General features: G+C 50.1%; 7 protein-coding genes and 1 long non-coding RNA gene across 12 annotated transcripts; 4 read left to right on the forward strand and 4 right to left on the reverse strand.

The window, feature by feature from the left end:
- Positions 1 to 4,518: 4,518 nt before the first annotated feature.
- On the forward strand, positions 4,519 to 11,562 carry LOC123355922. The gene is made up of 3 exons (XR_006575236.1): positions 4,519 to 4,721; positions 10,580 to 10,705; positions 10,839 to 11,562. It is a non-coding gene; the product is annotated as an uncharacterized LOC123355922 (long non-coding RNA).
- PRAM1 (PML-RARA regulated adaptor molecule 1) lies at positions 5,844 to 37,200 on the reverse strand. 3 transcript variants are annotated; one of them, XM_044998786.1, is made up of 11 exons: positions 27,207 to 27,287; positions 26,127 to 26,565; positions 22,509 to 23,193; positions 18,544 to 18,646; positions 17,657 to 17,769; positions 15,963 to 16,011; positions 13,852 to 13,951; positions 10,469 to 10,631; positions 8,978 to 9,011; positions 6,871 to 6,905; positions 5,844 to 5,980 (listed from the first exon to the last, which is right to left on the reverse strand). In XM_044998786.1, exons 2-11 carry the CDS (start codon positions 26,127 to 26,129, stop codon positions 5,976 to 5,978), a joined length of 1,290 nt encoding a protein of 429 aa, XP_044854721.1. In that variant the 5' UTR covers positions 26,130 to 26,565; positions 27,207 to 27,287; the 3' UTR covers positions 5,844 to 5,975. The 3 variants fall into 3 exon arrangements, 2 of the variants coding, with proteins under 2 accessions (XP_044854721.1, XP_044854722.1); XR_006575234.1 differs by lacking the exon at positions 27,207 to 27,287 and adding an exon at positions 8,102 to 8,187 and having other exon boundaries at positions 5,902 to 5,980; positions 26,127 to 26,642; XM_044998787.1 differs by lacking the exons at positions 26,127 to 26,565; positions 27,207 to 27,287 and adding an exon at positions 37,151 to 37,200.
- On the forward strand, positions 34,319 to 47,738 carry POLE4 (DNA polymerase epsilon 4, accessory subunit). Of its 2 annotated transcripts, none has more exons than XM_044998789.1 (4): positions 34,319 to 34,529; positions 39,320 to 39,404; positions 39,702 to 39,743; positions 47,608 to 47,738. In XM_044998789.1, the coding sequence occupies exons 1-4, from the start codon at positions 34,332 to 34,334 to the stop codon at positions 47,610 to 47,612; spliced, it is 330 nt and encodes a 109-aa protein (XP_044854724.1). In that variant the 5' UTR covers positions 34,319 to 34,331; the 3' UTR covers positions 47,613 to 47,738. The 2 variants fall into 2 exon arrangements, with proteins under 2 accessions (XP_044854724.1, XP_044854723.1); XM_044998788.1 differs by lacking the exon at positions 47,608 to 47,738 and adding an exon at positions 40,129 to 40,599.
- A 25-nt stretch (positions 47,739 to 47,763) lies between these two features.
- LOC123355919 (bone morphogenetic protein 2-like) lies at positions 47,764 to 85,122 on the forward strand. 2 transcript variants are annotated; one of them, XM_044998784.1, is made up of 11 exons: positions 47,764 to 47,900; positions 49,829 to 49,924; positions 52,957 to 53,087; positions 55,409 to 55,676; positions 63,568 to 63,749; positions 64,373 to 64,431; positions 78,564 to 78,811; positions 79,080 to 79,222; positions 79,645 to 79,767; positions 82,498 to 82,696; positions 84,168 to 85,122. In XM_044998784.1, the coding sequence occupies exons 3-11, from the start codon at positions 52,992 to 52,994 to the stop codon at positions 84,572 to 84,574; spliced, it is 1,725 nt and encodes a 574-aa protein (XP_044854719.1). In that variant the 5' UTR covers positions 47,764 to 47,900; positions 49,829 to 49,924; positions 52,957 to 52,991; the 3' UTR covers positions 84,575 to 85,122. The 2 variants fall into 2 exon arrangements, with proteins under 2 accessions (XP_044854719.1, XP_044854720.1); XM_044998785.1 differs by having other exon boundaries at positions 47,790 to 47,900; positions 49,486 to 49,924.
- Positions 85,123 to 95,616: 10,494 nt separating this feature from the next.
- LOC123356057 (potassium voltage-gated channel subfamily V member 2-like) lies at positions 95,617 to 103,109 on the reverse strand. Its single transcript, XM_044999021.1, has 2 exons — positions 101,847 to 103,109; positions 95,617 to 96,898 (listed from the first exon to the last, which is right to left on the reverse strand). Exons 1-2 carry the CDS (start codon positions 103,107 to 103,109, stop codon positions 96,626 to 96,628), a joined length of 1,536 nt encoding a protein of 511 aa, XP_044854956.1. The 3' UTR covers positions 95,617 to 96,625.
- Positions 103,110 to 112,094: 8,985 nt separating this feature from the next.
- On the reverse strand, positions 112,095 to 118,630 carry CD320 (CD320 molecule). Its single transcript, XM_044998240.1, has 5 exons — positions 118,479 to 118,630; positions 117,813 to 118,130; positions 115,306 to 115,383; positions 114,707 to 114,855; positions 112,095 to 114,296 (listed from the first exon to the last, which is right to left on the reverse strand). The coding sequence occupies exons 1-4, from the start codon at positions 118,546 to 118,548 to the stop codon at positions 114,710 to 114,712; spliced, it is 612 nt and encodes a 203-aa protein (XP_044854175.1). The 5' UTR covers positions 118,549 to 118,630; the 3' UTR covers positions 112,095 to 114,296; positions 114,707 to 114,709.
- A 3,176-nt stretch (positions 118,631 to 121,806) lies between these two features.
- On the reverse strand, positions 121,807 to 126,085 carry NDUFA7 (NADH:ubiquinone oxidoreductase subunit A7). The gene is made up of 4 exons (XM_044998989.1): positions 125,931 to 126,085; positions 125,677 to 125,726; positions 122,430 to 122,579; positions 121,807 to 122,082 (listed from the first exon to the last, which is right to left on the reverse strand). Exons 1-4 carry the CDS (start codon positions 125,979 to 125,981, stop codon positions 121,986 to 121,988), a joined length of 348 nt encoding a protein of 115 aa, XP_044854924.1. The 5' UTR covers positions 125,982 to 126,085; the 3' UTR covers positions 121,807 to 121,985.
- Positions 126,086 to 126,113: 28 nt separating this feature from the next.
- Positions 126,114 to 128,695, forward strand: RPS28 (ribosomal protein S28). The gene is made up of 4 exons (XM_044998990.1): positions 126,114 to 126,226; positions 126,417 to 126,464; positions 126,905 to 127,045; positions 128,565 to 128,695. Exons 1-3 carry the CDS (start codon positions 126,188 to 126,190, stop codon positions 127,025 to 127,027), a joined length of 210 nt encoding a protein of 69 aa, XP_044854925.1. The 5' UTR covers positions 126,114 to 126,187; the 3' UTR covers positions 127,028 to 127,045; positions 128,565 to 128,695.
- The last annotated feature ends 8,061 nt before the right edge of the window (positions 128,696 to 136,756 follow it).

Consider the following 136,756-nt stretch of genomic DNA (forward strand, 5'->3'; position numbering starts at 1 on the left):
TGGTGGGCCTGCTGTGCACCCCTGACTCTCTCCCCCCATTGCCCCTGCTTGCCGGGAGCTGATCAAAAAAAGAAGCAACAAGCTACAAGCCAAAACTAGCCAACAAGCAACTCACAAGCCAATTAAGCCAAAAAGAAGCACAATTTCTGTGTTTATTTGGTGGGTTTGGCACATCAGCTGGGAGGCCGAGGACCCAGGATATGGAAAAATCCATGAAGTTAGCCCCCATTCCTGAGCCAATCAAGGCACATTGCATGGGTTGCCCTGCAGGATCCACAGTTTCAGGAGGATTTGTAGACGTGGGGATGAATGAGGGCAGAAATGGTGTTAGCCCATTGGGGCCTTAAGTAGGAATATTTTGTCCCCCCCCCCACAACACATAATAAAAAGTGAATAGGGGGCTCCCCGGAGCTGCTCAAGGCCCTAAACAATTGCTTAGTCTGCTTACACCAGCTCTGACTGAGGGCCTCCTAGTTGAACATAACCTTGGATCTGTCGATGGTGGTGACCAGATCCGGGACCCCAGCTGAGCCTGAACCTGTGGTTTTCCTGTTACTGGGCTGGTGGAGATTGTAGCAGGGCACATGGATACAGCATGTCCTGCTCCTCCACAGTAGAAACAGATATTCCTATTTTCAGTGCTCTTGCTCCCCCAGGGACAGGTGGGGCTGCACCACGTCTATCTGCCTGGGCTTGATGCACCACCTTTGAGTCTGAGGGCTCAACCTTGGGCAAATGCGGAACGTAGACGGTGGCTTCCTGAGCTCCATTTGTCATTCATGAAGCCTGGTGTCTATCCAGCCCCATAAAAGCCTCTAACCTGGCAGGAGGGCCTACCTGTGTCAGCTTGTCCTCTAATTCATTGCACCCTCCTGATGGACATGTGTGACATCATTCCAGGAGGTGTCTGCGGCCAAACGTCTAAACGGGGTGACATAGGAAGGGGCTGACCCCAGGGTTAGCTGGAGATCATATAAGGCAGTTTCCACTGCGCGAGCTTTATGTGAGTTGTCAAAAATAGTCTTGCAGGAAAGAATCCCAGGTGGTCAGTGGCACCCCAGTGTTCAGCAGTATCATGTAATTAGGACACGTTTTGTACAAAGTCTGCCTTGTGAGGTATCATTCTAAAAGTTTTGATCTGCCAGAGAGTAATATCTCATTGGATTGTATGTGTTATCGTCCTATGTGAAGTTATGAAGTTTGGCTACGTATGTGTTACTGAAACCTGTTGTGAGGTTGAAAACACCCACAAGCAGACTTTCAAGTACAACTGTAAAAAGGCCAAACAATGTTAATGGCTTAATGAGGAAAGGCACACAGGCACAAGGATTACCCTAGGAACTGTGTACAATAGACACCTCTCCAAGACAGCACTGCACAATGGGAACTGTTTGACCCAGGTCACAGCAAAAGAGCTTTCCAGCAAGTGGGAAGAAAATATAAAAGGGGGAAATGACATCATGCTGGTACCTCACTCTCCCTATAACAACACACCTGGAAACATGTGAGGGGCGAGGACTGAACTGTGGGAAGTGATGGTCCCAGGCTAGAGGGATTTTAGCCTGTGTATGAAAACCTGGGAAAGCCAAGGTAGCTTGTGCCTTAAGAATCTGACAGCCTGTTTATCACTCAGGGTGAGAATTTGCTAATTCATATCCTACCTAGCTAGTGTGTTAAGCTCAGTTTGCGATTTTGTTTATTTACTAAGGTAATCTGCTTTGGTCTGTTTGCTATCACTTATAATCACTTAAAATCTGTCTTTTGTAGTTAATAAACTTAATTTTGTTTTATCTAAAACCAGCGTGTAGAAATTATAACTTGGGACAGAAAGCTGTTGCATATATAGGTGCTGACTCCGTGGGTGTTCTGGGCTGGAGCACCCACAGGGAAAAAATGGTGGGTGCTGAGCACCCACGCTCAAGCCCCCTATCAGCTCCCCTCCACCGCCCCAGCACCTCCCGCCCACCAGCAGGCCCCGCCGATCAGCACATCTCCCTCTCTCCCTGCGCCTCCCACCCGTCACGATCACCAGTTTCACGGCATGTGAGAGGCTCTGAGGGGGGAGGGAGAGGAGTGAGGACTCGGTGCGCTTGGGGAGGGGGCTGGAATGGGGCATAAAGAGGAGGGGTTGGATCGGGGAGGTGGGGCAGGGTGGGGGCGGGGTCTGGGGCAGAGCCAGGAGTCGAGCACTCCCCGGCACATTGAAAAGTCGGCGCCTGTGGTTGCATCTCTCTCTCCACATTGAGGGAGGGGTCGACTTCTATGAGCGTTCACTGTCCAGTTCCCTGTGCAGCGCAAGACGGGGCTTTACACTCCAGAGGGGGGTGCGAGCCTTAGCCACTAGGAGGTGCCTTAGCTGAGCCTTCCCAGGCAGAGCTGATCTCAGCATGTGTGTGTGAAGCTGCAGTCGGGTGTGTCCCTACCTGTGTGAATGCTGGTGAAAGAGCAAAGCTTGGAGAGCTCAGCAACTTATCACAGCACCACAGTGTAAGAGGGAGCCCAGGCTGCTGGGTCAGGCGGGCTCAGTGGTACCCCAGTTCCAAGTGGCACCCTGGGGGGAACCCATCACAATCAGCACTGGGTGGTCCTGCTCTAAAAGGGGAGAGGCCCTGCAACATTCTATACCTTGGGGGAGCGTCCTGTAGCCCCTATATTCCTTATTTATATATAATGGTGATATTGCATATAAAACAGGCCGTGTGAGGTGTCAGGGGAAAGGCTATGATCTGTTGAAAGTCATTTTCCTATCTGAATATGTATCTCATTAATGCATATAAAGTTATGAGAATGTGTCGTATGGTTGTCACTAAAATATGCTGTGGGTTTGGGAAGCGCTGATACTAGCTCTCCAGATACAATGATAAGGGTGGTAACCAACACCCGGGTGGGTGCTGAACAGACCTCACCAGCCATTGTCCAGCAGAGGACCTACAATTCAATGACTCACTCACAGGAGCCACACTGGGGTATTGCTTTACCTTGTGACAGCAGTGCCCACCAGTCATGCCTGGACTTGTGTTCTCCAAGCACATGCACTAAGAGTATAAAACAGAACACAGGGGCCCCATGCTTGGCCTTTTCTCCTCCACCCACCTATGCTGCAAGGAACAAGGATACTCAGAAGACTGAAGATTCCAACAGAGGAGACTGGCCCAGGTTTCACGGGTGAAACCTGTGTATTATGACCTGCAATATCCAGTAGGGTGAGAAAAACTGCTTCATCTAGATGTTACCCAGTCTAATAGAGTTGAGAGGTTAGACTGCATGAATATATTTTATTTTATTTTGGTAACTAACTCTGACTATTTCCTATCACTTATAATCACTTAAAATCTTTGTAGCCAATACATTTGTTTAACTGTTTATCTTTACTAGTGAGTTTGCCTGAAGTGTTTGGTAAGGGTGCTTGATCAGGTTACAAAGGCTGGTGTATATCCATTTTCCATTGACGAAGAGGTGAACCAATTAATAAATCTGCACTGCTTGTCTTGAGCAGTGCAAGGTGGTATATTCCTGAGGTGCAGTGCTGGGAGCTGGGGGGAATCGGCTCTGGTGCTTTTGTCTGTGTGATTCGTGAGTGGCTCTGGGACATTCATGCAACCTAGCTGGGTGTGGGGCTCCGCACGCTGTTGTGCAGAGTGATCACAGTGCCTGGAGGGGTTTGCTGCTTGTCGCTAGCAAAGCGTTGTGTGAGACAGCCCAGGCTGATGAGAGTTCGGGAGCACAGCGGTCCCACAGACCCAGGCTGCACCCCAGGGATACTGTCACGGGCCCATGCTAGAGCCTCCTTGGCAAGCAAGCATCTGGTCTGTGGTGTATTCCTGGGGCTGGAGCATAAATAGGAGTCTACACTGGGTAACAGACGTGCTGAAGGATGAAGCTGAAGCCCTGCATGGGGCGGGGAGCTGACAGCTGGAGGCCCATTGCGGGGGGCTGACTGCCTGAGCCTGCTGGCCATGTGGGGCTGACTGCCTGAGCCCCGCCGGCCTTGGGGGCTGACTGCCTGAGCCCCGCCGGCCATGGGGGGCTGACTGCCTGAGCCCCGCCGGCCATGGGGGGCTGACTGCCTGAGCCCCGCCGGCCTTGGGGGCTGACAGCCTGAGCCCCGCCGGCCTTGGGGGCTGACTGCCTGAGCCCTGACAACCATGGGGGGCTGACTGCCTGAGCCCCACCGGCCTGGGGGCTGACAGCCTGAGCCCTGACAACCATGGGGGGCTGACTGCCTGAGCCCCGCCGGCCTGGGGGGCTGACTGCCTGAGCCCCGCCGGCCTGGGGGGCTGACTGCCTGAGCCCCGCCGGCCTGGGGGCTGACTGCCTGAGCCCTGCCGCGCGGGAGGAGGAGGGTTTGAAGCTGAAGTGGAAGTCACAGAGTCTGTTAAAGTCATGGAATCTGTGACCTCTGTGATCAAATTGTATCCTTAGAGGTGACCAATCAGCAGTTGGCTGCTTGTCAGCTGATTCCACAGTCAGTGAGTGTTTGTGGGGCATGAACTGCAGTTTCCCCAGTCAGCCTGGCAGTGTGGAGCTGCAATGAGCAAGGCTTGTGCTCAGCAACTCTGCAGGCCTTGGGTTCAGATCTCTGTATCTGACATTCTCACAGGTTCCCTGGGGAAAGAATTTGCAGAGCAGCTCCACATACGGCAGCGCAATGAACTGTAGGCCAGGCACCCAGAAGGCTCTCGTGAGGGGGTGCAATACCAGTGTGAACCCAGCAACTCAAGGTTTGTTTTGTAGCGTGTCTGTTCTCACTTGCTGCTAACTCTGCGGTGAAGATGGACCCAGAGCCAAAGGTCCATGTGTGAACTCCTGAGGGTCCTTGACGTTTGAGAAAACAGTCACGAGAACTAGTGAACGAGAGCAATGGTAGGAAAGACAGCTTGGAAACAAACTGCGTCTTTATTTGTCTTGCAGTGGTGCCTAGAGGTCCCAGCCGAGATCAGGTGAGCCCCATGGCGCTAGGTGCTGTACATATACATAGGAAGAGTCCCTGCCCCAAAGGGTTCACAATCTAACTGGACAGACAGAGGAGGAACCAGTATCCCCGTTTCACAAATGGAAAACTAAGGCAGAGCACGGTACAAAGATCGTACAGGGAGTCTGTGGCAGAGCCAAGAACTGAAACCAAATCTCCCAAATCCCAGGCCAGTGCTTTAATCACAAGACCAACCTCTGTCTCTGTGTGGCCAGCTGCCAGGGGAAGACTCAATTGGACTGTCACTAGCTCACTTGCAAAGAACAAGAAATTGGGCTTGTCCTTTTTTATTCCATTCTGAGCTATAAAGGCCTAAAGGGTTTTTGAAAACTCCACTTGTCTTTCCCCTCAGGCTATCAGGGCATCTCTAATTTTGCTACATGCCACCTTAGCGGGTGGCAGAAATGGAGCAGGAGCCTTCTCAGATCTCAGTTCAAGGAGTGGGGCTTTGAATCATTAACAAAGATATCCTTCCTCCCAACTGTTGTGTTGTATTTACACCTGTGTAACTCAGTGTTACTGAACTCTCCATCCCTTCTCAGTTGCTGAGGCTTCACATACTCAGAAGCAGAGATATCAGAATCTTCTCAGGAAAAATAAGACAGACGAGACCTGGATTTCTAAGCTAAACAACCAGCAAAATTTAAAAAAAACCCAAACTCTCAGGTCATCACCATTCTTTACACAGCTAAAAACAAGAAACACGGCAGATTGTTTATTTGCAGCTCACTTGTAACCTGTTTCTCTGAGCACTATTGTGGTTCCTGTCCTACTTTTTAGTAGTTTTGCTGAATGCAGGGCAAAATCCTTCCAGAGGCCCAACATCTTAAAATGAACCATGCTACCACGTTACAAGGGACACGTTGCCTTTGGAACACTAACTGTGGAGAAGGCAACTCCCAATTCGAAGAAGAAAACGTGCATTTAATGTTTTTCATGTTTCTGTCCTCACAGCCCCCCTCTGTTGGTGAGATCACTTGCTGGCATTGGTGGAAGAATTAATTTAATCTGAGGAAGATAAGCAGAGAAAATATGTATTAATTAGAGAGCTAATAACTAAAGATCTGCTGTACATCCGTGTAGGTACACAGAGCCGTTCTCCCTGGCTCCCTCTCTGCATGTCTGCCGGGGAGCAGTCAGAGTTTGCGAACCCACCAAACAACTGGCCAGGAAAAGGCGAAATGCCTCAGCCAGCCCAACCAGTAACATCCGCTCTCCTGTGGTTCTTCGTGGATTCAAGGGAGGTGGGCAGAGGGGCTGAGCTGAAGAGACAGTGGGGAAAAGCTAGATGAGAAGGAAAACAAAGTAGGTCAAATCTTCTGGGAGCTCAGAAACCTCTGGGGAGGAGAGAGAGAGATGGGGTCTCTCGGGGAAGAGAGACTGGGGAGCCGGAAACCCCAAAGAAAGGAGAAGGGGAGTGGGACCCTGGAGAGGGCATGGGTGAGCCTGCTGTCTGGCTCCTGGAGACTGGGCAATCTAATATACTCAAATTCCTCTCTACTATGAATAAGCGAATAACATGCATGTTTGGTGGCCGAAGAGTGACCAGATGTCCCGATTTTATAGGGACAGTCCTGATTTTTGGGTCTTTTTCTTCTATAGGCTCCTATTACCCCCCCACCCCCTGTCCCAATTTTTCACATTTGCTGTCTGGTCACCGAGGTGGCCCAGCATGGGCAGGTCTGGCAGGTCCCTCCACAGAGCAGTCTCAGCACTGCAAGGGGTGAAATTGATGCCATTAGCCGGGATGAGAGGTGGGGAGGAGGTGTCATGTCCAGACTCGGATCTCTCCAGTGAGCCAGGCTACCTGTCTCACTGCCGATTACCAGCACTTAGCCCTATAGTCACCTCTGAATCTGGGGTGGGGGAGGGGAAGCGAGGTTAGTTTGGATACCTACCACAAAAGGCAACGTCATCGTAAATGTCAGTGTCCCTATGACAGAAAAGAACAAGGTACTGTGAGATTTATGGCCTTTGAACAGCTGTTTTGCTTCTCTCATTTTAAACCTGCTGCCTCTTAATTTCTTTGGGGGACCCCTGGTTCTTCGTTGGCTGGTTCTTGTATTATGAAAAAGGTTAATTAAATTTCCTTATTCACTTTTGCCACACCTGTCATGATTTTACAGACCTCAATCATAATCCCCCTTAGTCGTCTCTTTTCCAAGCGGAACAGTCTCAGTCTTTTAAAGCTCTCCTTGTACAGAAGCTGTTTCATAACCCTAATCATTTCTGTTGCCCTTTTCTGAACCTTTTCCAATTCCAATATATATTTTATGAGCTGGGGCGACCACATTTGCCATATTCAAGATGTGGGTGAACCATGGATTTATATAGAGGCAATATGATATTTTCTATCTTATCTATCCCTTTCCTAATGATTCCCAACATTCTGTTCACTTTTTTCACTGCCGCTGCCCATTGAGTGGATGTTTTCAGAGAACTCTCCACAATGACTGCAAGATCTTTCCTGAGTGGTAACAGCTAATTTAGACCCCATCATTCTATATGTATAGTTAGGATTATGCTTTTCATGTGCATCACTTTGCATTTATCAACAATGAACTTCATCTGCCATTTTGTTGCCCAGTCACCCCATTTTTGTGAGATCCCTTTGTAACTCTTCAGTCTGCTTTGGACTTAACTATCTTGAGTAGTTTTGTATCATCTGCAAATTTTGCCACCTCACTGTTTACCCCTTTTTCCAGATCATTTATGAATATGTTGAATAGGACTGGTCCCAGTACAGACCCCTGGGGGACACCACTATTTACCTCTCTCCATTCTGAAAACTGACCATTTATTCCTACCCTTTGTTTCCTATCTTTTAACCAGTTGCTGATCCAGGAGAGAACCTTCCCTCTTATCCCATGACACCTTACTTGCTTAAGAGCCTTTGGTGAGGGACCTTGTCAAAGGCTTTCTGAAAATCTAACTACACTATGTCCACTGGATCCCCCTTGTCCACATGCTTGTTGACTCCCTCAAAGAATTCTAGTAGATTGGTGAGGCATGATTTCCCTTTACAAAAACCATGCTGACTCTTCCCCCAACAAATCATGTTCATCTATCTGATAATTCTGTTTTTACTATAGTTTCAACAAATTTGCCTGGTACTGAAGTTAGGCTTACCGGCCGGTCATTGCCAGGATTGCCTCTGGAGCCTTTTTTAAAAATCAGCGTTGCATTGTTTATCCTTCAGTCATCTGGTACAGAGGCTGATTTAAATGACAGGTTACATACCACAGTTAGTAGTTCTACAATTTCGCATTTGAGTTCCTTCAGAACTCTTGGGTGACACCACCTGGTTTTGGTGACTTATTACTGTTTATCAATTTGTTCCAAAATCTCCTCTATTGTCCCAGGTCAATCTGGGAAAGTTCCTCAGATTTGTTATCTAGAAGGAATGGCTCAGGTTTGGGACTTTCTCTCACATCCTGTGCAGTGAAGACTGATGCAAAGAATTCATTTCGCTTCTCTGCAAGAGCCTTGTCTTCCCTGAACGCTCCTTTAGCACCTTGATTGTCCAGTGGCCCCGCTGATTGTGTGGCAGACAGTCCTGGTTCTGATGTTTTGCTGTTAGTTTTTGTGTCTTTTTGTAGTTGATCTTAAAATTCTTTTCTGTCCTGCCTGATTATACTTTTACACTTAACATGCAAGAGTTTACGTTCCTTTCTATTTTCCTCACTAGGATTTGACTTCCAATTTTTAAAGGATGGCTTTTTGCCGCTAACTGCCTGTTTTACCCAGTCGTTTAGCCATGCTGGCATTTTTTGGTCCTGTAATTGGGTTGTTGTTTTTTATTATTTGGGGTTTACATTTAGTTTGAGCTTCTATTATGGTGTTTTTAAAACATTTCATGCAGCTTCCAGGCATTTCACTCTCCTGACTGTTCCTTTTAACATCCATTTAACTATTGTCCATTGTCAGCTATTCTGGTTAATCTTTACAGCTTGAAAAAAAAATTCTAACCAAGAGAAAACAAGAGGGAAAGGTGTCTGTACTCACAGCTGCAGCAGCGCCACCCTGGGGACGTAGCCATCTGGAACAGACAGGAGAAGGGACACATTTAATGGAAATGGAAATTCTCCCCCAGGCAGCGAAGGAATCAGGCCAGCAGACCTCTAAGGCCACAGTCCCAGCAGAACGTCCACTCTCAGAGTGGGCAGCCTAGTAGTGCAGGCCATGGATGCACAGAAATCAGTGCTGGGGCTGGAGACTGACATGGGCTGTATGGGGCTGCTGTAGGTGCCAGGCTCTAGATCTGGGTGTGCAAGGGAGGAGAGTGGCAGCCCTGCAAGCCTGCACCAAAACCAGGACTGGCCTGGAGAAGCTAAGCTGGATCCTCTGGCAGTGGCCAAAGGGGGCAGCAAAGTGAGAGACACTTTGATCTAGGGAAGCCCCACTCAGCCTGCCCTGTTGGCTGGAATCTCCCTAGCAAAGTCTGACAGTCTAGGAAGGGACGCCCCGTGCTGAAGGAGATGGGCAGAGTCTGCCTGCTATGAAGGCTGAAGGGCAGGGCAGAGGGGTAGCCACGGGACCGAGAAGAAGGTCCAGTGTGTGGCAGGGCCCTGGCATCTGGTGGCTCCAAGGCCCATTTCATCAGAATGTGAATGAGTGGAAATAGGGCTATTGCGAGTCTTGTGGCCAGGGGCAACGAGAACTCCAATAGGCTGGAGTTTCGGAGACGCCTCCAGGATTCAAACCCACCTGAGCATCCCTTTCCCATCCTCCTCCAACCCACTCATCCCTTTCCCTTTTCCTTTCCATCTCTCCATTCCCAGGATCTCCAGCCCACCAGCAGCTCCCCTCTTAAAGACACGTTGTGCACAGCACGGACGTTGCACTCGGTTGGGCTCTTGGCTGTGCCGGGAATGAGATGAAAGATGCCCTCCCCCTCACTCGGGCAAACACACATCCCACCAGGAAGCCCTGGAGCTCCTATGATGTGCAGGCTGCAGCTGGCCCAGGAGAGATGCCAGACTGTCTGCAGCCAAGGCCTCCAGCTGGTTTTCAGCAAATGCTGGGGCTGTGGGGAAGGAAAAGCAGGACACTGAGCTGAGCTTTTTGGCCCCGAAACTTGGAAATGTTTGAGATCTAGGATAAAACTTGGGTCTGTCTCCCCAGTGGCAGATTTCACAGGCTCATGGCATAGATTTCCCTTCAGTTCAAAATGCAGGTGTGAAGCCAGGTGTTTTACTGCCAGGAGCTGCTGACAGAGCCATTAATAGCTCATCTCCATATCTGCCCAGCTGGCATGTATACCACGTCCACATACCCACCCCGCTCTGTGTGGGGCTGTCTCCCTCTAGTGGTGGTGGGTCACAGGGAGAGGCTGATGCACCTCCTACAGCCATGGCTAACAGAGCTGGGTGCGTTAGTTCAGGTGCTAGCAGGGCAGGCTTTTTAGAGCCTCACATCCCAGGTTTGATCCCCGGTACCAGCAACCCGCCCGAGAAGCATGGCAGTACACCGGTCACCGGAACGCCTCAAACTTACACTTCCACTGGTTGTTCCGGCAGAGTATTCTCTCGGGACTCGTTAACTGAATGACATCCAGAATCTCTCCTCGTTTGAGCGGCAGATTCTTCCCTCCCCCTTTCTTCTCAGCCACGTTGGGATCGACCATCATGCGGGTCAGAGTGCGGATTTCCCCTTCGAACTGTAACGGGAGCAGGAAGGAGACACGCTGTAAATGGCTCCATGGCTGACAATGGCTTGAGGTGCTTGTGCGAGGTGAGTGCAGCCAGACAGCTCTGTCATGGCAGCGTCATTCCTCGGGGGGGTCACTCCCAGGAGGCCGGGTGGACTAGGAACTGTTTCCCCAGCCATGGTGACCTGGTTTAACATACAATCACTTTCCCTGTAGGTGGACGGAGTTGGGGGCACAGCAGCCCTGAAGGTGCCTCCATGCTGAGGCCAGGCTCTGTTTTACAGATCCTTGTTTCTCACAACTGGTGCTAACCTTCATACCTGACAGCAGCGCACCCATCACTAGCATGTCACTCCCCATACGCTCCGCAGGAGCTGCCGACAGCCGCAGGGAGCAGGCAGGGACGACACTCGTGGACGTTGAGTCTGGGGTAGGCCAAGAGCGGCACTGAACAGGGACTGCGGTTGGGATTTGAGTCCCTCACAAATCCAGCTCACGTGGTCAGAGTACCAGAATGGACCAGCAGACTTCGCATCAGCCATCACCTCATCTGAGAATGGGAGGGAATCCGCGGAGAGGCTGACGGAGAAACAACTTGGGCCCTGCGGTTACTGGTGCTCTCGAGCTACTGGGGAGCAGTGGGGAAAGTCCCTTCCTCTGGAGAATGGGTTGGTGCTAAAAGTGCCGGGCTAAGCATCAGGAGACCTGGGCTCTAATCCTCGCTCTACCAGGCTTGTTATCTCAGCCTTTCCGTGCCTGGTTCTCCACGGGGGAATGGCCCTAGAGCTGCTCAGAATGCTTCTCCTTTGGATTCATCGAACTCTAGACCTTTCACAGGAATGTGGCGATGTTGATGAAATTTCAGTGGGAATGGAGGCAGGTTTCTGAGGGAAGCCGGCCTGGTTTCCTGTCAGCTCTCTCGCCTTCCCAGCTCCCTGACTGGGGGGGCAGCCGTCGAGCTGGGACCCTGGAAGCCTCTGCTTGAGCTGGGATTCTTGGGGCTTCTAGGATGGGAGCCGGGAGCCAGGGAAATATTTCTCAAAGGTTGGAACATAACCTTGTTTTGATTTTTTCTAAGCAGCGTTGAGAATCCCAGTCCATGGGAAACTGACATTTCAAGATACTGTTCCGATGTGGAACAATTCCTTTTTTAATTTTGGAATTTTCCCTGGCAGGGAATTCTGGGCTCTGACCCCACTACAGATAACACTGCCCTACCTCATCGGGTAAATTCCTGAACTCGAGGCCTGGTCTCTGTTAAGGGAATTTGCCCTTTTGCAACTGCATCAATATAGTCCCTGGTCCAAACCTCTAAGATAAATGTCCTGCACTGGCACAAAGTGGGGTGTAATTTGGTAACTTGCTTAATACCTGTCTTTGTGCTCACCTCATGCATCCATACTAGGGGTTTGCACACAGCCCCACTCACCCCTTCCCACATCCCCGCTTGCCCCCATCATCCCCTCCCACGTCCCCGCTCACCTCCGTGATCCCCTCCCACATCCCCGCTTGCCCCCTTCACCCCCTCCCCACGTCCCCGCTCGCCCCCGTCGTCCTCTCCCCACGTCCCCGCTCAAACCCGTTATCCCCTCCCCACAAACCCCACCCCCTTTGTCCCCTTCCACGTCCCCACTCACCCCCGTCGTCCCCTCCCCACTTCTCTGCTCACCCGTCGTCCTCTCCCACATCCCCGCTTGCCCCCATCATCCCCTCCCACGTCCCCGCTCACCTCCGTGCTCCCCTCCCACATCCCCGCTTGCCCCCTTCACCCCCTCCCCATGACTCCGCCCGCCCGTCATCCTCTCCCACGTCCCCGCTCGCCCCCGTCGTCCTCTCCCACGTCCCCGCTCGCCCCCGTCCTCCCCTCCCCACGTCCCCGCTCAAACCCGTCCTCCCCTCCCCACAAACCCGCCCACCCCCTTTGTCCCCTTCCACATCCCCACTCGCCCCCGTCGTCCCCTCCCACGTCCCCGCTTGCCTCTGTCGTCCCCTCAGACGTCTCCACTCACCCTGTCATCCCCTCGTCATGGCCCTACTCACCCCTGTCATCCCTCCCATGTGCCTGCTCGCCCCCGTCATCCCCTGCCCCGTCCCCACTCGCCCCCGGTCATCCTCTCTCATGTCCCCTCTCCCCCCCCGTTGTCCCCTCCCCACGTATCCGCTCGACCCGTCATCCCATCCCACCTCCCCACTCACCCATGTCCTCGCTCACCCCCATCATCCCCTCCCATGTCCCTTCTTGCCCCCTTCTCTCTTCATCTCCCTTCCCCCAGCCTCCTCCCAGATCGTGGCCCATTTCCCCCATATTCCCCCATTACCGTGCTCTCTCCACAGCCCCATACCCCTGCACACAGCCCTGCTCCCTCTCGCACCCTGACACAGCCTCATTCCCCGGCAACTCCTCCCCCACGCCACGGCCCACTGTCCCAGTCCGCTGTCGCACGTTGACCATAGGCAGCAGACAGTGGATGTGGGAGGAAGCGGCGTCGCATGGTGCGAGGGCATGGGCGGAGGCTGGGGGCAGAGCGCCTGTGGAGACGAAGAAGCTCTGCAGGGGATTCAGCGGAGGAATGGCCCAGTGCTTTGGGTGCTAGCTTGGGAGGCAGGAGGCCTCTCTGCAGTTCCTGCTGGGGGCCCTTGGGCAAGTGTCTCTGTGCTCAGCTCCCCATCGGCAACCTGAGGCTAGCAGCACTGCGCGTGCGGGGAGGTTATGGGGATACGCATGTTAAAGACTGGGAGGTGCTCATATAGCATCAGAGACTGGAAGGCCAGGACGGCTCTCTAAGATCAGCCCTCAGCTCCTGCATGGCACTGGCCAGAGACCAGCTGGGCTGCAGTGGAGCCGGATCACGCCGGAATGGCGACCAGCACTTTGGCTGCATGGAGGAGCCGGTTTGGTGTCAGAAGGGCGTCCTCTGCAGAGCACGGCCTCGCAAGGACGGGGGGGCGGGGGTCACGCTGGTGGGGGTGTTCTGGCAGATGGCTTCACCACTGGGAACCTGACCCACTTATCTCTTCCCTGAGCCCGTCACTTCTGCTTGAGCTAGGGCAGATCTTGCAGTGGGGGACCTAAGACCGTTAAGTCTAAGCTAACAAAGAGTTTGGTCTGGGTTTCTGTTGAGCGTTGGTTTGTATAAAATCCCTGTCACACAGGGCAGCAGGAGGGGAATGAATGACTGACTGCACCTCAGCGCGGGACTGCTATGAAAAAAGGCCCATTGCTGCTCACCTTGAATTTCTTCCGAAATTCCTTGTCCGCCTGCTCTTCTTTCTTGCACTGTTTGAGATTCTTCACACATTTCCCGCTTAGCTCTGAAATCTGGGATTTTCTGCAGAGCCAGGAGAAGTCACGATGATCTTCCGGAATGTTCAGGAGACCCAGCGTTTTCCACCCCCGCCCCCCAATCCTCCCTTGTCCAGTTCCCATTAAATCATCCATGGCAATCACACTGCAGCCCATTTCCACAGCCCACTACAGCCCAGGGTCTCCAGCCGGCCAGGGCATTGGGGCTGCCTTTCAAACCAGCAGAGAAGTTAAACTCTTTGGGCCGGATTCTCCACTTGGTTCTGTGTCAGCTTTACGCTAGTGCAATGGAGCACAGAATCAGCGCCTTTGGGTTTCAGTTCGTCAGGCCTCACTCACCCCTGCCCTGCCGTGTGTTCAGGTATTTACTCCGGCACAGAGCCACAGTGAAACATCCCTGGCCTGTTTTGCACTCCCGTGCTCTGGTGTAAATGACTGTGCAAGAGGCAGGGCTATAGTGAATCGAGCCCGTAGATGGCCTGGAGAATCATTCCGCACCGATCCCTGTTCTAAGCTAAGATAAATTCCATGCAAAGAACCACAGCAAACCCTGGCTTTAATGCAGGGTGAAGGTAAAGAAACTACAAGTGGAAATTCCAAAGGTGAAAGCTCAGTTCCTGTCTTTAACTCCGCCCATGTGGGGGCCTTTTGTTCAAAGTTGAGCTGCAAAGTCAAATGTGGGGTTATAACCATCTGACTGTTTTCTTATATTAGAGCTACCGGGCTCTCACTTCCATCTGGATAATGAGGACTCGGAGAACCAATCCCCCACCAGAATCCTGAGGCCCAGACTGAGCCAGCAACCCCATGGGCAGGGGGTTGGACCAGACCTCCTGAGGTCGCTTCCAGCCCTGATAGTCTATGATTCTATGGGGAGAGCGGGTCAGGATTTTTTCATCCAAATAGTAGGAAATGCAGCTTTTTGGTCATGCAAAATTTTCAGTGGGAAAATTTCAAATTTGCTGAATTCTTAATTTTCCATCAGTAAAAACAAAGTATTTCATTTCCGGTAGGGCCGAAACATTTGGGTTTGTTGAATTTTGATACAGCCAGATGCACAGTTATACACACAGGGTCCTACCAAATTCATGGCTGAGTTTACCAAGCAGAAATCATGTTACTTCTATGCAGTTACCTTTATCGGCCAACAGGGCCAGCTCCCGCTTTTTTGCCGCTCCAAGCGGCGAAGGGGGGAAAATAACAAACCGATAAAGCCGATCGGCGGCACTTCGGCAGCAGGTCCTTCGCTCCCTCTCTTCCTCTTCGGCGGCAGCTCAGACGAAGAGAGGGACTGAGGGACCCATCACTGAAGACCCGGACGTGCTGCCCCTTTCCATTGGCCGCCCCAAGCATCTGCTTCCTTTGCTGGTGCCTGGAGCCGGCCCGCAGGGCATTGAGCACAGAGCCCTAGTAAAAGACGTTTGTGCTGATCCCATGAGTGGGGAGCTCAGTCTTCTGTCCTGTTTTAGGCCAGCTGGAAATCTCTACCCAGAGCCACGTGTACTCTGCAGTTCCACGGCTGTGCAGTTTAGGCCTGGTCGACACCCAAAAATGAGACCCACCTAGCGACATCGCTCAGGGCTGTGAAAAATTTCAAACCCTGTGAGACGTGGCTGCATCAACCTAACCCCAGCTATAAACGCAGCGAGGTCAACAGAAGTGTCTGCCAACCCCACTACTGCTGCTTGGAGAGGAGGATGAACTGCCCTGACAGGAAAACCCCTTCCGCTGGCGTGGGCCGTGGCCGTAGGGTGAGATCCATGCTGAAAAAGAGCCAACGTGGGAAATGTGCCCTGACCATGCTGGCTGCCTGAGGCGGTTACGGGGCCTCTCTGCCGGTCCCCAGAGCAGAGGCGCTGTTGGAGCCCTCACTAGGCAGCTGTGGCTCATGCTACAGCTGCAGGCTTAGAGCTCTCAGTCCCCCGGTGCTCGGCTAAACCAGTGGCCCTTGCAGAAGCACAGCGAATGCCCTAGGCGGTTCGATTCCCAGTGTTTAGGCATCTGGGTAGCATTGAATTAATAACTCCGTTGATTACCTGGGCGCAGTGGGTGGCGGGGGAAATCTGTCAGGGGTCAGCTTGGCACCTGCACAAACAAACGGGGCATGGAGAAGTCAGTGAGGCTGGTGTGGCAAAGCCGCGTGCTGCGACGAGCTCAAAGCGGTGGCTGGCGGGAATGCTTTGCCGGCATCGGAGGTGGAGGCTGGGTCCCATCCAGCCCTCTGAGCCTGTCCCCCAGGGCTCTACCCTGTCTCCTCTGTGCCAAACGATGGGGCTTCTGGTGTGGAGATGACTCCGCAGCTAGACCCATCTCGCTGTCAGGAAGGCTTTCCTGATGGGCAGCTTACATTTTACCCTGTCCCTCTCCCCCTTGCAGGGGGCATCCGGGACTGGCAGGAGGGCTCTGAATGCCCTAGTAGGTTCTTCCTTCGATGATGTTGTCCTCTGCAAATACCTGGAGACCATTCTCAGGTCGCTCCTTTGCTGTTGCTTAGCCCGTCTTTAAGAAGGGTCAGTAATCGGTCTCTCCAGCCCCTTCCCTTAGGCTCTAACCCTCCCACCGGAACTGATGCACATCTTTGTGATACTGATGTGGCTGGAACTCAGAACTCCAGCCAGCGCTTCCCCAGAATCCCATCACATCACCATAGTAACACTGTAACCCCGCTAGACAGCACTGTCGGTCACCCGCGTGCTGACTGTGCATTCACTCACTCTCCTAGCCTCTGCAGAGACTGAGGGCTTCACCGCAGGGGTTCACAGGGCCACCCTGGGGCTTTGCAGAGGATTTTGGGTGTTCAACCAAGAAGGGGAATTTTCAAAGCAGAGGTGGATGGTGCTTTGGCTTTAAGAATCTGCTCTTAGTACTGGGTGCCCAAGCTGACTCAGGACTCAGCTAGGCCCCTGGCCCCTGAGGTTTCCAACCTCACTGCTAGAGGGCGCTGTGCTCTCCAGGTGCAGCCGTTATCCTTGGGGACAAGGGAAAGGATTTTGGGTAACCCAAGGTGTGTAGCTCTTTAGACCTCTCCATCCCTGTGTGTGGACATTCTGCCTCTGGTATAAGCAGTTAGTTTATGTCTCTTGAGACGGGATTAAGGTAAACAGAAAACACCACTGTTATACTGGACTAAGAGGGTCCCCTTGGGGGTTACACTGTCTGATAAAACTTTGCCACATAGCCAAGGCCTAGATGTCATTGCCTTCCGCATCCACCACAAGCCCTCAAGCCCCTCCAGCCAGCTGCTCACGGGCACCTGTGGCTGCTGGGCCAGTACCACGACCTCTCTGGTGCCTGACCTCCTAGGAGAAGTGGACGGGGGCGGGCACCTTGGTGGCAGTCTCTGACAGTGCTAACCCAGCCCCTTTCCCCCATGCTGCGAGCAGGCTGCAGTTTCTATTCGCTCTGACTTGCGTTCTCAAAAGCTCAGCCCGGTGCTATTCCGGCCCCCACTCAGAGGCATCCCAGAGTTGGTGTTTGGCCACATTCAAGCTGTCTGAGCACCAGAGGGGCGGCATCTCCCCGGGTCTCTGATGCACACAGGGAGCAGGGCAGGAAGGGGGTCAGGTTTGCACACTCACTTTTCAGAGTGGAGCTGCACGCTACGCTCGTAGTGGACGGTGAGTTCCTCGTGAGCTCTGCTCTGAACAGCTGTCTCGTGGGCAGTGGCCACCTTTTTATTTGCCGTGCGGCTACACGCTCCATAACCCCTGCTCCAGTCTGGGGTACGTACCTGTTCCAGAGCGGGGACTTGCTGGGAGCCGGGAAGCAGGTGACAACGGACATCCTTTCCCTTTGCCAATTGGCCCAAGTGCTTCCACATCATCATATATCTGCTCTTGGTCACTGGGGCAGCAGAGAAAATGGGATTAGGGAGCTGAGTGTGGCAGGAGTGACTGCCGCGCAAGAGCCGAGTTTACCAGACTGTCACAAACATCAGCACTGCAAGAGGGTGGATGAGGTGCAAGGGCAGGAGGCCAAAATGTGCCTGGGGCTGGCAGTGGGCTGCAGCAGGGATAGGAACATGCAACACTGTTAGGCACCAAAAGGAGTGGGGCTTGGGGCTGGAGGCTGTGCCATCATTTTGCAGAGTGCTCTGCAAGGGCCTGCAATGCTGCGCCTCCCTTCTAGCAATGAACCACAGCAGGGTGTGTGCTGGTCAGCAGTTGGTGCCTGAGCTGCAGAGGGAGACCAGTGCCAGAGCTTTCAAAATGATCTGGTGCCCAGTGCCTAAGTCTCCCACAGGAGACACCTCAGGACGCGGCTGCTCTCGGGGCACTCCCATTTATTCCATTTGGAGATCAGGGTGCTCAGCACCACGGAGGAATCACACCCCAGAGGTCTGATTCTCCTCTGCTCTGCAGCTTGTGCACCGTTTAATCTAGTGCACGGTGGCTGGGAAACATCCCCATATCAGAATGGCGGCACTGAGCCCTGGAGTGACTGACTGCCCAACGGGGAATCCAGCCCGAGGGGTCTCACATCGGGCACCCAGAAACCGCAGCACCCAAAGACTGGGGCCACTTCTGAAAATGCTGGACTGTAGCCCCAGCTCTGGCCCTTGGTCGCAGCAGCCCAGCCTGTAGCTGGGGGTGCAAAGCAAGAATAAGAAAGAATTACCATCTCAGTACGTCCCCCGCCGAACTCGGGACACGAGCAGACGGAGCAGCTTGAGATGAAAGTCGGACTGGGGAAGACGCAGCAGAATTTGGCTTCAGGTGACCTATGGCAAAGGTTGTGGGGACGGGGAGGGGTAGAGAGAAAAGCCAGTTCACTGATGGCTTCAAGCCAGTTTCCTGGGTTTGACAGAGCAATGCAAACCTCCACCCCCACCAAGAAACTCGTGTTTAGAGTCCAGATCTGCCCCCGCCCATTCTGTACGCAGGGGCATGCCGCCTTCCCCACTGCAGAGGCTGTGCCCAAACCAACCCACTGGGGAAGGCACAGTCATGGCCCATGGAGCATGGCCGGGGCAGTGCTCCGGTCTCTTAATAATGCTGCCTCACTGGTCACCTGGCTGTTTCCAAAAGGCTCCCATTAAAAGGCTGCTCCCACCCCATCACTGCTCCCAGGAATTCCAGCCAGCCAAGTCCGCCCCTTGGATGGACCACAGGGACTTTCACTGGCTTGAAACAATGCACACAAAGCTCAGCACAGCGAGGGGCTCCCAAGTGAAAAGCTACCCCCAGGCCACTCGTTCCATCTTGGGTTCAGTAGCCAAGTCATTGCAGCTGCAGCCGCTGCCCGATGACTTGTCTTAATACAGCATCGCCAGCCGAAAGCAATGAAAACCCAGGAATCAGGCCCCCCAAAATCTCGAGATTGGCTTAAAAATCACGAGAGGTTTTTTAATACTAATAAATCTGGGGCTCTTTTTGTTCCTGGCTGTTGCTCTTTTAAGTCACTCTCTGGCCATGTTTTCAAGCTTTCCTCAAAAACCAGTGGGGCTAGAAAGTTACTTTTTTTTTTAAATGCAAGCGGATCCCATGACTCATGAGCTGGGGCTTTACGAAGTGCACTAAACATCACCCCACTTGTGCGATAAAACTGTGACCGTTCGCAACACTGTGTGCCAGTCCTTCAAGGTGAAAGAGCCTACAACAGAGAGAGCTAAAATGACTCCACATATCACCCGCCTCAGCACATCTCATTCGATTATCGCTTCATTCCATTGTCCAGAAATGGATCCTCCCCAGGCCCAGCTCCCGAACGCCCCTGGACTGACCCCCTTCCTATAGCCAGCGCTCCCCTGGACTGACTCCCTCCCCCCACCAGACCCTCACACACCTGGGGCCCCAGCAACCAGCCCCCAGCCCGGGCATTGAGGGCCAGTGTCTGGCACCCCCTGGTGGCTGCCCAGAGAACAGTAGCTCTGCTGTTTGAAATGCCTTTGGGGAAACGTGGAGCCAGAAAGGCTGGGACAATTTGAGTGGTTTTAGACCCCCAAGTAAGGAAGAAATCAGCTTCCAGCCCAAAGATCCCATGAAGGCAGAGAGGGCTGGACTTGCTGTGAGGAAGCTTGAGTGATCGGAAATAAATCCAGTTCCCTTGGAGGGCAAGCCAGGCATTTCTTCAGCCACAGTGGGAAGTCTGTGAGATTGCAAGTGAACTGGACAAGGGAGCTCCTGAGGAAGGACTGCTGTGAACAGACTGCTCCCGTATTTACCAGCATCTCATGCTGCCTGGGGCACAGCAGCAGGCGGTTGCAGAGCCCCTGGAAGCACAGGAACGTGCTGTATGAATGCACTTAACCCAAGAGGCCAGGGACATACCAAACCCAGGGATCAGCTCACAGGCATGTCTGGCCATTGCATGGTGAACTGACACAAGATGACATGGCACTGGACACAAGGGATGCAGTTGCCAGGGCTCGGATGTGAGCAGAGGCCAAGCTAGATTTGCTATGTTATAGGTTTGTATCTGAAAAATGAATTCAGCCCAACCGAGGCAAACCCCATAATGGGGGGGAAGGGGACACCTGCACAGAAAAGAAAAGACAAACAGCAGGAAAAGAGGACAATGCAGAAACTCTTGTGTACTGAGATTACTGTGTATCATCGTTGTGCGATAGCCAGCGTGTGAGGGCAGAGAGACGTGTCCAGAGATGGGGATAAACCATTTTACGAAAGCCTGCTGACTGCACAGGTAGCAAAACAAGGTCCCATTTGGATGAAGGCAAAAGAGGCCAGCACACCTGACGTGTCCATAGTCAGTATTATCGGTGCAGATAGAACACCAGGCAAACAGCTAAGCGTGGGTCCTGGCAAGCAGCCAGGCAAGGCAATTCTGTCTCAGAAAGGGCTGTTGCGTGACCTAATAGCTGCACCAATTACTGACAAGAGGGAAACCCAGCTTTGCAACAGTGTGAAGTCAAACGAAGGTTATGCGATGATTCTTATCACCGAGCTGTACATGTAAGAATTACAATTACGGGCTTAACTTGGAAGTGGTAAAAGGGTAACAGAAACCACTTGTTTCAACTGAAACCTGTAAGGAAAAGATTCTAATTACAGCAAATGGGGAACCTGTCTGCAAGACATCTCAGAGTGAAGATGCACCAGGGATGCACTACAGCTGATGCAGGAGAAGAGCGTGGCCGACACCGGGATTACGGTAGGGAGTTAGGTTCTCGCCTGATGATCAGGATGACTCAGTGTTATGGGGCACCCCCTTACCACTCATAAGAACAGAGTTTGATTCCCTGCTTCCCCCACATGGTGGGGTGGGACCTTGCACAAGTCTCGCTTGTCTTCCCCATCTGTACAAGGGCTATAACCGCACTGCCCTACCCCAGGGGATGTAGCAAGCGTAAATATACAAATGACTGTGATATGCTCAGATGTTACAGCAATGGAGGCCAGAAGTATCTGAGACCCGCAGAGTGCTGTTCGGAGGCGGGTCCCAAGTCAGGGGTGCCAGAATTGGGGGGTTGGAGGGCCACGCCTGTCCGCTTTTTAACATGGGTGTAGCAGCCTTGGGCAGGCGTGGAGTGGCGGCAGGGGAGCTGGGCGGCACACCGTGGGAGGTGGAGACGCAGGCCGGGGTCTGCTCTCGGGCACCCCAGTCCCCTGCCCAGCACAGGTGGAGCGTTCAGAGCTCCCCACAGCAGCTCGGCTCCCTGGGTGGCTCTTGCCATGGCCAGGTTCTGGCTTCCCTGGCCAGGGGGCAGGGCCCTGGGGGAAGAGGGGGGCAGGGAACAAGGCCACAGCCCTGGCACCAGTGACACCACCACTTCTACACAGGCTCTGGTGCTCCTGCCCCAAGTTTAAGACAGTGGAGCATGAACTGGCTGAAGGGCCCAACGTCCATCCTTCACAGCAGCACAAAGAACAGCAAAGACCTGGAACGAGGGGGTTGTGAAAAGAGCTGGGGTCAGCAAGGCAGTGACCTTATGCAAGTTGCTTAGACCCTGAGGACCTCAGCAGAGCACTATTCCCTGCCTACCAGGGGAGGAGTGTTGCCACATTGAGCCAACACAAAAGTCTTTGCAGGCATTAATACCAAAGGTGGCTTGTGGCAATTCAGGTTGGACACAAAAAGCAGGAACATGACAACTGTCTGGGCCCCACTCAGATGCTCCTGCTGGCTCCGAATACCCTTCGCAATTCCACCAAGTATCAGAGAGCATTCAGGGCTGCCTGGGGGAGAGATTGTTCCCGGTGAGTTACTGCCAGCGACAGAGAAGTTCATTAGTTCCCTAAGCCAACCAGTGCGTAAGCAGCTCTCTCCGCTCACTGGAGGAGATCTCCATCACTTCCTAACTAGGCACCACTCTGGTCTTTCTTTTGCTACAGGCAGATTTAAAAAAACAAGCTCAGCATCTCAGTCATTTCTGAGTCCTCATTAATTTCCTCCATCTCCTCATTTATTAATGGATCAACTTCTTGTCTAGTTCTTTCCCCATCCTGTTATGTTTATAAAACCCTCCTCCTTTGCCAGAACCTCATCTTTCCCTAAAGTCTCAACACTTTCACTCAAAGGAATTCCAGATCCTAATTCCTGCACTATTGACCTCCCATCCTGTAGGACCGCTCTCCTCTAGCTGCCTGGGGATTCTCATGTAGCACAAATACTCCTGGACATACCATGTCTCATGCCTCTCACTGGCTCTGGCGCAGGATAAGCATGTGCTCTGATAGCAGCAGCCTTCCAGAACCTCTCTAGATCCACCTCAGGAGGGCGCTGGGGTTTCATCGGCTTGAGTCCCAGTGCGGTTGCATGTGGCAGTGGCTTTCTCTTAGGAACCTTAGGTTGCCATTTCTCTGATACGCTTCTTGGAGTGTCCAGTAGGGATGGGAGGGCCGTCCCTTTGGCAGGAACCAGGGGGGCACCAGCATTTACTCCTTGATTCCTAGCATGCTTGACCAGTGGCCAGGTCTGCTGAGTCTGGCTTCTCTGAGGAAGGTTTGAATTCCTCCTTGTGCCCTTTTGTTCAGGGGGTGCCTCTTGTATTCCTGTTTGCAGACCGGCCGGGTGGAGGCTGGATTCCATAGCATTTCTGTCCTTGGAGCTAGCCACCCAGGTGGGGTCTTCACAAAGGAGCCCCAAGCCTGGAACGTCATCCTGAGAGAAAGGAGCATTTTTTAAACCCATCCTCTTGGCTTTGGGTAATTTAGTAGATTGGTCCCTCTCAGGTCCAGGTTTAAGTCCATGTGTCTCCTCCTTTGCGAGTGAGTCTGCAAGCAGAATCCCTGGCCTGGTGCTCGTTTCAGGGAACTTTTGCCTGTTCCCTTGGAACTTGGCCCGTAGGTGTTTAACACGTTCTCCTTCCTAGGACAGAGCAGACAACGTTAATTTCCACCTGGCTGAGGATCATTCAGGACGGTTCTAGGCACTCACCCTGAAAATGTCCATGGAGTAAAATTAATCAAAACCACAAACATTTCACATCCCAGCTGGCGAAGGATCATTCTTTGTATTATAGCAGCAGCCAGCGGCCCCGTTACGTAAGGTTCTGCACATACGCGGAGGGAAAGAGCCGACAGTGCGAGCAGCCAAAGGGGCCCCGGAGCGGCTGTGGAACCACAGGGCCCCGATGCTGATGGCACTGGCTGAATGATCTCAGGGTTGAACCTCCTGCTTGTTCTGGGGATGGGGGCAAAGATAAGCACTCGGCCCCCAACAGAACAACCTGGAGAAGCTGCATGGGTCCAATGGGAGGGGCACTCTGGCCCCATGGGGTTACTTCCCATTGGCACCAACACAGCGAAAAGCAGAATTTAGTTTCCAGACACTGCACAGGGCTAGGAGGGGAGCCAAGGGCCCAGTCCTGCTCCCAACCCCAATCAAAGTCAACGGCAAAATGAGGGGAGGCAGGAGACAGCCACATGCCCTCTCCATCCTGCTCCTCATTCCTCTGGGATCTGAGAAGTGAGACCATCTCGGTGCAAAGCGATTCCCAGGGAACCTGTCAGTCTGGCCGCTGTGTGAACCGAGAGCCCGCTGCTGCCCGGGGATGCTGGCTGCTGCGTGGCTGGGCCTCTCTTGACAGGTAATGCAGAGTTGCTGGTGTTGGCTGCACCCTGAGTATTACAAGTGCAAGTTCGGGTGCAAAGTATTTGTGCCTGAAAACCCGCTTGCTCTTAGGTGCATCCCTTGGGTCACACACCCCTTCGGTAAATTCCCTCCTGGCCATGGCTCTAGCAGGCACAAAGTTTGGCAGCTCACTCGTACCCCAGTTGCACTGTTCTTTGCAAAGCCTGGCAGGCCCAAATGTCATTTGCACCTGTTGCTATGGGTGCAATAGCCTGATTCAAGGGTGTCAACTGAGGCTGCCCGTTGGGAACCATGGCCCCACTAGTGAGCGCTGCTGCGGCAGGCAGAGACAGTCCCAGTTGCATGCCTCTGCTCGTCACCTTGCTGTCGCTGTCGCCGCCATCTGGGAGAGCGAGTTCTGTATTTGCGGGCGGAGCTCCCCACGCTTTTCAGAGCAGTGCCCGGTGAGTTTCCTGTGTGGTTCCTATTGTGCTGAGCACGCACTGTGAAGTGGGGCAGGCTGGTAACTGCACCAGCGAGGGGCTGGCCTCTACAACAGCATTTCAGAGCTGCCCAAATGGCCTAGAAACCTGTGTTGGAAATCCCTGGGGAATGGCTGCAGAGAAAAGAGCCTTGATGCTTTTGGGATAGCACTAGTGCATGTCAGGCGAGCAGCAGGCATAATGGAGTTGGAGTTTCGTAAAGCTTGTAGTTGGACATTTTGGATAGCCTGGACCGCATCCCCCAAAGGGGTCACCTTGTGAGCCGCCCACCAGTCATTTCCCAGACCATGCAGTGCTGATTCTGTCCCTTTACAAAACAGCTGATCAGCATGTTTGGGTTCGCTCTCCCAAAGCCACCGGATCTGTCTCTTCCCCCTGCTACGCCCAGACTTCAATTGTACTTTGTACTTGTACGTGACTTCGTTTTACATATGAGGGAGTGGACACAAAGAAGTTAAAGGCAACGTTTTAAAACTTGAGTGCTTAAATGTAGGCACCATTGATCTTGATCTCCACAGGCAGGAGCAGCCCCAGCTTCCTTTGACATCAAGGAGAGCAGGCACGGAAGTAGCCACTATCCCCAGCAGTTGCAAGATGAGTATTGTTACCCGCCAGCAGTACAGGGGCTGCTCTAGATATTTCGCCGCCCCAAGCACGGCGGCATGCCGCGGGGGGTGTTCTGCCGGTCGCTGGTCCCGCGGCTCCACCGAAGGTCCACTGGAGCCCTGCCTTCCGCCCTCCCGGCGACCGGCAGAGCGCCCCACACGGCATGCCGCCCCAAGCACGCGCTTGGCGTGCGGGGGCCTGGAGCCGCCCCTGCAGCAGTAGCACAGATGGAGACAAAATGTGGCATCTGTCCTCCAAGCCTGTGCTTCCCCCATAGGCCAGGTGGCTTCTGAAGCAACAACTGTATAAAACAGCTTTTTCCCGATTCACAAGTGCAAATACTTGACCCAGAATTGCTTTTTGAACCACGCCAATGTCCATTTTGCAGCCATTTCATTAACTTAAAAAAAAAAAAAAGGATGGAAAAAAAAGTCTAGTTATGAACTAAAGCTGCTGATACCCCCATATCCCGATCAAATTCCAACTCAGATTGTTGTATTCTACCTCCCTAAACTCCTCTTTGGTGTCATGTGCAGTAATCTTCTCTGCTTTCATAGATTTTAAAGCAAGAAGGGACCACAATCTTCTAGTCTGCCTCCCTGCACAAGCCAGTTTTGCCCTGTGATTCCTGCATTGAGCCCAACAGCTTGTGCTTGAACTAGGGGGTAGCTTTGAAAAAGACATCACATCTTGACCTAGTTTGTTTAGTGTTTCTGTGTGCCTCTTTCCAGCTTCTGGGTTTGACCCTGAGGTGGCTGCATTTCAGTGCTGAGTGAAGTGATCCCCGTCTGGTTTACATCTCACACTGCAAAGCAATCTGAGATCCTTTGGTGGTTCTTTACGTACCACATTGGACAAGTGCAAAAGTCCTATTGTCCATGGGGATGTCCTGCACAGAGCTTTTTGCTGCTCCTCTGACCCAGAGCAAGGTTCACCACCCTGTGTCGCTCTTGCTGAGTCTGGCTGGTAACCAGCTTGCAACGACAGGGCAATAAGTAAGACACTCCATCTTTCCTAGTGCTATGGAGGGATCCTGCCTCACTGCCTGTGCCCTGTTCTCCTGCCCTTGTGTTCCTCACAGACCAGGTGTGAACAACTCAGACACAGTAAATTACTCACCATTTTCTGTCACCAGGCGCTTGCTTCTCTCCCCCTCTCTCCATGGAGAGTCAAATGTCCTCACGCAGAATTGCCTGTGGGAGGTTGGGATCCAGCATTTGTATGTAGCGTGGTCACCCTCTGCCTTTACTGCATCTTGAAACCAAAAGCTTTTGCCAGGTGTGTAGCAAGCGACTGTCTAACTTCAGGAAGTAGTTGTGGTCTGTATGAAAAGCAGCAAGGGGCGGGGGAGCAGCTCTTTCTGACCTAGCTTCAGTTGGTGCCAGAGTGGTAGCACCGTGTCCTGCTGACGCTGAGCTGGGTGTAGCTACACAGCCTTGGTTGTTTGGAGTAGAGCTGGACAATTTTTTTCCGGCAAATAGAAATTTCACCCAAAAAATGCATCTCTCAGGGTCCAAAATGATTTGCAAATTTGGGTCGACTTTGGCAAATAGTTCGTCTGAAAAAAAAACCCCAAAACCAAAATTGCAAATGTCAGCATGTTTCGTGTTGAGATTTTCAAAACAAACCATTTTGAAACTTGTGTCGAAAATCTTGGCGTTTTGTTTCAAGCCAACATTCACAGTGTTTCATTTGACCTGAATTAGGTCATTTTTTCTGGATTTTTTGGTTCAGCCACCAAACCAAAACCCCAGTTCTTCCCTTAGCTCTCGTTTGGATGTAGGAACTGTATCTATATTGATCTGAAGTTGAAGTACGTGTTATCAGGGGTTGGCTGCGTGTTCTCTCTGCGTGCTGCCCCAGCTGTGCGCAGACCTCGAGTGAGCTGCCCAAGGCCACAGACGGTTCAGTAGCAGAGGCACTCGGCCAGGTTTATTGCCGACAAAGCACAGTACTAGCACCTGGCAGACTCTGCGGGGCCACTAATACAGGTATGGCCCTGACAATAGACTCCGCTCAGCAAGGGGCAGGACCTTCCACCTCCTGCTAGGCCAGACAAAGACACGCCCTCTGCAGCCCGCTTTTTATGCTGATACAACCAAGTTACATATTGCGCCTCTGATGTGATTAGTTCCCATCCTTTAGCTTGTGCATGTTGGCTCAATCAAAACATCTCCAGCCATCACCCTGTCATCCTACCGTCTCTTTAGGAGGGGTCTGTGTCCTGTATTATCTCTGGCGAGTGTGTTTATACCATAACCTTGTAGCGGGGTGTCCTGGTACCACCCTTCTGGAATGTGTTTCTGTGACTATCTAAGGCCTAGGAATGCTTGTGGTTTTGGAACGCACCATGTTGTTGCCAAGTTCCTGTGCCGGACAGTGCACCTGCAAGCAGGCATCTGTTCTACAACAGGGACCGACTTTTGCTCATAGCCTGACTCTTGCTAACTTTGTTTTATCCCAGCAGGGCCCGACTTTGGTTCAGGCCTTAGGCTTCACGCCAGGCCCCCAATACCAAGCCTCATGTCTCAGGTTCTCTCTTTGTACTACAGTGAGATGGTTCGCTCCTGTGAGTGACTATCTGGGCAAGTTTTGTTAGTTAGTCGTATTGTTTTACAATGGCCAAACTGACCACACTGCTCCTGCTCCTCAGAGCATCGTGAGATTTGCAGAGAGCACGAGGCATTCGTGATCAGCAGCTGTGTTGCCAGGGTGGGGAGCTGTTCCTAAGTGGGATGGTAACACAGTCACTCTCAAAGCACTTTCCAAAGGAGGCCAGTATCAATACTCCTGTTACAGATGGAGAAACATAAACTGACTTCCCAGTGTCACCCAGGGAACCAGGGAAAGAACTCAGGTATCAGAGTCCCAGCCTAGCAGACGCACTGCTGGACCACGCTGCCTCCCCTAATGCTGTCATGTAATGATAATGTAAAAGCAGCAAAGAGTCCTGTGGCACCTTATAGACTAACAGACGTATTGGAGCATGAGCTTTTGTGGGTGAATACCCACTTAGTTGGATGCATGTAGTGGAAATTTCCAGGGGCAGGTGTATATATGCAAGTAAGAAGAAGGCTGGAGATAATGAGGTTAATTCAATCAGGGAGGATGAGGCCCTGTTCTAGCAGTTGAGGTATGAAAACCAAGGGAGGAGAAACTGGTTCTGTAGTTGGCAAGCCATTCACAGTCTTTGTTTAATCCTGAGCCGATGGTGTCAAATTTGCAAATGAACTGAAGCTCGGCAGTTTCTCTTTGAAATCTGGTCCTGAAGTTTTTTTGCGGCAGGATGGCCACCTTAAGATCTGCTATTGTGTGGCCAGGGAGGTTGAAGTGTTCTCCTACAGGTTTTTGTATATTGCCATACCTAATGTCTGATTTATGTCCATTTATCCTTTTCCGTTGGGACTGTCCAGTTTGGTCGATGTACATAGCAGAGGGGCATTGCTGGCATATATTACATTGGTGGATGTGCAGGTGAATGAACTGGTGATGGTGTGGCTGATCTGGTTAGGTCCTGTGATGGTGTCGCTGGTGTAGATATGTGGGCAGAGTTGGCATCGAGGTTTGTTGCATGGATTGGTTCCTGAGCTAGAGTTACTATGGTGCGGTGTGCAGTTACTGGTGAGAATATGCTTCAGGTTGGCAGGTTGTCTGTGGGCGAGGACTGGCCTGCCCCCAAGGCCTGTGAAAGTGAGGGATCATTGTCCAGGATGGGTTGTAGATCCCTGATGATGCGTTGGAGGGGTTTTAGCTGGGGACTGTATGTGATGGCCAGTGGAGTCCTGTTGGTTTCTTTCTTGGGTTTGTCTTGCAGTAGGACACTTCTTGGTACACATCTGGCTCTGTTGATCTGTTTCTTTATTTCCTTGTGTGGGTATTGTAGTTTTGAGAATGCTTGATGGAGATTTTGTAGGTGTTGGTCTCTGTCTGAGGGGTTAGAGCAGATACGGTTGTACCTCAGTGCTTGTAGACAATGGATCGTGTGGTGTGCCCGGGATGGAAGCTGGAGGCATGAAGGTAGGCATAGCGGTCGATAGGTTTTCGATATAGGGTGGTGTTAATATGTCCATCACTTATTTGCACTGTGGTGTCTAGGAAGTGGACCTCCCATGTAGATTGGTCCAGGCTGAGGTTGATGGTGGGGTGGAAGCTGTTGAAATCATGGTGGAATTTTTCCAGAGTCTCCTTCCCATGGGTCCAGATGATGAAGATGTCATCAATGTAGCATAGGTAGAGAACGGGCATGAGTGGACGAGAGCTGAGGAAGCATTGTTCCAGGTCAGCCATAAAAATGTTGGCATATTGTGGGGCCATGCAAGTGCCCATAGCGGTGCCACTGATCTGGAGGTATATAGTGTCATCAAATTTGAAATAGTTGTGTGTGAGGATAAAGGCACAGAGCTCAGCAACCAGTTGTGCTGTGGCATCATCAGGGATACTGTTCCTGACAGCTTGTATTCCATCAGTGTGTGGGATGTTTGTGTAGAGAGCCTCTACATCCATGGTGGCTAGGATGGTGTTTTCTGGAAGGTCACCAATGCATTGTAATTTTCTCAGGAAATCAGTGGTGTCACGGAGATAGCTGGGAGTGCTGGTGGCATAGGGTCTGAGTAGAGAGTCCACATATCCAGACAGTCCTTCAGTGAGAGTGCCAATTTCTTGCTTGCATATATATACCTGCCCCTGGAAATTTCCACTACATGCATCCGACGAAGTGGGTATTCACCCACGAAAGCTCATGCTCCAATACGTCTGTTAGTCTGTAAGGTGCCACAGGACTCTTTGCTGCTTTTACAGATCCACACTAACACGGCTCCCCTCTGATGTAACGATAATGTGAGCTCACAGTCCTCTCTTGTTATTGCGCTACCTTAGGGGCCTCACTTAGCCCTTCCCCCATTTTAGAGCAGTTGCTCAAAGTCACTGTTGGTAGAGCTGGAAGGTCTTAAATCTGGCAGACTCCAGGCTCATCCACATAGCCACCCTGCCTTTTGAAATGAATGTGCTAGGCCTTGTTCCATCCACTGTTCCAAACACCAGACCTCATTCCCCTCCCATAGCCAGGAGCAGAACCCAGGAGTCCTGATTCCAACCCCTTTGTACTGCTGTCCAGCAAATCGTTGCGTAACTCACGAGCAAAGTGTATGCCAGCTCAAAGGGTATCTGCTTGTGATGTAAATCTGAGGGTCTGTATTTAAACCCTGGTTCCACATCAGGACTTTTCTTTTTTGTCAGTTCAGTTAAAGCAGATTTGTCAGTTCTGCTTAAAAGCAGGTTTGCAAATGCAGATTTGCATCTTCTAAAACCTACTAAAAAGTCAAATGGCTCTGCGAACAGGTAGGTCAGCTTGGAGCAGAATCAAAGACTCACCCATAGGAAAACAATTCTTTCCCACAGGCCCCCTTGTGTGCACAGCAGAGCTACCTGGCTGCATACTCACTTAGAAGCACTGAGACACACTGCTGGTAGCAAATAGCTACCTATGAATAATGTCAGTGCAATGAACAAGGAAAAGGAAGGAAAGAAATGATCTTGTGATCAAGGAAGTAGCTTCAGACACCTGCTCCTCTTGGAATCTGGGCTCTGTCCCTGGCTTACCAGAGACTTCCTGTGGGATCTTGGCTGAGACATTTAAAACAGATCAGCTGCAACTGGTACCTGCTTCTGATCTTAATCTCACTGAACCTCAGTTCTCTGTGCAAAAGGGGGGGGTAATTACTGCCCTGCCTCTGGGGGGTCGGACACATTAACTGACATTTGGGAAACAAATAACACGTGATGTGTGGGTGGCCTAGCACTGTATCGGGGGTTCTAGTAACAGTGAGGTTGGAAAGGTGCCAAAAGTGGGGGATGGGAAGGCTTATGGAGAGTTGTGGAGCAGACAGGAGTGGCTCCAGGCCCCAGCATGTCAAGCGCGTGCCTGGGGCAGCAAGCCGCGGGGGGCGCTCTGCTGGCGCTGCGGGGGCGGCAGGAAGGGTGCCTTCGGCGGCTTGCCTGCGGGAGGTCCGCTGGTCCCGCGGCTTCTGGACCTCCCACAGGCACGGCTGCAGGAGGTCCGCCGAAGCCGTGGGACCAGCAGACCTCCCGCAGGCAAGTCGCCAAACGCAGCCTGCCTGCTGTGCTTGGGGTGGCGAAATGCCTAGAGCTGCCCCTGGGAGCAGGGCAGTTGCCACCTGGCTGGTGGCTGTACCGCCTTGCTGGTTAAAGTGCCAGCTTTTGTTTCACTTGGGCACATTAGAGCTCTCAACAGTGCACTGGCCTGTAGTGTGGACGGCAGCACCATGTTAGGATAAGCTAAGAAAAATGATACAACAGCAGCAAAATACACCAACTGTGTGTAAAATGGCTCTCTAAACATGTTAGGAATAATTAGCTCTGGTCGGCACTAAGACCATTTTTCTTGTTGCGGGGTGGCCAGTGGCCAGTTTTGCTGGGTCTCAGAGGCAGGGTGCAAGAGGGCTGGGAATGAATGGGCTTCCGAGGCAGGAGGCAAGCCCTGGTCTGCCTTTCTGAGCTCTAGGCAGAGACCACCCCGTGAACTTTAGGAAGAGGATGGGCTTGGGGTTAAGGGTATGTCTACACGTTGGAGCAAGCAGAAGCAAGCCTCCCCATCTGGGTCAACAGACCTGGGGCTCATGCTAGCATTCTAGAAATAGCCGTGCAGACAGCGTGCTGAATTTGCACCTCAGGCTGGAGCTCGGGCTCTGAAAATCACCCTGCTCCCTAAGTGTCAGAGCCCAAGCGCCAGCCCGAGCCACAACTTCAAAAGCACATCAGCAGCACGAGCCCTGCTAGCTCGAGTCTGTCAAACCCCGGCTAGTGGGCTCACTCCAAACTGCTGTGTAGACAGACCCGGAGACTTTAGTACTCGGGAGCTCAGGGTGCAATTCCCTGCTCTGCCACAGATTTCCTGTGTGACCTTGGCCAAGTCACTTAATCCATCTGTGCTTCAGTTTCCCCAGCTGTAAAATGCAGACAATACTACCCTACCTAGCCCGGCATCCTTTGATCCCTATTCCCTTATGAACCCTTGATGAGGGGTGAGGCTAACTCAGGAAGAAGAGGGGTTTAAAAAGTCAGCTCCTAAGTGAGCAGTGGAGCTGCAAATGGGAGCTTTTCAAGGGAATTTAGAGGAAGCGTGAGAGCCAGACACATCTAACAAACATATTCTAAACTTAGGCCAATAACCCCCTGAAAAACAAAGAACAAACAAACAAAAACTCTGCAAGAGTCAAAATAATCCAAGCAGATGGCAGCAGCAGGGTGCGGGGGATCCAGTTTATTGCACTGAATGGAGCAGATACGATTACCTGCCTTGTGGGCAGGCAGTGTATGTGTGCATTTGGTGCATGCAGCTCCTGGCCCTCAGAGGCTCTGGAGACCAGAGTGGCTGAACTGGAGGAGCTCAGGGAGACAGACTAGACTTTCTGGGACACAGCAGAGCAGGCCGAGCCCCAGTCTGGCAGCCTCTGTGCTGTTGGGAAGGATGAAAGTCTTGGGGAAGGAGAACATTAAGCTGCAACACAGGGAAACGATCCCATAGATGGGACCCTTCTTCCCAGTGTTGTCATGGTATCCTTGTGCACTGAGGACACCTCTCTGGGGGAGGGCACAGAAGACAGTAATGGGGGATTCAGTTATTAGAAGTATAGAGAGTTGGGTTGTGATGACCGGGAGGGGCCAGGGGTTCTAAGGGCTCTGGCCACGGAGGGGAGCCAGGGGGTCTCGGGGCTTGGGCTACAAGGGGAGGGGGGCTTGGGGCTCTGGCTAAGGATGGGGCAGGGCAGTCTCAGGGCTTGGGCTGCAGGGGGCAGGGCAGGGAGTCTTGGGGCTCCGGCTGTGGGGGAGGAGCAGGGGGTCTCAGGGCTCCGGCCATGGAGAGGGGCTCGGGCTTCGGGGGGCAAGGGGGCTCAGGGCTCTTGCCACGGAGGAAGATTGGAGGGCTTGGGGCTCTAGCCATGGCGGGGGGGGGGAAGGGAGCTTGGGGCTCGGTCTGTGGGGGGAGGCGATCTCGGGGCCGTGGCAGGGGAGTCTCAGGCTGTGGAGAGAGGGAGGGGGTCTCGGGGCTCTGATCACAAAGGAGGGGTGGATGGAAGAGGCGGAGTCAGAGGCTAGCCTCCCAGAAGTGGGCTCCACCTGCCCCCCATGAGGAAAGGGCTAAATAAGAAGACAGAAAAAACTGTCATAATGCTACTACATAAATCCATGGGATGCCCACACTTTGAACACTGCGGGCAGTTCTGGTCGCCCCATCTAAAAAAAAAAAAAAGAATTAGAAAATGTACAGACAAGGGCAACAAAAATGACTGGACGGATGGAACAGCTTCCGTGTGAGGAGAGGTTAAGACGACTGGGATTCTTCATCCTAGAAAACAGATGACTAAGGGGCGCTATGAAGGGGGTCTCTGAAATCATGCCGGGGGTGGAGAAGGTGAACAGAGAACTGTTATTTACCCCGTCACATAACACAAGAACCAGGGGCCACCCAATGAAATGAACAGGCAGCAGGTTTAAAACAAGGGTACTTCACCCAATGCACAGTCACCCTGTGGCCCGGTGCCAGGCTAAAGGCAGGGGCGCCGGTACAATAGGGCAGGGAAGCCTCCCCTAACCTAGGCTGTGGCCCCTCCCATGCTGTCCCCAAGCAAGTGGGGGTTCAGCTCCCCAGCCCTGCCCGGGAGCTCGGGGCTTGGCCGGGGCGGCTCAGGCTGGTGCCCAGGCCAGCCCAGGGAAACCCTCCCGCCATGTGGGGAGGGGGTGCAGGAGGCGATGGGGGCTCGGGGCGGGGGCACTGGGCTGGCCGCCCCGAAGTGGGGCTTCACCCGCAGCCCGCGGCTAAAGGGCTGGGAAGGAAGGAGAGACGCTCCCGGAGCGCAGGTCCGCCAAGGGCCAGTAGCCAAAACGGTCAGGCACGAGGCCCCCACTCCTGGTGCCCCGCCCCGCAACCCGCCCGGAGCTGGCTCTGGTCAGTCGAGAAATCGCCCTGTTCTGCTCGCGGGCCCTGGGGGAGGCGGGGCGCTGGGCGGGCCGGCCCCTTGCCCCGGCGGGGGGGAGGGGCGCTTGGAGGGGCTCTGGGGTGGCCGCAGCCCCCAGCGCTCCGGGCTCGGCAGGCGCCGCTCGGGCCTGGCGGGATGGGCTCGCGCCGCATTGCCAGCGGGGGGGAGGGGCGGCAGCACCCGCGGGGCCCAGGGAGACTGACGAGGGGGCGGGGACCGTGGGGGAACTGCGCGCGCCCGCGCGCGCTCCCGGGGAGGTCACGCGCGGTCTCGTCGGTGCGGCGCGCGGGCGGCTGGTGCGCAGGCGCGCTGGGCGCCTGTGTTCGGGATGGCGGCGGCGGTGGCGGGAGCGGAGCCGGGAGTCGGGGCCGCGCCCCCCGCGGAGGAGCCGGGCTCGGGGTCGCTGTGCGCGGCTCCGCTGCGCCTGGCGCGGCTGCCCCTGGCCCGGGTGAAGGCGCTGGTCAAAGCCGACCCCGACGTGAGCCTGGCCAGCCAGGAGGCCGTGTTCGTCCTGGCCCGGGCCACGGTGAGGGGCGTCCGGGCGTGGTGGCCTGGGCCTGGATCCGCCGCCCCCTTCTCCCTCTGCCCGGCAGCCCGGGGTGCTCAGAGGTGGGGGGAGCGCCCGGAACTGGGGGTGGGGTGCCCGTGGGGGGAGCACCCAGAGGTGGGGGTGGGGTGCCCGTGGGGGAAGCAGGGTGCCTGGGGGGAGCACCCAGAGGTGGGGGTGGGGTGCCCGTGGGGGGAGCACCCAGAGGTGGGGGTGGGGTGCCCTTGGGGGAAGCAGGGTGCCTGGGGGGAACACCCAGAGGTGGGGTGCCCATGGGGGAGCACCCAGAAGTGGGATGGGTGCCTTGGGGGAACACCCAGAGGTGGGCCTGGGGTGCCTATGGGGGGAGTGCCCAGAGGTGGGGGGGTGCCTGTGGGGGTGGGGTGCCCATGAGGGTCTGTAGGTCTATCCTGTTTCTGAACTTTGTTTTTCCTTCTGTGTTACACTCTGACTCTCCTCCCCTCTCTTCTGTTTGGGACTTTCCTCTCCTCCCTCTCTCCCCTTCTGAACTGCCTGCCCCAGGCAGCTTTAGCTCTTCAGTGAAGCTATGCTGCTCCCTGCCTCCCTTGGATACACACTGATTTATTATTGTATTTGGCATCAGGTCCGTTACTTGCAGTGGTCACAGGCAATAGGTCCTGTTGTCATTTAGGCAACACCTGTTCCAGCCCCAATGGGAAACTGACTGTCACACCCTTTGGTGGCAGAAGTACTCTGTGCTTCAAAGATGGAAGAATTAAGAATCACAGAAATGTAGGTGGTCACGTTCAGTCCCCTGCGCTGAGGCACCGTTGAGTAAACCTAGGCCATCCCTGACAGGTTTCTGTCCAGCCTGGTCTTAAAAACCTCCAATGACTGGAAGCTTATTCCACTTCTTAACTATCCTTCTAGTTAGAAAGTTTTTCCTAATATCTACCTAAATCTTCCTTGCTGGAGATTAAGCCCATTACTTCTTGTCCTACCTTCAGTGTACATGGAGAGCAAGTGATCACTGTCTTCTTTATAACAGCCCTTTTATTTGAATACTCTTGTCAGGTCCCCTCAGCCTTTTCCCACATGCCCAGTTTTTTTAATCTTTCCTTGTAGGACAAGTTTGCTAAACCTTTTATCATTTTTGTAGCTCTCCTCTAGTTTGTCCATGCCTTTCCTAACGTGTGGTGCCCAAAACTGGCCGCATTACTCTGGCTGAAGCCTCACCAGTGCCGAGTAGAGTGGGACAGTTACCTCCTGTGTCTGACATACAACACTTCTGTTAATATACCCCAGAGTGATATTAGCCTTTCTCATAACTGCATCGTGACATTGGCTCATATTCAATTTGTGACCCACTGTAACCCCTAGATCCTTGTCCATTTCAGATTATTGCTTGCTTTCATGCATAAGCAACAAAGAGCCTGCCCATCATAATCTCAGTGTCTAGCCCAGTGGACAGACCACTGGGCTCCAGCTCAGCCACTGCCCTACTGGATGATCTTGAGCAAATCACTTCACTTCTCTGTGACTCAGTTTCTCTATCTGTAAAATGGGGATAATGACACTGATCTCGTTTGTAAAGTCCTTTGAGGCATACTGACAAAAAGTACTAGATAAAAACTAGGTGGTGTTATTAATCTGCACTTTAAAATTCACAAATAAAACGGTCACTTCCACATATGATTCACCTATAGGCAGCAGTGAGATCTCTGATTATTGAAACTTTTTTACTTTTACAAAACATTACAGAACACTTACTAGCATATGCCCAAGTATTGTAAACATCCTCTCAAAATAAGTAGAGAGAAATACACTTTAAGGTACAGAATCTTTGCTTTTTCAATTGAGATTGATTTTGCAAATTGATGACATTGATCAGTTATTTGCAGCAAGTCCTTCCAGTTATTGGCATGAATTAGCACAGTTCTCTCCACTGTCTCAGCATACACAAGACCAAATCAGAGATGCCAGACTGTTGTGAAACCCTTGAGTATTCAAGAGGTGCTTAATCAAAGATCAGAGCCTGATCCTGCTAACACGCAGCTGCATTTCAGGAAAATGTCCCCTGGAAGAACTTTTCATATGTAATTTGAAACTGAAATAAACTTCTGTGGTTACAATGTAAAATGACTCTCTTAAAAAATCTCCTTCTCTTCCTGCCTCTACCCCACAACAGCCTCCTAGAGTTTGGGTGGTGCCACAACATGGGCTCTGTCCATGCCTCTTATTTTATGACAAAGCAAAACTGAAAATAACCTGTTTAGGTTGTACAACTTCCCTTGTCACCGTTTGCCTGTTACTAGCAGCAATATTGGGTCGCAGAGGAACATGACTCTGAGGCCTGGTCTACACTTGGGGGGGTCGATCTAAGGTACGCAACTTCAGCTACGTGAATAGCGTAGCTGAAGTCGAAGTACCTTGGCTCGAATTACTTACCCGTCCTCACGGCGTGGGATCGACGTCCGCGGCTCCCCCGTCGACTCCGCTACCGCCAACGGTCCGGTGGAGTTCCGGAGTCGACGGGAGCGCGTTCGGGGTTCGATATATCGTGTCTAGATGAGACGCGATATATCAAACTCCGAGAAATCGATTGCTACCCGCCGATGCGGCGGGTAGTGAAGACATACCCTGAGATGATAGATGCAGTGGAGGATTAAGATTTGAAGTTAACTCTGGGCATGATCCAGTGGGGAGGCTGTCATCCTACAAGAAGCAGGGGAAGGGACTTTCAATGCCCCAGATACTGACTTGTGATGTTTGTTAATCTGACAAGAAGCCTGTGGCTGTAGGCTATGGCTTATTTATTATTATTTAACTGCTGACTGTGTGCTCAGCACTTTATGGGTCACCGAGCTCAGACAGTCTCTGCTCCAGGGAGATTACTATTTAAACAAGAGACACAGAGAAGATAGGATGCTTTGGGAACAACAGAAGAGGGAATGACTAGGATTTTTTTAAAAAAGTGTTAATGTTGTTAACTTCCTTCTTGGGCATTGTGGAAGAAGTGAGCCATTAAGATGGATTTGAATGGCAAGAGAATGGTAGCTTGACAGACCAGACTAGAGAGGTTATTCCACGCGTAGGGGGAGCATTAAAGGCAGGAGGCAGTTGTCAGAGACATGATTAGGAATTGTTAGGGAGCAGAGCAGTAAGAGACCAGTTTATTAATGTAGGCAGGAGCTAAGATAACTTCTTTCTTAGCATCCCCTAGGAGGCAAACTAACCCAAAGGTGATGACCGGTACCTTTTCTGCAGCTGCCATCAGAGCTCTGTGGACACAGAGCGGGGAAGCATCCCATGGAGTGGTGCAGTGTGCACTCCGCTGTCCTGGAGAATTCCAGGAGCAATTCTGCTTGGGTGGGGCGGCTCTATGCCACCTCCAAAATGAACATGTGAATGAATTGCCCTGTGGGACCCTTAGAATGTTTCATTCAGTCACTTGCTCCCACTGGGGAGCAGTATCTCCGACAGCCCTTTTGCTGAGATTTTGACTGTATAATCTGGCTTCCGCTTTCATTCAATAGTCAGTCCATTTTCCGTCTTGGCTGTGAGACTTTTTCATTTAGATTGGTGCTGAGGCTTGTGTGGCTTTATTATGGTCTCTTCCAGCTCTCTTTCACAGTTAACCTCACTAATTATCCTGTTTAACTCATCTTGTCTATTAGCTTCCTTCATTTTGTTAATGTCACTTATTCTTCCCAGCTGACAGAGTAGCCCAGGGGTGGGCAAACTTTTTGGCCCAAGGGCCACATCTGGGTATGGAAATTGTATGGCGGACCATGAATGCTCACAAAATTGGGGGTTGGGGGGAGGGCGCCGGCTGGGGTGTGGGCTCTGGGGTGAGGCTTTGGGCTGGGACTGAGAGCAGGAGGGAGATCAGGGCTGGGGCAGGAGGTTGTCTTTCTGTGCCCTGACGAGATCAGCTGAGCTACTCTTGCTCTCCGTTCCAGTGGTTGTGGTCTGGTGTCTGGGCAGTGGAGAGTGTCCAGCTGTGGAATTTGTTCCCTCTTCTGATCAGTCAGAGCCTGAGTTTCATGTCCTTCAGGGCACAGTACAGGATGTATTTACTTGCTGTAACTAAGAAGCTCATTTGGTGGTAGGTGGAGGTACTTATAGGTAGGTTATTCTACATTGTCCATTGAAAGTAGTGCCGATATGATTGGCACTCAGAAGGTGCAGCGATGGGCAGTTGGTAGCTGGTATCCCTGACAAATACTTACTTTGGATAGCAAAGCCTGCTAAGCTCAAATCATCAAGTGTCATAATTAGCCCTGAATGGAGTTGTCCTTTCCTAAAATTGGTCACTCCTTAAGGGCAAAGGCATGTTTTGACACAATTTGCTGTGATCTCGAGTATTGCTGATACTTGGGAGCCAAGATGAGTTTGCCAAAGAAATCTCTTTGCAAGTTGCAGGTCTTGGGGTAGGAATATTAACCATGGGCCCCAGTAATCCAAAAAAGTGGTTCACAGAATCAGAAAAGTATGTTGCATGTTCAAGTGTGATGTTTTGAGAGAGAAGAAAAGCAGGACTCACACTTCCTTCCCTCACCTCCAGATATACACAGTGACCTCTAAAGCCCCCCCGGCACCCTAATAACACTTGTCCCTGATATGCAGTAATTGTCTAGTTTAAAGGTTTCATTGAACATTCTCAGAGGAAAGGGAGCATCGAAAGGGGGAGAGGGTGTATTTTTTTCCTTTAATCCTTCAGGGCTCAACTGTCCCGTCTGCTCGTATCTACTGATTGCAGTCACACCTTTCCCTTGTTGTAACAATCTGTCTCTTCCATCCTGCAGGAGTTGTTTGTTGAAACCATAGCTAAAGATGCTTATGTGTATGCTCAGCAAGGAAAAAGGAAAACTCTGCAAAGGAAAGACTTGGGTAAGAAGACCATTTTTGTTATGCTAAACTAAAGGCTCTTTCCAGCTGATTCCATGTGTTTTGTGACATTGTGGGTGCAGATATAAATAGTATTGTCTTGTTCCCAGAGATGAAAAGAAAAAAGTTCTCTTCCGCCAAAACATGGTAAAATATTCCCCCCTCCCCATAGTCTCCAAAATGAATAAACCTATTTTTAAAAAAGTCATTGTTAAAATCATATGTTGATGTGTTTAAAATATCTCTGCACTTGAATTTGTTTATCTGTGCCAATTGTTTTCAATTCACTTTGTTTTACAGATAATGCCATTGAAGCTATTGATGAATTTGCTTTTCTGGAAGGTGAGTTTCTGGTTGGTTTAATTTTGTTTAATTTTTTGCAGACATTGTCTCCATATCGACAGGGAGAGCATTCAAATAAATTATTTGCAGATTTTTCGGTTTTGACTTCAGTTTAGTAATAGCTAATGGCCCAACTAGAAATGTGCCACTTGTCTTGGTAACATTTAAAATTCAGCATTCAAAACACTGAATTAAGGAGTAAAATGGAACATCAGCAATGAAATACTTTTCAGGGAGATTTGTTCTTAGAATTTTGTAATCTGGTTAAATTTTGATAAATTACAGCATCTTCCCGTGGCTGCTTGCAAACTAGGTTCCACTGTTTGTTGATGTCTACCTGTGCTGTCTGCCTTTGCCCCTTTTGAATTTCCTTTTGAATTTCTAGGTACTTTGGACTGATCTCACCAGGAAAGGACTTACCTGAAGAAAGAGTCAGCGGAGTGGGGTGGCCCTTGGAAGACACGTGGCATGAGATTTTCAAATTAATCTAGACAAATTTTTGTGGAAGATGTGTCTCTGTTCCTAGACTGCTTTGGAAATCTCAGCCAGAATGTATTGTAAAAAGCTTAAGTTGTGATAGTTCTTTATTTAAAATCCATATTTTTTCATACATTTTTGTATGTAATATGACCTCCAGCTCACATTTCAGAACCAGTCTCAGACTTTCACTGTGTAACACAGCAATAGCTCAGAATAGCCATGCTGTACTAGCATCTCCTCTAGAACTCGGTGGTAATAAAAAGCATTGAGGTTGGGGTGATCCTGCCTCTGAAGTCCGAGGGTAGTTATTTTTTTATGGAAATGTATTTCTTGTATATGTTACTCTGTTGGCCAAATAGAGTTAAACGTTTCTTGACCAATGGGTGTAATAATTTCTCTTCAATGTGTCTGTGTGAAGGGTCTGGGGTGGGAGGCGCACATTCATGCATACATTATGGGAAATGTTGGCCTCATAGTGGGTTGGATAATATAACTTGGCATCTCATTTGAACTAGGCAGTTTTCTGGAGGCAACAGTTGCAGATCCATCATTGAGTTTGAGTTGAATTTTGCACTTAAAAGAGGGCTTCAGTCTCTTCGTTATGTATGAAAAATAGAGCATTATTCTTCCCAAAATTACAGCTGTTACTCTTTGAGCATAGGATGAATTTTCTGAGAACAAGTAAATCCATTGATTAGTATAGCAATTAAAAGTAATTTTAAACTGGGCCTTTAAGAAATCTAGAATATGTCAGACCTCCTTCCTCCCCGCCCCTCCCATGTCCTTAAGGAATGAAACAGATGTCTCAAACTTCCCATATAGTTAAAACTCACTAATCTTGTCTGTAGGTGGTATATGAAGAATTTTTCAAGGATTAGTAGTCATTTTTCAAGGATTAGTAGTCATTAGTAGTCATTTTTCCCTGTCACTCTTCAAAACTAAAAGCTGCTTCTACAGCTGAGGCTGAAGAATATTTTATTACAGAGAATTCAGCGTAGAACTGCAGTTTCAAAATGACTGCCACCTCTTGTTCTCAGGGGACTAAGGCCACAAGAACCCTTCAGCAAACATGGCTGCTCTCTTTCTTCAGCTGCTCCTCAGAGATTTTCCCTCAGCCTGCTGACAACATAAGTGGTCAACATCTTCCCTGAAGGCAGCTTGGCTTCACTCTTGCTGAGAACAATGGGAAGCACTGGCCATTTTGAAAAGGACTCTTAACTGAAGGCAGCTCATGACTTCAGTCCCACTGAGAACAATGGGAGACAATAACCATTCTGAAAAAAGGATAAATCTTTGGGAGTTACCATTAAGGAGAAGATTTTAGGTACCAGCCTCAGCTGACAGATAAAGTTTCAGTTATGAAAAATAATGGCAAAATAACACCATTAATCTTAAATAGTTAATTCCAAAAGCTACCGATAGGATCATGTACTATCTGCATAACAGGGAGAAGATGAGGGAGGGAGAATTTTCAGGGCAAAGAAGGGCGAAAGTGGGATGTACACTCTGGCTGCGTTGGCAAAACAGCTAGTTGGCCTGTATGCTTCGGCTGCCTTGAGCTGCTCCAGGGTGAGGGCAAACCAGTCAGAGTATACTGGTGAATTTGGCCATAAAAGTTGAAATTTAAAAAATGATTGATTTATCAACTCTCCAAATCATTGCTCAATATTCATGTGTGACATTTTTAATTAAAAGGAAATTTCCTGGCACAAACTGCATTAAGATGGAGTTAACTCTGAGCGCATGTATCAGTAAGGTTAAGATTCGGTCATGGGTATTTTTAGTGAATCATAGAATATTAGGGTTGGAAGAGAACTCAGGTGGTCATCTAGTTCAACCCCCTGCTCAAAGCAGGACCAACCCCAACCAAATCATCCCAGCCAAGGCTTTGTCAAGCCAGGCCTTAAAAACCTCCATGGATGGAGATTCCACCACCTCCCTAGGTAACCCATTCCAGTGCTTCACCACACTCCTAATGAAATAGTGTTTCCTAATATCCAACCTAGACCTCCCCCACTGCAACTTGAGACCATTGCTCCTTGTTCTATCATTTCCCACCACTGAGAACAGCTGAGATCCATTTTGGAATCACCCTTCAAGTAGTTGAAGGCTGCTATCAAATCCTCCCTCATTCTTCTCTTCTGCAAACTAAATAACCCCAGTTCCCTCAGCCTCTCCTCATAAGTCGTGCTCCAGCCCTCAGATCATTTTTGTTGCCCTCCGCTGGACTCTCTCCAATTTGTCCACATCCCTTCTGTAGTAGGGGGACTAAAACTGGACACAATACTCCAGGTGTGGCTTCACCAGTGCCAAATAGAGGGGAATAATCACTTCCCTCGATCTGCTTTCAATGCTCCTACTAATACAGCCCGATATGCCGTTGACTATCTTGGCAACAAGGGCACACTGCTGACTCATATCCAGCTTCTCGTCCACTGTAATCCCCAGGTCCTTTTCTGCAGAACTGCTGCTTAGCCAGTCGGTCCCCAGCCTGTAGCGGTGCATGGGATTCTCCTTCCTAAGTGCAGGACTCTGCACTTGTCCTTGTTGAACCTCATCAGATTTCTTTTGGCCCAATCCTCCAGTTTGTCTAGGTCACTCTGGACCCTATCCCTACCCTCCAGTGTATCTATCTCTCCCCCCATCTTAGTGTCATCTGCAAACTTGCTGAGGGTGCAATTAATCCCATCATCCAGATGATTGATAAAGATGTTGAACAAAACTGGCCCCAGGACCAATCCCTGGGGCACTCTGCTTGATGCCAACTAGACATCGAGCCTGACAATCTAGCCAGCTTTCTTTCCACCTTATAGTCCATTCATCCAATCCATACGTCTTTAACTTGCTGGCAAGAATACTGTGGGAGACCATATCAAAAGCTTTGCTAAAGTCAAGATATATCACATCCACCGCTTTCCCCATATCCACAGAGCCAGTTATCTCATCATAGAAGACTATCAGGTTGGTTAGGCCCTTGGTGAATCCATGTGGACTGTTCCTGATCACAGTCAGGGACAGGTCGCAGGCAATAAACAAAAATTCATGGAAGCTCATTGACCCATCCCTGACTTTTACTAAAAATACCCGGAAGAGATGGGGGGACAGAGCGCTGTTGGGGCTTGCAGCTGCTCCAGCCTCATCGTTGTGCCAGCCCCAGGGAGCTCACTCAGCCCCAGCCACTGCTCTGGCTGGGGGCTGCTGCCCCAATGGCCCTGGGGCTGGCCACTGGTCAGCTCTTCTGGCGGTGCTGCAGCTGGGCACGGTCAGCTGTTCTGGTGGCTCTGGGGCTAACAGCTGCTCCAGCCCTGGCCCAGATGAAGTCCCAGAGGTCCTGGAAAAGGATGGAATCCGTGACCTCCATGACAGAATCGTAGCCTTAGGGTATCAGTAACTTAGGGTAAAATACATTACTTGGTGTCATAATTATTCCCAAACTGAGCATGCTAAACTGAGGAAATTCGCAGTTAACACATTGAGATTTGTTTTAACTTTAACCTTAAGATACAGAAATGCAGAGTTAGGGACTCAAACAACCTTAACTCTGCTTTGTAATCACACCACTCTTGTGTTTAAATATCAGTTTAATCTAATCTGGAGCCACAAACTCTAACATGTCTCAGTAAAACCATACAATAACCATATGACTATAGTAATTCCCTTCACTTCAGTGCAATGACAGCTAGTAATTTAGCTTCTTGTGTCCAAAACCTCTCAATGAATTTCCTACTTTATGAAGTAGGAAATTCATTAAGTGAAGAAGAGCTTTCTGTTCCCTTAGAGCCAAAGTCCACATTGAATAAATGGTGAGAGTTGGGCAGGGGCTGCAAGCTGGCCATAAAGCAATTGAAAGTCAGAGATGTGTAACTTGCACTGATTTGCCATGCAAGGAGTGTGCAAAACGAGTGTAACTTACATGTATTTGGGATTGTGTGGGGACCAGTTCACGACTCTCATAATCAAGTGCATGTGGGAATGTGGGAATGCTGAGTGTAAGATAAAGTCGGGGGCGGGGAGGGGATGCAGCTTTAAAATGTATCTTAAATCTTCCTTTTCCTGCTACATCTCCTCCTGAGGGCCTTACCTCTGTCCTGTTGAGGCCCTATTCTGCCCTCAGGAACATGGGTGTGAACCTTTGGGGTTGAATTCTTCTCCCATTTAAAGGTGTGCAACTTCACTGATTGCTGCACCTGATAGTGATGCCTGACTTGAATCCTTGGTACATAAATTGCATTCTTTTACATTTGTCTTGCATGCTAAATCATGCAAGTTACCGTATGCCTGCTGCACTGACCCCACAGTTTGTGTCCATGGGGACAGGACACACTTACTCCAACTTGCACTTGGCCAACCTGGCCCAAGGAGTCTAGCAATGCCCTCACAATGACGTCCTAACTAATGCATGTCTCTATATCCCTTAGAACTAACAAAATATCCCTGAGTTAATACCTGTTGAAAATGTCTTTGGCTGCAGAATACCCGGTCCTGAATCCTATGTGCAGCCACTGCAAATCATGCAACATTTACATCTATCTTTGTCCATGTAGAATGGGGTTAATACCCTGCATGGGCATAGCACTTTTGCCCTCTGTATCTTAAAGCACATAAAGGTGGCTCATCAGGAGTAACCCCATTGTGCAGGCAGCATGACTAAGCACATAGATTTGAATCTCTCCAAGAGGTATTGTAGTGAATAAGACCAGTGTCTCATTTCAGAGCGCTTGGTTCTGTTCCCAGCTTTGTCCCAAGCTTTCAGGCCCCTTGCATGACTTGCTTAACCTTAGCGTCACAGTCTGTAAGGGGAGTAATGATATTTGCCTGCTTCCCTAGGTTAGGACTAGGGGGCTTTGCTCCCCACCCCCAAAAGAAAAAAAAAGGGTTGTGGTGCAAAGAGAAGTGAGACCTTTCAGTGGAAGAGGTGACACAGTAACTCGAGATCTCCTGGCTTCCCACAGGGAAAGAGGCCGTTTTGGTGGGAATGCAGAGCAGTAGACTGCATGTGTCCGAGGGCTCGTTTTAACAGACCCTATGTTTCCCCGAAACATTTTGGAGTAATTCATGGGACAGGAGGAGTCAGTTGGCCAACACTTTCAAAAATGAGCTTTGGGGCCTCCATTTTTGGATATTCAACTTCAGACACCGAGGGTTTGATATTTTCCAGGAGCTGAGTACCTACAACTCCAGCTGAAGTCCATGGAATCTCAGCACCTTTGGATGTGATGCCCTAGTCTAAAATTAGGTCTTTACAGAGTCTGCTAATGTAACTAAGGACAAAATTGAGCCCTATGTGACTATCCAAAAATTGAGGCATCCAAAATGAGTGGACACTTTTGCAAATGGAAGCTTTCAGGGCCGGATTTACACCTTAGGCACAGCATCTTCAGTGCCCCTCCTGCCTACAGTTGACCTTCGTGGTGCACACAGTTTTAGAGAGGTAAGGTGCCCCTAGAATGCTGGCACCCCAAGGCACTTGCTTACTGTGCGAAATTGGAAATCCAGCCCTGGAGGCGGTAGTGTGAAGCTAAGTTGGCTGTGCACAGATGCACCGTGCAATTGTTCTTAGTGACACAGGCACTGACCTTCCAATGTGCTGGGGGGAGCTCGACCCCTGGCTCTGCCCCAGGCCTTGCCCCCACTCCACCTCTTCCTCCAAGGCCCCTGCCCCACCTCTTCTCGCCCTGTTCCTCTCCCTTCCCCAGTGTGCCGCACCCTCGCTCCTTCCCTTCCCTCACCCTCACAAAGCCTCCTGCACACTGTGAAACAGCCGATTGCGGAGGGTGGGAGGCGCAGGGAGGGAGGGGGATGCACTGATCTGCGGGGCCTGCTGGGGGTTAGGGGGAGAGCTGATAGGGGGCTGCCAGTGGGTGCTCAGCACCCACCGTTTTTCCCTGTGGGTGCTCCAGCCCTGGCGCCTATGCTTAGTGACACTTACAAACTTCACAAAATCTGCTCCTGTAAAGGCTTAGAACCTAATTTTCAAATATGGACAACTCTAGCTCTTTGGGGCAGGGAGTGTCTTTTTGTTCTGTGTACAGCGCCTGGCACCATGGGGGCCTCCTAGAATCCTAGAGATTAAGGCCAGAAGGGACCCCCCAGATCATCTAATCTGACATCCTGTAGATCACGGCCACCTACCCTGCCCTGCACTTGCACCTGCACCTGCACGTGCACACTAAGCCCAACAACCAACATGAGACCGCGGTGTAACAGCCCACAAGAGACTAGACTGTTATATGGCACAGTCAGGGAAGAGGAGGGACTGAGGTGCATCGGGGTTTGAGGCTCCTGCAATGGCAGGGAAATGATTAAATTACATAGAGCCAGATAGTCCTTGGAAGGTGAAAAGTCCACAATGTCACTGCCAATCTGACTTGGGGAAAAATTCCTTCCCAACCCCACATAAGGCCACCAGTTAGCTCAGGGGTAGTCAATAGGCAGACCATGGGCCAAATTCGGACCGGCAGACACTTTGGAATGGACACCAACATCTTTTTATTGACTTATCGTTGTTATATTTTTTATTATTTCCTCTGGAGTCTGGACCTCAACTATACCGTGACCAAGAAATTTGGACCTTGACAAATAATTGACCATCCCTGAGTTAGGATCAGCCAAGCACCTGAGAGCGAGAGAATGCCCAATGCCACCTCACAGCCCTGTCCCTCTGTCCAGTGTCCCATCTCCAGCTGTGGCCATCCCTGATGCTCCAGAGGAAGGCAACAAAAACAAACAAACAAACAAAAACCCCAGCCCCTCCCAGAGTGCATTGGCTTGGTCCATGAATGGAGCACCTAGGCACTATGACAATACAAATAATAATAAACTATCAAATCAAGGCCAGTTTCCTTTAGAGAAAGGAAGGGCTCTGCTCCTCAGAGAGCTCTACTGCTCTGCCAAAGTCAGCCCTTTGGACTATCGGGCTGTTCCAATTATTTTTACATCTTGGGGAAGGGGTCTTATTTCCACTCTGCCTCCTGTCAGAAACGGGTGAATTGGTTTTGCTCTGATGCCCGACTATGAAATTCACCTTCAGGTTTTCAACCTGCAGTTTCAAAGGTGAACGTTTCAGGAAGTTCCGAGTGACGGAAAACTCAGGTTATAATTACAGAGGTGCTCAGGCAACCGTAAGCAGAGCATGTCGTGGGGTGCCCCTCACTGTAACCGAGGGTGGTAAGATGACGTATAGGCCAAAGAAAAAATGCACCCTGTGCACCACTGCTTGAATTCGGACGCGTGGCCTGCACTGCAATCCACAAGGGGACTGTGTATTTATCAATAGAATGATCACAGCCTCCCAGCTGTGTGCCTGTGCACTGGGGTTTGGGAGAGACTGTTGGAGTTCACTCATAATGACCTTTTTCTATCATTCTTGACCCTGTGGTTACAGAATAAGGAGACTACAATCAACACATACACCCTGAGGAGATTTCTGGCAGCCCAGTTGCAAGTGACTGTGACCAGGGGAAGCAGACATCAGGGTTCCATCTAATCAATTACCTGGCTAACAAGGGAGTCTCCGGTCTATCTCCATCCCAGCCCCCTGGTGTAAGGCCTTTGCAAACCCTCTGACCCATTGTGGGATTCAATTTCTTCTCCTCAGCCACAGAGGCAGAGCACAGAGATGCAGCAGGGATGGTGTGGGACCGTCATTTCATTTTTCAACCTGATAGAAGCTAGAAGGTAAAAAAAGAACAAGCGGAGTCATTGTGCACACCAGACTCTGTACCCTCCCTCCCCACCTAGTGCCCCACCTCGGTGCCACTTTCGCCCCAGTCTGTCTTACATGCCCTATACAATGAGCTCATCCCTGCACCCTCTTTCTTCTCCTCTGTGCCTAATACCTACTCTGCCCTCTCTGCTCTGCAACCTCTCCCTCACAGCAGTGCTTGCGGGCCTGCCGCCGTTTCTCACGTGACACTAGTGACCTTTTACAGATACAGAATCTGACAGCCCAGTTTCTTGTAGTTTCTTCCATGACTTTGCTCAACCAAATAACAAAGTGGGACCCTGACAGCTACACGTGTGGCCTCTTTTAGACCAGGAAAAAAGGTGCTTTTTTCAGTCGTGTTAACTCAGTGGAACTAGCTTTGCCTCAGTGAAAGAAGGACCTGTTTTCCTAGTCTAGACAAGGTCTGTGAGAGCTCTTTGGGGGTTATATTGCAGTCCCAGAAACCAGTGCATGCGCTAGAGAGAATTTCTTGCTGCGCATAGGAAGGGTCCATGGTGCTTCTGCTCCTCCATAGCTCAGGAACTTTCCTCCTTGTTTTTACTGAGCATGAAAGAAAGAAACTTCTTCCCAGTCGAAGGGTTCAGCCTTGCTAAAGAAAGAAAAAACAATGAGGAGTCCGGTGGCAGCTTAAAGACTAACAGATCTTTAAGGTGTCACCGGACTCCTTGTTGTTTTTGTGGGTACAGACTAACACGGCTACCCCTCTGATAAAGAAAGAAAGGCAGAAAGGAAGGCCCAGATACCTGCCTTGGACTGCTCTCCAGAGGGAATGCTCTGAGATCGCCTATGACTCTGTGAGCCTTGCACAGTGTATTTGGTTACCAAAGAGCTAGGGTTAATCTAAAGTCTGGTGTTGAAAAGAAACAAAAGACGGGTTATCTCCAGAGAAAAGGCCATTCAGTGCAATGAATGAGGCTGAAGAACTTGAGTCTCTTTTAAATGAGACAACTTAAAAATGACTCCAAGCTACTGAGAGCTTAATTAGGTTGAAAGTGGTGGTGAGAACAAAGGCCCCCAAGGGAGAAATCCCCCATCCTGGGATGGAAAACCTGCCATTTCCAAGCAAGGCTTTGAAGTGTGGCTGGAACCCGCTCCCCTAGACAAGTTGGTGATGAGATTCCATTACTGCTGAGGCCTCTTTGGTGTTTATTCAGATCACAATCTTGGCAACATATGTCAGCAATATACAGACCCATTTGTCTCTGTTGCAAGCGCCTTCTCCCCTGCTAAGGGGGCTCTACTATAAATATCGGAGATAGGAATACTGGAGACAATTCAGTGTCTCCAAGGGTGCAGCTATGAGGGATCTTTCACTGGCGACTGTGCTTCTCAGTGGCCTTTTCTGTATTCCCAGCCTTGTCAGTAAGTCTCATTTCTCTTTTCCTCCTATGGTTTTTACGGCTCTGTGTGCTGATTTTAAGGAGTAAAGGTCTTGTGAATGTGCTAAAGGTCAAGTGTAAAATTATTTTAATATCCAGTTCGTCCTTTATTGGAGAACTGGATCATCTCTACTTGTCTGCTCCCTCTTCTATACAGTGCTGAGGTGATTGTCAGACATCTGCAATAAGCGGGGACATGATTCTGCCACGCTGAGTAAAGTGAGAATGGGGATGGCTGAATCAAGAACTTAATTAATGGTAATTAATGATGGAGTGTACACAGTCTATCCTTGCCATGGAGTAGTCTTGGAGATTTAATGGGTCAGTTCCATTTTTAACTACTTTGATCCTGCTTATTCCTTAAATCAAAATCATAAAGTTAAAGAAATGAGGTCTGTGTGCCTTCTGCCTGGAGCTCAAACTCCCCTTCCAGCTAAAGAAGGAAGGCAGCTCAAGCTGTAAGCTGGTGATCATATGAACTTTATGTTTTGTGAGTGCAGGTGCAGGAGCCATCAGCAGGAAGAGTGAAGGAAGAAACTTGTTTGCAGAGAGGGGCTGCTGCAGGAGGCAGAGCCATTCCACCTATATTGGGCACGGTAAGCAAATTTCTCCTTTTAGGCTCTGAGAAGCCTGATTCCTTTAAACATTCCCACTCATGTTCCATCATCAACATCCCTCTGGAAATTCTATGGATGCTCAGAAGACTTCACTGTCATTTTATTCCCAAAGAGCTAAGGTCTGAAGTAAGTAAATGTAATGGTGACACCCCAAGGCATGCTGCCTAATCAACCTCTGGGATGCTGCACTCCTAGCAAGATCCTTAAAAGGCTAATGCTACTGCTCACTTACATAACCAGGTACTAAAAGCACATTTCACAAAATATTAGTGGGAAGATTAGTTAATTAGTCAATACATTCTCCTGAACAAAACAAGTTTTATTTTCTGTACCAAATGTATTGAACTTGCTCTCAAGACAAATGTTTGCATTCTTTCAAAGTTGCGTTAGCTCAGAGGTGTATTGTATCAGAACGACTTGATTGTCAGGAGTCAGGGCCGGCTCCAGGCCCCAGCAGGCCAAGCGCGTGTTTGGGGCAGCATGCCACGGGGGGCGCTCCGCCAGTCGCCGGGAGGGCGGCAGGCGGCTCCGGTGGACCTCCCGCAGGCGTGCCTGCGGATGCTCCACCGGAGTCACGGGACCAGCGGACCCTCCGCAGGCACGTCTGCAGGAGGTCCACCGGAGCCGCGGGACCGGCGACCGCCAGAGCGCCCCCCGCGGCATGCCGCCATGCTTGGGGCAGCGAAATTGCTAGAGCCGCCCCTGTCAGGAGTAATCTTGGGAGTGCTGTGTAGTTGAAGCTGTGTTGGTCCCAGGCTATTAGAGAAACAAGTTGGGTGAGGTAACATCTTTTTTTGGACCAATGTGCAGCTTTTTTTTACGGTAAGTGTAAATTAGGAAATATGTCAGTTTACTATATTCATAGTGATGATACAGTTGTATCTGATGAAGTGAGCTGTAGCCCACGAAAGCTTATGCTCAAATAAATTTGTTAGTCTCTAAGGTGCCACAAGTACTCCTGTTCTTTTTGAGGATACAGACTAACACGGCTGCTCCTCTGAAAAAAGTGCATAGTAGTATCACATCCACGTTGAGACAAACTTTCTGCTATGGCTTGGAGTTTGGAGCTGTGGCAGGCACTTTCTGAAGTTTTCATGGCAAAGGAACGGGGGAAAAGGGAATAGAGTAGATGATAGTTCCCAACTCCCGTCTACATTTTGACAGCACAGAGAAGTCTAGGAGCAACAAGCAGAGTATGTCCTTCTGTAGCTTATATGGACAGCTCTGGAGAAGGTTTTTGCCTGCTCCCTTTTGCTCTGCTAAGCATGCGGCTTTTATATAGCCCTCATGATTACAGACACGTGTGAAACGCCTCAGAAAGCCTCAGTCATTTCAATTGTCTTATTATGCTGTCATGCTTGTGAAGAATACGTTCATATTAGTGACTCATTTAGAGGTAGCACCAGGCTTTCTGTAGTGAGGCCTTGTCTGTATTCAAACTTGCACCAGTTTAACCAAAGGTGTGATTTTAAACCAATTGAGTTAAAGTGATGAAAGACACAGTGTGGATGCTCTTAATTCAATTTAAACCTAGAGTGTATCAATTTAGTTTAAGTAGATTCCTTATCAAATTAAACTGAATTGATATAAACCTGGTTTAAACTGAACTAAGGCTATGTCTACACTAGCACTTTTGTCGGTAAAACTTTTATCAGTCACGGGTGTGAAAAAAACACATCCCTGACTGACTAAGTTTCACTGACAGAAGTGCTGGTGTGGAGATGCTCTCCTGCTGACACAGCTACTGCCGTTCATTGGAGGTGGTTTTATTCTGCTCGCAGGAGAGCTGTCTCCTGCCGGCTCAGGTCTGTAGTGCAGACATAGCCTAAGTGTCCACACAAGGCCTTGTCTACAGGAGAAAGTTGCAGCGGTTTAACTAAGGCCCTGCCAACACTTATAAGCTGTACAGTGCTGATGCACAGCTGCAGGAGTGCTTGTGTAGCATGTTATGCTGATGGGAGAGAGCTCTCCCATCGATAGACTAAAACCAGCTCAATGAGATGCTCTCCTGCCAACGTAGTGCTATGCCCACGAGTGCTTACGATGGCAAAACTTACGTCGCTCATAGGAGTGTTTTTTTCACACCCCTGAGCGACAGTTCTGCTGACACAAATGCTAGTGTAGTCATGACCTAATTGTGTGATTTTAAACTGGTGTAAACTTCTATGCGAACACTTAGTTTGGTTTAAAGCAGGCTCAGTGTGGTTCAGCCTAAATCAACTGGGAACAGATTTAATCTAAACTAAAGTAAAAATGTCCACGCTGGGGTATGCACTGATTTAATTGAGATTGATTTTTAAACCAATATACAATGAAACTGAAGCAACTTTGAATATAGACAAAGCTGCTGGAGAAAACTAGCCAATTTTCTGAAGTATTTCTAGGGGAAACAATTATTAGCTGATAATCACTGGTGTTTCACAGATATGAAATGCCCAACTTGAGTGTGTGAGACTTCCTCAGGTGGTGTGAGGACCAGCTTGAATGCTCTATTTGCCCATGAATTAGAGAGTTTACCCAGACACTCCTACTATCTTGGTTAAATAATTCAACCACAATAGAACTTCTCACATTCTCCCTTTGCTAATATGCAGACTTAGTGATTCTCACCAAAGCACTGGTGGTCTTCCTCCTTCTTTAAAAACTAGATGGCAGAGACATTGTCATGTGATTTCCTATTACTGAGACCTTACTGCTTTTTGTAAAATATGCTAGAGCGAATTTACAAAGTATATCACCAGGAACCACAGTCAAAATAAATGACCACGTTACATTTGTGGATCTGGTGTGTTTGTTCTTTGCAGAATTAGCAATCGTCTGCAGCAGAGGTTTCTTTCCGTTTGTCAGTTCTTTGAGGCATGGATCATCTTTTTGTTCTGCGTTTGTACAGCACCTAGCGCAATCCGGGCCTGATCCATGGCTGGGGCTCCTAGGCACTAGCACAATACAACTAATAGCAATAATTTCCGCATTCTGTGGGGATTCTGATTCCATCTTTCCTCTGTTCACAGACATCTCTGGCAGTCCTGTAAGTCTGGATGTTGGGATGTGCAGGTCCCACTGTTTATCCCAAAGGATAAACTCCCATCAGTCTGGATTTCCCAAACATTCCTCTATGCTGGACTTTCTTAGAACTAAAAAGGTGAGAAATGTGCATCTCCGTGTTTTGCTATCCCCACAATGGAAGTAGCTCATGCATTGTGCTCCTAAGCAGATCTCCTGAAATATACTAAACTGTTCATCTAACATATTGTCCTGCCAGCCGACAAACAAGTGAGATAACTGAGTTACAAGAAAGGAAACTAATTCTCCTTGGGTGTCAGACACCTGCTGTGAGAGAAACAGCCAGAGCTCAGTTGGAGATGGAGATACGCAGGTTAGACAAACACTTGTCAGGGATTTGTCCTGCCTCAGTGCAGGGGACTGGACTAGAAACAGCATTGCCAACTCTCATGAGAATTATTGTTTTCCTTAAAGCCCCGGTCCCAGGAGTCAAGTGGTATGTGATGATTTCAGCCTTCGTTCCTAAAGAAAACTACGTTTCTGGCCCTCGTGGCTGAGGAGGAAGCTTCAAAATGTGACCCCAGTGCAGCCTACAGGCTCAAAAAGCAGAAGGCAAATAAAAAGAGCAGCAAATCTATTATTTGTACATAAGCTCATGATTGTAAAGCCAATCTCATGATTTTTGGTGAGCCTGACTCACGATTTTTTAACATTTGGGTTGGCAATGCTGCTTCCAGGCCTATATTTCGATGATTCTGCAGTGTTTCCTACATTATAATATCTTGACTAGATGGTGTTTGATGGACTTTGGGACAGTGGCATAGCTAGGACAGGAAAAGTGTGTGGGCCCCAGCAATGACAGGGGGCGAGGAGGGCAGGAGGGATGGGGGGCCCTGGGAGAGGAGGCAGGAGGGATACAGTGCCCTGGGAGGGGGGACAGGCGGGGGTGGGGAGGCCATGCCGGGGCTCGAGCTCTGCCCGCCCCTCCTGACCCCAGCCCTGTGTCCATCAGCCTGGCCACGTGGTGCATCCCTCTCCTACTGGCGCGGCGCGTTGCTTCCCTGGTCTCTGGCCCCAGCACTAGACCCGCCCCCACGAGGCACACGCACACGCACACCCCGGTGGGGCTAACCCTGGGGCTGGAGACTGGGGCAGCAGCGTGCAGCGCCGGTAGGAGAGGAACACGGCCGGGCTGACGGACACCGAGACAGGCTCAGGAGTCTCAGCCTGTGGATTCAGGGGACTCTGGCTCCGATCTGGGTGGGCCACAGAATCAGATTATTTGTTGTGGTGTTAGCCTCTCTCTGCTTGGCCAGCGGGGCTCTCACAGCAGATCCTTAGTGGGGATACTTTCCCTCCCTGTGTATAAAATAACCAAGACAAAGAACCCTAATTAATTAACAAACTAACAAGAGCCTGTGCTGTTAAGGACTTGTCTATACCCAAAAGTTGCAGCATTTTAACTATGTCAGTATAAATAAAACAGTACAAGCCCTTAGAGGGGACACAGTTACCCTGGTATAAATGTGATCTGTACCAGGATAGTTATTCCTATAGAGGGAGGGGCAATATTCAGAAGCATATTTTCCACTCCACTTTCCAAGTCATTAATGAAAGTATTGCCTCGTACTTGGTCTAGGACACAGCCCTACAGGACAGCGCTAGATACATGCCCCCAGTTTGACAGTGAACCATTGCTAACCATAGGTGCCAACTTCCTCCGGCGCCACTGGGTGCCCACGCCCACCCCCCCTTTCCCTTTCCCTGCCCTGGCCCTGCCCCCATTCCAACCCCACCCCCAAAGTCCCGCCCTAACTCCGCCCCCTCCTTGCCTCTATTGGATCCCTTCCCCAAATCCCCGCCCCGGCCCTGCCTCCTCCCCCAGCGTGCTGCGTTGCCCCTCCTTCCCCCTCCCTCCCTGCCCCGTGAATCAGCTGTTTCGCGGTGCAAGTGCTGGGAGCAAGGGGGGAGAAGCAGGATGCGGCGGTGCGCTCGCGGAGGAGGCAGAGGTGGAGGTAAGCTGGAGCAGGGGGGGTGGGGCAGGGCAGGGAGCTGCACGAGTATGGTTTTTCAACCAGTTTTGCATCCATTTTACAGTAATTTAATCTAGACCCACATTTCCCTACTTTGCTTATGAGTATGTCATGGGAGAATGTGTCAAAAGCCTTAGTAATGTCAAGGCAAATCATGTCTACAACTTTGCCCCATCTTCTAGACCAGTAACCCTGACAAAGAAGAAAAATAGGTTGGTTTGGTATGACCTGTTCGTGACATCTCCATGCTGACTACGCCTTATAACCCTATTATCCTCTAGGTGCTACAAATTGATTGTTTAATAATTTGTTCCAGTATCTCTCCAGGTATTGAAGTTAGGCTGACTGGTCTATAATTACCCGGGTCCTCTTTGCTCCCTCCCCCCTTTTTTAAATATACCTGTTACCTTGTGCCTGTTCTGTGCAGTTGCAGGATAGGCAGATGGAGCAGCCTCTGTCGACTGGAGCAGAACGTTCCTGCCCTTTGGATTCCCATTGTGAACCCACTAGAGTTCACATGGAGCGGGTGCTGCTGTTTGAAGGGGTTCAGGAAGTGGAAGTGATTGAGGCCTGCCAGTGTAATGCAAGCCCAGAGGAGTGTCTCCGGCTGCCATCCCTGAAAACCTACTTTCCGGACACCCCGCTGGAGTTCACGGTGGATGTTGGAAAGTGCTCCAGTCCAGCCCAGGCAAGAGGTATGGAAAAAGAGGAGGAACTTTTCCCTCCTCATCTCTTGGGGTGGGCGAGAGGAGATGAGCTGAGGAGGTGAACACGGGGAAGGGGCTACTCCTCGTCATATCTCAGGGCTGGGATCAGCACCTCGAATGCTACTATTGCAACCTGAGCACGCCAGGTGAAATCTAAAAAACTCCCTTATCCTACTTAAAGCCATGTCTGACTCTTGGTTAAACAGGAGGGTAGTTCATATGATCTGGAATTTAATGCACCTTGCACTGAGGCAGCAGAGTGTATGGATTAGGTTTGGGGCTTGATGCTGAGGAAGCCTGGGTTCAAGTCCCACCTCTGCTGTTGAACTGTAGTGCAACCACTTGACCAATCTGTGCCTGAATGCCCTCTTCTGTAAAATGGGTTTGAGGATAATTTTCTGCCGATGTGAGGACTGATAACGCTATGCACCTTTCACCTGAAGATAATTTACATGGAGTGCCTGCAGGCCCAGCGGGCTAATGGGATGCTGAACGGGTAGAGGGGCCACCCACCAGATGAGACATTACAGTGAGTGCACAGCGGCACTGCTGCAAGGTCTCCCAGGTAGCCACTCTATGCCGACAGAGAAGAGCTCTCCTGCCGGCATAACTAAACCACCCCCTACAAGCGGCAGTACTCTTTTGGCAGGAGAGCATCTCCCACCGACATAGCACTGTCCACACTGGCACTTTTTTCAGTGAAACCTATGTTGGTTGGGGCGTGCTTTTTTCCTGACAGACAAAAGTTTTATCAACAAAAGTGCTAGTGTAGACAAAGCCTAAGTTTGCAGATGATATTGAAAGTGGAGGCTGAGCAAACAGTGATGAACAGTGCACCCAGCTTGCAAAGGAGTGGGCAGTAGGTGACTAATGCATTTAACTGGAGACAAATACCAAATAATTGGAATAGTAGCAATGAACTTGTCTGGGAAATATGCACTAAATGGAACAATGGTCAGGTGTAAGTATATGGGAGTGAAGATTACTGTGGAAAAGATCCTAGAAACCCTCACTTTAGAGCTGCAGAAAAGAGATAAACAATCCTAGGGGCTTGTCTACCCGGGGAAATTGGCCAGGAGAGCTATTGTGGAATAAACTCTTCTGAAATATCTGGCGGTGGAGACATTCTGTTCTAGAATTTATTTTGGAATAATTAGCCTGTTTTGTGAGCACACAGTTATTCCAGAATTAAAGTGACTTTGTGCCGTAAGTGATGTTTGACGACACAGGAAGGATTCGGATTCAAAATGCAGCACATTACTTGGGGGAGGCGGATCCAAGGAGGATGGAGGTTATGACCAATGGGGTTCATGGTGCCTGAGAAGGGATTCAGGCTGTATCTACCCTGCACACCTTACAACGGGGCAGCCGCGTCACTGCAGCCGCGCCGTTGCAAGGTCTGCAGTGTAGCCGCTCTTTGTCACTGGGAGAGAGCTCTCCCGGCGACAAAATAAAACCACCTCCAACGAGGGGCGGTAGCTTCGTCGCTGGCAGAGCATCTCCTGCCAATGAAGCGCTATCCACATAGGTGCTTTTCATCATTAAAACTTTTGTCGGTCAGGGGTGGTTTTTTTCACATCCCTGAGTGACAAAAGTTTTACTGGAAGTGCAGTGTTGACATAGTTAGAGGCTGGTTTGCGATTGAGGGATGAGCACAGTAGGTGAATGATCCGGCTAGAGCAATCAGCAGTGAAACAGTTGCTAGTTAGGTTTCAAAGTTAACATCACAGTGAAATAAAAGGGGTGCAGTTTACATCATACTTTACAGGCCTGCGGACAGCAATTCCAGGCCCCAGGGCAGAATGGTCAATGGGCCCCCTAGAAAGGGATGTGCCCGCCCGGCTGCCTTCCCCGCTGCCGGTACCACCCTGCGCGCGCCTAGGAGCCAGGGCTGGATTAACTTTTCGTGGACCAGGCGCCCAACATATTTGTGGGCCCCCATGGGGCAATGGAGCATGGTGTGGGGAGGTCAGTACCTGGAGCGAGAAGCCGGCCAGGGGCAATGGGGCAGGGCATGGAGGGGGAGGCCCTGCTTTGCCCAGCCCAGTGCAGGGCACTATTTACAAACCGGCCAGCATGTCCGTTCCCCTCTGGGGCGGGCCCACGCCGTGCCAGAGAGCCCCCTCACCCAACAGCCCCCAACTACCTATGCCCAGCCTCCCCCAGACCACCTACAGCCTCACCCCAACTGCCTGGCACCCCACACAGACCCCCCCACTGCCCAGCACCCCACACACTCAGATCTCCCCCACCCTGCACTACCCGATGCCCTTCCCCACAGCCCCACCACCACAACTACCCAGCACTCCACACAGACCCCCCACTGCCCAGCACCCCACACAGCCCTACCCCAACTGCCCAGCACCCCACACAGACCCACCACTGCCCAGCACCCCACACACTCAGATCTCCCCCACGCTGCACTACCCGATGCCCTTCCCCACAGCCCCACCACCACAACTACCCAGCACTCCACACAGACCCCGCAGTGCCCAGCACCCCACACAGCCCTACCCCAACTACCCAGCACTCCACACAGACCCCCCACTGCCCAGCACCCCACACAGCCCTACCCCAACTGCCTGGCACTCCACACAGACCCCCCACTGCCCAGCACCCCACACAGCCCTACCCCAACTGCCTGGCACCCCACACAGACCCACCACTGCCCAGCACCCCACACAGCCCTACCCCAACTGCCTGGCACTCCACACAGACCCACCACTGCCCAGCACCCCACACAGCCCTACCCCAACTGCCTGGCACCCTGCACAGACCCACCACTGCCCAGCACCCCACACAGCCCTACCCCAACTGCCTGGCACCCTGCACAGACCCACCACTGCCCAGCACCCCAACACACACAGGCCGCCCCCACTGCACTGAACTCCCCAACAACCCCCCCACTGTCTAGCACTACAAAACACACAACACTCCCCCACTGCCCAGTGTCCTCCACCCCCTCACAGCCAAGACCCCCCCACAGACCCACTCCCCATGACCTGGCCCCCGGCCGCACTCACTGGCCCTGCTGAGCCAGTGCAGAGCAGGGATCCCCCCTCCCAGAACAGTCCTAGGGGGCAGAACACCTGAAGCTTGGGAGCACAAAGCGGTCCCATCCCCCGGGGCCCCATCCAGCCCTACCTGCGTGGCGCTGGTTCCCACGGCAGAAAGGAGGCATTTCCTTGCAGAGGCAGCACAGAGCAGCCACTGCCGCTTCTGCAGAGTGGGCCCTGCAATTTAAAAGGGCCCAAGGCTCCCAGCCACCGCCACAACTGCAAAGGAAGCAAGGGGCCCTGGGCCCTTTTAAATCTCCCAAGCCCCTGGGCAGTTGCTCCTTTGCGCCCCCTGTCGGCGGGCCTGATACTTTACCTGGAGTGACATCCAGCTTTGAACTTGTAACCTTCAGTGCTAAAAACCTGAGTTTCTGCTGCTGGACTTCAACAATCAGGTCCAGCCGCTGTGAGCAGTAGCAGACACATGAGCAGAGCTCTTCAGGAAACAGAATTTCCATTCTGCGGGAAATTCTAACATTTCAAAATTTCCTTTCATCCTCACTTGGAATGAAAAGTTGAATTTTCAAAATTTACCATAAAACAAAAGTTGCAAAAAATGTTTCAGAGACATCAAAACTATTTTCTTGAAACATTTCATTTCAATGAGGTTGAAAAGTTTCATTTGAACTTTATTGTTTTGACTTTTCTGTCATAACTTATCACCTAATATAGCATATAAGTTGAAATGATAAAGTCTAAACAAATTATTACAATAACTTCCTGTTGAAAATTTTGTTGAAATTGATAGGATTCCATGAAACCTTTCAGTTTTGTCAAATCAGTCTTTTCTGAGGAAAAACTCTTCCATCAGAAGCTTTTTGATTAGCTCTACTAATAAATATCTTATGCGGACCAGCCACTAGAGAGGGACAAAGACCCACTCTCCAAGCATGGGATATGCAAACAGCAGCAGCACAGAAATAAGTCCAGAGAGACTTAGGGCTTGTCTACACTGTGACATTGTCGACAAAACTTTTCTCTTTCACAGGTACTTAAAAAAGCCCCCCAGTGAAAGACAAAAGTTTTGCTAACGCAAGAGGCAGTGTGAACGCGGCTCTCCTGCCGGCAAAGCTACCGCCACTTGTGGGGCTGGAAAAGTGCTGACAAAATACCGACAGAGAACGTTTACACACACTGCGTAGTGTAGACAAGCCCTTAGAAGAGAAAGGCCCAGGTTTGTAAAGGTATATTGGCATTGCTGCGCTCAGCATTGTAATGCCTAGCTAATTTAGGAGCCTAAATCTCATTTTGAAAAGTGATTTAGGCACTTAGGGGGCCTAAATCCTATTAACTGCAAATGGGATTTAGATTCCTAAGTACCTAAATATCATAGGCTAAATTCCTTTTGTGCCTAAATCCCACAGGCTTGCTTAGGCTCCTAAATCAGCTAGGCACTTCAATGCTGAGTTCAGCAATGCCTAAATGCCTTTAAAAATCTGGTCCAAAGCCAATGGCATAATAACAAGAAACACAGGGACCTCTGGATGTGAACTGTGCGTGCTGTTCAGAGTCCTTGAACAGAGAGGGCGTGCGTAGCGTGTTTGGCCTCCTCCAGCAGTACAGCGTGTGTGTGATCTGGTAGGAGGACACAGCCAACCAAGAACTAAATAATGCAGCACTACAGTGAGTGGAAGTATTGTAGATGCAAATTGCACAGGTGTAAGGGCTGGAAGAATTAGGCCCTATGTCTCCAAGCTCAGTGGAGGCTTTTCTTTCCCTCAGGATATTCCATATGTGGTTGGGGGAATGGGATGTGGGAGACTGAGTGTAGCAGAGTCTCTCTACTTAAAATATCTTTTGTTCCCACACAGGAGACAGCGGGGTATGTGAGGAAGGATCTAGTGGTTAAAGCCCGGGGGTGGGACTCCGGAGAGCTGGTTCCATTCCTGGCTCGGCCTCTGACTTCCCACGTCAGCTCAAATCGCTTCCCTTTCTCTGTCTCCCATCTGTAAAGTGACAATAATGGCTGGGATGAGATTTTCAAAGTTGCACAAAGGATATGGACACCCAGTTCCCATTGGATGAATTTGGCCTCAGAATCCTGGAGGCAGATTTGAAAATCCACCAATAGTTCTCAATTTTCAAAAATAACCAGTGATTTGGGATGCCCAAATTGAGACACCTTGAGGGAGCCCAGTTTCCAGACAGTGCTGAGCACTCACCCTCTGGAAGTCTGGCCCCTTCCAGGCATCTGCTGCTGGGCACCTGATCACTAGGCAGTTTCGAACATTTAGGCCAATGACACCTTTCCTGTGTTGTCAAGTGCCTGGAGATGCACAGCTGGAAAAGCACAAAGTATTCTCACACCCTCTTTACAGCAGTCACAAAGGCTGAATGACTTGCTTGAAGGGCTGGGGGAGCTCCACCTGCAAGCCAGAGAACTAGGGTTTGACTCCTGGGTCTGATTCTTATTTGCTGTATCACCTAGCCACCCTCCTCCACCTGTAAAACAGGGATCTTCATCCTTATTTACCTACCTCAGTGGAGAAAGGGGTCTGAGAAGGTTAGAGACGAACATCTGTCCTTATGCTCAACTAATGCATTAACAAAGCGCCATATTGGACAGACTGTGTCTGTACACTTCAAGTCAGTCACTTTGTTATTTTAAAAAATTATAGTTTGCTTGAAGAATGTTGTTGCTGATGAAGGTTATTTCATAGCACAGTAGCCACACTCAGGATGAGGAAACCAGTGTGTGAGCCAATGGCCCGGCACTCCAAGGTCCTGCTTTCAATCTCTCCATTGTATTTCCACTCCTTGTACATAGGACTTCCTGCTATTAGTGCTGAATCTCGCCTTGTTGTCTCAATCTCCTGTGCTAATCCCTTCGGGACATTTTGTAGTTTATTTCTGTCCTGGTTGTTTGCTCCCCATCCAGTGCTGGCATCATCTGCAAACTGGACCATTGTTGAATTTACACCTCCGTCTAGGACAGTGGTTCTTGTGCTGTTTTCCACAGAGCACTGCCAGGTGGTTTGCAAAGCTGCTTCTAATAATGAAGAACATATTGGTTTTCTGTGAGTGATGATTCTTTCTGCTGGCTCTAGCCCACTCCGGAACTCACCTAGGGTTTTAATTGCTGATGTTGTGGTTTTGCATGAACTAAACTGAAACAATGACCTCTTCACCCCGTTTCCCTGTGGCAGCTCTGGGTCTCTCTTTGGGGTAAATTCAGCGTGATCAGTTTTTTGGACACCAGAACTGGATGAGTAGGAGACATGCAGGAAGGCAGTACCCAGCTGCAGAGGGACAAGGGGAGAGTCAGTACCAATATGAATGAAGTGCCACACCAGGGCGCCAAGACAGAAGGGGAGGTGTAGCCTAGTGGCTGACCCTGTTAATAAGTTCAGTATCATCTTGGCTTCTTAGAGTGGTTACATAGACCAGACTGGATTCCTGGCTGAATATATTGTCTTTTCACACAGCCCAGCATTATAGGCTACATTGTGGCTTTGAAACCACAGATCTTGTTTGGCGGATGGACTCGAGGATTGCAATGCTTGGAAAACCAGAGAGGGGGATGTCGTGCCCTTTAATAGGATTTAGTATGTATAGAACTGCATCAGTTCTACTGGCTGGTGTGGGCCATGGTCCCACCTTTACCCCATCCCTTTGGATTGTCTGTCTCAAGGAGCAATCTTCTCCTCCCCAGTTTACTGGGGCTAGCCATTGTCTGGCCCTATACTTGCCTCAAAGCAGGGATGGGATCAGGATTGGGAGGCTGGATAGCTAAGAGCCCATGGGAGAAGCTTTAGTATAAGAAGTGAGTCCACAGTAACTTTTAAAAGCCACTGAACCAGAGTGCTGATGAAAGGGTTCAACAGTGTAGGTCACAGCACGGAGCCCATTGAATACTGAGCCCTCTTGAATCCCCGTAATGATCACGCCAATAACACATGTCCTTTATCAGTTTTCAGACATTTATATATTGACTCCCTTCATCAATTGTCTGGAATAGATGTCAGCCCTTGGCTGTTATAAAAAACACAGCATGAAAATGTACAGCTCATAAACCATAATGCTGTGCAACGGAGGAACATCAGAGAACATTCATCACCTCAATGAGCCAGTGTCTGTCAGACCTTTGGGAAAATAAGAGTGAAAACTCATGGAAGGGCAGGAAGTGTTCAACACTAAGATCCAAAGTGAAAGTGTGAAGCAGATGTGACATCAAAGTGATGTCTGCCAGCTCAGGCAGGGGGTCATGAGGAGACAAGCTAATCAAATCCAAAAGGCAATCCAGAAAAATCAAACATCACAATATGCTACTATGCTACCCAACTCCTCAAAGTAGCTCTGAGGACAATCCTTTCCTTTGCAAAGGGCTTTGGCTTCCTGTACGATGTAAAAGTAAATTCTCTTCCTCCCTAGACCTGCTGGTAGCTCGGCCGTTAATATATTATTTTAAAAAAATTATTAAATATTCATTGGGTCCAAGTCTTGCAGCTCTTCCTCAGACATAACTCGAACTGATTTCGAAGATTGAACTTTGGCCCTTGGAGAAGGGCCTGTCTGTTGGGTGCATGATGTCTGCATCTCGCACAATATCACTGCCACACGCAGTGAAATCACCAAGAGAGCAACATAAAAATCAAAACAGTGGCTCGAGTTGGCAAAAAGCATCCCCAGGGCTTGCTAACTGAGAGACCAGCGCCTCACCTAGAAAGTGAGCACTTTCCATGTTGTACTTTGCATGATTCAGGCCTGATCCTGCAGCTTCTCTGTACATAGAACTCATGTTGAAGATGCTCAGCAGGAATGCTGCACATGCAATGGCCTCAGGACTGGGCCCTAAATTAAATTAAACTCTCATTCTCTTTCAGGCGGACTCTTCTGTGCACCTACAAAGTTTGATGGTGTTCTGATCAAAAGCCCAAATGGTGTTGAGGTGGTTCAAACTCTGGAAAACTGTGAAATGAAAGAAACCTGCTATCGAGTTTCCTATGTGGAATATTATTATGAAATCATACACAACGCTGCTGGGGACAGAGAAGAGCGACTAAAGGTTAGTCAATTGCATGCGGCTCTAAAAGAGTCTTAGGGTTTGTCCAAACACGAAAGTTGTATTGCTTTAACTATAAGCCATACAATTCCCACTCTTGTGTGGATGCACATTAAACTGCCTTAAGGGTGCTCTATACCAGTATGGCTATTCCTATACAGTTAAGGGCAATAGGTTATATTGGTATAAGCAAATTTATACCAGCATAAGTGGACCCACACTATGGGTTATACTGGTATAATTACTTCACTAAAAAGTCACACATCTAATTGAAATAGTTACACCAGTACAATATCTGTGTATTGCCCAGGTCTTATTTCCCAAACTCAGTTATAAAGCAATACGTTTTATTTTCTTGGGCAAAAAAATTCAGTGAAATGTTTAATGTGACTTTATCTTTAAAGTACCTCTGACCCAATGAAAGCTGTATCCTTTACTGGACTTAGTACTGTCCGTCAGTTAAAGATGGGTTAAAATAACCCCTTGCATGTAGCCAGGATCAGGACACAGCACTGCTCCACAAGCAGGACTTACTGCCAAGTAGCTGGAATGCTGTGTCCCTTTGGGCGTTTATCGGCAGGGCCTTGCAAGTGATTTTCATGTCTTTGTTTTGCAAATCTTTTCAGGAAATTGATGTGGGACGGTGCTTGGGGAGCTGCACCTCAGGGAATCACTGCCTGCTTAGGTAAGCACAGCTGTTCACACACAGCCCCTCTCCTTACAGGAGGGTTAGCTACAATCCTCTAAACATGCAGATTCCCTACAGAATGAAGGACAAATTCTGCACAAACTTATATCCGTGTATCTCCATTGACCTAAATGCAACTGAATGAGTGTAAAGTCAGCATCCAAGCTGCCTCCAAGGGGTCTGTCATTTTCATTCAGTTGCCAGCTAGTCCTGTATTACCATTGTTGGGCTCCAGTGTCTCAGAGTTTGGTAGGGTAACTGCACCAATATATTTTGCATTCAGTTCACTTGTCTTTCGTAAATTCACATCCCACATTGTTATTTCTAGTAATGTCATGAGATTCGAGCAAAGGAAATCAAGCATTGACTCTGAAGTGCGAGTTTTATAACTTGGACACTGTTGCTACAGCAGCGGGTGCACTATAAGAACCTGGACAAAGAACTTGCAAGCTTTCTTGTTCTATCAGACAGCCAAATACACAGGCCACAGAACTTCCCCCAAATAATTCCTAGATCAGATCATTTAGAAAAACATCCAGTCTTGATTTAAAAATTGTCAGTGATGGAGAATCCACCACGATCCTTGATAAATTGTTCCAGTGGTTATTTACTCTCACCATTGAAAATATGCACCTTATTTTCAGTCTGAATTTGCCTAGCTTCAATTTCCATGTTCTACCTTTCTCCTTGAGACTAACACTATAAGGCAGGTTTTCTAATCCTTTAATTGTTCTCGTGACTCTTCTCTGAACACTCTCCAATTTATCAACATCCTTCTTGTTGGACACCAAAGCTAGCCAGGATCTGATTGCAGACACTATGGCAGTGATGGAAAGACGGCCCTGATATCTGTGGCCGAAATTGCCTTCTCTGCCCATAGAAGTCACAGCATGGTGACGTGCCCTCCCTGTGGAATATTTCCCCCTTCCACTGCTCTCCATAGATGTCCCTAGTCTGCAGACATCCCAAATCTACAGCTGGTTTAAATGAGAGGGGGCTGGTAACAGGGTGTTTTTGGTGACAGTCTGGTTTTCAAATTCACTTTCTCCCTTTCTGTGCCAGAGCCTGGATTTGATTATCTTTTTGACATGCTGCAAACTCACCTGTTGGTTAGGCTGCTCTCAACCCAGAAGTGGAAAGATGGGCTTGGAGCATCTGCCAATTTAGATTCTGTTTGATGCTCTCTCACAGGGGCCTTGGTTGAGCCATTTCATCTTTCTGTGCCTCAGTTTCCCCAGCTGTAAAATGGGGATCGTTTATTTATTGTTGCTTATTTGTTTCCGTTTGTGCCTTTCAGAACTCCCTAGGCATGGTGTAAAACTAAAACAAACTGTAACCAAATACATGTCAACAGGCAGTGAAAGACAGCTGTTCCCATCCTCAGACAAGTTCTGATTGCACCAAACCTCAAAACAAGCAACACCACTGCCCATTTCCCAAACCTCACCCACCCAGGCAAAGCCTAGAACTCCACCCCCACTGTCTAGAGTCTTCTGTGCAGTTTGCTAATGCTTTCTCTGGGTGTTTAAAAATAGTTTCTTGGTACTGTTACTATTACTTTGTCCTCCTTGTAGTGTCTCTTTACATGCTGCAGACTGTAAGCTCTTTGGGGTGGGAACCATCCTTTTTTTCCTGTGTTTGTACAGCACCTAGCACAATAGGGTCCTGGTCCATGACGGGGGCTCCTAGGCAGAGAGACAGTGTAGCCTAGTGGGCAAAGCACTAGACTGGGACTCAGAAGACTTGGTTCTATTCCTGAATCTGCTATTAGTCTGCTGAGTGACCTTGAGCCAGTCAATGCGCTTCTCTGTGCCTCAGTTTTCCCATCTGTAAAATGTGGGGAAATGATACTTCCCTTGTAACCGGCTGTGAGATCCACTGATGAAAAGCTCTATATGAGAGCTGGGCATTACTATTAGGTAATACCACAATACAAATAATAATTGTGAACCCAGTCTTGCTTCAGAGACCAGACATGAGTTGTGAGCCCAGCTTTGTGACAGGACGTGAGCTATGAACCCAGATCCCTGGGCAGACTGAGAGTGCTACATCTTCTCTGCATCTGGGTAGTCAGTGCGTTTGTTTTTTAACTGCAGGGATTCGCAGAATGGAGAGAAATGCCTGGTTTGGGCGGAAGGTGCCTCCAGCCATTGTGTCCCTCACCAGTACGACACACACACATTCAAGAGCCGCAGTGGCAACATCCGCACTGTCTTCGCCATCCAGAAGTGTAAATGTGGGAGTTATTAGAGACTTGGGGGAGGGAGGGATTGGAGCTTCCAGGGAGAGCACATGGAGGGGAATGCAAAGGCCGTGCCCACCCTCTGCCAGACTGTCTGTACTATATGTAAATGAGAGAAGGCTATTTTATAAATTAAAGGTATTTTAAACAGTGGCTGTGTGGAAATTAACTACCTCCAGAATGTTTTGCAGCTTTTTAATAAACACTGTGGGCCATAGTCTGTGTCTGGGGAGCATTTACAGCTCCTAAGGACTCCAGTGGGAGCCCATGTGTATTCAAAGCCAGAATATGGCCTTGTAAGAGCCAGAACCTAAACAGGCTAAAGATGGGCTTTGATGTGCCTCAGTGTTCTTCTCTCGCCTGTTCTGTGTGAACAATTGCATGTCAAACACACCTGTCTGCGTGTCCTGTGAAAACAGGCAAAGTGCATTACAGCCGAGAGACAGTTCAGCTGCGCAGCTAGGGGGCCTTCCCAGGACTGACCCCACCAGGATCCAGCACCTTTGTCATCCTTTCGTTTTTACAAAGATACACTCACCTACAAAATATGCTTGAAATGAGACAACATGGATAATGCCCCATAACACACACAGACCTGGGGAGTGGAGGAGGCAGGCAGAGGAAGGAGGAATTGGGGGAGAGGGAGCAGCAGTGGGGGATGTAAAAGGAGCAGGACTGGGGAGGCAGTAGGAATGGAGGAGGGGAGCCAGGGGAATGTGTTGGAGCAGAGGCTGTTCTCGGTGTGTAGGATCTGAGCAGTCCCAGCCCCGCACTGTTCTGTATTACAAACAGCTCTGGCCCTGGCAATGGGGAAATGTGCAGAAGAAGGAAAGAATCTGAATAGTTTCCTTCTGCCAATTAACTAAAAGCTACTCAAATTGCTTGTAATTAGTCCCTGTGTATTCTGGATAATTAGGAGCCCTCTCACTCTTGTTACATTGGATTAGAATAAATTATAGACCCAGATTTTCAAAGGAGACTTTGACATTATCCTAATCCCATTAAACCTTAATCCCCTGTACAGTGCAGCCCAGCAGGGGGCTCAGATGGGCCAGGCACCCCACAAACTGCCTGGCCATGAGAGGATCCAATTTCAGGTCAGTCAGTCTAGTCTGTGATGTGGGGAAATGAGAGGTGCGAGGAGAACCACTCTGCCCATGCCAGCCCTGTGAGAGCCTGTCCCGGGGCTGTAAGGAGAGGAGGAGACCAGGCTGCCGGCTGCTGCTTAGTCACTTCCACTGGGGAGATGACTGAAGGTTAAAGGAGCTGCCCAACATTGCAGCCAGGGGTGAGAGCAAACTCAGGAGGGTCCTTCAGCAGAGTTGTTGGCTGACTCCAGGTGGTTGAAGAGAACAGTCCAGGGTTCTCCCATCATTTTAACCCTTCCACCACTTCCTCCGTCAAGCTCAAGTGCAGCCTCTGTGATGAAGGCAGAGCAGCTTGCAGAGGCGGCCTGGGCAATTCCCTGAACCTGTACGTCCCCCAGCCACCTGCTGTGACGTTTTAAGGCCAGAAGGAACCATTCTGATCATCTAGTCCAGGCCTGCACAACGCGTAAAGCGGCGAGGGCCATATTACTCCAAAGAAAACAGCTGAGGGCCGAACCCCCTTGGCCCCGCCGAAACCCCTCCCCCATATTACTGCACACAGCAGTACCAAAAATTAAAATACTGAAAATGGATGCTCCCCTCCAGCCACTGACTCGCCACTCACCTCCTCACCCCCCCAAGTATAAAGCCTCTCGCCGCCACTGCCCGCCCGGCCAGCTCGGCTCGTCGCCCCCCCGTGAAATAAGGGGAGGGGAAAGGGGGCAGTGTGAAGGGATTGGATGTGACTGTCCAACACACAAACACAGGGGCTGCAGGGAGCCTGGGGGGGGGACAGTGTGATAGGAGCCGGGGAGGGGGGCAGCAGTCGGGCAGGGCAGGTGCAACACACAGACACAGAGAGACACACACGTCTCCCCCGGGAATTTCCTGGCTGCCCACAGACAGTTCAAATGCCCCCACCCCCATCACTATGGAGGCTGCCCTGGGACCAACCAGCGCAGTAGCCGCCCTGCCCCCAACCGAAGGGGGTGGCTTGGGGGGGGGTGTCTCGGCCCAGCCCCCCCGAGCTGTGGCCAGGCACCCCTCCCCTCGCTCCGCACTTACTGGCTCTGCCTCGTGCCCAGGGCTTCCCGCCTCAGCAGGCCCCGGAAGTGACGCACCCCCTGTACACCAGGCGGCGGGGTGGGAGATGGAGACACGTGCGGTTCTGGCCATTAGGGCGGTTGGAGCACGGCGTGCGAGCGCGGGGCCATGAGGTAGGGCAGGGGGCAAACCCAGCAGCGCCACCCCACCACTTGCCCGCGGGCCTCACAGTGAGCCCACGTGGGCCGCATGCAGCCCAGGGGCCGCATGTTGTGCAGGCCTGTTATAGACTGTAATCAAGTCACCCCTTAACCTTCTCTTTGTTAAGCTAAATAAATTGAGCTCCTTGAGTCTGTCACTATAATGCATGTTTCGAAGCCTTTAAAAATATCAATTGTCCAGGAGTCTCAGCCAACTTCTTTAAAACTCAGGTGCAATTACCCGTTTTTTTAAAAAAATGTTTAATTTTAGTAGATGCTGTTTATCATCCTGCTTGCTTACTGTTCAAATAGAGCGTATATGAGTACTGCTGTAAATTGAATTTTAAATTCTCTTTCTATGACTATTTCAATGTGCCATAAACATTCATGTCAACAAAATTTGATCACAGAAATGTTTGTAGAACGTGATAACAAAAGGGGCAGGAACATAGCTGAAACAAACTCAATGAAAAATTTGAATGAGTTTTTGCAAAACATTTTTGCAGTTTCCCAGCTCTCGTGTGTACGTAGACGCTGTGAGGGTATAATAGACAATTGCTTTAATATTCTTAGTCTATAATTCGGGGTGGGAAAATCAATTCAGGCAAATTAAGAATTGGGCCTAATCTTTCCCCATTTCCTGAAACAGACCTAAATTTCCATTGAAAATGGAAGCTGATCTGCTTCGGCAGTCTCTCCTGAGCCACTGCAGCTCCTTTCATTTTTCTGGTACCCTGGGCCTTTGCTCTTTAGGTAGATATAGTTATATTTTAACTTGTTTGGGGCAGAGACTCTCTTTTAGTTCTATGTGTATTCAGTGCCTAGCACAATGGGGCCCTGGTCTCTGACTGGTGCCTTTAGGAGCTAAAACAATACACATAGTAAATAAAAATATAAATTAAGGCATGATCCTGCAAACACTTATGCATGTGCTTTACTTTGCATCTATATGAGCAGCTCCACTAACGTCAATAGAATTGCTCATATATGTAAATTTCAGTATATGTGCTTGCAGGTGTGGAACCCAAGTCATGAAGCAAAATGCAACACATACCCCTGGAAATAGTCAACTTTTGTGTGTTGCTGCTGCTGCTGCCTGCAGAGGTTTTTCCCTATCCCACTGCAAAGTGCTGAGTGCTCAGCTGGAGCACTGTGTCAAGTTTTGGGCACCACACATTAGGAAAGATGGGGACAAACTGGAGAGAGTCCAGAGGAGAGCTACAAAAATGACAAAATGTTTAGAAAACCTGATATATGAAAAAAGGTTTTAAAAAATTGGCTTGTTTAGTCTTGAGAAAAGAAGACTTGGGGAGGCCAGATAACAGTCTTCAAATATGCTAAGGGCTGTTATAGAGAGGACTGTGACCAATTATTCTTCATGTCCACTGAAGATAGGGCAAGAAGTAATGGGCTTCATCTGCAGCAAGGGGGATTTAGGTTAGATATTAGGAAAAAATGTCTAACGATGAGAGTAGTTAAGCTCTGGAATAGGCTTCTGAGGAGGATTATGGGAGATTTTTTAAGAACAGGTTGGCCAGGGGTGGTCTAGGTTTACCTGGTCCGGCCTCTGTGCGGGGGGCTGGACTTGATGACCTCTCGCATTTCCTTACATTTCTATGATTAGATGAAAATCCTATATAATTTGTTGTCCATAATCACACTTTGGTCTCTTTTTGCATTAACGCGTCCCACACATCTCCCTCCTGTTCAGTATTGGTGCTTTGGATTCTTCTTCCCCAGGGCCCCAATTTTTCCAAAGTGGCTACCTAAAGTTAGGCTCCTAAAGCCTTAGGAAGTGGACAGATTTTCAAAGGTGTGGAAGACACTGAATTGAATGATGCCTGTGAAAATCAGGTCACTTTTATTTAGGTTCCTTCATAGAGATTTAGGAGTCCAGTTCTAGGCACAGGTCTGACAATTTTGGCCAAATGTACCAATGTATGTTTGCCTTTTGAATTCCTACCCATACTGTTAATCTAAGTCAGCCTCTCAGAGCTGCCACAAAAATTTACCAACCCAGGTAAAAAATGCATTAGCCTGCCATTCCTGCATGGTGCTCCTCCATCACCATCTTCATCTGCCCCAAGGTTGGGAAGAGGGGGGATACTATCTGGCAATTCCCATTTTGTGCCTGTCCCCTACTTCTACCCAGGGGCTTAAACATGTGGTTTTGGCAGAATCGTTTTGTTGCTGTTCTCCTTAATTCTTTCTCCTCATTGTGTATGTGCCGATGTGCCACTCATAGTGGCAGTTTACTAATGGGTGCAAGACGCTGCTTCCTTTAACACAGCAGGGGGATGCATCATTTGTGTGTTGTAGGATTCTGGCTAATGCATTGGTCTTAAGACTATTGCTGCTTTGTGCACATACAACCAAGCTGTAATTCCTGGTAATAAGTGACATAGGCCTGGGCAGATGAGGATGCCCTTGGTTTATTATGGCTGTATGTATTATGTATTACTTACGAAAGGTTAAGGTCCTTCCACACACAGTGCCACCTTTTCCCCAGACCCTTCCAGAACAAGGCACTTCAAAACCTCGGACTCAGACTCACAAGAAACAAGAAATACTCAGTTAAGCTCCCTGCCGTCATGCGTAGCCCTGACAATGCTCACTAGTGTGACAAGAAGAAATGAAGTGCAAACTTACAAAGGAATATAAGGACTGTCAGACTCTATCAGAGCTGAGGTCCATTTAGTCCAGTATCCTGTCTCTGACAGGGGCCAGCTCTAGATGCTTCAGAGGAAGGTGTAACTAAGAACCCCCTGGTAGCAGATGTGAGATAATCTGCCCCAACCTGGTCTCTAATAGTAAGAGATTGGCTTAAAACCAGAAGCATAAGATTATAGACCCCCTTCTGAAAATTGTTATAATGAATTATGATAGCTCTAGATATTCTGGATATCCATATAAATGTCCAGTGCTTCTTTGAATCTTGTTAAATTCTTGGCCTCAATGAGTTCCATAGTTAATCACACACTGTGTGAAAAAGCATTTCCTTTTATCAGTTCCGAATTTCCCATGTGTTAATTTCATTGAAATTGTCCTTGTTCTTGTGTTATGTGATAGAGATAACAGATGCTCCTGATCTACATTTTCTAGACAAATTATTATTTTTTAGACTTTTATTATGTCCCCTCGTATTCATTTCTCTTCTAAGGTCACAATCCCAATCTTTTCAATTGCTTTTCATATGAAACTATCGTAAAGAACAAAATTGTCAGACACATAGAGGAACATAATTTGTTGGGAAATAGTCAACATGGTTTTTGTAAAGGGAAATCATGTCTCACCAATTTACGAGAATTCTTTGAGGGGATCAACAAGCATGTGGACAAAGGAGATCCAGTAGATGTAGTGTACATAGATTTTCAGAAAGCCTTTAACAAGGACCCTCACCAAAGGCTCTTAGTATTGCGCACAGTATTCCAGATGAGGCCAAACCATTGGTTTGTATAAAGACCAGGAAATGCCCCACCAAGGCGCTGTTTCACACACACAGAATGACCATCTCCCCCCTCCTCCCAAAATGATAGCTCCTTGCTGGATTGTTCTTTTGGGAATGGGGAATATTTGCCTAAAACACAGGAACCTAATAACAAGGAAGCCTCTAAACCACCATTAGCCTCTTTAATTGAGACTGTGTAGCTGGAAACAAGGAGGACAGGGTAGTTCAGTATGTCCAGTGTGATCCCTATATTGTAGCTGCTGCCCAGGCCACACTGAGGGGCCCAATGGACTGGATGAATTATATAGACGTCCTGACGTGCAGTTGTGTTGGCACAGAGAAAATGGCACTGGCTGTGAGGGAGAGGCAAGGTACTGAGATGTTCCCACTTGCTATTGCCCTCCCTCTGGAGCTGAGTTAAGGTTACATGGTTGTGCCATGTGTGAAGCAACCCCTTAATTGTACATGTTCTGTTTTTCGTCAATCTGTGCTTTGTCGTTCCTTCTCATACTAACGTTCTCTTCAGGGATATCAGGTGAGAGGTGGAGATTTCAGTGGGAATTGGGTGCCTAGATAACTTTGGATCTGGCCTTTGTCTCTAACCCAGAGTGGGTTTACTCATCTGCCATGGCTGGGACAGCAGGTCTTTATAGACAATGTTAGACATTGCTCTGAGTCTCAGGGAGCTTGACTCATCCCTGATACTAGTGCTGCAGAGAGAACCACTGCCTGAGATCCCTGCCTGCACAACAGCTGCCCTGAGAGCCACAATCTTGTCAAAGGAAAGAGCCTAATCACTACTACTGAAATGTATTTTACAACATTCTCCCCACGCCTGTCCTCAGACATCTCCCTGATCTCACCCGGGGTACAGTGCTAAGGTGACAATGGTGAATAATGCACGTCTCAGAGATGGGAGTGTAGTGAACTGGGGTAACTGTGGTTTCAGAAACACCTGGAGCATAGTCACTGTTGTCAATTTAAAACCAAAACCCTTACAAAGAGCGCAGCACTGACCCATGGCCCTGCAACATGCCCAAATATGCCCTCAATGTAACTGTGGTGTACCCCCAAAGGCCCCCACAGAGCATCCCCACCACCAGAGAATGGATGGTGGGGAATGTGGGATGCCCCAAGAGCTTTAAAAGGCTCCTAGGCACAGATCTGCCCTAAACAAGCCAAAATAGCCTCTTGAGGGAAGGGGGGGTCATTATAAGCCTCCTAAACAGAGGCTGCTCAAGACCATCTGTTTGCCTCCCCCCTCCTCATAGGCCTAGGTTGGCATATTTGGTCCCGACACACAGGATCACAAAGCCACTCAAATTTGGTTCATCAGGAGTGGCCAGGCCATCACTGCCATCCTAGACAGATGCCTAGTTCACTTATAGCTAGAGCGATCTCTGGTCCTAAGGCTCAGTTCTGTTCTGTTCATTCCCTGTGAAGTACCTGGCATTGTCCACTGTCAGAAGACATGATACTGGGCTAGATGGACTTTTGGTCTGACCCGGTGTGGCCGTTATGTTCTTAAGGGATGGTGAGTCTCCAGTATTGCCAACCGCAAGTGTTCAAAAATTTTGACTCAGGTCCAAAAATAAATGAGATTGGACTGAAAATCATGAGGGTTTTTTAATTTTGAATGTGGTAGTGGGGAGTTTCCCTCTTAATCTTCTGGTTTCTGAGCCTTTAGGTTATGCTCAGGGCATATTTTCAAGCTTTTAACCACAAGGGCTAGAAACTTACATTAAAAAAAGTAAGAAGAAAGAAACTGAGATTTTGACATAATCCCATGACTCCAGAAACTGGGGATTTAAGAAAAACACCAAATATGGTGAGACTCACAGTAAAAATCACAAAAGTTGACAAGAAGTGAAGGTGGTGGTTCGGTCACTACACAAACCACAGAAGATATTCGTTGGCTTTGTCTCCTGGCTCTCTCGCCTGCTTTTCCTAGGCACCCCATTCTCTACTCCATCCCTGCACAGCAGAGGTCCAGGCCCCCTCCCCAGCCCAGCTTCTGCCCTACCACCTGAGAAAACTCCCATCTCTCCAATGCCTCTTCCTTCTCACTACACAATTCTACACAGCTCTTCTGTGAGGCAGGGCAGGAGTATTATCCCCATTATACACTGGGAACTGAGGTCCAGAGAGATTAAGGCCAAAATTACTAGTCACCTGGAAACATTCTGTGGTAAGTGTCTTACCCAAGAGCACATAGGAAATCTGTGCAGAGATAGAGATAAAAACCAGTTCTGCTGTGGTCCATTGTACCAACCATAGGCTCGTCATCTTTTCTTTCAAACTTCCTGCCTCATTCACTCCACAGACCTGTGTTTGTGTCCAACTGTTTACAAGGAAAATTCATTTGCGTGTCTCACTGTGCTTAGCAGAGATGGATATGCAGGAGTAGGCTCAGTGAACAAACCGCATAGACAAGGACATTAATTTAGCTTAATTATTGTGCTACATGAGGGGGCTAGTTTCTCTTCCTGGCTCTGTCTGACATGACCTTGTGAATCCTTTCTCATACTGCCGAATTCCTAGTTTTTCAGGTTGATTTGACTTTTTTATACATTTTAGAAAATGCAAAATCCAGTTTGATAGAGACAGTTAGCTATAGCCTTAACTAAACAGGGAAACAGAAATTCTGTCAAGGGTATCCCCAAGCTCCCCCATTCCACACTAGTCAGCAGCATGATCTTCATAGCCTCACCACAAACCTCGGCTAGTTCAGAGAGCACACACTTTACAAACAGGTTGCACAAATATTTTCTAGACAGCAGTAGAATGCTGAGAATCGTGCATCCTGGATTCTCTTCCTGGATCTGGGAGAGCAATGTATAACAGATTGAACACCCAAGAACAGAGATTTAGCCGGTGTCTGCTGAAAAGCAGTGTGTCTGAGGGGGTAACAGTCTTTCATATTGAAGATGTGGGTTCTATTCACTGCTCTGTTTAAAATGGCTTTATGCACTTTCTCGATCACTTTATGAGTAAAGTGAGGGACAGGTGACAGTTGCCCGGCCTGAATTGTGAAGTACAAAGAAATAATGTAACAGCAGTTAATGGAAAAGATAGGCCTAGAACTTGTGCTCTTAGAGCTTGAAAGTCAATAATCTTTTCTTTTAAGGGCAGCTCCACACTTAAAATACTGCACCTATCACCCTTCAGTAAAGACACCACCTATGGCAATGGGAGGGCTTCTCCTGTCAGCAGGTCCTCCACCTCTCCGAGAGTGGGTAGCTCTGCCGACTGGAGAATGCTCCCCTTGACCTAGCGCTGTCTATACTGGAGGTTAGGTTGGTTTAACTGCATCACTCAGGGATGTGGATTTTCAGCAACCTAGTTTCCTAGTGTAGACTTGGCCTTAGTTAAATGGTATTGAAAGTGTATGTGTCCTGCTAACTGTCACTTACAGGATGGCAGCTACTCTGTAGCGTCAGAAACAAAGTCTAATCACTCTATATTTTGGTAACGTATCCTATTTCTTAGCAAGGGCTTTCTGATGATATAACTATCCACTGCTTCCCAAAAATAGTAACTGTCCCATCAAAATAAACTACTCTGGTGCCTGTGAATATCAACCTCCTCTTCAAATCCAGAATATTGTCATCTGTTACCATGGCAATTTGTGACCCAAACTCTGTCCTTGAAAATTGGTTTGTCAGCCAAAAATTAGGCCCTTCAACCTAAATGAACCAGATAACAATAGCTCTGCTTGTCTGTGCTCCTAGTCCTTGCCTCCCCTGCAGGACGACAGGTACATGGGGCACAGGGACCATTCCTTCCCTCAGCCACCTTCCCTTCAGAACATTTATTAGCAGTCGGAAAGTAACTGGTGTTTATCATCTCCCGCCCCCACACCCCTGTGACAGGAATGGCAGACACCCCCCCCCACACACCCCTGTGACAGGAATGGCAGACACCCCCCCACACACACACCCCTGTGACAGGAATGGCAGACACACACACACACACACCGCCCCTGTGACAGGCATGGCAGACCCCCCACACACACACACCACCCCTGTGACAGGAATGGCAGACACCCCCCCACACACACATCCCTGTGACAGGAATGGCAGACACCCCCCCCACACACACACACCCCTGTGACAGGAATGGCAGACACACACACACCGCCCCTGTGACAGGAATGGCAGACCCCCCCCACACACACACACCCCTGTGACAGGAATGGCTGACACACACACACACACACCGCCCCTGTGACAGGAATGGCAGACACACACACACACACCCCGCCCCTGTGACAGGCATGGCAGACACCCCCCCCCACACACACACCCCTGTGACAGGAATGGCAGACACACACACACACACACCGGCCCCTGTGACAGGAATGGCAGACACACACACACACACACACACACCCCCGCCCCTGTGACAGGAATGGCAGACACCTCCCCCCAACCCCTGTGACAGGAATAGCTAAGCTCCCTCCCCCCACCCCATGATAGGAATGGTTGACCCCCCACACACACACACACGCGACAGGAATGGCTAAGCCCCCTTCCCCGTAACCTCTTGTGACAGGAGTGGCTGAGCCCCCCACACTTTGTGACAGGAATGGATGAGCCTCCCCTGCTCACACACCCCATGATAGGAATAGCTGAGCCCCCGCACCCCCTCCACCCACCCCCATGACAGGGCTGGCTGAACCCGTCCCCTCACTCCCCGCATATCAGGAATGTCTGTCCCCCGCCCAGGAGGGCCTTGCCTGCTCTGTCCCTCTCAGTGTCCCTGTCACTGAGGCAGCTTCTCCGGGGTCTGTGGGATTTTTCCCATTTGTGGTATGGATGGTGGAAGATTTGGCTGGGGAGGGCCCACATTAAGGCCAAGAGCTCATGAGCACAGTCTGGGGTTGCTCTCATGCTTCGCTTTTCATCCTGTCATGCCTGAGATGTATCTCGCAAATCAAATCAATCAACTTCACTGGCCTGGCAAACGGTTCTTATTTATCATGTGTATTGCGGCAGCACCTGAAGCCTGCCATGGTAGGCACTGTCCAGACACGCAGTGACAGGCTCCACCCTAAAGAATATACATTAGAAATGGACACGACAGACAAAGGGTAGGAAGAGAAATGGAGGGCAAGTGCCTTCCCAGCAGGGTAGGGACAGAGCTGTCCCACAGCAATACCTGACCCACTAGTCCCAACTGAGCACTGACTTGCTGTTAGGAGGTAGTTCAGTGCAACAATCATATGTCCAGGAGATGTTGTCACAGCAGGGAACAGGGTTTGAGCCCCTCTGTCCATTCAGTATGGGGCGGCGTCTACAGCATTAACCATCTGAGCGTCTAACCCTGCTCAGAACAGATCTAGACGCCCGGGTGGTTATAACGGTGGTGGTTGAAGGTGGCTGGTCTATGGCGCCTCTCCCGAGGTCCAGGTATTTGTTTTTAGACTAGTGGCAGTCTGCTGCCTCTGTCCTCTCTTTCCTCTCCCCACCCCCATGTTATCCATGGTTTGAAGTATCTTGCTTGGACATTGCCCTAGAAAAATGTCTCTTGGCCTTGATCTCTCATCCCTCTGGACAGTGGTTGCTTATCTGTCAGGTGCACTTCTTACCTCTACTACATGAGGGGCAGAGGCCATTCCACCCTTTCCTCCACCCTTTGCTCAGAGCTGTTCAATTCCTGAGCACAAAGGTCCTCCTGTTTGCCCCATTAATGCCATCATTAGAAGGCAGTTAGTCTCCTATGGAGAGCAAACTCTGCTCAGCCAGTGCCTTTCTACAATGGCCATGGATGTTTACTACAGCGAGCAGTGCAGGTGCCCCTTCCTGCCTGCTCCCTTCCCTCCACATTCGGCTCTCAAATAACAAGAGTACACAAGTGGGCTTCCTGCTCCATACAGCTTGTGTACTGGGCTAATTGCTGAAAGGTGTTCAGTAGCCCAGTTTCGCACCTTGTTAGCACTGCAATTAACTCTCTTTACCCTTCCTGATGGCTCATTTGCATATTTGACATAATTCCATCTCTCCCCACTGTTATAAATGTGCTGCTGGAGAGAGGGTGGGAGTTATGCAGGGGGACTGGAAGAGGAAAGCCATGCTGAGACTCCTGTTGCTGCTACTTCTTGCCAGGCTGCAAAGCTGCAATCCCAGACCCCCCAGTGTCCTTCCAGAGGAGGATTCAGAAGACATGAGAACAGAGGCTCTTCGAAGGCTTTTGGAAGTATTTGGCATAGAAGACCCTCCTCGCTCGCCCCACCATATCAAGCAGCCTCCCCAGTACATGGTGGACCTGTACAACACGGTAGCAGGAGCTGATGGCATCACTAAAGACCCTGACATCTTGGAGGGAAACACCGTCCGCAGCTTCTTGGATAAAAGTAAGAACTCTTGGTGTCTTCGGTTGCTCTAATGGTCTGTTCTGCTAGAGTTTGAGTGTAGTTTTCCAGGGCTCTTGGTGCTTGTCTGGATCCTAGAAGCCAAGGGGAGGCCTGGAGTAAGCGTATCCCATATGCGCTGATGAAGCTCATCCTCCCAGAGGATGTGCAGCATCAGAGTAGAATGTTTAGAATGTACCCATGTGATGTTCCTTTTTAGTTTGGCTGAAACTAGGGTCACCAAAGTTTCTAATCTGACTCTTTGGTCCAGCTCACAGTGATGAGATGCATTTCCTGTTCATCCTATCGAGTGTGGCTAAGAACGAGAGGATCCTGACAGCAGAGCTGCATCTCTTCAGACTGCGGACTAAGGTGGCTGAGGGACCTCTCTACAAGAGACATCACTTCTGCCAGGTAAGGAGAGATGAGACGTGCATGTGTCTCTGCTTTGAAAGTGCTTGGGCCATATTCTGCTCTCAGGGACACTACTATGAATCTGGAGTGACTCCTGGACATTTACTGAGAGTGGGATTTGGCTCCTGGTTTGTGTGCTGACCTCACCAAAGTTGGATCCTTACTGATTTAAGCTAAATCAATATAAACCACTTTTAAATCAGTTTCAGTGTCCACACAATAAGTTGCACCAATTTAAGTAAATTGGTTTCTAAAAAATTGGTGCAATTTTTATGGGTGGACCAGGCCTCAGACTACAGAGGTTTCTCACTAGGCTAATTTGACTTTCCCCCATCTCTTCTCCTTTAAAACATAGACTTTCAATGAGATTTTCCTCTTCCGGTGGCCCCTGGTGCTAACTGCCTTGTATCCACTATCCCCAGGTGAGTGTCTATCAAGTCCTGGACAAGAACAAACTGGATTCCTTTGAAGGGAAGAAGCTGCTGGCAGCCAGACTTATCGCTTTGCAGGGCTCTGGCTGGGAGGTGTTTGGCATCACACAAGCTGTAAGTGTCTTCAGCCTAAATTCAAATGTGTACAGACAGGAAGAATGAAACCTTTCTGTCCCTTCTGTCAGCAAACTGCCCTCCCCAGCCCTTTTAAACCAAAGGAGCTCCCAGTGCCCCTCCTTGGCCTCCAGCTGCTTCAGCCTAGAGGGGCAGCTGCTGAGGGGGGAGGGGATGTCTGTCAAAGGCTTTTCTGTGCAACCATTTGAAAAAGTTGGCTGAGGCTGCTAGCCCACCTCCTTTGACACTGCAGCCTTGACAGCAGATCCAGCCATTTCCCAAACCTGTGTTCTTGAATCAATAGAGGTGACTTGCAGGGGTTTTCACTGAGGCTACGCTAGCCAGACCAGCTGGGTTTAAATCTTATTTACAGAACTGCTTTTGAACCGTACTGAAATGGCTCCTCTAGAACCGTTAAAACGTCAGAGCAGAGGTGGTCTTGAGTAACACAACTGTGAATATGGACAGCCCAGATGTTACAGTACAGATGTCAGGGCACTGGCTATAATCTTCACAGCCTGAGAAAGGGACAGAGAAGTCTGGCTTTCTGCTAAAATTTAGTTTGAAGTGAGGTTATTATCAGGAAAGTGATGATGTAAAAACACACCAGCTTCTTTAGTCTGAGCAGCTGCCTTGTCAGATCAAAACCAGTTCTTGTCATTCCTGTTGGTGCCTGAGAAGTAGTGAGCTGAGCTCCAGTCTGCCTTGTGCAGCAGCAGCAGCAGAACTGTTAACTAAATCCCTGCTGTAGGGTCTTTAATCTGAGATGTGCAGCTCAATGTTATCTTAACCACATCCATAATCCACCATTTGGGTCAGGCTCCCAAGGGATGATCCAGGAGCCAGAAAGAACCCACCAGGACTGATCCTCGGCTGAGTTTGCAGGGCTGGTGGCAATCCCTTGGAAATGGGGCAGTCTTGATTTGAAATCAGAGAGACACTAAACACTGAGCCCACCATGCCAATTTTTTTCACAGTCACTTTTCAGAATCGAACCAAACTTTCTATTGATGCTGCTGATTTTTGGGAGGTGTGGTGATGTCTGGTGCACTGCTGCATACATGTAGCGTAGAGGGTGTATATTTCGTGAGAGACACCTGGCACCATGTGTATATTTGCAGGGTGACATCTGGCGCAGTGTCTACATTTGCAGGGTGATACCAAGAGCAATGTACATATTTTTAATATGAACCATTGTAAAAAAAAGTGCTAAATATCACAAAACAGTTGTATAGATCCATGTGTATTATGAAACAAGACGATATCTTCTAGAAATAGTAACTCATGTAAGAACAAAATGGCACCAAGGAGATGTGGCAGTCTTCTATTTGTCTTCCTCTGTAAGGGTTTGATAGGCGATGTGTCCATTTGCTTATAGAGCAACCTTTAGCCACAGCGGGAGGGCAGGGCTAATGATGAGCTGCAAGGGCTGGGGTTTAACATCTCTTAATTTCACACTGTTATCATCATTATGGTCACATTTTATAGGAATGTTCCATTTAACAGATGATGAATATGAGTAGTATGTGATATGGGTGCTTTTAAGCACAGCAGTAGGTGTTGCAGATTGCTATTAACAACCTATTGGCTTGCTGCACTCTATAACCATAGCTTAACCATTTATTAAAACATGTATTAAGCATGTATAAATCATAAATGATGTGAACTATGTAGAAGTGGAACCTTACTATAAACAGTTACCCATTATTTATTTGTTACAGTAGCTCCTAACGGCCGCACTGTGTTAGGAACTGCACAAGTACACAGGAAGAGACAGTCCCTGCCCCACAGAGCTTTTAACTGGTCGTATTTCCAAAGCAGATTCCCAGTCCAGGGCATTACACAATGAGAGACCTGTGACTCTTCAGTGAAAGCGAGAACACTATCCAATATACTAGAGGGGGTCAGGCAGAGCCCTGCTTTCCTAAGTGGCTGAAGAGCTTACATACTGTGGTGAGAGGCACAGCAGACTAACTTTCCACGGTAGATTGCTTTGATCCCAGGCTTGCAGCTGGCAGTGTGCAACTCACCCCATGCAGAGTGTCCATGCAGAGGCCCACTGAAAGCAGGGGTGTCCTGCATGCTGCAGCAGCGGAATCAGGGCCTTAGGCTGAGCTCTTTGCAGTAAGGATGGTCTTTATCACGTGTGTACAGCACCTTGCACAGTGGGGCCCTGATCCTGGACTGGAGCTGCCAGGGCTACCACACTTGGGGCTGTTTGTTACAAAGGGACAGTCACAGGATTCTAGCTCTGCGCCCACTGAGAGCTGCACATAAACAGCACAGCGTAAGCCTTGCCGCAGGCCGGGGTGTTTGGGGAGCTCCAGCTCCAACCTGGGATCAGACCCAAGCGGAGTTGTTCTCAGGGAAGCTCGGTTCATCTCCTCTCCTGACGGCAGGGCTCAGCGCAGGCGAGGGGAGGGACACGTGTGCTGCTCGTACCCCTTGGCTGCATGCAGGAGAGGGGAATAGTGGGGCTGGTAAGCGTCACTCCCCAGTGCTGGTCTGTGTGATAGCCGTCACCAGGCAGGGCTGGCAGTGGCTCTTTTATTGTCCCTTTCACTGGGGAGGCTGCGGGGTCTGGACTGACACAATCTCAGGATGGAGATGTCCTCAGGGGTTTGTCAGTACCCAGTATCTCCTGTCTGTACCTCACGGTGCTTTCCTGGGGGCTGGGTTCCGTCCCTTCACAGGGGCTACTGCCATGCTGACCGTTGTGTGGTTTTGCAGGTTCGTGACTGGATGGAAGAGGACAGCAGTAACCACGGCCTGCTGGTGACTGTCCGCGGCTTGGGGAGTGCTCCGGTGGATCCCAGCATGGTGCGATTTGCATCAGGAAGAGATCACCACGAAAGCAAGAAGCCCATGCTGGTTCTGTTCACTGATGATGGGAGACGAGGAGCTGCTCTGCCCATCAGCAGCCTCCCAGGTCAGGCGAACCCACCCACGCTCCGCGGGGAAGGGCACAGAGTCGATGAAATAACGAGGGAATAAAGTGCAGCTCTTCTCTGCAAAGCGGCTGCCATCACTTCCTTACTCAGCGTTCCAAGTCATGGTTGCTGGGCCCAGATCTGCAAAGGTATTTAAGCATCTAACTTCCATCCAATGGTAGTTAGGTGCCGAAATACCCTTGAGGATCTGGGCCCTGCTGACTAAACTATGGGTCACTGCTTTGAACTCTTCTAACTCGTGCGGAGCCCAGGCCAGCAGTGGGAGGGGGGGCTGGACTCTTCCATGGCTCCATGCCTCACCAGCTACATTCCAGCTACACTTGTTCTGGTTCATCACGGGTGCGATGCAGGAGCCGGGGAGAGCCCAGTGGGACTCTGATCCAGGGTGAGTTTGGCAGCTGAGATCATTTTATGTGTAATCTGAGGAGATTCAACATGGAGTCAGAGACAGACTCCCTCCTGCCTCCTCCCCTGAGCCATTTGGGTAAAGTCCTCTCTCAGAGCAGAACTGGACTGTAATTCTCTGTCCTGTGCAGCTTCCCCTTCTGTGAAATGGGCATAACAATCGCTCCCCAGCCTGCCCCTGAAAAGCACCGTGGGAGCATCAGGTGGAAGTGGCTAGTTATCTGCAAAGTATAAAGTATTAAAGACCCTTGTTTTTATGCTGTCCCATGAAAGAGGAATGGGAGAGGGGCATCACTGTTAAATTAGTGGCTGCAAATTTAACACAAGTGAAAAGAAATGCTGCTTCCCTCCAGCTTGTGGCAGTGATCAAGCAGTGGAATTTCCTGCTGTTGGAGAATAACAATTGTAATTATGCTGGGATGGGCTAATGAAATGTCATGGCTCAGGCTATCAGCTGGTCACAAAAAGGATCAGATCCCTCCTCCTTACACAGCACCTGGAATTAGCCAGGTATATTACAGGGATGGCTGCCTCGAGGTATTGCCTGCAGTTAGACCAGTGCTCTGATCTGGTAAAGCAAAGCCTGTGCTCCTAGCTTCCTAAAGCTCCAAGGCAAACAATGGCCCATGAAGGGTTTGCAGTTTCTTTCTACAGTGAAGGGAGCTGCATCAGAACAAACTCTTTAGAGAACTAGGCTTGGACACGGGTGCAGCCTTTGGGCATGTATCTGCCTTTCTCCCATGCTATGTCAGCTCCATGATGGATAGACCTGAGTCTCTTCCCTACTCCATTGTCACTCCATAGACTCGAGTGGTGTCCCTCCTGATTTAAACCTACGTGAGTGAGAGAAGACTCAGTCCCAAAGTGCTCAGTGATTCAGATTGACACTGGGATTTTTGAGAAGGGGGCTGAGTGACTAGATGGCCAGGCTGGTAATGGCTGCAGGAAGGGGTTGGTTCACACTTGCTACCTTGCTTGCAATCTTACTTCAGGTTTGTCTGATCAATAAGGACGTTATTCTGATCTTGTTACTCTCCCCCCCAGACTTGAGCCCTCAGACTCCAGACCTCCCAGCTGCATCGCTGGCACCAGAAGTGAGCGGGGCGCGGAATGCCCGCTCGCTGGATCAGTTCCTGCCATGCCAGAGACAACTCCTCTCCGTGGACTTTGAGGAAATCGGCTGGTCAGGATGGATCATCTCCCCGAAAAGTTACAACGCGTATCACTGTAAAGGATCCTGTCCCTTCCCCCTGGGCGAGAACATGAGACCAACGAACCACGCCACAGTGCAGTCCATCATCAACGCCCTCAAACTGAGCCAGGGCGTCAGCAGCCCCTGCTGTGTCCCAGACAAACTCTTCTCCATCAACCTCCTCTACTTTGATGATGATGAGAACGTTGTCCTTAAACAATACGATGACATGGTGGCTGGGAGCTGTGGCTGCCACTGATGCCTGTCCCATAGGAAGAGCAGGAATGGGTCAGGGCAACGAGGAACCTCCCTCCCTCAATTGTAAACACGTCTGCTCCCAGGAACCAACCCTCCCAGAGCCACTCACCAGCGGGAGCCTATGCTATGCTGCCCACTCAGGCTAGAGGTACCTGCATTTTCACCACACTTCCAAGAATCTCTGTCCTGCAAGAAATCCACATCTCCAGCTGCCACCACTTGGCTCAGTGGGGCAATTACACCAAAACGGCACCTAACTTGTCTAAAGCACCTGGGAAATGCTTTGATTAAAGACAAGCAGCCTACGCCTGAGATGCCTTTGTGTGCCCCTGGTCCCCTCGAACGTTGTTGTGGCCTTTGTCACATGGCTAAAGCCTACGCACCATTCCAAAAGCTGTGGACTGGGCGCATTTAAAATAAAACTGAGTGGATTAAATTTCCCAGGTCCACTCCTGGTTCCAGTCCCGCAGAGTGTGGTGGAGAGACTCTTTGGGAAGCGTTGTGCATGGAAAGGCCTCCTTGCAGGCTGTACAATATGTATATAGCAAAAGCACTAATATATGATGGAAAACTCCTGTACAGTGTGCCTGTAAATGTCTGTACATTTCTGCCTTATGCAACCTGTAAAATGAATTCAGAGTAACTATTAAACATAGGACCGAAGTTCTCGGAGTGGGGTTTCCTTTGGCAAGGCTGCAGTAGCCTGGGATACAAAGCCACCAGGCCAGCAGTGGCTCTGATGCTGTGAGGTGCCCTGTATAGAATGAGCTGGTGGGCTCAGCCTACCCCTGCGCCTGCTGTTACTCTTCAGCCCAGCTGAAATGTCACACGCTAGCAGGTTCCCGGGGTGACGTTCCATCTCCCAGCCTTTAGGGGGCAGCTTTCTCAACTCCTCCCGACCCCCCCGCTGGCTTCTCGCCTGCCTCTCAGTGCAGCATAAGAGATTAACATGACGAGTAAGTAGTCATACCGTGTACCCCTAAAAGTCCCCAAACGGTGGGGTTCCCAAAGGCGCAAACAGCCCCAGAAGACAAAGATGTGGCTGCCTCCCTCTGCCCCTGAGACAGTTCACTGCAGCTGCTAAGGGCCGTTTAATGTGGGATTAGGATCCTGATTGGAGGCTGGTGCTTGCAGCGGGTGGGGGATTGAGGCTAATCTGGTGTGCGGGTTAAGTCCTCATGGTCAGTCTCTGACTCCAGGTTTCTGAGAGAGTTTCACAATCAAATGATCTTGGCATCTTCCTTTCCTTAAGCCGCACGCTGAGGCTGCAGAGATGCTTTTCAGCCTGACCCCGGGAGTGGAACCTATGAAGAAGGGGAGGGATAGGCAAGCACTGCTGTTATGGCTGAACCCCCCGCTACTGAGGAAAGTCCAGTTGTTTATAATGTGCCTGAGTCTGGAGCAGCTGGGCCCCAATCTCCCCCATCAGTTAATGGGAGTTTTGTCACTGACTCCAGTGGCAGCAGGACTGCGCCCCCGCCCCCCCGCCACGAGAGCACTTAAACCACACAGAGAGACACTCTCTGCTCACATCTTTCAAGTGCAGAGGTTTCTTGTTGAAAAATTAGCAAGAAGCCAACGTCTGTGAAAGGGAAACAGCGGCAGTGTTCCCGGGAAAGCCGGCTGTGGATTTTAATGCTGCTTTTAGCTCCCTCTGGGCCCCACCGGGCCAGCTCTGCTGAGCTGCTCTTGTTCTAAGCTAGTGGGTCTCAGCCGGGGTACACGTACCCCTGGGGGTAGGCAGGGCTCTTCCTGGGGTACATCAGCTCATCCAGATACTTGCCTAGTTTTACAGCAGGACACATAAAAAGCAAGAGCAAAGTCAGTACAAACTGAAAATTGTTTATGCTGCTCTAGACGCTGACATGTAAGTACAATATTGACATTCCAATGGATTTATTCTATAATAAGATGGTAACTGAGAACGTCAGCACTTTGTCAGTAATAGCGTGGCTGTGACACTGGTATTTTGACGGCTGATTTTGAAAGCAAGCAGTTATTAAGTGAGGTAAAACTTGGGGGTACAAGGGACAAATCTGACTCCTGAAAGGGGGACAGTCGTCCGGAAAGGTTCAGAGCCACTGTTAAGCAATGGGAGGCAGCAGCTACTCAGAGATAACACGAGCAGGGGCCAGGGCTGGCTGATGAAAGCCTCTCACAGGGGCTGAGGGAGAGGCTGGAGATACCCTGTGAATGAAGAGCTTAACCAATCCTCCGGCTGGTCAGGGTGAGGGCTGGGGTGGATGCTCAGTGGGAGGAAGAACTTGGGTTCATTTGGGAGTGAGGAGCTGAGTCCAACCGGATTAACCCATCCCTGGGCCCGAGGTGAGCACAGGGTCGCAGCACCACTCGGGTTTGGCTCGGCAGCCCCTCCATCACGACAGGGAAGCAGCTGGGTCAGAGTTGAGTGAGTGGCAGTGTAATCTGGCACACAGGGTCATGGTGTTGCTCAGATTTGGGGCCTCCGCAAAGCTGGGCACTAGGCACATGCCTAGTTTGCATATGCGCTAATCTGGCACTGGCTGTGGGCAGATCCTGGGGAAGGGTGGTGCTGGCAGGGGCGGCTCCAGGCCCCAGCACGCCAAGCGTGTGCTTGGGGCGGCATGCCGTGGGGGGCGCTCTGCCGGTCGCTGGGAGGGCAGAAGGCGGCTCCGGTGGACCTCCCGCAGACGTGCCTGCGGAGGGTCTGGTGGAGCATCCGCAGGCACGTCTGTGGGAGGTCTACCAGAGCCGCGGGACCGGCGACCGGCAGAGCGCCCCCCGCGGCGTGCCGCCCTGCTTGGGGCGGCGAAATGGCTAGAGCCACCCCTGGGTGCTGGGCACTCATAAGAGCATAAGAATGGCCACACTGGGTCAGATCAAAGGTCCATTCAGCCCAGTATCCTGTCTGCCAATGCCAGGTGCCCCAGAGGGAATGAACATAGAATCACAGAATCATAGAATCTCAGGGTTGGAAGAGACCTCAGGAGGTCATCTAGTCCAACCCCCTGCTCATAGCAGGACCAAACCCAACTAAATCATCCCAGCCAGGGCTTTGTCAAGTCGGGCCTTAAAAACCTCTAAGAATGGAGATTCCACCACCTCCCTAGGGAACCAATTCCAGTGCTTCACCACCCTCCTAGTGAAATAGTTTTTCCTAATATCCAACCTAGACCTCCCCCACTGCAACTTGAGACCATTGCTCCTTGTTCTGTCATCTGGTACCACTGAGAACAGCCAAACTCCATCCTCTTTGGAACCCCCTTCAGGTAGCTGAAGGCTGCTATCAAATCCCCCCCCCCTTCTCTTCTGCAGACTAAATAACCCCAGTTCCCTCAGCCTCTCCTCGTAAGTCATGTGCCCCAGCCCCCTAATCATTTTTGTTGCCCTCCACTGGACTCTCTCCAATTTGTCCACATCCCTTCTGTAGTGGGGGGCCCAAAACTGGATGAAATATTCCAGATGAGGCCTCACCAGTGCCGAATAGAGGGGAATAATCACTTCCCTCGATCTGCTGGCAATGCTCCTACTAATGCAGCCCAAAATGCCGTTAGCCTTCTTGGCAACAAGGACACGCTGCTGACTCCTATCCAGCTTCTTGTCCACTGTAATCCCCAGGTCCTTTTCTGCTGCTTAGCCAGTCGGTCAGAACAGGTAATCATCAAATGATCCATCCCCTGTTGCCCATTCCCAGCTTCTGGCACACAGAGGCTAGGGACACCATCCCTGCCCATCGTGGCTATTAGCCACTGGTGGACCTGTCCTCCATGAACTTATCTAGCTCTTTTTTGAACCCTAGCTTGATAAATCACTAGGTGGGACTTATGGGGCTTCTTCACCTCCTTCGGGCTCATCACGTTGCAGAAACCCTTCAGCTCCTGCCGTGACACTCGGTCCCCGGCATGGGAGGGATCCTGACACGTTGTCTCCTGGCACTGGCAGTGAGCAAGGCTAAGTCAGTCTCAATCCTCTTTCAAACACCGTTTCAAAAATAGCAGCTGCTTAGCCTGGGGACCCAACCCTCCCCCTCTCACCTGCTAATCCCTGAATTCCTACCTAGAGTCGGGTTTGATGGCAAAACAACACTGGGTAAATCTGTGCTGCCTAGGAGCACAGACTGTGGGCTGGGCCCTGCCCATTTATTCAGATGCCTGTTCTGCACAAGCAGGAACACCATGTGCTAAGCCAGCCTCAGGCTCTTTTCAGGGATAGTTATAATCCTCATGCAAAATACACTCCAAGAGCAGGATAGTGGAAAATACCCGGGCATTGAAATGCACAGCAACAACCAGTGAAGGTTCGTAACATCAATATTCCAGCTCCTCTCCGGCTCAGACCTTCAGTTAATGGCGGCTCCAGCCAGGGCCGGTGCAAGGAAGTTTCGCGCCCTCGGCAAAACTTCCACCTTGCGCCCCCCCCGCAGCCCTGCAGCAGCTCCCCGCCCCCCCCCCACCCTGAGGCGCCACCCCCGTGGCAGCTCCCCCTCCCCCCCGGGGAGCCCTGCGGCACCTCCCCACCCCAGCTCACCTCTGCTCCGCCTCCTCCCTGAGCACACCGCCCCCGCTCTAATTCTCCTCCCAGGCTTGCGGCGACAAACAGCTGATTGGTGCTGCAAGCCCGGGAGGTGGGAGAAGTGGAGCAGCGACCGCGCGCTCGGGGAGGAACGCTGTAAAAAATAATTGGGGCACCGCTTTTTGGCACCCCCAAATCTTGGCGCCCTAGGCAACCGCCTAGTTCGCCTTAATGGTAGCACCGGCCCTGGCTCCAGCGTGTATCGACTCCCTGCGCACGTTCTGGGGCAGAGCGCAGTTTGCTTGTGGAATGTGCAGCGACTCGGCAGACGGCAGGGCTGCCATTCCGGAGAAGTCTGAGCGCTGTGATGGACTATTTGTGCTAACTGCCTTCCCTGCCCATGTCCCTGCCGGCTGGGTATTTGGTAGGCGGCTCCCCTGCACTGTAAGCTACCCAAAGCCCTGCACCAAACCTGTTGGGGGTGGGGCAGTTGTGGGGGAACTGATGTGATTATTACAGCTGCAGGGCTGTGGCAAACCAGCCCTCCAAGATATACCAGGTGAGGCAGGGCTTGGAGGCAGGTGCTTCAAACACTAAGCCCTCTGGGCACTAACCCTGGGGAGCCCCACAATGACTCCCACAGGGGCTAAATGAAGAGGTTTTTAACTGGGACTGGCAGAGAGGGGAAGCTGCAAAAACCCTCAGTGCAATGGCTTCAATAGCTGCAATTTAATATAAAACACTAATGGTTCCTAGCTGGGCCCTGGGGAGGGCACTGCACTAGGTTAATTCCTCAGATGTCTCGTCAGGGGGTTGGACTAGATACCTCCTGAGGTCCCTTCCAGCCCTGAGATTCTGTGATTCTATGATTCAGTCCAGAGTCCACTAGAGACAAACAAGAGTTTGGCCTGGATCAGTTAGTGGGGTGTCTCCTTGGGGGCCCTCTGCCCTGGTTACCTGTTCCGCTGCTGATGCTTCCCGACAAGTTCTGCACAGGGCTGATCCTACAGTTCTGCATCGTCCAGCCATCACACCTTGTTGACACCCACATCTGCCCTGATGTCCAGCCATCTCACCCTATTCACATGTGGGTCTGCACAGATGTCCAGCCGTCACACCCAGGTCTGCACGGATGTCCAGTTTTCCCACCCCATTCACACCCACATCCGCCCTGATGCCAAGCCATCACACCCTATTCACACCCGTGTCTGCACTGATACCCAGCTGTCACACCCTATTCACACCCACATCTGCCCTGGACCCTTTAAAGCACCACCGGAGCCCCGCTGCTACCGTGCTATACACGAACCCATGTTATATTGGGTCCCGTTATAGTGGGGTAGAGGTGTATATTGGAGTTGGAAAGAGTTCAGAAAAGGACAAAAAAATGATTCGGGTATAGAACGGCTTCCATATGAGGAGAGGTTAATAAGACTGGGACTTTTTAGCTTGGAAAAGAGATGACTAAGGGAGGATATGATTGAGGTCGCAGCTAGCAAGAGATGTTAGGAGTAACAAGAAGGGTTTCTTCAGGTATGTTAGCAACAAGAAGAAAGTCAAGGGAAGTGTGGGCCCCTTACTGAATGAGGGAGTCAACCTAGTGACAGAGGATGTGGAGAAAGCTAGTGTACTCAATGCTTTTTTTGCTTCTGTCTTCACAGACAAGGTCAGCTCCCAGACAGCTGCACTCTGCAGCACGGTATGGGGAGGAGGTGACCAGCCCTCTGTGGAGAAAGAAGTGGTTCGGGATGATTTAGAAAAGCTGGACGAGCACAAGTCCATGGGGCCGGATGTGCTGCATCCGAGGGTGCTAAAGGAGTTGATGGATGTGATTGCAGAGCCATTGGCCATTATCTTTGAAAACTCATGGCGATCGGGGGAGGTCCCGGATGACTGGAAAAAGGCTAATGTAGTGCCCATCTTTAAAAAAAGGAAGAAGGAGGATGCGGGGAACTACAGACCAGTCAGCCTCACCTCAGTCCCTGGAAAAATCATGGAGCAGGTCCTCAGGGAATCATTTCTGAAGCACTTAGAGGAGAGGAAAGTGATCAGGAACAGTCAGCATGGATTCACCAAGGGCAAGTCATGCCTGACTAACCTAATAGCCTTCTGTGAGGCGATAACTGGCTCTGTGGATGAGGGGAAAGCACTGGATGTGTTATTCCTTGACTTTAGCAAAGCTTTTGATATGGTCTCCCACAGTATTCTTGACAGCAAGTTAAAGAAGTCTGGGCTGGATGAATGGACTATAAGGTGGATAGAAAGCTGGCTAGATCGTTGGGCTCAATGGGTAGTGATCAACGGCTCCATGTCTAGTTGGCAGCCGGTTTCAAGTGGAGTGCCTCAAGGGTCGGTCCTGGGACCAGTTTTGTTCAATATCTTCATTAATGATCTGGAGGATGGCATGGACTGCACTCTCAGCAAGTTTGCAGATGACACTAAACTGGGAGGAGTGGTAGATACGCTGGAGGGTAGGGATAGGATACAGAGGGATCTCGACAGATTAGAGGATTGGGCTAAAAGAAACCTGATGAGGGTTCAACAAGGACAAGTGCAGAGTCCTGCACTTAGGATGGAAGAATCTCCTTCACTGCTACAGACTAGGGACCGAATGGCTAGGAAGCAGTTCTGCAGAAAAGGACCTAGGAGTTACAGTGGACGAGAAGCTGGATATGAGTCAACAGTGTGCCCTTGTTGCCAAGAAGGCTAACGGCATTTTGGGCTGTATAAGTAGGGGCATTGCCAGCAGATCGAGGGACGTGATCATTCCCCTCTATTCGACATTGGTGAGGCCTCATCTGGAGTACTGTGTCCAGTTTGGGCCCCACACTACAAGAAGGATGTGGAAAAATTGGAAAGAGTCCAGTGGAGGGCAATAAAAATGATTAGGTGGCTGGAGCACATGACTTATGAGGAAAGGCTGAGGGAACTGGGCTTGTTTAGTCTGCAGAAGAGAAGAGTGAGGGGGGATTTGATAGCTGCTTTCAACTCCCTGAAAGGGGGTTCCAAAGAGGATGGATCTAGACTGTTCTCAGTGGTACCAGATGTCAGAACAAGGAGCAATGGTCGCAAGTTGCAGTGGGGGACGTTTAGGGTGGATATTAGGAAACACTATTTCACTAGTAGGGTGGTGAAGCACTGGAATGGGTTCCCTAGGGAGGTAGTGGAATCTCCTTCCTTAGAGGTTTTTAAGGTCAGGCTTGACAAAGCCCTGGCTGGGATGATTTAGTTGGGAATTGGTCCTGCTTTGAGCAGGGGGTTGGATTAGATGACCTCCTGAGATCACTTCCAACCCTGATATTCTATGATTCTATGAAAATCATGACTGGTGTGGAGAAAGTAAATAAGGAAGTGTTATTTACTCCTTCTCATAACACAAGAACTAGAGGGTCACCAAACGAAATTAACAGGCAACAGGTTTAAAACAAACAAAAGAAAGTATTTCTTCACACAATGCACAGTCAACCTGTGGAACTCTTTGCCAGAGGATGTTGTGAAGGCCAGAATCATAACAGGGTTCAAAAAAGAACTAGATAAGTTCATGGAGGATAGGTCCATCAATGGCTATTAGCCAGGCAGGCATGGTGTCCCTAGTCTCTGTTTGCCAAAAGCTGGGAATGGGTGATGGGATGGATCACTTGATGATTCCTTGTTCTGTTCATTCCCTCTGGGGCACCTGGCATTGGCCATTGTCGGCAGACAGGACACTGGGCTAGATGGGCCTTTGGTCTGACCCAGTAGCGCTGTTCTTATGTAGATGTGGGTCCACCTTGGAGGGTCCCAGGTCCTTGGGGAACGGGTTGGTGGGAATGGTCGGTTCCTGCAGGTTCAACACATTGATTTTGATCCCCACTGTGGTGACTTTGGTAACTTGTTCAACCCCTTTGCAATTCATAATAATAATATTGTAACGTTTGGTCCTTTGATCTCCTCGTGCCCAACCCCCAAATGTAGGTGGTAATTGGGGTTGCCAGAGTGCCCAAATTTACTAAGGCAACATTGGCCTCTGCTGCAGGATCCCACTCCCTGTCCAGAAATTAATTCTGTCCTTTCACACGCACCCCATCCGTTCTGCCTCCCAGCCCCAGGCTAGTTCTGTGCCCTTCCCATGTGCCTCCTGCAGTTCCTGGGGTTTTTAATCTTCGAAGTTGGCCTTGCAGAGTCGTGCACTTGTGAAATCCCTTGGAGGACAAAGGTCATTCCCTGTGTGGTCCACCCCCACATTTGGGGAGTCACTGCACCTGCTACTGGGTTTTTTTAGCTCAGGCAGTAGAAGAAGCTCAGCCTTCCAAGTCCAGGGGTTGTAGGTTTGAACTCTGCCCCAGGGGGTAAACATTGAAGCACAAATTAATCTCCCCTGGGGTTGGGTCTTAGCGCATAACACGATAGATTCAGTGCAGCTCTATTCTGTCTCCTCCTTAGGAAGCCACTCCTCGCTGCTGTGACACTGGGACCCTCCCCCAGGATATTTCATTCAGCAAATGGAGAAATGGGGAGATTTGATCTCCACAGCACAAGCAGCAGAGCGCTGAATTCAGGGCTAGACTGAGCCAGAGAGGGTGGGGCAGCCCCTACCGCCCTGGAGGGAGCCCAGAGTGTCTGGTTACTCAGTCCCAGCTCCTTCCCTGCTCCCCCTTTGGCTCTGGGGAGAGTAAACTAAAAAGGAAGCAGCTTATTTGCCCCTTCACACCAGCTCCGTTTCACTGGCCAGTGAATTGGGGGGGAGGCTGAGCATTCCCTCTCCGCCCCCGCCCCCACCTGTGGCAGAGGGCGAGTGAGCAGCAGGTATTTCCCCTCACAGGGTCACCAGCCTCAAAACCCACAAGTCAGACCTCCCCAATCACAAGATTCTCTTCAAAATCATGAGGGTTTTTTTAATGGTTCTTTTATTTGCCTTCTGGGAGGTGAGACTTGAGGGTTGGCACTAGCAAGGTTTTAACTTAGCTACAAGCTGAGATTCTCATGTAATCATGACGCACCCCGAGCTGGCACTTTAAGAAAAACACCGTTTATCAGGAAGCTTGCAGTAAAACCGTGAGCATTGGGAACTCTTAGCACCCCGCACGGCTGTGTTCCAGTGAGCAAAAATGGGCCCTATATGTGGCTAGAGAGAGCCTGGTACCCATCTGCTGAGCAGTGAGTAACTCCCACTGCCACTGCGAGGAGAGGTACCACCTCATGTACAGGTGGCCAGCCTGGGCTCATAGAAAATATCCCAAACCCTGCTAAATCTTCCTGATTTTTCTGCTGATCAGAATCAGGAGATCTCTGCTGAGAGATGTATTCTGTGGCCAACTGCAATGGCTTTATGGCAAACTCTGATTTATCATTTGTATTTTTTCTTGTATAGCTGTTGTTTAGTTCAATAAAAATTGAAGAAAAGAAAAGGAAACACCAAACCCATTTTCTTTACACTTAGCATGAGGTTTATTCCCTGATGGGGCCCGTAACCAGGGCCGGCTCCAGGCCCCAGCGCAGGAAGCAGGTGTTTGGGGCGGCCAATGGGAAGGGGCGGCATGTCCAGGTCTTCGGCAGCAATTTGGCGGTGGGTCCCTCGGTCCCTTTTGGAGGGAAGGACCCGCCGCCGAATTGCTGCCGAAGAATGAAGCAGCGCGGCAGAGCTGCCGCCGAAGTGCAGCCGATCGTGGCTTTTTTTTTTCTTTTTCCCCCTTCGCTGCTTGGGGCGGCAAAAAAGCTGGAGCCGGCCCAGCCCATAACTCAACAGGTTTGTGGTTTCTAGCTGGAGTAGCTTTGGCATTATAAGAGTGTGAACTTTCTGAGTTACCCACTAACGCGTCAAGGTTTGGCCATTATAGCCAATCTCCTCACGCACAAGGAAGATGCAGGGAAGTGTGCAGCCGAGCGCCCTCACACACCGCTACATAAGGACAGCTGAGTCTGCACAAGCAGGAGTTTAAAGCACAAGCACCACCATACATTGGGCCATGAGCAGACACCCACAGACACACCTGCGCACAGGCAGATCACTGGACTCTTGCACCAAAAGAAGCAATCTGCCCACGAATGCAGCGGGTACCTTGTAAAACATTCAGCCCAGGGTCCATAGAAGGCAGACTATGAAGGGAATCTATGTCTGAATTTGCAAAATCTCTCATGACCAATGTCTGCAAACAGCTTCCCCTGGCTAATCTACAGACAGTACTGGCTCCGCCAACCCGCTCTCCCTGGCACAGGCACAGAGACATTTGCCAGTGAATATGACACACTGTCCCATTCTGTTTTATTGGATGAACATTCCTGCGGATACAGTCTCAGGCTCAGCCCTCCAGCAGACAGATTTCCCAGGTGCCAACAGAGTAGCAGTGTAGACCAGCCCCCCAAAAGGGAGTTTGCAGAAGAGCTCAGCAGGCACCACCACTGCCCCCGCCAGCATGGGTGGTGGGTATCGTAGGCTGGGAGAGGCTCAGCCTCCCCAAACAGCCGGCCGTGGCCCCGCCCACACTGCACCCCCTGGCCCCCTCCTGCTTCCCGCTCTGCGGCTCTTCCCCCGTGCCATGGCCCAGGCTCGGCGCTCCAGTTGTAAAAGCTTCTTTGAGGTAGAGACACGATTTCTCAGTGGCGTCCATTGGGTTCGGCCTGGGACACGAGAGCTAGAAAAGACCTTTGATGTCCCATCAGGCCCTGGGGCCCAGCCCAGGGCAGAGCAGCCCTTGGCAGCAATCCTACCTGGCTTTGCCTCATCTAGTTCTGTCAGCAGCAGTGGCGCTTCCACGCTTTCCTGGGGGGTGGCCAGGTCTCAGCCTGATACATCTGACTGCTGGGGAATGTTCCTCCATTCAGCCTAATTGTGCCCCACTCCCTGCAGGGGTCACATTAATTCCCTGCTTCCTCTCGGCTTGGAGAGCGTTCCCAGGCCCTACCCAAGTCCCTGAGCCAAGCCGGGCAGCTTCAGCTGTGCCCCACAGTCCATCCCTCCAGCCCCTGGGTCCTTTTTGTTGCTCTTCTCTGAGGTCCTGCCCAGACAGTCTGTCCCCAGGACTGTGCTGTCCAGGAATGAGTGTGACATTCCAGGCAGGTCACAGCAGAGGCTCGGTCGCCTCCCTGCTTCCGCCCTACAAACGGCCTGGACAGTTTTGCAGCCGAATCGCATTGCAAACGCAGGCCTAACCTGCTGCTCTCACTCACACGTTCCTACATCCCAGGGTCTCCCTCACAGCGAATGTGCATGTTCCCTGGAGGTGAACTGGCCAGGCCAAGGAAGTAGGTGGACAATTCCAGGAAGCCTACTTGGGCAAGGGGGCTGAATGTCTAGCCTAGCCAGATACACGGCCGAGTTGTAGGGTGGAGTATCCATGTCTAGCTGGGTGTGTGTCTAGGGTGGAGGTGGGGTAGCCAGGCTGAGAGGTCTGGTGACCTAGCTGATGAGGGGAAGTCGGGTAGTCAGGTTGGGAGTTCTGTTACCCAGGTCGGGCGGGCTGGGTGGTGGGTGGGGTAGCCATGTTGGATGGCCCTGCTGGTGGGGGAGGTGTCTGGGTGGAAGGTCAGGTGGCCTGGTGGGTGCTCAGAGTAGCCCAGTCACGTGACCCACGGGGTGGCCCATTCAGCCGTGGATGTGGGCGTCACCACTGCAGCACTCAGCCAGCTTCTTCAGGACTCGCTCCTTAAAGCGAATCTTCTTGGTGAACTTGAGTGTGAGGCTGGTCTCGTTCTCATGGGCTTTCAGCTTGGCGTAGTAATCGGAGAACTTGTTGTAGAGGATGGAGATGGGCATCCCGTTGAGAATGATGCCGAAGGAGATGCACCCGAACGCCACCATCCTGCCCAGCACCGTGTCAGGCACGGTGTCTCCGTAGCCGACTGTGGACAGACTGACCTGGAAGGGGGTTGAGAGAGGGAAATGATCAGCCCCTCCCTGAGCTCACATCCCAGCAAACTCCTCCAGGACTGCTCAGCTTCTGAGCCAGGCCCCACCACTGAGAAACTCACCCCAGCCCCACTGCCACAGCCTGATCCTGCGTCCTGCACCTGACAGCTGAGTCACAGCCCTCCAGGGTCCTGTCCCCCCACTCACCCAAGCTGGGCACCACTCCAGGTGTCTCCCCTAGGCCCAACCCTGCGACCAGCTTGAGGGTCCGCCTCATCCTGTCACCCCTCCCCCCAGCTTGCCTGTCCCTCTCACACCCACTATCCCATGTCACCCTTATCCCCACCACCTGGGCACCACACCATGTTCTCTCTCAGCCCCAGGGGTCCAGGCATCAACCCATGTGTCACCCCCTCTGCCCTCAAAGCTACGCACCAATCCATGAGTTCCCCTTCTCTGACCCAGATTCCTGGGAAGGTCGTCAGTGAAGAGTTAGGTGGGCTCTTACCTGGATGCTGTCCCTAACCCCCTCCTCTCCACACATAAACCCCTCACACTCAGGCTAGCTGGGACAGCCAGGCTGGTAACCTGCCCTCATTGCAAAGAGGATAATGGCTAAATCCCTTGAGTGCTGATAGTTATAGAATCATGGGCCTCAAGGGGTCATCTAGTCCGTCCCCCTGTGCTCAGGCAGCATTGAGTAAACCTCGGCCATCCCTGACAGGTGTCTGTCCAGCCTGTTCTTAAAACCCTCCAGTGACGGAGATTCCACACCCTCCCTTTGTAACCTGGTCCAGTGCTTAACTACCCTGAGAGTTAGCAAGTTTTTCCGAATTTCCAACCTAGAGCTCCCTGGCTGTAAACCAAGCCAAATCCTCTTGTCCTTCTCTCGATGGACATGAAGAACAATTGCTCATTGTGCTCTTTATCACAACTGTGACAAGTACGGCAATTACCTGCTTATCCTTGGGAGACATTATCCACTTAAGTTTAAGTATGTTTGGGGTCCATTGTATTAACTGAATGGCTTTGTTTTAGGATGGGCCAGGATGGGATGTAATCTCTCTAGAGGGAGATGTGACAGATGTGAGACTTAGGAGTTCAAAGGACTATACTGAAAATGTGCCATGTATGAATAGACTTAGCTATGTCCTAAGGAAAGGGTGATTATTTGTTGTTACCTGTTCCTGGAGACTGAAGCTCAAAGGCCGAGCTGTGTAAAGAAATGGCTGAACTGCCTAGCCAGTGCTCTGGTTCTGAATGTGAGACAGTTATGAAATTGTAACTATGGGGAAAACTCAGCCATGAGGTTTGAAGTACTGACTCCCACCGGAGCCGACATTTGGAGTTGGGGGATGACCTCTCATAAGCTTTTCAGGATGCGTGTAGGTTCTTCTACTGTTTTTAATGTGTTTTCTCTGTAACACTTTCACCATAAGAATAAAGGTGCTTGCTTAGAAAGAGCTGTGTGGTAACCTGTGACTGCAGGCAAAACACTGGTCATAGCCTCTGGAGAGAAAGCAAAGCACAGTCTGGCTTGCTGGGGATATCACAGTGTAGGCAGGGAACTGTGTGGCCTGGAAATACCCCAGTCAGGAGGGAGTGAGTCGCAGGTCTCCTCCTAAGAGAGGTGATGGCTGAGAGGCAAAAGCCGAAGAGTAGAAGACTTTGAGGGACCAGTTGCCCTGAAACTGTGTAAACAATCGTTTACAGCTGGGTATGTGGCTGGTCCCTGGGCCAGCCCCCACGGGGGGCAGGGAGGGAGCTCCACCCAGCTGCGCTCCTGGCCCCGGCTCTGTCCCTAGCTGCTGTCCCTGCCCCCAGGGCTCCATTCCCGCCCCTGCCCCTGCCCCCAGCGGTTGGGGGACCACGGGAGGACAGTGACAGGCCTGCAGACCAGTGGGCCTCTGAAACCAAATGAGCCCCTGCAAGACATCAACAGGACATAGACTTCGCTGACTGCCCTCCCCACTCACATGAAGAGGAGTCAGGCGCCAACACCGGTTCTGTCACTTTGGATGCTGGGGAGAAGAAATAGAAATTCCTGGCAAGGAGAAGCTGGATTCCTATGCTGCTTGCACTCTGAGGGGCAAGATTTCTAAGCATAAGCAAGGAGTCCCCACCTGTTTTGCCTGGATTAGCCCCAAAGGATACAGGGTCTGCTTACTACAGCAATTTCTAGTAATTTGAAACCTTCGGAAACCTGCCTGTATCTCATTTGAGTGCGTGTGCTGGCCTGGTTTAACCCTGCACATAACTCTAGTTTCTTTTTCCTAGTTAATAAACTTTTAGTTAGTTTGTTCTTCTTCCGGTCTAGCTCTGTGGAGCTCGAAAGCTCGTCTCTCTCTCCAACAGAAGTTGCTCCAATAAAAGATAATACCTCAGCCCCCTTGGCTCTGTAATAGCTTGGGACCAACATGGCTACAACACTCCCCTTCTTAGCGTCTGTCCTGAAGATGTCTCAATCACAAGCGCTTGTCTACACCCAGGAAGGAGCTGTTCCTGATTAGCTCCATGTGTAGACTCTTATTCTGGAACGAACTAAGACAGTTATTGCACTTTACATCGACGCTCCACCTTAATCAGAAACAACTTCCAAGTGTAGCCAAGCCCTGAACTGCCCAAATCAGGTGAATGGTGACAAAGGTTTATTTCAAAAGCTTCTCGGAGCCACGGGGCTGATTCCCACCCACCCATCTCCCGCCCCTTGTCGATCTCGTGTCAGTGAAAGGTGCGGGACAGATGTCTCCAGATCAGGAGGGCAGTTTCACACCCACTGCGCCCTGGAGTAAATAAATGGCTGCACAAAGCAATGGCAGGGCACTGGCAAACCAGGCCCCAGGAGTTCAGTACAAAGGAGATGTGCTTCAGATACAGTAATTCATTGAGGGTCTTCAGGGCTACTGGCGAGGTCACAAAATTACTATTTTCCTACCAACCAAGATGGTGTTAGAATGACAGGAAACAAACCAACGACAGGAAAGGAACATAAACAGAATCACTGACTCAGTGTTTCGATTGTGCAGTTTGGATGAGGTGAGATTGCTGCCACCTAGGCATTTCTAGACATGGATTTTCAGAGGGTCACTTGCTGAAGCTTGGCCTGACGGGCTGGAGTGGACTTCCTGCTTCAGGACAAGGAGTGAGCTCTGTCACCCACTCCCGGTACCCAGAATGGACCATCATCCTGCTGGGCCTCCACTCTCCTAACCCTAACAGCTGTCCTGACCAGCCCAGCCCAGAGATTCAGATACCATCACTGCACGTGTCTGCTTAACTCCAGGGCTGTGAACCTGAGATTCCTGATCACACCCACTTACTGGCGGGGAATTTTCCCACCCCCAGCTCTTTCCTTCTGTCCAATCAGAATCTGGTTTAGTTGGCCAGGACAGCAGCACCTTTGAGGGTGAGCCCATGGCCAGCTCTGCACATCCCTTTAGCCCAAACCTGGTAAAAATTTGCCAGCTCTGAGAGGCAGAATAGGAGCACTGCACGCTACTACATCTGTAATTCTCCCAGCGGCTGAGCTGAGTGTTCGTATCTTTTCTTTTTTCCTTTGAGCTCTTGTCTTTAGCAACTCAGAATAAGGGAAGCTGTGGGCTCTCCCCTAGAAAAGACACCGCACTCCTGCAGGAAAGCCCTGCTTAACCCTTCAGTCTCCAGTGCTTTAACTGATTTCCTGCCTGCTCTGTGCTAATACAAGGGCAGCAGGTTTTCAATGGTGCTCGTTAGCATGGGAATCACTGGCCATAACTTGGTGTGACCCCCGTACCACACAAGGTTCTATAAACACCCCCCTGGACCTGAGATACAAGAGTCCTTCCCTATGCCCCACTCTGGGCCCCTCCTCCCCCACCCAAGCTCAGGCCAGAATGGTTTCTCCACACATCCCCCATGAGCCCAGACTCAACCTGTGTCGCTCGCCCCCTGCATAAACCCAGGCCAATCTGTTTCCCCTTCGTAGACCCATGTGTTTGGGTTCTGAGATGTGCATTTTCCCCTTAGGCCCTACGAGCCCAGGGCTGAGCTATGCGTCTCCCTTCCCCTGCATGAGCCCCAGACAAATCCATGTACCTTCCTCAATCCCCAGGATCCTAATCTGTGCATCCCCCTTATACCCAGGCTGCCCCTCCCCCATGACCCCTGGCCCAAACCCCTTCATCGTTGATCTCCATCCCCTGTCACCGGCTCTGACATTGATCCAGGTTTACCCTCCCCCTCCTTCTGGTGGCCCCAGACACAGTTCTCCTCTCCAGCATGATCCCAGGCACTGCTGCATGTGTCCCTCTTGCCCCACCCTCCTGCTGTGCGCTGTGCGGGAACTCCCTTCCCTGTGTCCTAGGGAATGGGAGCCATGAGTACCAGTCACAGGTGCTCACTGTTCCTGGATCCTGAGGTTTAGCACCCTACCCCAATAACTAGACGTGGTGCTCTGCATGTTCCCAGTGCGGCGTGGATGGTCCTGGTGCCTGGGGCATGCGTGTCCTGCGCTCCCTGGCCCAAGACTCTCAGTTCCTGGCTCACATCAGCCTGGTTAGACGCTAGCCCTGCCAGGGTTTGGTTCTCAGCTACAGCTCCTCACTGTCCTGGAGTTCGCTGAACTGCTGTGCCACAGAGCCAGGTCCATCTGCCTGTCCCCACCTGGGTACACCTGACACCATGGCTAGTGTCCTGTGCTGGGAGGCAGGAGCCCCCAAGCCCCGTGTCTCACTCCCTGATGGGACCCATGCACTGTGCTTTGCTGCCATACTCCCCGTCACCAGCTTCCCCCTCCAGAGTCAGCAGGGGCCTGGGCAGCCTCTGAATTCATGCCTGAGCCCAGCAGTTACTGCTCACATTGGGGGAGACTCCTGGCCAGCAGAGGTGGTGAATGCTCCTATGGCAGCCCCAGCAGACTCAGTTGCCCATGTGTACCCCACCCACACATTTCCCGTTATGTGGGGTGACTGCATCTTACCGCTGCCCACCACCAGGCATCAGGGATGCTGGTGAAGTTGGTGCCGGGGACATCATGTTCCACGGAGTGCATCAAAGCTGAGAAAGTGAAAACGCCCAGGGCGATGAAGAGGAGGAGGCAGCACACCTGCTGGTAGCACTGGCGCATGGTGAAGCCAAAGGCCCTCAGGCCAGTGGAGTGACGTGCCAGCTTGAGGATGCGAAAAATCCGCATGAGTTTGATGAGTTTCAGGACTTTCCCCAGCTTGCCCACACTCTCCATTTTGTGCCGCTCCTCGTGGTAAAGTGCATCCCCTTCATCCAGGTGCTCAAAGAGAATCTGGATGTAGAAGGGCAGGATGGCCACCAGGTCAATGGCATTGAACGCTGCCCGCAGAAACTTCGGAAAGGTGGCTGTGGATATGAGCCGCATGAGGTACTCGGAGGTGAAGAAGACGGCACAGATGGTCTCCAGCTGCTCCATGAATGCCTTCCCAGTCTTGTGCTGCATCTCCTCCACTGTGCTGAGCGTCATGCCCACAATGGAGATCAGCACAAAGAAGCTGGACATGACGGCGATGATCTTAGCAGGGATGGAGGAGTAGGGTTTCTCAATGAGGTTCCAGACAGCTTTCCGGAACTCCCCCAGACATTTTCCCTCAAAGTTCTCCTCCTGCTCCATGGGCTCTAGCTCCGCCTCCAGCTCCCGCTGTATTTTCAGGTACTCTTTGAGCTCATCTTGCTTCTCCTCAAACAGGATCCGGCAGCACCGCTGGGAACATTTCAGGTGGATACCCCAGTACTCGATTTCCTCCACAAAGTTAGTGGGGCACAGCTCATCCATGATCCACAGGACCCCACTGCGGTAAAAGTGGAAGATGTAATGGAAGATTAAAGGGTCTCGGTCGAAGAAGTACTCATTCCTCTGCACCGAGTAGTCATCACAAAGTTTCAGCTTCTTCATGGGGTCCGTGGAGATGGCCAGCTTCCCGATTCTGGTGATGGGGTAACGGGCAGCCATTTTGTAAGGGATCTGGAAAGATTTGCCCCCAACGTTGATGTTGAGGAAGCATCTGCTCCGTCGGGGAGGAGCCTTGCTTTTCTCCTGGTTCTTCTCAGTCACATTGTGCATGGAGCTCCACTGCTTCACCACACTGTCTTGTGCAAACGGGAAGAAGACCTCTTCTTCCTCTGGCGTCCGACAACACCCACGGTGGTCCCCGATTTTCAGATTGGCAGAAAGGCTTGCGCGCCTCTTCCCCAGTTGCCTCATGGTACCTGGCATTTCACATCAGAGATCCCCAAAATGACAGCCTGAGGGTTGACAGCTTTGATTTCATGGTAATGCTTCCATTAGGCGTGTGCTGACTAAGAAAAGCTCCCTATAGTCGTAAAGAGGTGATCAAAAGCACCCCACCTTCAGCCTCCATGGGCACAAGCTGCATCAGTGCTTCATGTGCTGATCCCCTGCCGTGCTGGGCTGACAAAGCTGATTGCTTATCAGACTGAGCAACTGGGCTTATACTGCGGAGGCCGGAGACAGCTAAGTTCTAGCGCCTTAAGACAATAATAAGATTGACGTTTTAACCCTTTATATAAGGAACTATTTCCATACAAGCATTTCTTTCATTCTTTTTCTTGTTGCCTCCATTTTAGCTGGTTGTTTCTACCACAAACTAGCCCCCTTCCAGGCAGGGAGACAACCATTTATCATTTCTGTTTCTGAACCTAATTGAAGGGCACATCGCCCATCTCATGGTCATTTAACTCCTGCCACTGTCTCACGTGCCAAGGAGGCAACAGGAATAGAACTGTCTGGGAACTTCTACCAGCTTTAACCTCCATGGGCACCCCCAGCTGAGATACTGCTCTGAGATTTATTCATTCATCAAGCACCTGTGCTTTAAAGCAATCGCTACGGCTCCATTCTGTCCTCACTTTTCTGGGTCACTGCAACAAGAGACACCGCGACACATAGACTAGGGATGGAAGAGGCCTATTGAGTCCTAGCCCATTCCCAAGCCAGCCCAGGGCACTCCCTGTAGTGTCGCTCGATGCTTTGTACAGTCCGGTTATCAGCGATAGGGGGATCCACCACGTCTGTCAGATGGGAATACTGGTGCTGACCTACTTCTCAGAGAGGCTTAATTAATGAATGTTTGTAAAGTGGAAAGGGCTAGATGCTAGAAACACAACGCCCAGCCCTCCTCCCTGCTCTCACCCATTCCTGTGGCTCCTCTTGGAACACTATCAATTGTCTGTAAAAAGCAGCAGAGAGTCCTGTGGCACCTTAAAGACTTACAGATGTATTGGAGCATGAGCTTTCGTGGGTGAATACCCACTTCGTCAGACTCCTTGTCGCTTTTTACAGATCCAGACTAACATGGCTACCCCTCTGATACTCTAAATTGTCTATAACTTTCTGGTAATGAAGTGCCCAGAGCTGCACAGAAGGACCTCCCTGCTCCATGACTTGATGCCTCTTTGCATGGAGCCCATTCTTTTGCTACTGTAATGCACCACAGAACCCTGAGTTAGGGCTTGGCTACACTGGAGAGTTGCAGCGCTGGTGGAGGCTTTCCAGCGCTGCAACTTAGTAACTGTCCACACCTGCAAGGCACATCCAGCGCTGCAATTCCCTGGCTGCAGTGCTGGCTGTACACCTGGTCTGCTTGGGGTATAACGAGTGCAGCGCTGGTGATGCAGCGCTGCTCGTCAGGTGTGGCCACATACCAGCGCTGTTATTGGCCTCCAGGGTATTAGGAGATATCCCAGAATGCTTTTAACTAAATTACTCTCTTTGTTTTGTTATGATGCCTCTCTTTGTTTTGTTGTGAACTCGGGGCTCCGGGAGCTGCTTAACTAAGGGCTTGGCTACAGGGCCGTCCTTAGGATTTATGGTGCCCTAGGCGAGATTATTAAACTGGTGCCCCTGTGCCTGATCTGCTCTTAGCAACACAAATATAAGCATACAGTATTGGAAAACTTGCCACATTCACGTTATTAAAACCAGTTTAACTTAATTAAGCACACTGTAATGCTGATGCACTAGCACTAAAGAAGTAGCCCTATAGAAAAAATTCTGATTTGACAGAATGATGCAAATAATATAATTTTTTTAATTTGTCAAAATTTTATTGGAAATTTATATGAAGAGTTATTGAAACAAAGATTTGTTTTTAATTAAAAGCAATCTTTCTGGCTTTTTTGGCTGCAAAATCAGTTTAATAAGCTGGGTTTCCAAACAGTGGGAAAATATAATCCTAGTTTTACTGCTAGGTAAAGCACAAAGTGACCAAAATGAAGTCAGCACAGAATCATCTCATCTAGATTAAGGTAGCACAGAAATGTTACAGAAGTCCTATTGTACCTTATTTTTGTTTGAAAAGACATTGGCAATAGCAGCACATTCACACGATAAAATACATGATAAATCACTGTCTCTAAAGTTCCATCAAAAACTGACATTTTCACAGCTCTAGCATGATCTGCTGTACAGATTCTTCACAAGGAAGTGTCCCTGGCCTTTTTAACTCATATTAACTATGTATTTACTTTATGAAAGTTGGAGAAAACATTGTGAAAATGTAAAACATTGGCTGCCCAACTTCTGGGCTGGCAAAAGCTATACTGACTCACAGGAAAAAAAAAAAGCAGGAGAATCTTAGTACAACATATGGTCAGTCTATACCAGGGGTCGGCAACCTTTCAGAAGTGGTGTGCCAAGTTCACTGTAATTTAAGGTTTCTCGTGCCAGTAATACGTTTTAATGTTGTAGAAGGTCTCTCTCTATGTCTATATTATATAAATAAACTATTGTTATTATCTGAGGTCCTGCTCAGGCCACTGCCAGCTGAGTAAATGAAACCCCAGACTGGCAGCGGGCTGAGCGGGACTGGCGACTGGAACCCTAGACAAGGATCCCAGGCCCTGCTCAGCCCGCTGCTGGTCTGGGGTTCTGACCACCAACTCTTGCCACCCAGGATCCCGGCTGCCAACCCCCCTCAGCCTGCTACCAGCCTGGGATTCTGCTCACCCAGGCTGGCAGGAGGCAGAGTGGGGCCAGCGGCTGGGCTCCTGACTGGCAAGGGGCCGGCAGCCAGAACCCCGGAGTAGCAGTAGGCTGAGTGCTGCCGGCACCCCAGACTGGCAGCAGACTGAGCCACTCAACCCCCCAGCCCGCTGCCAGCTGAATGAATGGAACCCCAGGCTGACAGCAGGTTGAGTGGTTCAGCTGACCTGCTCAGCCCTCTGCCAGTCTGGGGTTCCTTGGGGGTCCCCAGGCCAGCAGCAGGTGCTGAGTGGGGCCGGCGGCTGGTATCCCAGCTGGCAATAGGGCAGCAGCTGGAACCCCAGAGCAGTGATGGGCTGAGCCGCTCAGCCTGCCACTGCGTACCATCAGAGGGGTAGCCGTGTTAGTCTGGTTCTGTAGAAGCAGCAAAGAATCCTGTGGCACCTTATAGACTAACAGACGTTTTGCAGCATGAGCTTTCGTGGGTGAATACCCACTTCTTCAGATGCATCTGAAGAAGTGGGTATTCACCCACGAAAGCTCATGCTGCAAAACGTCTGTTAGTCTATAAGGTGCCACAGGATTCTTTGCTGCTTCTGCGTACCATCAAAAATCAGCTCAGCTGCCCCCTTTGGCACGTGTGCCGTAGGTTGCCGACCCCTGCTTTATACACTAGTAAGGAGATGAGCATATTACAGTTGTTGGAGGGCTCTTATCAGGAGTAACAGGCTATAGGAAAGTCAGTCAACATTTTTTGTTTCTCTGATTAAAACTGGCCCACTCCCTGCCTCAAACCAAACCTGTCACTAATAATTGTCAACAACTTAATTTTCTGTTTTTGGCTAAGATATTAATTTAAAAAAAATATTGAAATTGGATTCAGGATTGTTAGCAAGAATTTTTGGCAAACAAAGTTGTTAAATGACAATCTAAATGGCAACACAGTACTGCTTTCATGCTTGGCTCACCCCCCAGCCTGCTGGTCCAACAGCTGCAGTAGACCCCAAAATCCACCTCTTGGGGTGCAGAGTGGCAACAGCAGCAGCAAACCCTCAGGTCCAATCACATGCCAATGGGCACCACCACCAGCCTTACGGACCATGGTGAAGTTAGCACAGCATCTGATCTCAGGGACAGGTCACCCATGGAGCCACAGCAGCTCATCCTGCCCAGTGCAGCTCCCCCCGGATGAGATGGATCCCCCCGGATGAGATGCCAGCCCGGGGGAGAGAGAGGCACTCCCCAGCTAGGGTGACCAGATCCAGATGTCCTGATTTTATAGGGCCAGTCCCGATATTTGGGGCTTTGTCTTATATAGGCACCAATTACCCCCACCTAGAGTGACCAGACAGCAAGTGTGAAAAATCAGGATGGGGGTGGGGGTGGGGGGTAAAAGGAGCCTATATAAGAAAAAGACCCCAAAATTGGGACTGGCCCTATAAAATAGGGATATCTGCTCATCCTACCCCAACCCCCTGTCCTGATTTTTCACACATCTGGCTAACCCCAGCCCAGCCCTGTGTGACATTTCAGTCCTGGCAGAGGAAGTGAGTTACTTTCACTTTCATTCCTCAGCAGGCAGGCAGCCTCCTCCCCCCACCTATCCCCCAGCACCTCACCCAACCCAGCCCTGACGGAGGGGAGGGAGGAGAGAGAGAGGGATGCTCCTGGGGGGGAGGGAGAAAGGAGGGGGTGCTCCATGGGGCAGGGGGGGAGAAGAATGGATGTTATGGGGGACAAGGATACTGGTTCCAGAGCCGCAGAGCCTGCCTCACCTCACTTCAGCCAGGGAGAAAGAGTCACACTCACAGGTGAGCTCCTTCCCCAAGCCCAACCCCCTCCCCTTCCCAGAGACCCCAGCAGCCAATCCCCTCCCTCAGACTGTGCTGCATTCGGCTCTCTCTAGGACCCAGCAGCCTGCTCTTACATGCTCCACTGCTTCCCGTCTGTCCCGGCTCCCGGCAGAGTGGTGCCCCCAGACCTAGTGGTGCCCTAGGCGGCTGCCTATTCTGCCTATGCCTAAGGACGGCCCTGCTTGGCTACACTTGCAAGTTGCAATGCTGGTAGAGGCTTTCCAGCGCTGCAATTAGTAACCGTCCACACCTGCAAGGCACATCCAGCGCTGCAACTCCCTGGCTGCAGCGCTGGCTGTACACCTGGCCAGGTTGGGGTGTAGCGATTGCAGCGCTGGTGATCCAGCGCTGCTCATCAAGTGTGGACACACACCAGCACTTTTATTGGCCTCCAGGGAATAAGGAGATATCCCAGAATGCTTTTAACTAAATTACTCTCTTTGTTTTGTTATGCAGCCTCTCTTTGTTTTGTTGTGAACTCCGATCGGAGCTCCGTTGAACTGCTTATCTAAATAACAAACACTGATCACAGCAAACAGGAGCTATCTGTACCTGGCTGTGAACGATCAAATGAGAGGCAAGCAGTTTGCTTGACAGAGAAACAGCGTTGGATGCAGGCTGTTTGCAATTAAGACTAAGGGTTCGCGAACATTTTGTGATTTTTCAATCCAGGGAAGCTAACACACAGTGTTGGCTCCAAAAATCCACTCTCTCTATCTTCCCCGCTCCCTGTCACAGTACACCACCCTCCACCCCCCTCTTTTGAAAAGCACGTTGTTGCCACTTGAATGCTGGGATAGCTGCCCATAATGCAGCACTCCCAACAGCGCTGTAAATGCTGCAAATGTGGCCACACACCAGCGCTGGTAGCTGTGAGTGTGGCCACACACCAGCGCTGGCCCTGCACAGCTGCACGACCAGCGCTGTAACTCCCAGCGCTGCAACTTTCAAGTGTAGCCAAGCCCCCAAAAAAACCACTGATCACAGCAAACAAGAGCTATCTGTAACTGACTGTGAACAATCAATTGAGATAACCCACTACCTTGCTGTGAATGAGGCAGGCAGGGGGATGAATGTCTACAGCTAGTGTTTGCTTGAGGAGAGAAACAGCATGGGGTGGGGGGAAGGGAGTCCGTTGGAGCAGCTGCTTATCTGGTCTGCAGGCTATTTGCAGTTAAGAGTGAATGAGGGGTTGAGGAAATGTTCAGATTTTGCAAGGCAGGGAGCTGACACAGTGTCGGCTCCAAAAATCCACTCTCTCTCTCTCCCCCGCTCCCTGTCACACTCCACCCCACCCCCCTCTTTTGAAAAGCACATTGCTGCCACTTGAACACTGGGATAGCTGCCCATAATGCACCACTCCCAACAGCGCTGCAAATGCTGCAAATGTGGCCACACTGCAGCGCTGGTAGCTGTGAGTGTGGCCACACACCAGCGCTTTCCCTACAGCTGTACAAACACAGCTGTAACTCCCAGCGCTGCACATCTGCAAGTGTAGCCAAGCCCTTAGTGACTGTTCCAAGACCACTATGCTTTTTGGATTGAAGCAGCTGGGTCTTATAACTCTGTGCATTTGCCTACTTAGGCTTCCTCTAGATGCACGGTGCCATATTCAGAGGTGGCATGTTAGAGCCCCTTACACTGGCATAGAAACATGCCCCCCCCCTCAGCTTAAACCTACTTGCACCTACTCTATCAAAGTCTAAGGGAGTCCCAAGTTTGGTGTAACTTGCAAGCTAAGGAGTCAGAAGATGTTTAAGTTCCACTTCTTTACTAGCCCTAACCCTGCTTTAAATTACTTTCTTCTGGTGGCAGAGGACCTGCTGTGCTTCCCTCTACCTTGTGCAGTCATTACACCAATGTAAACCATTCTGATCTGGTAGCATTTTATACCACTCTGCACACTGTAAATGAAAACACACAGGGCAGAGCAATGGAGAACCAGAATACAAGTTAGACCACATTAGACTCCTATAAACATGTGTAAGTAGCTCCAAAGAAGCCTGAAAGGGAGTTAGTACAACTAACTTACCTCTGAATTTGCTAAATACCACAATGAGAAAGTATATAAAGGTTCAAGGAGAACAAGCGGTTTATCTTATCAAAGAGAAGTTTAAGGGGTGACTTGATCAGTCTGTAAGTAGCCACATAGGGAACAGAAATGTGATAATAGAGGGCTCTTCAAACTAGCAGTCAAAGGCATAACAAGATCCAGTAGCTGGAAGTTGAAGTTAGACAAACTCAGACTAAAATAAGGCACAATCTTCTTTTTAAAACAGTGAGCATAATTAACTAGTGGAAAAATGTACCAAGGGTTGCAATGGATTTTCCATCACTGAAAATTAGGGCTGTCAAGCAATTAGAAAAATTATGATTAATCGCACTGTTAATAATAGAATACCATTTATTTAAATAGTTTTGGATGTTATCTACATTTTCAGATATATTGATTTCAATTACAACACAGAATACAAAGTGTACAGTGCTCACTTTATATTTATTTTTTATTAAATATTTGCACTGTAAAAAACAGAAATAGTATATTTCATTTCACCTAATACAAGTGCTGTAGTGCAATCTCTTTCTCATAAAAGTTGAACTTACAAACATAGAATGGTGTACAAAAAATAACTGCATTCAAAAATAAAACAATGTAAAACTTTAGAACCTACAAGTCCACTCAGTCCGATTTCAGCCAATCGCTCAGACAAAGTCTGGTTACAATTTGCAGGAGATAATGCTGCCCACGTCTTGTTTACAATGTCACCTGAAAGTGAGAACAGTGGTTCACATGGCATGGTTGTAGCCAGCCTCGCAAGATATTTACGTGCCAGATGCACTAAAGATTCATATGCCCTTCCTGCTTCAACCACCATTTCAGAATACATGCATCCATGCTGATGACGGGTTCTGCTCAATAACAATCCAAAGCAGAACGGACCAACGCATGTTCATTTTCATCATCTGAGTCAGATGCCACCAGCAGGTTGATTTTCTTTTTTGGTGGTTCGGGTTCTGTAGTTTCCGCATTGGAATGTTACTCTTTTAAGACTTCTGAAAACATTCTCCACATCTCGTCCCTCTCAGATTTTGGAAGGCACTTCAGATTCTTAAACCTTGGGTTGAGTGTTGTTATCTTTAGCAATCTCACACTGGTACCTTCTTTGTGTTTTGTCAAATCTGCTGTGAAAGTGTTCTTAAAACGCACATGTGCTAGGTCATCATCTGAGACTGCTATGAAATATATGGCAGACTGGGGGTAAAACAGAACAGGAGACATACAATTCTCCCCCAAGGAGTTCAGTCACCAATTTAATTAAAGCATTATTTTTTTAATGAGTATCACCAGCATGGAAGCATGTCTTCTGGAATGGTGGCCGAAGCATGAGGGGGCATATGCATGTTTAAAAATTATCTAAGTTATATCTGGCACGTAAATATCTTGAAATGTGAATGCCTGTTCTCACTTTCAGGTGACACTGCAAATAAGAAGTGGGCAGCATTATCTCCCGTAAATGTAAATAAGACTTATTTGTCTTAGGAACTGGCTGAACAAGAAGTCGGACTGAGTAGACATGTAGGCTCTAAAGTTTTACATTTTGTTTTTGAGCGCAGTTATGTAACCAACAAAAAAAAATCTACGTTTGGAAGTTGTACTTTCACGATAAAGAGATTGCACTACAGTACTTGTATGAGGTGAATTGAAAAATACTATTTTGTTTGCACTAAAAATAAATATTTGTAATAAAAAAGTGAGAACTATACACTTTGTATTCTGTGTTGTAATAGAAATCAATATATTTGAAAATGTAGGAAAATATCCAAAATATTTAATAAATTTCAGTTGCTATTCTATTGTTTAACAGTGCTATTAATTGCAATTATTTTTTAAATCGCAGTTAATTTTTTGGAGTTAATCATGTGAGTCAACTGAGGTTAATCGACAGCCCTACAGAAAATCTTTAAATTAAGATTGGATGTTTTTTCAAAAGATCTGCTCTAGCTCAAACACAAATTAATGCAGGGAAGTTTTTTAGCTTGTATTATGTCTGACTAGCTGATCACAATGGTCCTTTCTCATTTTATAATCTATGAAAATCACAGACTAAATTCATAAAGATGGACCAGACCATTATGACTGACAATAAAAACTACCATAAGCAGTAATGATGCAGCACAGGTAGGTGCATGTAAGACTGTAGAAAAATCAGTATGTTGCACTCTGTTATCTGAGAGATGGCACATGATCACAACCAGACTGTATGGGAACAACAGAGACTCACAAGGAGGCAGAGCTAATGGTGCACGTTAACATAGGCATTTCCTCACTTTTGGATATTTAACTGTGCAGTCCTATCCCACAGATTGGAGCTTTTTGCATTTAATGCATGGGAGCTTGATTAATATCCCTGATGTATCCAGTCAGTTACCAACTCCTGCCTGCACTTGAAGTTTCTCCACATCCCCCAAAATACCACCCTGCTTTTCCTTTGCTATAGTAAAGCATTCTCACAGGCCTAGGTCTCACTGACTGCAACCTCCTCCTCTCTACCACACCCAATTCACGTCTCACTCCCCACCAGCAGGCAAAAGCCCCTTCACTGGCTACTGAGCAGCCCCCTCTTGCCTCATTCTTTAAGTTTGAGCTGCTCTTCACCAGGATTACAGCCATGCACAATTGTGCCTCTGCCCAAAGCTCCAGCTGCATCTCCCCATTCCTTGTTTTGCTCCCTTTGCTTCAGTCAAGCCTCTGTGCTCCCTGTATTTCTCTTGCTCATTCTTGGCTTTGTGCTTTTTTCCATGTTGGGACTTGCATACAGAACTTACTTCTGTCAGCCTCTAGCTAAATCCTTCCTTAACTCCAGTCTCCTGAGCAGCTATCAAGGTTAACGCTCCAAAGTAAGTGACATTGTCACACCCCCTGCTAAAAAAGCATTGTGCTGCACTTCGAACTCAACCATCCTCTGCGTTTGGTATTGGAATGTTTCTGTCCATACACTTGTCTGTCTTAATGCTGAGCAGGGACTGAATCAATCATAATAATGGAAATGACCCTTAAAACAAAATCCAGGAAGCCACCAAAAGTTTTCTAAAGATCTTTAATTCGCCCATGGTCATTCAGCACCCACCCAATTGCCAACGGTGGTTCTTTGTCCATTGTCCAGAATGCAGCACAGAGCCCTCAGGGGTTCAGCCTCGCGCTAGTGCTCTATTCCAGTGCTGGGAAGAGCCAAGATTTAAATATGTCGTACCTCTTACAAACTCTCTCATATTACGTATGCACATGTACCCACTATACAAACCCCCAGGGAGTCCTGCCCTCTGAGGCTGCTGGGTGGAGTGTATGCCTGCAAGCAGAAGCATCACCTGTAAGGCACCACATTCAGCCAACAGGGCAGCAAGCTTCTACCATCTGTGCGTGTATTGAGCAAGCATCTGTGCAAAAAATAGAATAGGTCTTGAATGTCAAAAATGGATTAAAGGGACAAGACACTGCTCGCCCTCCACCAGCACCAGGTTTCTACACTAGTACTGTAGAGGAAACAGGTCCAGTGCTTTACACTTCTTTAATAACAGTCCATGAAAAAATGTTGTACCGACCAAGATCTGAAATGGAGGCACGGCTACTAGCTGACCTTTGAGACCAAGACTACTCACAGGTAAAAGCAAAGAAGAGCAAAGCTGGCTCCAGATGTTTGTCAAAACTTAAAACATCTGCTAACAAACTCTTCTGACTGCACAGAGCATGCAACGTCCAGGGATTTCAGTGTCAAAGTGGAAACTCTGGGCCCAATCCTGCAAGGAGCTTAGTGCACCTCCTACATTGAGTGCACTGGGAGTTGAGGGCACTCAGGTCCTGAATGGCCTGTGCTGTGCCTAGGGGCCGCTGCACTGCCCGTGACCCAATGCAAAGCGAAGCACACAGGAGACTCCATTTTTCCATCTCCTTGACAGTTCTCCTGCAGTCAATGAAGTTTTAAGAGCTTCTGGTACGTGACGTTTGAGCTCATGGCTTAGAAATATGAGCAGTATCCTCGGGGATATAGATTATATACCCATGTCACTCTGAGCTCGGCCCTTCACAGGTGTGCAGAATGGAACGGCCTGCCCTGGAACAGGAGCAAACAGCTGTGCTTACAGGCAAGATACAGCATGGTAGGGAGAGGTAGTTTTCAATGGACTCTTGGGAGGACATGGAAGGGAGAGCAGCCTAACGTACTGCAGAGGCTACATAGTGCACTGGCCAGAGCTATTCCAGCAAGAAGTGACTTGTGGAATAACCCGGGGGGGGGGGGGGGAGGGGAGGGGCGGAGAGGTGTCTACAATGGGGGAAATGGATGACCCGTTGTGACATTCCAAGCGTTTCCATCACATTCTTGTAGGGTTGATTTTAGAGCACGAGTGACAATCATTTCTGATTCCCCATTGCCACTATAATCCCACAATCTAAACTCCCTGTGCCAAAGGAAGAGTCCTTGATTATTCCAGTGTGATTGTCACCCAGTCAAACCCCAGAAAACTTGTCCCAGAAATTGTGCAATCAGCATTTGGAGGGAGTGTGATGAGGACCACCGCATTGGGTCCCATCTCACAGCACTGCAACTTCCTGCAAGATGAAGAAAAACCAAGACACCTGGTTATTTAATATCCTCTGTGCCAAAGACTTTTATTTAATTTTATTTTGCAAAGCTTGTGGGGAAGCCATCCACTGTAAAAAGCTCCAAAATTAGCAGCCCCTTAGTGTCTAGGGACTCAGAGCTTCCTCTGGGTTCATCAAGCCCAATTATCTCCCCACTGCAACAAGCCAGTCATTGAAAGAGATGCCAGCAGTCTTCCCAGCACAGAGAAGCTGGGTTTGTGTGGGGGGAGAGACTCCTTTCCTGCCCCTCATATAGAGAAAGGACAGTAGAAAATGATTTCTACCCCACCAGAGAGCTAATGGAGGGCTAAGGGGTCAGAAGTGGGGGAAAGCTCAGCATGGGGCAGTTTGGCTCCAGTGTGGAGTAGGAGACCTACCCATCAAGGGAACGAGTCCGAAGGTCTCCTGTCCGGCACTAGCTGCTCCTTGGAAGCTTTCTCGAGGCTGAAGGTGGAGAAGTTGTTCTTTCCTCTGAACTGGCCCCATCTAACAGTGCAGCCTGCAGCCACCAGCACACTCAGGAGCACTGCAGACAGAAGAACACACAGGCAGTAAGTTGCTGTGATTTCTGCCCCTGAAGTAGGCAGCAGCACTGAGGCTAAGCTGCTCCATGCTAGTGCCTCAGCATTTAGACAGACAAAGCAATGACTCACAACGGTAAGAAGTGGGGCTGTGTCCCCTGGAGGGATGATTAGTGCCAAGTCCCATGCAGTGGGACTCCGTTTACAACAGGAGAAGGAAATAATGTGCCTTTTCCCAAAGCTGGAAATTTAGACCCTTCGACTTTGCCACCTAAGCGCTTGGGACAAGATGCCTAAGCCACACTGCAGCGAGAGTGGTTAGAGGAAGTCCTAGGGCAGCCATTCCTGAGTGAACCACATCCTATCCAATCCGATATGAGCCAAGTTCAGTTTCACTGACGCTACTCAGCAAAAGCCAAGCTCAGTTCTGCAGCACCCTTTAGAGTCTCACATACCAAAAGCAGCTGTCACCCACACGGGGCCTCGCATCTCAGACAACACAGGTTTCCCAGGTTTGGAGATCGCTGGATTCTCTAAAATGAAAGCAGAGGGCACTCAATAATTGGGCTTTCAAAGGTCGCTGTCATACTGAGATTGAATTACGCTCAAAAAGGGTTCAAAGCAGTTCCCATTCCGCACCTCACCTTCAGCTTCCTTGCCAATTTTGAGGGTTTCACCACCAGATTTTCATATTTTAAAAAATGTCTTCTCTGCCTTATTGCTGTATGAACAGCCCCCATGAACAACTAAGGGAACCTGACTACTGCGGTAGGGGAGAGGGGAAAGCAGAGAGCGTTGTTGTAGGAAAGACAAGGTGGGCGAGGTAATATACAGATAACCTCTGGAGGCCCAGAAAGGACGAGATTGTGGGGGTGGGAGCAAAAAGATTGTGACAGTGCTCGGTGGCAGGCATAAAAGAAACTAACTAAGGGGGGAAAAAATGGAGAAAACAAGGGATGTGTCTAGTCAAACTCCTGCAGCAGCACAGCTGCTGTGCCATAGCACTTCAGAGCAGATATGATCTATGGTGACAGGAGGGGTCCTGAAATCCACCTCCTCTAGTGCTGTCTACACCAGGGCTTAGGTTGCAATTGCCATGTCTCTCAGGGATGCGAGAGATATGGCTATGCCAATGGAAGTTCCCAGTGTAGACAGGGGCGGCTCTAGGCACCAGCAAAACAAGCACCTCCTTGGGGCAGCCCATTTGCAGGGGCGGCATGGGAGCTGAGAACCAACAGGGGGCTCTGGGAGCTGTAGTTCCTTGGTTAGCTCCCTGCCTACAGAGCCAGCCCTGGAGCAGAGAAGGAACTACATTTCCCAGCATTCCCTTGGCCACAACCAACTGGAAAGGAAAGAAGGGGACCTCATGTGGCAGCGTGCTGTGAGTGCAGTGAATGGTAGGGAGACCATATTTTAACATTCAAAAAACAGGAGGAGGGAAGCCCCACCCTGCCACCATCCACTCCCTCCGACTGCCCCCCACAGAAACCCCAACCCATTCAACTCCCCCCCCTCACTCCCTGTCCCCTGATCACACCCTCCCGGGACCCCTGCCTCTAACTGCCCCCCCAAGACCCCTCCCCCATCTAAGCACTGCTGGTCCTTGTCCCGAGTGCCCCCTCCTGAGACCCCTGCCCCTAACTGCCCCTTGGGACCCCACCCCCTCATCTAAGCCTCCCTTCTCCTTGTCCCCAACTGCCCCCTCCTGAGACCCCCCCCCCAACTTCTCCCCAGGACCCCACATCCTACCTGTCCCCTGACAAACCCCTGGGACTCCCATGCCTATCCAATCGCTGCCTGTCCCCTGACTGCCTCCCCGAACCTCCGCCCCATCCAACCCCCCCCTGCTCCCTGTCCCTTGACTGCCCCTCCGGAACCCCCTACCCCTTCTCCAACCCGCCAGCCCCCATACCATGCCACTCAGACCAGCGTGTCTGGCTCCACGCAGCTCCAGATACACTGCTGCATACATGCTGTCGTGCTCCCCTGCGGAGCCCCCCCCACCCCCCACCTGCCTTCCAGATTTGAACACCTCAAAATTCAGGAGTGCTCAAGCTCAGTTTGGGCAGCTGTTACTTCATTTCTCCCAAATCAAATACACTGTAACTTGCTGTAGAAAAAGTAGGATAAAATTGAGCAAGAAATGCTCCCCAGTGGTTATTAGGACTGGAATTGCTATTTTCAACAGCCATTGCCTTCTTTGTTTGTTTGTTTAAAAGGAAGACCGTGATATTGCACTGGCAAATTCCCCATAGAAAGAAAGTGGAACAAAATAATAATAAAGGCACCTCAACTTTTCCTCATTTATGGAGGACAGTCTTATAATATGCATCCAGATATCCTCCAATCACACAAGCCGAAAATTGTTCCACTTTACTGCAGTTCTGGAACCATATGGGAACCAGTCCTGTCTGTGTTCTGTGCACATCCAAAATTCCTGCTGAATGACCCGCCCTGGGAGCGAGTTACCAGTGACCCAGGGCTGGGGCAGCAGGAGGTGCGTGTGTGGGGAGCACTGGTGGGGGGGAAAAAGAGGGAAGCCCAGCGCTGGGGCGGCAGAGGGTGTGGGGGCGGGGGGGAGAGCCCAGGGCTGGGGCAGCAGGGGGGAGCCCAGGGCTGGAAGGGGGCAGCCAAAATTTTTTTTGCTTGGGGCAGCAAAAAACCTAGAGCCGGCCCTGAGTGTAGAGCAGCCCAAATGTTCTCTCAGCTGTCCAAGAGGCAGGAATCCCTGGTGTCACTTGTAACAGGTGTAAGGTTTACAGACTAAAGGGAGATTTAAAAGTGGGTTGTGTTCCTTTAAGTGCTTCATGTCCCAACCCCCTGCATTGCATCCATCCCAGCCACCAAGCTGCCAGTGCCCCAGCACTCAGCTCCCACCCTGCACCCACTCCCCCTTGTCCCTGCCTCCGTTGGGCCCCCAGCCCACCCTGGCTGTAACAGTCGGTCTCCCTGCAGCGCTCACCTGTCCGGGCAGTGCTCGGCGCTGGGGAAGTGCCAGGGGAGTCGGGGCCGCACTCCCGCTCGTCCTGCCCGTCCTCACAGTCCGCGTGGCCGTCACAGCCCCAGGAGGCTGGGAAGCACTCGGCCCCCTCCGCGCACTGGAACAGGCAGGGGCAGGCGGGCGCCGGCGGGGCTCCCGGGTGCTGACACGCCTCGGCTGATTCATCCGCGCGGTCCGGGCAGTCCGGGCGGCCATCGCAGAACCGCTCCGGGGGCAGGCTGCGGACGTGCCCGGGGCTCCAGCACCGCTCCCCGCGGGGGCTGCACGGCAGGCCGGACGCTGGAGCCGGAGGAGAGGCAGGTTAGCCGGGCCGGGCCCGGCGCCCGCTCCCCGGCCCCCACCAGCCCCAGCCCTGTGCCCGGCCCCTGCTGGGCTCGCCCCGGGGCTGCCCGCGCTGAGAAGTGTCACCCCGGCACGCGGAGGGGCGGGGCCCCGCGGTGACCAATAGGGAGGGGGCAGGAAACGTGCCGGGCGGCTGGGGACCAATAGGCGCCGCTGGGAGGCGGGGCCAGAGCGTGGGGGGGCGGAGTCGAGTGACCGGCGCTGAGGGAAAGGATGAGCGCCCGGCAGTGCGCTCAGTGACACCCCCCCCGCCCGTCCCCCCGTCCCCCCGTCCCGGGTCCTCACCGTTCCCCGCAGGCGGCTCCAGCCCCGCGGCCAGCAACTGCCTCAGGAGCAGCGCGAGAAGCGGCCACATGCCGCCCGCACCGGGTCAGAAAGAGCGCGTCCACGCGGAGCTGCGGCGCATGCGCGACAGAGGAAGAAGGCGGGGCAGTCCAGGGAAGACGCATGCGCGGGGCAGGAGCCGAGGGTTCCCCCCACCTCCAAATAGAACGCATGCGCAGGAGGCGAGCCAACGAGGCGCGCGCGAGGGAATTGAGTGCCCCGCGGCAGCTGTGCGGTGCGGCTCGTGCCTGCCCCAGCCTGCCCCAGCCTGCCCGTGCCCGGATTTCAGCCTGCAGCCATGGAGGCGCTGGCTCCGCTGCAGCCTGCGCGTCACGCTGCACGAGGGAGGGAAGGAAGCAGCGGGCCTGGTTACTGCAGGACAAGCTCGTGGTGGGCTTACACTCTGCTTAGAGTCTGTGGCTGCATGTGACGGGGCTTTCCTGCCCGGGACAGGACAAGGCACAACGAAACGGGACTGATTTCTGTGCGGCTGCATTGCAGTCAGATGGTAGTGTGGGCAGGCCTTTGGGCTCCCACTCGCTTTCTTACATTTCCCAACACAAGCCCAAGGTGTGTTCAAGCATTAAACGTTCAATCTCAACCCACTTCCCTCTCTCTGTGGTCATTTAAGGCACCATGGCTCTTTTCCCAGAACACTTTTTGGGTTTGGAAGGGAAGCTAAAGGAAAATAGAAATGACTAATATTCCAGGAGAAAAGCTTTGCTGAGAGCTAGGGGAATGTGGGGAAAATAAGGCAAAAGGGCATTTAAACAGTTTCCCTTTCAGCAGCTAACCTTGCCATGTTCGCTTGAAAGTATTCCTGCTTTAAAACTTTTTTTAGTTGCCTATATTAGTAAAACTTAGTGGTTTTTGTTAACTCTAATACTATATTTGGGCAAAACATCTCCCTACTGCTTTTCAGTTTATTCAGCCCAGGATCCACTTACTACCTCAAACAGGAATGACCCTCATGCTATCTATATAATGGGATAAAGCTAAAGGGCAAGTTAGGTATAAACATCAGGAAAAACATCTTCTTGACAGTGTGAAAGGTGTATTAAGGTGCAGAATAACATTCCAAAGACAATAGAAGCCAAATGCATTAGATGAGCTGAAATCTGTTTTGATCTCTACTTTCCAGGATTTTATGACTAAGAATCCCATCTTCAATTGAAAAACTCAAAGGATTCACAGACAGCAAAGGGATTTGGGGAAGATTTCTTTCAGGATGTGATCCTAATTGAGTATGGGTTGTAATTGTTTAATTATACCCCATCTGGGTTCCAGTGTGGGATGGTATGTGACAACCAGGGGTGTGTGGGTTGGTGGGTCCCCCGCCCATCAGGTTCTCTTGGGGGGCCTGTTCCTGGTATTTTAGCACTTACCTGTAGATAAGAGATGCTTTGGTGTGTTTGAGATGGTTACTGGATATATGATGGTAGGTGTGGTGATTGTGGGTTTCTTGTAGTTGTCTGTAGAGTTCCTTTGTTGAAGCTGATCTTGGTGTTCAGGAAGTTGATGCTGGCATAGGAGAGTTCTACAAAGAGTGTGATAGATGGGTTCTGGTTGTTGAAGATGTAGTGGAAATCTGAGGGAATTTAGGTCATCTCTCCAGAGGATGAAAATATCAATTTATCTCAAACAGATCATTGGTTCTGTGGTGCATTTGTCCAGAAATTCAGCTCTTACTTGGGTGCTGCCATTAACATTCCCTCTTTTCCACACACAATACCCTCTCACTTGAGTTTGGTTGTGCTTTCAACCCAAGCTAGGGGTGTGGGTGTTTTGCCTGGATTTCGCTTTCACTCAGGCTGCAAACCCACCCACTTTACAGGGAGGATGGAGGCTAAGCCACTCAAGGGCTGACAGTTCTCCAATACCTTCCCACAATGCCTCCCCACCTCTGCCCAAAAGGGCAGACATTCTCTCATAATTCACTGGTAAAGAATCTAAGCAACTTGGCTTACTGCAGCACAAAGAATCATGGGATGTATCTTCCAGAGGTCCTACCAACACATAGGTAAGTGCAACACCACTGTGGACCCAGTGTCTTGATTATGTCTTTGCAGTGTGGCTAGGCTAAGCCAGGTGCCATCACCCAAGTTAAGTGTAATGAAGACATATCCTTAGTTTTTCTCATGTCCTTGAGATGCAATCAGCACTGGTGAGTGAAACAACCACTTTTCACAGCCCTGGGGAAAGTGAAAAAAATGCTGGGATTGCTTGGAGAATGCATGGTAGTCAAGTATGGTAATTTATGTACATTAATATCCTTCTTCCTTTAGGATACCATAGTGCAGTATAGTGTCTATAGGAAACAGCCTGACTAAAAATGCAAGTATATCTGGGATAGAATGAACAGACTGTACACTAGCAACACTACACAACAATTCTTCAAAGGAGAAGTGAGTAACAAGTTAAAACTGGTGAAGTTTGACCAATCAGGTCACTGGACACAAACATTTCTAGTCAACCTCCACACCCCATTCCTTTCCTCCCTATGACTGGAGTTTTTACTGGCTATTTCACCTTGAATGGTCCGTTGAAATGTGTTAACTACTTATATTTAACAGTCTGTTCCATCCTGTATTTAGCTGTGACACTAAGCCCTAATTTTCACTCAAAATTGTTAGTATAACTACGTTGCTCGGGGTGATGATTTTCCACTCCCCTAAGCAATGTACTTATACCGACCTAATTCCTGGTTTAGACAGGTCTATGTCAACAGTCGGGCTTCTCCTGTTGACACAGCTACTACCTCTTGGGGAGGTGGCGTACCTGCGTCAACACGAGATGCTTTCGTGTCAGCACACGTGTCTTCACTAAGCACTACAGTGGCACGGGGGCAGCTGCACCGCTGTAAGTGTAGCCAAGCCCTGAGTAAGTTTCCCAGACATAAAGAAGAGCTCTCTGTAAGCTCAAAAGCTTTTCTCTCTCACCCACCTGATCTCTCTAATACCCTGGGACCAACATGGCTACAACAGCACTGCGTATAGCTCCGAGTTGTAAGTCTCATTCTGACTATGGCACCTTTTGCAGAACTGCACCCTCTAGCACCATACAGAGCCACTGTTTTAATAATGATTCAAACAGAAGTATCACCAGCTCTAATTTGTACACGACCTGTGTTTTGAGGATTCATCCCAGGAGTGACCAGGCTTGAATCTGTTTATCTTGTGAGAGCTGATGAGTTCACACCTCAAGATTATCTATCCCTCATTTCCATAAAATACAAGTTTACTCCGAACCATCATTTGAATAAAGAAAGTTCTGAAAAGAACATTAGCTATACATTAGATAAATATGTTTAATCAGTCACGCCCCAGCAAAATGGTCTCTTTTCCAGAATAAATTCTACACAGCGTTATTGAAGTTAACCCCGTCACTGGATCACCAGCCAGGCTGCTGCTTTTCAGTTAATCCTATCAAGTCCATTCTCATTCAGCCTTCTCTTCATACTTGGCCAGCTCACAGGTAAGGTTGATCTTTTGATAGTTCCCACTTCTCAAGTGGAACACCTGGTGTCACTGCCTTTTTCTCAGTTGTTGCTACTGCAGATTCTGAGCTAGGGGAGAGACAGAGACTGGTCTTCAGAAACTGTTAGTTTATATAATCAATTCATATTTAACAGCAATACAGGGTTTATTAGTAACAGAGCATTTTAGGGAAACCATTCCCAACCCTAACATCCCCTCTTACTCAAAAGTAGGTACATAGAGACTGCACACTAATTCAGCATTCACTCACTAGCAGCAACACTGAACAGTGATTATCATTTATTGCAGCAGCAATATGTTATATGGTGGTGCACCAGCCAAACACTGACCAGACTTGACCCTGCTTAATTTGCAAGATCACAATATCACAGCCAGAAGTTGTGTGGCTGCAGCTCATAGGATAAATAGGACCTACCTGGCACCTTGAGCGCATGATGCGAGGGATTTCTGCGGAGACATAACAATAATTGGAGGATAGGACTCCCTGCGTCCATCACGAGTACAGTAGTAGTTATTTGCAAACTTGTGATTGGGACCCAGTGGAAGATTAGGAGGTGGTTGAGTTCTAAACAGCAAACAATCCAAAGAAAGCATCAGCACACACACCATGCTAAGTGAGAACTATATTCTCAGTCTTACTCTTGAGTGGAGTATTATGAGAAATAGGCACCATAGTGTTATGCACAAGACACACTAGCATTATATCTTGAGCCACCTTCCAAGATTTCAGAATGAGCACAGAAAGCCTTAGACACAGTCATGGGACCAATACAGAACTGGGGCCATGAATTCAGAGCATCTGTTCATGTAAACAAAGGCTCACAGGGCAAAGAATAACAACCCAATCTCTCTCATGTACAGAAACAGAAAACAGGGCAGAGTTCCAAACATGTATGTTCTAATTCCCCTGCAGTATATTAAAAGTTAGGAAAACATCATTGCCCAGTACCAAACTAGGAGAGTAGGGCACCTGCAGAGAGCAAGTAGCCTGTATCTGGACTATGTTAAAAAATCTGAGGAAAGAGCAAGCAACAAAAAGGATATCCAGAAAACCGTCACTCTCTCAGCAGAACCCTGTAGTCTTTAAAGGACAATCATTTACACTAAAAACAGGGACACCTCCTTCAAATGAGAATACATCTCTTAATAAAACATCATTACTGGGTTCCAACATACAGGTGGAAAACAAGTTAATTCCAGTTGCTTGAACAGGAGTATAGCTGCTGCTGAGAAGAGAGAGACCAGGAACCAAGCCTTTAAAGAACTGAGAGTGAGAAGAGGCAGAATTTGATATCTTGTACAGTAACTCTTCGCTTAATGTTGTAGTTATGATGTTCCTGAAAAATGCTATTTTAAGTGAAACAATGTTAAGCCAATCCAATCCAATTTCCCAATAAGAATTAATGTAAATGGAGGTGGGGGGGGGGAGAAAGAGGTTAGGTTCCAGGGAAATTTTTTTCACCAGACAAAAAAGATTATATATACATACATACACACATATACACAGTATAAGTTTTAAACAAACAATTTAATACTGTATACAGCAATGATGATTGTGAAGCTTGGTTGAGGTGGAGTCAGAGGGTGGGATATTGGCTGAGCCCTCAAGGGTTAACACGTTGTTAATGTAGCCTCACACTCTCAAGGCAGTACGAATGGAGGGAGGAGACACAGCATGGCAGAGACAAACAGACATTGTGTGTGTGTGAGAGTAGGGTGACCAGATGTCCTGATTTTATAGGGACAGTCCCGGTTTTTGGGTCTTTTTCTTATATAGGCTCCTATTACCCCCCCACCCCGATTTTTTACATTTGCTGTCTGGTCACCCCAGTGTGAGAGAGACGTGCATTGCCCCTTTAAGTAATCTGACCCCAATCTAAGTACATTGCCGTTTTAAGTAGGCCAGCAAGTTGAGACAGCAGCTGCTGCCAGCAAGCTCCCTCTATCCTGAGCCCTGTCGTGTGTCCCCCCCCACCCCACCCTTCTGCAGAGCAAGCAGGAGGCTCCCAGGAGCAGCTCCAAGGCAGAGGGCAGGAGCAGCACAGGCAGTGGGAGGAGATACAGCTGAACTGCCCAGCAACTGATAGCCTGCTGGGCGGCTGCCGCACAGGGAACTTAGGGGAGCTGCTGGTCCACCCTGGTTCCAAGCCCCCACCAGCTAGCACCAACGGGCTGCTCTTTCTGCAAGCAGTGGCCAAGCAAGCGGCTACCATATGACGCTATACGGGAGCATTGCGCAACTTTAAACAAGTATGTTCTCTAACTGATCAGCAATGAAATGACGTTAACTGGGGTGAGTTAAGTGAGTAGTTACTATATTTGGAACACGATCCAGCCTTTCACTTACAGGCTGCCACTCCAAGTTCAGGAACATGGGTAGTGAAGGAACGTTTCCACCTGCATGCAGTTGGTCTTTGGGAGAAATGAACTGGAGGTCTTACTCTCCATTTCCTACCAGGCACAGGCCTACATACCTATTAACACTAAATACCTAAGCAGGGATATCATAGGTGAGGAGCTGATCCTCCCCATGACCCCAAATGCAGTGGTCTGACCTTCTTTCCTTATCAGATGCTAATCAGCCATTATGTGGGTAACAGACATAACTTTTCCCACCAGGAGCTGCAGAACAGTGAGTTTGCATCCTCTCTCTCTTTTTAAGCTGTAACTTTAAGTACAAAAGTTGGAAAACAAAAAGTTAATATTTCCACAGCAATATTAATTCAGCTATGTGAAACAGGATTTTGAGTTCTTTGCAAGACTAAAAAGTAACTATCATGCAATTATATGCAACAGAGAAAGTTAATGTTGCTATTGAAATCTTATGTGTGACCGACAAAAGAGAAAAAGTAGGTATTGCTTCTTTAGGAAGAGTAAAGGGGTCTGAAAACCTTGTGGGTTTTTTTCCCAGCTTTATTATTTACCTTAGAAATACAAGGACTGTCCAGTCTGGTTTTGCACTCCAGAGGTCTCAAACATAGGTCTGAATACTTTTAGTTCCTCAATGAAAAATGATTGGTTGGAGCACAGTATTAAAAATGCAATATGTTTCTCCAACATTTTAATTAACTATAATAATTTACTTTAAAACCCCCCACAGGTGTAAACTGCTTGAATAAAACTCACTTCCCTTCTTAATCAAGTTTTGCTTGTGTGGCATTGGATATGATTACCCTATTAGAGCCTCAGAGTCCCCCCCCGCCCCAAGAGAGACAAGACTTGCATTTCTAATATAAAATAAGCAGAAAGAAACAGAGGGCAGGGAGAAACTTTCAGGTCTTTATGTCCTGAACTCAGAAAATAGCACTAACCCATTTTTCTACCTTTGAAGGTCTCCTTTAACTTTTAAAGTTCCTGAGATTTGTGTTTAAATTGGTAGCAACAAGTTACTAATAAATATTATAATTTTGTCTAAAGTTTTTTTTTATCATCTGCTGTTACATTTAAGGTTCCTATACGTGAAAGATTAGCGGGAACAGTTGTTTTCTCTCTTTTTACGCCAAGTTGCAGGTCTGTATTCAACAGCAGTTTGGGTGCGGTTAGGCTTCACCCTTTGCGGTTGGGGAGTTTCAGCTGCAGCGGGTGCGGAGTTTCGCACATGCCGCCAGAAGACGGGCTTGCCTAGGAGCCGTCCAGCTCTGTCCCCAGCTCCCCGGATTTACCTCTTGGAGATCTCCGTGTACCGAAGCTGCAGCTTGGCCTGAAGGTCCCGCTGCAAAGAAGACGAGAGGGTCTCAGGGAGGTGCCAGCCCGGGACAGGGAAAAGGGGTCACAAGGGCCGGGCCCAGGGCGGGGGAAGCAGAGGCTAGTGGGCAGACCCGGCGGAGGGGGCCGCGCTACGCTGGTCCCAGCACGAGGCGTTGCTAGGGACCGGCCCCCAGGGATTCGGACGGGCCCGCGCGAGCCCCCCGCTTACCCCCGCCGCCCAGTTGCGGAGCCGCTGGATGAAGGGGGTGGCGGACGCCATCTCGACAGCTGCGAAGGGCGCCGCCGCGGTGCTACCTGGGAAACGGCGCGGCGCTTGTCGGGAAAAGAGAAGCCGGAAGCGGTGCGCGGCGCACGCCGGGAAGGGGACGGAGCGCGGTGCACGCTGGGTCTCGCGATAGCTGGGGCTATATAAACGCGCGAGGGGGCCGGGCCCCCCCTCTCCTATCCGCACCCGCAGCAGCCGCCATGGATACGAGCCGCGTGCAGCCCATCAAACTGGCCCGGGTGCGAGTGAGGGGCGAGCCGGCGGGGCGCTGGGCACCGCGGGGGGCTGGAGCCGGGCGGGGCGGGGCTGGGCACCGCGGGCGGGCGGGCGGGGGGCGAGTCGGGCGGGGTGGGGCTGGCACCGCGGGCGGGGGGCTGGAGCCGGGCCGGGGGGTCTCTGCGCCTGGCTGACCCGAGTCTCTCCCCGCAGGTCACCAAGGTGCTGGGCCGGACGGGCTCGCAGGGCCAGTGCACCCAGGTGAGTGACCGGGCGGACCCAGCGCTGCCCTAGCGAGAGCGGTTCAGGAGCGTCGCGGGCTCCTCTCCCGGGCCCCGGGGAGCCGGGCCCATGCGACTCGCCAGTGGCGTCCAGTGGCGGGGAGTTCCGCCGTTTACTCTCTCCCCCCTTCTCCCCCCCCCCCCCCAGCAGCGTTTCCTGTTACCGGTTTGATTCGTCCGCCGTTTAATTTAATTGCCGGTTCCCTGGTCCCCATCTGCCGTCTGTAGGCAGGCCACGTTTTATATACTCTCCTCATAGCTCCTCCTGCGCCTCTCCTGTGACTTCCAGCGTGCACTGAAACGCGGGGGGGGCACGTGAGCAGAGGCCTGGGGCCCAGCTGAGCAGGCGTGTCAGGGGCAAGTGGGCCAGGGAAATGGGGCTTTAGCGCATTTCTGTTCATTCTCTGCTGTGGCTGTCAGGTTCGTGTCGAATTCATGGACGACACCAGTAGATCCATCATCCGGAACGTAAAGGGGCCCGTCCGTGAGGGGGATGTCCTGACGTTGCTGGAGTCTGAGCGTGAAGCAAGGCGATTACGCTGACCTGCATGCTGCAGCTTGGTAACTCATTTCATTCTCAGGCTGTAATCGAGCCCTTATTGTATCTGAGATGTTAATCTTCACTGTTAATACATTAAATATCCAGCCAGATTTTTTTTTTTAAAGTGAGCTGGTTAAGAGGCCAGAAAATTATTAGTCTGTCTAGACCAGGGGCTGGCAACCTTTCAGAAGTGCTGGGCCGAGTCTGCATTTATTCACTCTAATTTAAGGTTTCGCATGCCAGTCATACATTTTAATGTTTTTAGAAGGTCTCTTTCTATAAGTCTATAATAGATAATTAAACTATTGTTGTATGTAAAGTAAATAAGGTTTTTAAAATGTTTAAAAAGCTTCATTTAAAATTAAATTAAAATGCAGAGCCCCCCAGACCGGTGGCCAGGACCCGGGCAGTGAGAGTGCCACTGAAAATCAGCTCGCGTGCCGCCTTCGGCACCCGTGCCATAGGTTGCCTACCCCTGGTCTAGGCCTAGAATATGTGTCTGAGTTCTAAGACCCCTTCTGTGTAGAGTGCTCATGGATGTTTGCTTTGAGACCATAACAACCTTAACACTCAAATGTGGTGCCCTTCACTTTACTGCATATAACTGAGACACTCCATGTGTTGGTCTGCACTCTAGCAGTGTTTATAGTGTTTGAACACAGCTGTGAAGAATTGAGTTAGCAGTCATGAGAGCTGACCACAATTTCTTTGTCTACACTAACTGCAAAATCCTAGTCATTGCTTGTCGTCTAACTCAGTTCTCCATGGAACGATGGTTTTCATAACTCTCCAAATACAGCAGCTTTTTGTAGTGTAGACAACATGACCGTGTGATGCCTGCCCCTCTCTGCAGGCTTGGGAGAAGAGGGCTAGTTGCTTTACTGCAGCTTTTGCCCAGAGTTGCTCTGTAGCCTTTTCATGCTGCCATAGAGCAAGTTATTGGCTTGTAAAAACAGATGGAACAATGGGATCCTGGTTCATGCCCAGGGTTCTTAGGTGTTACGATAATACAAATAAAAAAAACTTTTTTGAAGGCGATTTCTTCCAGGTGCAGCCTTCGATCCAGGCTGAACTTCAGGTCAAAGAGGAGCCATATGTAATTGTTATGGAGTGCTCAGGTTCTGCTGGCTGTGGCTTTTCCTATGTGTAAACTGGAGAGTGCAGCCTGTTTCTGTAGAATGTTCTGCTTCTGGGGCTCAGGCATGTGTCTGGGCAATTAACTAGCTGTTTTGAAAATAGCCCAGGATATTTCCATTTATGTAATGATCTCCTAGCCACAGGAAGCTGTAACTGGTCCTCAAGTTTCAATGAAATACGGTGGGTGAGAGCAGGCAGGTGAAATCCTGAATTCCACTTACTGCAGTGACATGTGCAAATGCCCCATTAACCACGTTAGGGCTGTTTGGCTCCCAAACTAACTATAGGAGCAAAATGAAACTCTGATTTTTCAGTTATCTCTAGTCCCTCTTCCCCCTGCCTCCCCTCCCAAGTCTTGGAAGATAATGTAAGACTCAGATCTGCATTATGCTTTCTTTATAGATGGCAAGCCTGATGTGACTACCATGTCTGATTTCCTGTAATGAAGAGGTGACAGTTCATACCTACTCCACTTGACGTAGTGAAGAGGAATGTTGTTTCAGAGATTAAAATAAAGGATTTTTTTCCAGTAACATTTTTCCTTTCTTTCAGTTATTTAAGAAACAAATGTATGCTGGTGATGTAAGCAGAACAAAGTTCTGTAGGAAGAAAATATTGAAACTACTTCCAGAGGCTACCTCTTCTGAGCTACTTTGTTCCTCGCTTTCATTTAAAACTCATTACAAGTGCTGTAGCTGAATTGCCATACAAAAGATCCCATCTGGTGTTGGCTGAAACTTCATGCTGGAAGCCAGTGCATTTCCATCCATTCTCAGACCTCAGCAGTACCAAGACTGACAGTGTTAATGAACAAAAAAAGCTTTGAGACCATGGGCTGTCAGGCATGAGATAACGAGTGCTTTTCAGCTGTCATTAAGGCTAAAATTATGTCATGGAAGTCACAGAATCCATGACTTCCAGCGACCTCTGACATTGGCTAACCAGCCGCTGCCGACAGCGGGGGACCCCACAGCAGCCCAGCCTCTGCTGGGCAGCTGCGGTTGGCAGGACCCTGGCAATTGACTGGCCGTTGGTGACGACCCCTGAGCTGCCTAGCTGCTGCCATTGGTAGGGGTCCCCCCTGCAGCGGCTCTGCTACTGCAAGCAGCTGCCCCTCCCCAGCCCAGCTCCCAGCCACTGCCACCAGTGGCAGAGGGACCCTGGAGTTCAGTGTTGGCAGGGGGTCCTCCGCAGCTCCCACCCCCCAGGGGGACCTCCCAGCCACTGGGCAATGGAGTCCCTGCAGCTCCCGGCTGCTGGGTGGGGATCGGGGAAGGTGCTGGACCCTCCCTCCGTGACAGGTAATGGTTTCTGTCGTTTTTTTATTGCCTGTGACCTGTCCATGACTTACTAAAAAAATACCCATGACACAATTGTAGCTTTAGCCATAATACCCTTTGTGGGGGAAGGATTAGAGCTGTTTTAGGTAGTAGCAGCTAGAGGCCTCAACATAGATCAGAGGCCCATTATGCTAGGTGCTGCATGGGTACAGAGTGAATGATAGTCCCTGCCTTAAAGCTGCCCTGTGCCGGTCTTAAACTAAGAGCTTCTGTGTCTGGGTAACTTGCACCAGTTGAACTTTGGGTGTGAGTGTTAAACCAGTGCAACTTTCTCATAGGGACAAAATAAGGGGACTTGGCTAAGGTCACCCCAGCAGATCAAGAGCTGAGCTGGGCCAAGAAGCCAGGTGTCCTGATGTTCATTTCACTAGCTCATTCTGCCTCCTGTAGGCTGTTACCCCAGAGTTATCAGGACTGGGCCCTTTTCCCCCCTCCATTCTGGGTACAAATACCTGTATCTTGACTGGCTCATCAATAGTCTGTGTTTTTTTGGATCTGCATGCAGGCCCCTTACCTCAGGGAGACTGCTGTAGCCTCCCTTCTGGTTTACTTGACAGACATTGCCCCATCCAGTCAATCACTCTCCTGTTGATCCTATAACTGTCACCCCGCCCGACATCAAATTCCAGCTGCTTCTGGCACACAAGTCCCTGCTTCCCACCTGCCCAATCTCTTACTGAGGTGCCTCCAGTCTCCTCCATTAATGATGCCCCATTTGTTTATTTTCACAGCCTTCTGTGCAAGCTTCCCCTCAGCGTAGCCTATGCAGAGAAGATCTCCCCTGAGCTGGCAGTTCCTTTTCTACCACATCGATAGAGAATGAGTTAGCCATGGCTCTGCCAGTGTATTTGTAATATAAAAACAAATCTCCCTTGGTTGTGCCCACAGCCAATGATCCTCTGCCTGATCTTGTTGCTGTGTTGTCCCTTCCCCCCCCCCCGTTTTGTCCCCTCCCTGTTGTGTGTCACTTAGAGCTGGGGCTGTAGATTTGTGGCCTTAGGACGCTTATCCTGCTTTTGGGCACTTAAAGGGCCTGTGTCCTGGTTGTGGGTCCACTCTGATCCACAAAGCTCCCACCCCACACTGTAGGCATGTAACCACTTGGCACCCAAGTTTTCAGGGTAAAAGTCCTCTCAGGGCATGTGGGCTGCTCCCTGTTAGCTATCTGAATGCCTGTCCCTTGCCTAAGCAATTCACAAACCTGGGGAAGAGAGACCTTCGTCCCTCTGAGTTGTGGGCAGGGTCCTGGCTGGTAGGTGTGCTCAGAGCCTGCCTGTTGGATTGGGTCGTGTTCAAATTCTAGCAGGAGGAAGTGCTGCCACCACATTATAACTGACCCCAGCACTTGCCTGGGATGTGGGAGCCCCAGGTTGACTCTCCTGCTGGAGGGGGAGGAAGGCTTCGAGGAGGAGATCTCCCACCGGGTGTGCTGTACGTGCTGTGCAGGCTCCCATTCTTGCCCCCTGGACTCAGGTGCTTAGCTCTGTGAGGGAGCAGGGCTCAGCCCACACCTGTGGTTGGCATTGCCCACTGGCTAGCTCAGGCAGATCCCTGCCTGTTGTGCTGGGTTTTGTGGACAGCAGCCGAAGGCACCTCTCCCTTCATACTGGGAGCCCAGGTGCCTGACTCAGCCTTTGTGGCTACTACTGTCGCTCCTGGTGATTTTACTAGGTGCCTAAAAGTTCAGCATTGCTACACTGAGCATTGCACTGCCTAAAACCCTTTGTGGAGCCAGGCCTCACTAACTCACCAGAGCTAGAGCATGGGAGGAGTTCCCCAGCCCCGGGTTGTTCCTCTGGCAGACCACAGCCTTGGCAGGAACGAGAACAATTGTAATACGGGTCTATATTCTGTTTGTGGGAATTAGGCAGTGCAGTGACAGGCCATTCCAAGGTGGTTGAGCAGGTCTGATAGGTAGGGCCTTACCAAATTCATGGTCCACTTTGGTCAATTTCATTGTCATAGGATTTTTTAAATAAATTTAATGATTTCAGATATTTAAATCTGAAATTTCACAGTGTTGTAACTGTAGGAGTCCTGACCCCAAAGTCACAAGATTATTATAGCCAGGTTGTGGTATTGCCACTCTTACTTGTGTGCTGCTGCGCTGTCTTCAGAGCTGGGCAGCTGGAGAGCGGTGGCTGCTGGCCGGGAGCCCAGCTCTGAAGGCAGCAGCGCAGAAGAGTGGCATGGTATGGTATTGCCACCCTTCTGTGCTGCCTTTGGAGCTGGGTACCTGGCCAGCAGCTGCTGCTACTCTCCAACCATCTAGCTCTGAAGGCAGCGCAGAAGTAAGGGTGACAATACTACAACCCCCCCATCCGCCCAGCAATAACCTTGCAGCCTCCCTTTGGGTGGAGGGCTGACGCGCGTGTGCGCACACACACATAACCGCTGGTCTCCCCTGTGAACTCTGAACAGTATGGGGTAAAAGTACACAAAGGACCAGATTTTACGGCTGTGAATTTGGTAGGGCCCTACCGATAGGAGCAGCAAGTGCTGAGTGCACACGCTAGCACTTGAGCTGACCTCCAATATAACCATGTGGGCCTTGGTCTAACCAGCACAAGGGGCCAGGGATTGCAACTGAAAAATTAATTCATAGATTTTAAAGTCCGACATGACCATTTTTGCTAGGCTGACCTGCCCAACACAGCTGAATATTTCACCCAGTGATTCCTGCATCCGGCCACACCCCCTGGACCGCTGAATGGGGGAAGGCAGGCAGAATTGCTTCAGCCAATGCATAATAAACTTGGAAGAAATCGGGTGAAACAGCCAGCTGGTAACCAGCTCACGTCGCCTTGTTCTGTAAAGTTCAGGTTCTGGACACCTCAATTGGAGGCAGCCTTAAAGGTTAAGGGGATGCTGATGGCACCTTGACTTGATTTTAAAATATATTTAACTTTACATTTTATTTATATTTTAGAAAATAAACAATATTAAAATATTAGCAAACAGACACCAGGCACAAGCATTCTAATAGGTGGTACATACAAAGCAAGTGTAATCAGAGCACTAGAAAGCTGCTGTGAGCATCCTCCATCGACTTCAGGGTATAGCAGACACAGGCCTGCTGCAACACGCATGGGAGCCTCAGCCCAGATCCTTAAAGGTATTTAGGCACCTAACTTCCACTGAAAGCAATAGAGGTTAGATGCCCAAATACCTGAGGCTCTGGGCTTTTGCCCATCAGAAGAGCGGTTCTCAGATTCTATAAACTTGGCTCAGACAAAGTCTGGTTGGGACAAACAATAACAGCTGGTCTGGGAGAGTCAGGCTAGAACTGCTGGCTCTATACCAGTGGTCCCCAAACTGGGGGGCCTGCTCCCCTATGAGGGCATGGAGGAATGGCCAGGCCAGCTCCGCTCTGGCCCTGCTCCCAGCCATGGCTCAGCCCATGGTCCTCACCCCCAGCCACGACTTGGCTCCAGGCTGGGGTGGGGGGAATGTGGACACATCCCATTACTGGTAAGCGGGAGGGGGAGAGGAACAGTTTTGGGACCACTGCTCTATACTGATAACATGGTAACAAACCCAGCTGTAAGCTCTCAAATGCCCCAGCATGGTTGTCTACTAACCCCAGGGCGTGTGTGTGTGTGTCCTGGCCCAGCCTTTGCTGTTCTGAGCTCACACCCCTGCTATGTGATGGGAAGGTTTTTCACAGAGCTGCTGGACAGCGTTGCTGTGCACGAGAGGAGGCGATCACTTTTTCAAACCCACTTACATTTTTCATGACCAAATATTCTGATTTTTATAGCTGGCAGGAGGCCGCTCCGAGAGTTAGTGAAACCTCACAGTGCAGTTGCCAGTAACACACGCTGTAAGCGAGTATGTTCGGCCATGCAGTGCGTTTAACACTGATTGGCAGGTTTGGAGTCCTTTGAGAAGGGCCGAGTGAAAAATTGGGCTGAAAAGGGGCTAAGGACCAGATCCTCAAATGAATTTAGGTGCCTAACTCCCATATAAGCCTAAGTGAGCAGGCCCTCTTGGAATCAGAGATACCAGCCCATCCCATGCGCAAGGGGCACTGGACTGTGATTTGTTGGATTGTAGGTGCAAAGGTGCAGTGCTGGTGTGAGGCCCACACAGTGTCTCCTGTGCGGAGATCAAGGGAAAGGAGTGGGTCTCTCCACCTGCCTTTCAGGCTGCTTCCGGAGGGCATAACCAAAGCTCCAGGCTAGAGCTTCTCAATGATTTTCAGCGGCTGGGTCCAGCTCCTGCCCCAGTGAAGGAAACGGGGGTAAAGTGAGGTGGCAGGTCTCTGGGAGTGCCAGCCCTTTGCTCCCCCGGCTACTGGGAACTGGCGGGGTCACGTCCACTGTAGCTGAGCAGCAGAGCCTGAAAGCCCAGCAGTGACATGTCCCAGGAAAGCCTTGCTCTGGTTTAGATATTTGCTGTTACATTCCATGGGTGTGTTGCCCTCCCCCATCCCAGCTGCACTCATCCCCATGGACCTAGAATCTTAGCCCTTCCCCTCCCCGCACAAGCTTGGCTGCCCTGTCAGCTGCTACTTCCACTTTTCACTCACTGTATTAACCTTCCCAGCTGCCTCTGGCCCCTGAGCTCCTCCCCACTGGCAGGGCTGGAGGGAGGGGTGGTTAAGGGGCAAGAGGAGCTTCACAGCTAAAAGCTGCCGGCTTCTTTAAAAGCAGGGGGCAGGAGTTCTAAAGGGAATTTCCCTGCCTCCCGCCCCAACCCCATTGGGAGAAGGAGGCTGCCCCCAAGGGGGAGGAGGCAGGAACAGCTGTGGGAATTCCAAAAAAGCCCCAGCTGACCAGTCTGAGTGGATTCATGGGTATGGGGTGGCCCAGTCTGGTACTCTAGCCACCTCCCGAACCAGTGCACTACAGCAAACACAAGAGCTAGTTCCTGCCAAGATGATTAAACTAGTAATTTAATTTTCCATTGAAACTGTTTTTAAACTAAAACACATTTTTTTCATTAAAAGTGCAGGTTCTCCTACAGAAATGTCAGATTTTTTGCTTGAAAAACTGAATGCCTGAAAACCAAAGTATTTTGATTTGGAAATACTGCCATGGTGCCTCATGGGAGATGTAGTTCACGTGCTTCACGTCTCCATTATCCTCTATGGGCCTGCCTCACCAGATGGAGTACATCTCCCATGATGCACCCTGGCCACGGACTTTGCCGAGAGGGGAGACTGGTGCATCATGGGATGTGTAGTTCAACAAGGGAGCACAGCCTATGTGCTGAGGCACAACTCCAGGCAGAGGTAGCCTGATATCTTGCGGGAATTGAGCGCCAGGTGCAGCCAGAACACAGGGCAGTGATCAGTAACACAGCCACCACCCAGAGTTATGTTTCAAACACTAAATAAAATCCTTTCTATAAAACAGCATCTGTTTCATAAAGTAGCAGAACAAGACGCGGTACCAGAAGTGTCCGGAGAGGAGAGCACTGTCTGGAAAACATTTAAAGGCAGCATGTTAAGGAAAGAGGGATTGTTTCAAGCAGCCTTACATCAGAGGAGCTCCCCACCCTCCCTGCTCCATAAACACACCTCCTCTGCAACACAGGCGGAAAAAAAAAGGATGGCATAAAGCCACTACTGGAACTCAGGTTAATGGGGAACGTAGAAGAATCCTGGATGAGGTTTAAGCATTGTTTGTTCTATACATGGTGGCAATAGAGGCAGGCTCCTTGAGTGGAAGCCCAGAAAGCAGCCTCGTTGCTAACTGTAACTGGAAGGGAAGCTCTAGATCTTTTTAACAGCTTCTAGCTGTCCCCTGAGGACAGTGAAGATTTTGATAAGGTCCTAGCACAATTTCAGACTCATCGCATTCCTAGAAAGAAGGAAACTTACATTTTTTCCACATGAGTGCAAAAGGAAAACAAAGACATTGAGGGTTACGTCACAGACTTTAAGCACAAGAGCCGGTCTTGCCTCTTTGGGGCCCGAAGAGATTCCTTGATTAGAGACAGGCTGCAGTGATCTAAAGCTACAGGAATGTCTACTGAGAGACCGTGGCTTAACTTTGGAGAAAGCCATGAACACCTGCAAAGCAGCAGAATAGGCAAAATTGTAAATATGGGCTTTAAGCAAAGAGGGTACCAGGGACATCGTGCAGGAGGTCACTGCAGTGCAGGACAAGGAGATGCACACACACAAAGTGATAAACTGACACCAATCAATATAAGAAAGGGGGAAAAAAAAACAATTCTGTGGAAGGGCCATTCCAAACAAACGTGGGACGTGTGGAACCAAACTTGTGTACAAACAAGGCCCAGCATTTGGACAGAAGTGCAGTGTGGGTCTCAAGTACAACCATTTTGCTAACCAATGCAGCCAACAGTAAACAGTGGATGCAATCCAGGAATATGGTGATAGCTCCAGTGAGGAGGCAGTGTATGTTGACACCCTACAGCTGCCAGTAGACAAGAACTGGTTCATCGCTGGTAATACTAATGGCTCACAAATCACAGATAATGTAGACACAAGCATCGATACCAATGTACAACCAGCACAATGGTGGTGAACTTTCAAATACAAGACCCCACTGATGAAACAGGCAAACATCCAGACAGCTCGTGATGGACTCCATAGTCCTGTGGTGGGCTGATGCTGGCTCATTCTCACATATAAGAAAGAAAAGACTAAGTACACCTTTCTGATAGGACACAGAACACCTATATTGGGCCTGGAATCAGGTCAACAGTTGGGGCTAATATGCAAGCTGATTAATACAGGACACAGCTTGTTGTGAGGCATCAAAACTTTAGTAGATACAGATACAGATGTGTTCAAAGGCTTGGGGAAATTGGCAGTCATGCATAAAATAACTTTGAAGAAGAATGCAAACCCTGTTATACACACAGCCAGGAAGGTACCTGTGGTCCTGAGAGGCAGACTCCAGCAAGAACTGCAATGTCTCCAAGCCATGGAAGTAACAGAAAGGGTTGAGGAACCCACAGACTGGTGATAGTACAAAAGAAATCTGGATCTTTGCGCTTGGGTCTCAAACCAAAGGAATTAAACACTAACATAAGACGGGAGCATTATCACACACTGACCGAGGTGAACTCTTGGGAGAGATGGCGGGTGCCAACATTTTCACCATTCTAGATCTCTTAGAGCTCACGGCTGTGTGCAGTATTGTAACACTCCTTTTGGCAGATACTGCTTCAAACGTCTACCTTTCGGAATCTGCTCTGTACCTGGAGCATTCCATAGAACAGGGGTGGCAAACTTTTAGGTCCGAGGACCACATTGAGGTTGCAAAACTGTATGGA

The sequence above is a fragment of the Mauremys mutica genome, chromosome 24 (assembly GCF_020497125.1).
Source record: "Mauremys mutica isolate MM-2020 ecotype Southern chromosome 24, ASM2049712v1, whole genome shotgun sequence".
Classification (NCBI taxonomy): domain Eukaryota; kingdom Metazoa; phylum Chordata; order Testudines; family Geoemydidae; genus Mauremys; species Mauremys mutica.

Excerpts from the sequence above, each read along its gene's own strand:
- POLE4 (XM_044998788.1), top strand. The coding sequence starts at position 34,332 with ATGGCGGCGGCGGTGGCGGGAGCGGAGCCGGGAGTCGGGGCCGCGCCC. Across the intron at positions 34,530-39,319 it reads TCGTCCTGGCCCGGGCCACG|GAGTTGTTTGTTGAAACCAT; the intron begins GTGAGGGGCGTC and ends TCCATCCTGCAG. Across the intron at positions 39,405-39,701 it reads TCTGCAAAGGAAAGACTTGG|ATAATGCCATTGAAGCTATT; the intron begins GTAAGAAGACCA and ends TTTGTTTTACAG.
- RPS28 (XM_044998990.1), top strand. The coding sequence starts at position 126,188 with ATGGATACGAGCCGCGTGCAGCCCATCAAACTGGCCCGG. Across the intron at positions 126,227-126,416 it reads AGCCCATCAAACTGGCCCGG|GTCACCAAGGTGCTGGGCCG; the intron begins GTGCGAGTGAGG and ends CTCTCCCCGCAG. Across the intron at positions 126,465-126,904 it reads CGCAGGGCCAGTGCACCCAG|GTTCGTGTCGAATTCATGGA; the intron begins GTGAGTGACCGG and ends TGTGGCTGTCAG.
- NDUFA7 (XM_044998989.1), bottom strand. The coding sequence starts at position 125,981 with ATGGCGTCCGCCACCCCCTTCATCCAGCGGCTCCGCAACTGGGCGGCG. Across the intron at positions 125,727-125,930 it reads TCCGCAACTGGGCGGCGGGG|CGGGACCTTCAGGCCAAGCT; the intron begins GTAAGCGGGGGG and ends TCTTCTTTGCAG. Across the intron at positions 122,580-125,676 it reads TACACGGAGATCTCCAAGAG|AACTCAACCACCTCCTAATC; the intron begins GTAAATCCGGGG and ends TTTGCTGTTTAG.
- LOC123356057 (XM_044999021.1), bottom strand. The coding sequence starts at position 103,109 with ATGCCAGGTACCATGAGGCAACTGGGGAAGAGGCGCGCAAGCCTTTCT. Across the intron at positions 96,899-101,846 it reads ATGCCTGGTGGTGGGCAGCG|GTCAGTCTGTCCACAGTCGG; the intron begins GTAAGATGCAGT and ends ACCCCCTTCCAG.
- CD320 (XM_044998240.1), bottom strand. The coding sequence starts at position 118,548 with ATGTGGCCGCTTCTCGCGCTGCTCCTGAGGCAGTTGCTGGCCGCGGGG. Across the intron at positions 118,131-118,478 it reads GGAGCCGCCTGCGGGGAACG|CGTCCGGCCTGCCGTGCAGC; the intron begins GTGAGGACCCGG and ends CTCCGGCTCCAG. Across the intron at positions 114,856-115,305 it reads GTGGGTGACAGCTGCTTTTG|TGCTCCTGAGTGTGCTGGTG; the intron begins GTATGTGAGACT and ends TTCTGTCTGCAG.
- PRAM1 (XM_044998786.1), bottom strand. Across the intron at positions 18,647-22,508 it reads AGTGAGAGGCATGAGACATG|GTCACCTGAAGCCAAATTCT; the intron begins GTATGTCCAGGA and ends CCTTTGCCATAG. Across the intron at positions 10,632-13,851 it reads AATTTCGGAAGAAATTCAAG|TTCGAAGGGGAAATCCGCAC; the intron begins GTGAGCAGCAAT and ends CTCCCGTTACAG.
- LOC123355919 (XM_044998784.1), top strand. The coding sequence starts at position 52,992 with ATGTGCAGGTCCCACTGTTTATCCCAAAGGATAAACTCCCATCAGTCT. Across the intron at positions 79,223-79,644 it reads AGAGACATCACTTCTGCCAG|GTGAGTGTCTATCAAGTCCT; the intron begins GTAAGGAGAGAT and ends CACTATCCCCAG. Across the intron at positions 79,768-82,497 it reads TGTTTGGCATCACACAAGCT|GTTCGTGACTGGATGGAAGA; the intron begins GTAAGTGTCTTC and ends GTGGTTTTGCAG.